General features: G+C 48.0%; 1 protein-coding gene and 2 pseudogenes across 1 annotated transcript; all 3 read left to right on the top strand.

The window, feature by feature from the left end:
• The first annotated feature begins 22434 nt into the window (after positions 1–22434).
• LOC144105773 (U6 spliceosomal RNA) lies at positions 22435–22492 on the top strand (annotated as a pseudogene).
• Positions 22493–65714: 43222 nt separating this feature from the next.
• Positions 65715–109247, top strand: LOC144105185 (iris-like). The gene is made up of 4 exons (XM_077638338.1): positions 65715–65772; positions 70138–70438; positions 92505–92676; positions 108892–109247. Exons 1-4 carry the CDS (start codon positions 65715–65717, stop codon positions 109234–109236), a joined length of 876 nt encoding a protein of 291 aa, XP_077494464.1. The 3' UTR covers positions 109237–109247.
• A 14656-nt stretch (positions 109248–123903) lies between these two features.
• Positions 123904–127319, top strand: LOC144104268 (uncharacterized; annotated as a pseudogene).
• The last annotated feature ends 2174 nt before the right edge of the window (positions 127320–129493 follow it).

Here is a 129493-nt window from a genome sequence, read left to right as displayed (position 1 = left end):
TGATTACCATTGTTAATTGAAAAAGCGATATCGTGAGCAATCTCTATCAGTTGCGTATCGCAATAAAATCCCTTTCTGCAGCCATGTTGCAATGGACAAAAAAAAGTTATCGTGGAGGTGCTTAAATAAATTGATGTAAACGATGTGCTCTAGAGATTTGCATATGACACTTGTAAGGAAGATAGACCTATGTTTTACAGTTTTTGTTTTGTCGCCACTTTTGTATAGAGGAACTACGTCGGCCCATTTCCAATCATCGGGCAAGTCGCCGACATTCATTGATTTTTGAAACAGTGTTACTAAAAAGGGAGCGACAGAAACTGCACAGTTCTGCAAGATGCAGTCCGGAATACGGTCAGGACCGGGTGCCGTGTTTACCTTGACGCAGAAAAAAGCTGCATCACTATAACATCCCTCACAAAGAAAGCGAATATGGGAAATTATCACAACCAACAGGCTTATTGAAATCCATACTTTCAGTGCTGGTCGTCACTGTCGCGATTCCGTAGTGCTGACCGTCAGAAGAGACGGTGCTTAAAGAGTCACTTCCATCCTCATGTGTACGCATATCCTCTCTTTTCCCAGTGCTACGTGATTCATAAAAGTGCGAGAACCGACATGCTATGGAGGCAGGAACAAATTTCCTCATTGTATATCAAAGCTGACTTCCCCCTCTTAGAGCATCGAAGGAAAATAGAAAGGTTGAATTCGTTTTATAATATTATGAATAACAAAACACTCATAGTCAAATGCGTGTACATGAATGAAACTTTCTCACGTACAACGCGAAATAATCATAATAGGACCGTTCAAGCGCAAATTTGGAAACGATTGCTTTAAATATTAATTTTTCTGTTAACATCGCATAATTGGAACAACCTGCCCGAATAAGCAGTAAGAGCTGAGAGTCGTGAAGTGTTTTCATTACTGCTATTGAACGTATTTAGAATGGAAGGCTGATGTACTGGGTATGGGTGTATTTTGTACTGTTTTCCACTTTCTATCCCTTTCAGTTGTCACATCAGGTTGTATTGATATAATTCTAGTGAAGTGTTTTGCACTGTTCTCTTCTACAGTTTTCCAACGTTTTTTCCCCATTCCGTTCAGATACTATGCTGCACGAAACCGCTCCAACTGTTGTATTTTCGCACTGTTTGTTGTTTACACCGTTTTGCACTCTTTTTTTCCTTTCGTTCTTGTATCGTGTAGTATATAACCACTCCTATCGAGGCCCTATTTGGGCTAAAACTGCCAAAAAAAATAAATAACTGCTTTAGGCCTGTCGTAAGTGGCCGCTAAAAACGACAAGGCTTTCACAAACCAACGTGCGGCACGCTGCTTCTTATGGCTTAATTTATTTCAATTTCAGTTCAATTTTATTTCCCATGTACACATGGTGAGGGTCGAGGAAAAAGAGCCAGAAATTGTTGCTTGACATCCCCTCAGCCTGTACATTGCAGGGCAGCAGGCGACATGCAAATCACATACACAAGTAACGACGCAAGACGCAAACAATGGTTGTCAAGAACGGTTGGGGCATCATTAGAAGAAACAATAAGGAATGAATCACACACAAAAAAAGATAACAAAAAAGTAACAAAAAATATATCTCATAGAAAATTGTCTTTTGTTATTCAAATCAGGTCAACACTTTATGGGACGGAAAAGATAAAGAAGCAGTGAAAGCATGGTGAAATCTAAAAGGCAGCACATACATCCTGTATATCTCTGCGGCATGCTTGTCATACATCAATTTTTGCAGCAGGAAACTTGTTTAAAAAAACGGGGCGACATGTTTGCTAGGCTATATGTACCATATATTGTGCGGCTTGTTGCCATATGCCACAGCTTCCTGTGTCTGCTAGGGTAAACATGTATTTAGCGAAAGGTGTGCTGTGTCATGTAAGTAATTCACATTTTCTTTTATGTCCTTCCTACATCTTTCAGCCAGCATAATATTATACATTTCAGATATTTTTACGGCATTGAACTGGCGGAATAGGTCGCATGTGTTTATATCAAAACCGAAAATTTAGAATTGCACGTATAGTCTTCTTCTGTAAAACGTAAACCATATTTTTATTGGTACCTGTAGTTGTCCCACAAACGAAGTGCGCATAGTTTGCTTGGGACACAAGGAGCGAATTATACAGGAGAAACGAGAGCGAGTTGACGGGCTAGTTGGTATTGCATGGTGTAGGAACAGCGCTAAAAACAGGACAGAAGTCAAACATGGAAGCACAGGGACGGGCGCTGACGAGTTTTAAACTTTTATAAACCAATTTTTTCGCCAAACTTTCGCATCCTGTTTAATCCTTCATCTATTTTTTCTTAGTTCGCGTGACAGCCCTCTACACCGTGCAGTTTTTTATCGGTTTTTTCTGTTATATCGCCTCTTCCCTTCCGTCCTTCTCAGCCTCACATGTCAAAATTCATTATTTGACGTGACTATTCACTGTTTCCATGTGACCGCGCATACCTGATTGTACCCCCTTGCTGCCACCTTATATATGTTTGTGCTCCGAAATAAAGATTCAGTTGATAGTCAGCGCCCGTCCCTGTGCTTCCATGTTTGACTTCTGTCCTGTTTTTAGCGCTGTTCCTACACCATACAGGAGAAGTTTAACTTTGCATGGAAGTAAATGGCGATGTCGGTTAATGATACCTGTGAGACGAGAAAGCTTACTGATGACAGCGTTAAAATGATTGTCTCAGCTCAGCTGGCTGTTGAAATGTACCCCTAATATCTTAATATTGTCTACAACCTCTATCAATTCTAAACCTACCTTAAGATCGCATGGTAGAATAATGTTTTTATTTCTGGTTTTAATATAATGGCCTTAGTTTTCGTTACATTAATTTGCAACTGATTATTAGGGGACCATTGATGGAGTGTACATAGTGTCCTATTTGCCTCGTTTATCACATCTTCACATACGCTTGATGAGAAGAAGAGTGGGACGTAATCTGCATACATAACACACTTCCATGCCGGTATTGGTTAATGATACCATTTATATTAATTGCTTTGGTCATAGCAGGTTGTTGCCAAGTTCTACATCACGGTGGCGAAATCCTGTTCTTGTGAGGGAATGCGTTGTCGCTTCTAGTCACCGAGCTCAGGCCGCACCTCAGGCCTGGATGTGCAATTCCATCGACAGGGGGAGATTTTTTTTTAATCCGGTAGAGAACTGCGCGGCACCGGGAATCCAGCCCCGGTCTTCTTGCACGCGAGGCGGATACTCTACTTCTACGCAATCGCGGCGCAACTTGAGGAGGGAACGGAAAAAGCTAGTGAAGACGAAGTCCATTAACGAGTTAGCGATAGGAGGGAAAACCGAGGAATTCAGGATATCGCTGCAGAACAGATATTCCCCCTTAAATGAGGAAGACGATCTTAATGTACATCCAATGAACGATAAACTGACAGCTACCATTACGGAGTCCGCGGTTGAAGTTGGCGGTAAGACGGTTAGACAGGATACCGGCAAGCTATCTCAGGAGACGAAAATCTGAATAACAAACGCCAAAGCATGAGGTCGTCTAACCCTACAGACAGGATAGAACTAGCAGAGTTGTCGAAGTTAATAAATAAGCGCAAGGTAGCCGACATAAGGAGATTCAATATGGGGAGGTTCGAGCATGCTCTAAAGAACGGAGGTAGCCTTCGACCCAGTGGAAAGCATTCGACCCAGTGGAAACCTCAGCTGTCATACAGCCATTGCGGAATCAGGCTGTAGAAGAGCCTTATGTGAAAATACTGGAAGATATCTATAGCAACTGTACAGCTACCATAGTCCTCCTTAAATTCAGCAATAAAATTCCAGTAAAGAAGGGCGTCAGGCAAGGAGATGCGATCTCGCCACTGCTATTCACTGCCTGTTTACAGGAGGTATTCCGAGGCCTGAATTGGGAAACAGTTTGGGATAAGAGTTAATCGAGAATACCTAAATAATCTGCGGTTTGCTGATGGCATTGCCTTGCTGAGTCACTCACGAGATGAATTGCAAAGCATGATAAATGTTTTAGACAGGCACAGAAAAACGGTTGGTCTAAAATCTAACATGCAAAAAACCAAAGTAACGTTCAACAACCTAGCAAGTGAACAGCAGTTAACAATTGGAACCGAGGTGCTGGAAGCTGTAAAGGAATGCGTCTACTTATTGCAGGTGGTGACAGCAGATCCGTATCATGAGAGGGATGTAAGAAGAAGGATAAGAATGGGGTGGAGTGCATATGGCAGGTTCTCTCTAAACATGAATAATAATAATAATAATAATTGGTTTTTGGTGGAAAGGAAATGGCGCAGTATCTGTCTCATATATCGTTGGACACCTGAACCGCGACATGAATAGCAGTTTACCAATATCCCTCGAGAGGAAAGTGTACAACAGCTGCATCTTGCCGGTACTCACCTACAGGGCAGAACCGTGGAGGCTAACGAAAAGGGTTCAGCTTAAGTTAAGGACAACGCAGCGAGCCATGGAAAGAAAAATTATAGACCTGTAACGTTAAGATATTGGAGGCGGGCAGAGGCGGTGAGCGAACAAACGCGTGTTAATGACATTCTAGTCGAAATCAATAGGAAGAAATGGGCTTGGCAGGGCATGTGATGCGAAGGCAAGACAACCGCTGGTCCTTAAGGGTAACGGAGTGGATTCCAAGAGAAAGCAAGCGTAATAGGGGGAACAGAAGGTTAGGTGGGCGGACGAGATTAATAAATTCGCAGGCATAGGGTGGGCGCAGCTGGCAAAGGACCGGGTTAATTTTAGAGTCATGGGAGAGGCCTGTGCCCTGCAGTGGGTGTATTCAGGCTTATGATGATGTTGATCATTTATATTTAAGTTAAAAAGAAGAGGTCCAAGAATACTTCCCTGAGGTACGCCAGCAGTTACTTTCTTTACTGAGGATCGACAGCTATTAATACTTGCAAACGGTGTGCAAGATATGACGAAAGAAGCTCAGAAATACACTCATCGGCGTTATTCGGAAAAGTGGACCAGTAAGTATGCAATAAAACAACACAAGAACTGGCAGCGCAGAGCGCGTTGCAATATAACTATGTTCAGGAGCTCCACTGCTTGCAGTTACACCACCCCAATTTGCAAAGACAAAAGACGCCTACTAAGCGCATACGCTTGACCGTTCTCGTCTGATTTCGTGAATAATGTCCATGTAATTGAGAGCACTTCTCTTAATTATAACGAATGGCAGAATTAGCAGTACATTCGTAGTGTTGTTCCACGCTCAAATCTATTTAGCAGCTGCAGCGTTTTCTCCGAAAAAGTTCCACCTATATAGGTAGAATTGCGCTTCATATATTCTTAAAATTTGGGAACCGAATTTTCAAGCTGCTACCTCGATTGATGCGTCACATATTACTATCTCTAACAGCCTTTTGATACTATTTTTTACGTGGATTCGCTCTCCAGGCATTTTCAAGAGGAACGCCGTTGCTTTGGGATTTCTTGGCGAAGGTATTTTCTAGACTCTGTAGCTCTTGCAGCCCCTGAAACTCTATTCCATATATCTTGTGAACAATATACTGCCGCAAACCTTTGTAGTGTTTGTTCATTCTTCAAAGCTAAACGCAACGCCTCTTTATCGCTTTGTGGATGCAAGGCGCGACCAGATTTATCTTCGATTGATGGCATCCAGGTGGAGCTGATTCTACCTCGCTCCAGAATGTTCTGGCAACTTTGCACGCTTTAATTCGAAAGGCCGCTATCAGCTTTGAATTTAGCAGGGCCGGGAGTGGCGGGCATTCTGTTCGACGACCGCCGAGCACTCTTATTGCTACGCCACCGCCGAGTGATCCAGTCCATTGTGAGCTAAAGTCGGCCCAAATAGTATTGTTTAGACACCATTGTCACCGTCGTTCTGCTCTGCGGACTGCAGCCACCATATTCTGGACAGCTGGCGGAGGTGCGGGGTAGCCTTTCATGTACCGGACCCCCCCCCCCCCCCCCCTTCAAGTCGTGACACCAGCCCTCTGCGCTCGCTTCGCACCGGAGGACAAGCCAGCAGCTCACCGAGCCAGCCGACGTCCCCAGGGAGAGCAGCCTGAGTTGGGGACCCTGCCGGACCACACCCGACAGCGAAAGGACGCCGCTACGAGCACCGCAACCTCGCAAGAGATGTCGACCCCCATCATACTGCAGCAGCCGCGGGTGCCGCCAACCTTCAGTGGATCCCTAGGCGAAGACCCCGAAGAATGATTGGATGAATTTGAGCGCGTGGCATCGTCCAACAATTGGGATGATGCGACGAAAATCGTGCCCATCTTTTTTGCACTGATGCGCTCAGCCCGCACGTGGTATCAAAACCACGAGTCCTTCCTAACGACATGGGGGCTATTAAAGAGAGAACATTTGAAGGCATTCACCAGTGTTGTGAGGAAAGAAAGAGCCGAACGACTCCTCGAATCCAGAATCCAGCTTCTGAACAAGCCCGTACGAGGTGTGGAGGAAGAAATGAAGCGCCTATATCGCCTCGCTGATTCCGTTATGACTGAGGAAAAAAAGATAAGTTTTTAATCCGCGGCGTAAAAGAACAACTTTGCCAGCCTCGTCCGCCATCCGCCAAAAATCGTCGAGGAATTCATGCAGGAAGCCTGCGCCATCGGGAACACCTTTGACGTCCGCACTCGGCGGTACAACCGCACTGCAGTTCGTCCTGACACGGTGACCACCACCAGCGACAGCTTGCTTGAAGTTATCCGCGAAATTTTCCGCGAGTAGCTACGACGACTGCTGCCATCCTCAGCTTAGACCCAAGCAGCGAATCTGATGGATGTGGTGCAGGAAGAAGTGCAACAGGCACTTGGCACCCCAACGGTCGAAGAACGCCAGGCCATGACCTACGCCACTGCAGCACGCACTCCTCAGCCCCATCGACACCCCCCACGTCATCTCCGAGATAAACCAGTTGTTCCAGAACTCGCCTTTTTGCTCCCGCCCGCCCAGCCCACGAGCGCCGCTCAAGCTCCCGGAAATGCGACTGCTGGAAGACTTCCGACAACCGACCATTTCGCTTCCGTTGCGGTAAGGCCGGTCATATTCTTCGTCACTGCCCGTACCGATGTATCGGTCTTCGTGGATTTCCCGTCGACGTGCTACGAATACGCTTCGGCCAACGTCCGCATGAAATCGAGGAGCACCAGCGTCGATAGGAGTACACGCCGAACCACGTTTCGCGCTCACCATCGCCGTCAGCCACGCGCTTTGCATCGCTACGCCGCAGCTACGCAGCCATGATACGAGGAAGGTCTCCCAACCAACGTATGGGAAACTAAAGACAGCAACCTCTGGAGGTGAGGTTGCTCACGATCGAATCACAGCAGATCCTCCACCGACCATGCCGCATGAAGACGCCGTCCGCGACATGCCGAAACCGCATACGATGACCTCGACCACGACGCGAACCGCCTTCAAAACGACGCCGCTACCGATAAAAGCTTCGACAACACATTCTATCGACTATTCCTATACCCGGCGAAGCCATGGCCCGACGCTCAGGACGACGTGTAACGCAAGATCCAGGACATCCGACTTGTAAGTGGTTATCGACGGCCGGAAAGTTACCGCTCTAGTCGACACAGGAGCCGATTAATCGATGATGAATGGAGCATTAGCTGCGCAGCTGCAGAAAGTCACGACCGCTTTAGACGGCCCATAAATTCGCACCGCATGGGGCTACCTCTTTACGTCATCAGGACGATGCACAGCGCGAGTGACTGTCAAAGGAGATATCTATCCTGCGACATTCATTGTGCTACGGCAATGTTTCTGCGAAGTGATCTTGTGTATGGATTTCCCTAATAGCATCGGGCGATCATCGACCTGCGATCCAAGCGGATCACGCTTTCGACGTACGAAGCCATCCCTTTGATGAGAACTCTGAAAAATCACGTTTCCCTGAGTGTCCTGGAGAAAGAAGTGGGCGTCCCACCTCGTTCAAGCGTCATCGTCACCATAGGCGCCGCGAAAGCCAATACCGCTAAAGCCATCATCGAGGGGAACATGCAGTTGCCTGAAGCAAAATTATTACAGTCACTGACCAAGTCGAAGTAAAAACTATTTGACGTTTCGAAACACGTAGGGGTTTATTGTTCACAATGAGGCTAAAATGGCAAGCGGTCGAAACAATAATACGCAGAATATGACGTAATGATTGTATGTACACGGGTGGCATCATTCTTTCCTTACGGTTGACAGTATCAGGCGTCGTTTGGATGAATGATTATTCAAGCAAAAGATGTGTCGTCAGGTTCCGCTCTTTTGATATACTTGAAGCGTGTCCCAGTCGATATATGAGTTTTCTCGTTCCCGTGATCGGCAATCGCATTGGAAGCCACTTTGTGGTTTTCGACATAGCGCTGATGTCTTTCATTCTTTGGGAGAATCTTCCTGTTTCGCCTATATAAACCTGGATTCAATCACCGCACGGGATTCTGTAGACAACACAGGGAAAGTGGTTATCTGGCAGGGGTTCCTTGACTCTCACCAGCATACTTCGAAGTTTGCTGGAAGGCACGTGTTGGATGCCTAGGTTATACTCCGCGAAAATACGGCATAAAGCTTCCCTTATAACAAGTACATACGGAATTCCGGCAGTGGCGGTGAAAGCCTTCTGATTAGAGAAGCTCGGTTGCAAGATCTGTTTTTGGATCCTTTCCACAAAATGGTCGGGGTAGCCCTTAGATGAAAGCTCTCGGCGTATAATTTGAAGTTAGACTTGCAAATCATCGTTTTCTTTCCAGATTCACGTCGCACGCGTAACCAAAGACGCCACAACAGATATTTTGTGGGCAACCGGGTGATTGGAATTAGTCTAAGTACTTTCCTGTGTGCGTTAGTTTCCGGTATACTTTGAAGGAGAGTCCATCGCATTTGCGTTGTACCAATATGTTGAAGAACGGGAGACTGCCATGTTCATATCCCACCGTGAACTGTATAGTCTCTGCTCTAATGCATTCAATTGTTCACTCCAAGAACTGGTACTCTCTTTGGTAGAGTATGTCAGCTAGTGTACTGTCTATAGCAGCACTCTACCCCTCCAAATTGCCTATGGAGTGAAACGCCTCCTTCGTCAAAGCGTACAACTGCCACGTCACTCTCTCTACGGCCAGAAGGAGTTGGGCGACGTTAATTCTTTTTCAGATTTTGTAATGCAGCGGAGCAATACAGTTACCTACGACCCTTATCTCATGAAAACTAGGTCCGCCCTTGATCCCGCTTAACGTAAATGAATAGCTCTCCTTTTGATTTGCAGAAAAGAAAAAATATGCCTGAGCAGAGGTTCTGAATAAGTACCATTCAGCGAATGCATGCTTTTACGTACATGCATGTGATAAGTGACTGTCTTGTAACTGTCGCAATTTATCCGAGACATAGCGCAATCGCTAAGTATTTTACGCGCTCTGGAGCCGCCATTCTTATTTTGTTGTGTCAGAACACCGACCTTCGAGGAAAAGCGCTTCGCAGAAAAGAGCGATGCTTCAGTTCAAGGAAAACTGTTCTGTCAGACCCCGTAAACCTACTCGATTCACCGCGAAACATCACTCTAAATACTTGCTATTGCAGCGCTGATACGGTGGGAATGTTCGACCAGCGCTCAAGTGAAGGTTCACATCGTTTTTAATGCAAAGAATTATGCAACAGCACAGGAGTTATCTTGTTCACGAGCGGTGAGGCTTCAACATACCGTGCACCATGAAATTGCTTCCGAGCAAAGATTATCCGTGGCGCGCAGCTACTGTCGGGACTATTTCATCATTTACTGAGCTGTGACAGCTAACGCAGCAGCGATCTGTGAAGTTAAACGACAGAAGTCGACGAAACAAACGCTGGAAGCGCCACGGAACTCATAATGAAAACATTTACATGTGCTAAAAACCAGAAATTCTCATCCTTGTAATAGTGAAGAGGTAGCGAACCCGGCTAGCTACCCAAAATTCCTCGGTTGGATTCCTCACTCTGGCGCAGTTCCTTTTTCCCCGGTAGCATCATAATAAAGGAGTATATCTACTCCTGCAGAGGGCGTACACTTGGAAGGAGTGCGAAAGAGGTTTTATTAATATGCAAGGTGGCAGGAATATACTGAAATGGGAGGAAATCGAAGAACAGTTAAGGCAAGAGGAATTAATGGTATATGAGTTAGTGGAAACGCTTCTTAGAGACATGGAGCAACCACCCTGTAACCCAGACTACGCATGAGAATACTGCAATAGAACAGAGGGCAGCAGAAAGGGGGGTGGGGGTGGAATTGGGGCATTCATTCATGAAAGTAAGAATTTTCAAAAAGTAAACTGGGATGCAAGAAACATTTATGGCTAAAAGGTAAAGTGAAAGGGGAGCAAACACTTCTTGGCTTTCTATACCGGTGGACAGGAGCTAATGCCAAAGAGGAAAACAGGAAAATGGTAGAATGTATTGCAAGCGACATTGATGAGCTAGGAGTAAAGGGTGAGATAAATATATTAGGTGACATGAATGCACACATAGAAGACCTGGATGGGTACACAGATTCGACAGGAAGCATGTTGCTGGATATGTGTGCAAGGCATGATTTAGTTGTATGCAACAGTACCGATAAGTGTGTGTCACATGTAATAGGGAGTCTAAAATAAAATTATGAAGGAAAGAGGCGTGAAGAAGACGACGAGGTTGGCGATAAGGATGACGTGGATTAACCGAAGACTAAAGAAGATGAAGAAGACGCATTCGGTGATGTGGAGAGAGATGATTGGTGGATAAGAGAATAAGGAGAAGACAACGACAAGGCTTACGTGGACTAACTCCAAGGCTATAAAAGAGCGAGGCACGGGGGGGGGGGGGGGGGAAGAACAGAGAAGCGGAGGCTTCTCTTTTCAGGGACGCTTCGGCTGGAAGAGAAGTGACGCCGGCTACTGCTCCGGTGAGCTCGCGTTCTAAGGCTTCGCATCATGGACTTCCTGCCGTTCCTGAGCCCGTTCCGGGGAGTTAACTGAGGACGCTACCGCCTGCTACAAACAGGGGTGTCTCCAGCGCTCTTGCAACCCATCCGGGCAGTGTCCCCAACGGCAACAACACCGGCAAAACCTCCACGGGCGCTTGGACCGGGAGCTTGTACGACGCAGCCAGCGACGCCACCAGCGACGCCAGCCCAAGCACGTCGAACGCCACCTCGACGCCGACTACTGGACCCATACAACGCCGCGGCCGCACCGAACCGACCGTGAGCACGAACGCCGACCGCTAACAGTAGAACGCTAGTAGTAGACGCTGGTAGCAGTGTTCCCGCGTCGTGTGAATTTATAGTCTTTCTGTTTTGTGTTAGTTTGTCAGTTTTGTGTTCCAGTGTGTCACGTAGGGTGTATTGAATGTGCGCCGGTGTGGGTACACCTGTCTCCTAGCCCATTCTTTCGGTCCGAGTGTTCTCCGTGGAGATCAGTGACAGTGTTAAGGGCTCATAACATAGGAGGCAGGGAGTCTGCACTCGACGATAGATTATGCACTAATGCCACAGAAGAGGTATAATAGATTAGGGGTAATGAGCATAGATGACCATGATTCCAGAAGTCTAGGTAGTGACCACAAGTGTATCAAGTGGAGTTTCAGAAGAGAAACCAATGTAGGGCTGAAGCGAGATGAACGATCAGAGGGGAATTTTTACTCAGAAAAGCAATTGGGAGCAGCAGCCAAAAAAATTGAGAAAGAAATTTTAAAGATTGTGAAACAGAATGGACTTAAACCAAATTAACTCGATTACTGGAGCTATAGCTAGCAAAGGTGCGAGTAAAGCTAAAAGGGAAAAGACGCAAACCAAAGAGTTGGTGGGATGAGGAGTTCAAGAGGGCGATAAACGTCAGGAAGCGTCCAGAGAACACAGATATTCCACGAAGAGGGGGGAACCAGAAGTTAAAGTAGACAGAAAATGGGATACCTTCATAAAGTGCAGAAGGGAACCATCCAATTTGATTTATGAGAAAATTAGAAGAAAGGGTGCCCAGTAGATAACAAAAGTAAATAAAAAGGATAGCAAAGCGGCTCAAAAATTCTAGAAACAACTAATGCAATGAGTAATAACACTAGGCTAGAGCAAAGGTTTATTGTTAAAGATCAGGGTATTCGACTAGAAGAGGATGAACCGATAAAACACATAGGAACAAGGATGAGAGAAAAATTTAAAGAAAGCAATGTTGCACATAATTTGTCGAAGGAGGATAGACCGCTTCACATGAGCAAAGAGAGTGGGAATGGGCAGAGAAGAAGGTTCCTCGTGGCACCATCAACAGGACCAGATGGTATTCTGATTACGTTAATAAAGAAGCTAGGACCAAAATCCAAGCAAACATTAATACAGGTAGTGAATAAAATGATCGTGGATGGGAACGTCCCTGATGAATGGCGATTAAGTAGAATGACATGATATATAAGGGAGAGGGGGACAAAGCTGACGTAAGTAACCACCGTCCCTTAACAGTGACATCTGTGGTTTACATTGTGGTGATGCAGATTATAAAGGACAGATTGCAGGCTTGGGTGGAGAACGAGGGGTGCTAGGGGAGCTACAAAATGGGTTCCGGAAACAAAGGAGGTTGGAGGACAATCTGTTTTCGTTGACGCAGTGTATAGAGATTGCTGTAAAGGAACACAGGCGCCTATGGCTAGCATTTCTGGATATTAAGGGAGCCTACAACAACGTTATTCAAGAGTATCAGTGGGACATACTGAGCACATCAGATGTGGAAGGTGAAGTAATTAATCTTTCAAAAGATATTTATAAAGGTAAAAGAGTGCTTAAAAAATGGGAAAAAATGTATCAGAGCCTGTAGAGATACAGCGGAGACTTAGGCAAGGATGTCCTCTGTCTTTGTTGTTCATGTCGTACCTGCAAGGGTTGGAGACCAAGCCAGAGAGGAGCGGACTAGGCTTCAACCTTTCGTTTTTCATGCAAGTAGAATGGATTAAACAGTCATTGCCGGGACTAATATACGCCGATGATACAGTGCTAATGGCTGGAAAACAAGGAAGATGTACAGAAGTTAAAGACATATGTGGTAAAGAGGGAGATAGATTAGGTTTCAAGTTTAGTAAGGAAAAATCTGCAGTCATGGTATTTAATTATGAGGGCGGCGAGCATAGAATACAGGAAGGAGTTCCCGCTAGAAGTAGTGGATGAGTACAAGCATCTTGGGATGTGGATAAATAACGGTGCTGAGTATCTGACAGAGCATGAAAAATATGTAATGAATAAAGCTAGTAGGAATGCAGCTGTCATGAAAAATAGGGCACTGCGGAATTGCAATAGGTATGAAGTGGTAAGAGGGATCTAGAAAGGGTGATTGTTTCTATCTTTACTCTTGGCCATGCGGTCCTGAGCATGAGACCAGATGTTAAAGCAAGGTTAGAAATGAAACAACGCGGCGTAGGGAGGCTAGCTTTGGGAGCACATGGCAATACACCAAATCAGGTGGTACGGGGTGATATGGGATGGGCGTCGTTCAAGGGCAGAAAAGCTAGCAGTAAGATAGCATTGCAGGAGCGATTGAGAAAAATGGGGGAAAGGCAGTGGGCTAAGAAAGTTTTCAGATACCTTTATATTGTCACGAGGTGGTGACGGGAACTCCGCCGGGGTCACGTAGCACCGACTGGGGTCCGGTCTTGAGGAAGGCACAGAGCAGCTCGTAACAGAATACTTTAATAGGCTGGCTTACGCCCACTAAGAACAGCTCTGAAAACTCAGCGGCGGCGATAGCAGCGAACGTGCTCGGCGGTCGTCGACTAACAAATGCCCGCCGCTCTTAGCCGTGCTCGATTTTAAAGGCGGCAAGGAAAGTTCCAGAACATAGTAGGCACACTTGGGCGAGGCTAGGAAAAATCGAGATAACTCTGGTCGCGTCTCGCGTCCCAGAAAATTGATAATGCGGCGTGCCTGCCGCGATAAGAAGATCCCCCAAGCGAAGCAGCGCCGGGGGGTGACTGAGCCAAAAGTTCGCCCCGCGAGCGAGAGCAGCAGGTTCCAGACAAAAACCAAGCTTCGCGGCAATATAAGGAATGTTGACACGAAATGGAGAAAGCGAACTTGAAAATTGACAAGCCCAATTTGAAGCTCATGACGAACTTTCGAGATAAAGCGTTCAAAGTTGCAAGAAAATTCTGAATGGATGTATGGATGGATGGCAAAGGCTGAACCCTTTAAATCGGGCGGAAAAATCAACAATTATTGGTTTAGAAAAAGGTTAAGAAACAGAGAGAGCTCTGTGGAAAACAGGGATGCTTACGAAATTGGCACTGGGAAGATACAGGATCTTTAAGCAGGAAATTGACAAAGAAAATATCTATGATAAATTCAGGGGAAGGTCTTTGTTGTTTGAGGCCAGGAGGGGAGTTTGCGGACTAACACATATAGAGTCAGGTACCACGAGATAGACACGTTGTGCGTTGCGTGCGAAGAGGAGGAAGAAACGGCTGAACACTTGATACTTCTGTGTAAAGGGCTTCACCCTACAGTGGAAAGCAGCGGGGCTGATTGATTCAAGGCATTGGGGCTTAAGGACAGTGAAGAGAAAGTAAATTTTAAGCGGGTAGAAATAACCAAGCGAAGGTTATCTGATTTGTGGCTAAAATCAAGACAAGAGTAAAATTTCGCAAGTCATAGCTACGTGGCTTGAACCACCGCCCGATTTAAACGGTTCAGCCTTAGCCGTTCATCCATCCATCCATGCATCCACCCAACCATCCACCCATCCATCCATCCACCCACCCACCCATCCTCCATCTATCCATCCATCCACCCACCCACCCACCTTTCCATCCATCCACCCGCCCGCCCACCCGCCCACCCACCATCCATCCATCCATCCATCCATCCGTCCGTCCGTCCGTCCGTCCGTCCATCCATCCATCCATCCATCCATCCATCCACCCATCCATCCATCCATCCATCCATCCATGTAATGCGAGGGCAAGCGAACCGCTTGTCTTTAACGGTAACGGAACGGGTCTTAAACTAAGGCAAGCGTCGCAGGGTGTGCCAGAAATTTGCCTGGGCGGATGAGGTTAGGAGTTTGCGGGGATAAGGTGACCGCAGCTTGCACAGGACAAGGATATTTGGAGAGATATGGGAAAGATTTTTGCCTGCGGTGGGCGTAGTCAGGCTGACAATGATGATTGCATTGAATATTTAACATTTAGATGCAGTGCAAATGCATGTCTCTGTCATAAAGCTCATGCCTGCCCTGTCCAGCTTTGACCTTTGTTTCCCAGAAACATGTCGCGGAGCGGCGTCGACGACTTTTTCCCCCTCCCCCGCGGGGGAACGGCATTCTCACCATAGCGCTGGAGGGGTCACTCAAAACTACTCCCCCCCTCCTAGCATTGTTGCCATACAGGTAGCAAGCGCTTGCACGTGTTGGGAACAGCAGAAGCGTATTGAATACCCCGGCACTGTTCCCGGCCCCGAATGACTCCTCGTGGGATTAAGGCATTGCGCCGAATTCTTTCGACATTCCTTCATGTGTTCTTTTTTTTTCTTTTTGGGAGCTGCATTCCTCTGTGAGTGGCTCCTGAAGAGTCTTTTTTTTTCCCTGTGTTGTTTTTTTTCATTCTTTGCCATGCGAAGGGGGGGGGGGGACGCCGCGCACTGGCAGTTGGTCTGGAGATTTCGGTGCGTGCGGTCGTGAGTGAGGTCAGCCAGGGACGTGGTCGGCAAGGAGCCTAGGCGGAGATCTGACGCGTAGAGCGCGGCGACGGTGGTCCCGAAGACGCGAGGCCCAAGTTCGCCCATCCCCAAGCCCGCATCAGCCCCGCGACGAGCAACCGCAGCCCGACGCTCCCTGCGACCGGACCTTGCCACTCCGCAGCTAAGCCATCGTTTCTCACCACTCACTTCAACTCTTTTATCTTTGTATTTTTGCTTTCTGTGTTTCTCGTTGTTGGTTTATAGGGGTTTAACGTCCCAAAGCCACAAAGGCTATGAGAGACGCCGTAGTGAAGGGCTCCGGAAATTTCGACCACCTGGGGTTCTTTAACGTGCACTGACATCGCACAGCACACGGGCCTCTAGAATTTCGCCTCCATCGAAATTCAACCGCCGCGGCCGGGATCGAACCCGCGTCTTTCGGGCCAGCAGCCGAGCGCCATAACCACTCAGCCACCGCGGCGGCTGTTTCTCGTTGTAATCCTTTGTACTGTATTTCCGTCTCGAAACATTTTTGTACAGCAATCGCCCTGATGTTTCTTTCTTTGTGTTATTTGTTATGTAAACGTGTTCAATTGGTGCTTGTGTTATTTGCGTCACGTCAGTGTACGGCGCTACCTTATCGGGCATATTGTAATACTTGGTTGTTGTTTGCCTAATTAAATTAATTCGCTACGGAACTTGCCTACGCCTCATGCCTCCGGCCAACGACTAATCAGGCGTGGCCCCTATCGCCGGTCAGCAGTCGAATCACAATCTTTCGCACGCGGGGTGGAGAAGTTTGTCGCTCCTCCCCCTCCGAACTTACGGAGAGTGCAGTGGTGGGCAGGTTGGCCCGATTAATTGTAACTTCGGCGACAACCAACACCACTGCCGACCACGATATCCTGACAGTCTCCCATTATTTCTGCACGCTATGTATTGTAAATAAGCAGCTTCATAAGATAGGAAATTCAGTGAACTTGCCCATGCCAGACCAGAACGAAAATTCGCCAGCGATTCCATTATGACACCGCTCTTCCTTCTCTTTTACTACGATATCTAAAAGAGCTGATCTCGGGCAGTATTTTGAAATACACAACCAGAGTCTAACGGCAAAGTAGCTTGGTGATCATGCTGCAGTAGAAACTTGGTGCATCTTTGTGGAAAGGGAACGCTTAAAAGCACTGTAAGAGGTCTATCATAACGTCGTACAGATATAACAATATCAGGCCTAGGTGGATCTCTATGCCATTAAAAAGGGTACTTGGGCCTTTCATTTTTTTTCGACTCACACATTGAGTCACATTACGCTTTCAATATGCACCTTTGGTTTATAATATATCAGTCATAATCAACTTCAATGAACTTCTGAGTTGTGACTCCATTCCGGGCGATGATTCCGGCATCTTAAGCGCTTTCTTTCGGACCTTCCTTCCGTAAGAGCAGAGTTTTGAATTTATTCCGTGGTTTATTTTCTAATACGACCCAGCACGCGGTATAGTTAAAACAATGTTTCTGGCATAACCTGAAATGCAAGGGCTTGACCTGTGTAATCGAGTGTGCCCGTTCATCCGTTTAAGTCCCACAAGAATAAGCAGCTCACAAACTTGTCACACAGCCATTATTATGTTGTAAACATGGAAGAAATCATTTACAGATAGCACATGCTTTGAAAAAAAAATCACGCTATTTCACTTCACGGCTTGAGCAGATATTTAGAGCACTGCACGCCAGCTCCTCTTGGCGCCTCTTTGAACTCTCAGTAACAAAAAACGCAAAGAAAAGAATCTAAGCACGAACAGACAAGTTATCACTCAGCCGAGGACAGCTCAGTATTAGAAAAGGTGAATTTCAGTTCAAAATTGCGAAGTCCCTCCTTTAGAAATGTTATTCTACTTTGAATGTATTTCCTCTCCAGAACCTAATATGATGGAGTTGAGTTGAGGTGTTAAATGCTACAGGTGGGGTTAGCCTTGCTTCATCTGCCGGCAATTGCTCCACCGTAGTGTCTCTTCTATATTAACAATATCCTAAAGCCTGTCGCATCTACCTCGCTGTGCGCACAGTCTCTTGTAATAGCACACATTCTCTCCCACAGTCACCACCTATGCACACAATCAATCCACACAGTCCACATCACAGTCCACTCCAGAAGTCACCATCTATGCACATTTCGGTCACAGTAGAACATAGGCCATTGTAGTGCTACAATCCATACACACAGTCACTCACAGTATAACGTAGTCCACTCCGGAAGACATCATCTACGCACATATTCAATCACAGTAGGCCATAGTCCGTTCCTGCTGTCACCATTTAGAAACAAGATCCGTGTCCAGCAGAAATGTTAAAAGAAGGCGTGCAGCCTCCCTTCTGCATGTCTGGTTTCCACTCGGGTAAGTTTGGGTCTCTCTAATAGCATTTCATTTCCTGTAGCCGCGTTTTATTTCTTGCTGCTAGTATAATCGTAGCATAAACGTCAGACAGACCAATACACGGAAGCGTCACCACAAATACCTTAAGGAGCCGCCGCGGTGGCTGAGTGGTTATGGCGCTTGGCTGCTGGCCCGAAAGACGCGGGTTTGATCCCGGCCACGGCGGTCGAATTTCGATCGAGGAAAAATTCTAGAGGCTCGTGTGCTGTGTGATGTCAGTGCACGTTAAAGAACCCCAGGTGGTCGAAATTTTCGGAGCCCTTCACTGCGGCGTCTCTGATAGCCTGAGTCGCTTTGGGACGTTAAACCCCCATAAACCATATACCAAACAAAGACCTTAACCGCCAACACATTGCATTTGAGAACATGGATGCAATTTTACTTTCTGCTTATTTAACCATATTTTACAAAGAATCGCGATTACGTCTTAAAGGAGGTTTTTAATAAAAATAACAGAGCACTGCCACAAACAAGTTTCGCCCGGTTTCTGCTTTCGGTATTCCTGGCATTCGGCTGCTTCTTTTTATTAGGGCAGCAATTTCTCGCAAAAAGGATTTCTCTACCCCTTCCCCCTACACCCCCTCCTCTGCACTGCAATATCACGGAAGCCATTACAAAATAACCTTCATTGATGGGTGTCTCCAGCCATCATTTATGAATACGCTTGTTCATACGGTTTTTTGCTGACCACAAAAAAGCAGTACCTGCTGTACTCCTTAATGAACATTATAACAGCTTTTTAATGTGAGAGCACTACTCCAGAAGTACCAGCCACGCGCAAGATCCTTGTAATCTTTTCTTGTCTTGTGTTCCGAACTTGTCCGAGCTTACCCGAGTTGCTTGGGTAAGCTCGGGCAAGTTCAGAGAAGCGTTGCGGAAGCTGCAGCCAATGCGAGAAGCTGTGGTAAGTTCGGAGGAGCATCGCGCCAGGTGTAGTCAGTGTTAGGGCGGGGGGGGGGGGGGAATCGGGGTGCTGTGCCATCTATATCACATCACCTGTTGGTGTCATCACAACCTGCCCTCTCAGGTGGCAGTTAAAAATTATTGGTCGCGAAGGATTGCTCGGGAAGAGCAACATGAGTCGCGCAATCCCTACCGATGGGTGTGATAGAAACCGCCACCTGCCAGTGCAGTGGCGCATCGCTTAACCGTGTTATGTGTGCGCACATCATCAGCGCCCCTTCTCTTCTGGTTGCGCCATCTATGCATAGATTCCTCACATAACAAGGCTCCGCGCCTTGCGCCACCTACGTAACAGCAACCAAACCCCAATCCTGAATAAACCTCAGTTTCGTTTCTGTTCACAACTGGACTGGTCCAGGTCGTCAGTTTCTCCCACAACGGCGAAAGATACCATGGTGTCAGACCTATAGAACCCCGCCAATAAGGCTAGTGCATTTCTATAACTACCTGCACACTTCCAGCCAGGAGACAACCCACACCAGGCATGGGAGGACTGGAAAAGCACCTGCAACATCTACGAACCGACGTGCTAGTACGCCATCAAGCCACCCGCTACTTCCAAGCCCCTACTCTTCCATGCTGTCGGGTCCAGCGGCCGCCGCGACACGCAGACATTCCCTGCTCACCCTCCAAGTGCCGGCGGCGAGCAACCGCCCTGTCAAGTTACCTACCTCCTCGAGCAGTTCGAGGCTGTCTACAAACCACACAAGAACGTAACAGAGGTGTCTGCTGTCTTCAACACTATGCAACAAAAAGAATGCCAGCCGTTCGACGAATTCGTGAGGGACCTCCGGAGTCAAGCAGAAAATTCTAACTTTGGGGAAAAAATAAAACCTCATTGGGGTCTCATCGTTGTAGGAATAAGCGACACAGTACCATGGAAGCGCCTTTTCGTGCATGGGACCTCACTCTCCACCAAATAATGACAACATGCAAGGCAGCCGAAATTTGAAGAAACACGTAAAAGACCTGCAAGAGCCCAAGGTTGAAGTGCAAGCGGTACAGAAGTAGAAAAGATGCAACTCTTCAAAACCAACAGCTTCAAGAACCCCGCATTTGATCCCGCCGCCCATGCAGCAACGCGAATGCCCATGCTATGGAACAACGCACAAGCCGCGCGACTGCCGCGCCTACGGTCACACTGTTACACGTGCGGTAGATTCGGGCATTTCCGCGCATGTCAAAACAGAGCCAACGAGGCAAAAGATCCTCAAGACAACGTAAATGGTTTTCCTGAATATCCTCAGCAGGAGGATCAGCTAAGCAAGAATTTTTCATAAAAGCCTTGACCTCCTCAACGCAAATAGCACCTCAGAATGGTTCCAAACAATCTGCGTGAATGGTAACAGCATCGGCTCCAAGCTAGACGCCAGCTCCTACGTGATCGTCATCAGCACATCATAGGCAACCCGAAATTATTCAGGCACGAGTGACGACATATCGCGGGCAGGAAGTTCCAATCCATGCTGAGTGCCAATTGACAGGACATGCGTCTTGAAGTATTTCATCGTCAACCAGCCACTGAAACCAACCTTGGGCTGCGATGGATGTAAGGCATGGAATCTCATCAAAAGAGTACAGCCGCAGGTAGCGACTCTACCCGCATGCACCGCAAGAGAGCCCATACGGAACGTGCTCAACGACTTTTCTGAGGCATTTCAAAGCATTGGCAAATCGCCTGGGATGCACTCCATAGAACTGAAAGAAGTAACCACCGCGGTGTCAGCTCCACGCCGAGTTTCCAGCGCAATAGAGCACAATGTGAAGGCCGAACTGGAACACATGGAAGAAAACGCCATGATAAGGGAGGTCACAGAGCTGTCCGAGTTCATTCAGTTCTCATCATCCACAAAAAAGATGGTAGCGTATGGCTGTGATTGCGTCATCGCTACCTGAACGCAGTTGCCAAGAGGCAACACGACTAGGTTCCAGCCACTGAAGAGTTGTTCGCCACACTGAGCAGTGCAAAGGTTTTCTTTGTTCTAGACGCTAAAATTACATTCCACCAGCTGACCATGGACGAGACAAGCTCGCGCTTAGGCACTTTCACGAAGCCCTGGGGACGCCACCTTTTCTTTCCGGTTCCGTTTGTTCTCGCAACTCCTACTGTAGTCTTCCAGCAAGACGCGTAGACTGGGGTATTGAGTGGCAATTAACTGTCAAGCTCTATTTTGATGATATCCTTGTGGCATCAAAAACCTTGAAGAACGCGCAGGCGACCTCAAGTGTTGATTGTTGCCAGAACCAGCAACCTGAAGCTAAACAACCGAAATCTGCAGTTAGGCCTGACTTCCATAACATACCTTGGGCACCAACTCTAATCACATGGGATTGCTTCATATCCAGCAAAAGTGAGAGCCATCGAATCAATGGCGCTGCCATCTAACAAGCAAGAACTACATAGATATTCAGGAATGGTCAACAACTTGACAAAATTTATTCTCTTGTTTTACGTCTAAATATAGTTGTCCAGTGCCACTGGACCCAACAACACACCTAAACTGTGAAGTTCATCAGGTCGAAGTAGACGGCGGCACCCGTGCTCGATACTTTGACCCCTAAAAGTCATTAACAATTTTAACGAACGCCAGCTGGTACGGGATCGAATCAATCTTACTCCACGAAGGCAGACTAGTGGCCTACGCTTCAGCAGCTCTTACAGCTACCGAGCAGCAGTATGCGCAAATAGAGAAAGACTTGCTAGCCGTCGTGTTCGCGTGGGAAAAATTTCACTACTGCACCCCCGCACAACCACATAATGGCCTGCAGAATAAAGACCTGACCAAAATGTCACCCCTTACCAGAGGTTATTGCTGCGCCGGCAGCGGTACACCGTGACGCTGACCTACAATCCTGGGAAACAGCTAGCAGTAACAACTGCCCTCTCAGGAGCTCCCGACGTGTCAACTAAAATGGAAACAGCTGATCACGACCCCGGAGTTCCCGTTTCAAGGTTAATCCAGGCAGCTACAGACAGACTTCGCGAGATCATAGGGGAGACAGCAAGAGATCAGACTCGTCAAAAATTAGCGGCATAACCCGTGCTATGCCTACATTATTGCACTGCAGGAATGCATGCGTGGTGACCCACGTTCTGTTGCCGTAAACAAATTACAGTTTTGTTTTCGAAGGAATTGCTGCCTTCGCTCCTCTTCTGTCCTCAAAGATTGCACCTGGCGCTTACTTAGGCAATCGCGCTGTCTGTCCTCTTCCGTGGTTAGTGTTCTTGCCTGTCGCTTCAGAAGGCGATCGCGTTCTCGGCGATCGGCAGCAGTACTCATGGAAGGTTCAATGAAGTGAAGTAGCAGTCACTGACCATAGTCGAAAAAAGAAAAAAAATGTGGAACGCTTCACGATTTTGCGTGTCATCCTTAGCATGGCCCCTGCGCAAGGATGACACGCAAAATCGTGAGCGTTCCACATTTTTTTTCTTTTTTCGACTATGGTCAGTGACTGCTACTTCACTTCATTGCATCACCATGCCTGACCAGACGGATTTCCGTCGAACTCTTGACTTCATGGAAGGTTCCGCCGAGGACGACGTCATTAAGTGAGGCCATAGCAACACAGTTGGAAGTTGACGAGTGAGATATCCAAAACGAAATTGGTCGTTCAAGCAGAAGCGCCGGGTTAGTTCAGCAAAGAATTTTGAGCAGCCAGTGCACACGCGCTCATGGTCCCGAGATACCAGATCGCCACCGCGATCCTTATTTGGACGGCTGTGTACCTCGCGACGGCAGCAAGCCTTGGTGGTGGTGCTGAAAGACTTTTATTGTCTCGAGAACAGTACTCACACGTAGGTATGATCTGACCGACTCTTAAGAGACCGTCCCTCACAAACAACTAGGCGGTGTCCCTAGTACCCGACCCAAGTGGCGTCGGCCGCTGGCCGGCCGCGCTCAACCAGGGCCTTTTGGGCCTGAATGTGAGAGCAGCCGAGCAGTGTCGCCTACTAGTCCTCCTTGGTGAGGTTTGGGTGAGGAGAGGAGGGGGGTAGCAGGGTTGGAGCGACAGGCCCACACCATGTGGTAGATGTCCGAAGACATCTCCTCACAGTGCGGACAGCTGCTCTGCTCGAGAAAGAAGGGTCAAATTGTTTTAGAGCCCCCGGGTACAGCAAAGTATTAGTATACAGGCGGAGCAGAAGCTGATCTTCCACTTTTAAGAGGCGGTTTCACGGGCGGGGATAAAGGCCGTGGCCAGACTGACAGAGTAAAACAATGTCTTGTAATTTCCCACGCCAAGTTAATTTTCCCAAGTCGATGGAGTTGATGTAATCCGATAAAAATTGGTATGCCGTGTTGGGGAGGTTGGCTAATAATTTGACTAATTTTGTCCCGACTCGGAGCAATGCCACGTTTCATTTTGGCTATAGGGCCGCCCTCAGTTCGTGGAGCTGGAACGGTTGATCCGGCTCAATGGCTGGGACCGAGCTTCGCCTCTGATCCCCATCCACCTTTTACAGGTGCTAATAAATATGTCTGTTGTTATGACCCCTCCCTATTGTATTTCGTTAATGTGATTTCTTTCGGCGCGGGGTTTTTCTAAACCAAGAGCTCGTTTCGTTGGCGCTTCCCCTGCAGTTGTGTATTCTGCCCTTGCCCTCACCAGTGCTCCCCGATAACGTTTTTCTTCGATTAGCACTGGGTTTTGTTTAGTTTTTCTTATGTCTGCTATCCATTTACCAGGCGCTCGGCATTCCTGTCATAGCATTTTATGAAGCAGAGCCCTTAGCTCCGTTTCATTTTGCTTCGCTTCATGACGTATGCAGGTAGCTCTTTCTATTGGTTTTAATTTTAAAGTATTTTAGTGAGCAGCCACTGCTGCCAAATCGTCATGTTTCTACTTGGTTCCAATTTTGCTATATCTTATGTTACGGTTCGGTTATAAGATTCGTCCTAATGTAGCTGGTCATGTAACTTTCACATTTCCCATGAAAAACCATTCCCCTTCGTAACTATTCCTATGCATCAGTGAACCAAGCAATGGTTTGAAAAAAACACCGGCACTACTTCATAACTATTGCACATAGGTACTGTATAGACATATGCATAAATGCGTACACGACTTTAGCCCTCGAATCGCGTGTACTTCACATGACGTGCTCCTTCGAGACACTCTGCCACATCCTCGAGATTGCAGTTCTCAATCATTCGCAACAACACTTCAGTGCTCTTATCTCGAAAACCTAGGATGCTTGTCTTGTCGCGCGCGCTCGGGACACAGTTGTAATCGCCCATAACAATGCGCTGTCTGTCCGTGCGAAGGCGTTCTTCGACATTTTCAAAAAAACACGGCTGGGTCATCAACCACATTAGTCGCGTAAAAGCAAACAATACGCCACTCAGTGTTGTTCAGCGAAAAATTGAGGGACACATATCGACCCGAAATGCACGAATTATGATCGTGTACCTCTAACCCCGGCCATTTTTTAACGAAAAGAATACAGCCAGCACATGTGCCCACAGTATGGCTAGTGACGGCAAAAAACTACACGTGAAACGCTGCACCATGCTCCCGGTATCTTCCTCGCCGTCTTAGTCTCCTGCACAGACAGTAAACCTGATCTTGTTCCGTTGTAAGTCGGTATCGCTGGCTTTGTTTTCTTTTACCTTCCAGGCCTCTGACGTTTAGGGTGGCGACATTGAAATGAGTTTCAGAAGCCATTTTTTCATAGGAAGAAGAGACCGACAGCAGGTTGCTTACCTCCCGCGTCTAGCATGTCGCTAGACGTTGCAGTCACCGCCGGTGTAATCCGGCGCGAGCACTTGCCCTGGTCAGGAGGCGGCTCATCGCCGGCACGCCTGTCGGTCGGAACATTTGGGTGCGGCTGCAGACTGGGGCCGTCGTGCTTGAGGCGTCTTTCCCGATGGTTCCTCGACGCTGGTCATTGCTGTCTTGTCACCGTCGGCCTTCGTATCGGCGTGCCGGCGATTCGCACGGGTAGTGACGCCGGTAGTCGAGCGGGCGTCGGCCTTCTCATTGCGGTCCTCGCTGCGCGCCTTTGTCGCGACGTTCGCGGGCACTGGTGGGCTGACTGCATCTTTCGTCTTCGCCTGGCTCGTCGAAGATAAGTCGCTAGTCGGTGGCCCGCCCTCCTGTGCTACAGCCGTGTCGGTGTTGCCACTCGAACCCGCTGGCGCAACAACCGCCCCAGCCCGCTTCGTCGGCTCCGCTCGCTGCTTCCTGCCTCGACAACGTCCATTAGTTCTGCGGAGTCATTTGCCGCTACATGCCTGGTAGACGACGCGTAGGTGCGAAGGCAGTCAGCCTCCGCGTGTCCATAGCGCGGGCACTTCGAACACCTGGGCACCTTGCAATCGCGGTGAACGTGACCCGTTCCGCCGCAACGCAGGCACTGCATCGGCCGCCCGGGCACCACCACGACAGCCAACTCGCCAGCAACTCGAACCGGGTGGGGCAGGTCGTTCACCTTCATGCCTGCATGGCTTCAACTTGAGGGGCACGGTCCTCGTTGTGGACCCCTTCTTCATGCCGGCGACGCGCCAACGCTCCCGGCTGACCTCGGTCACGTTGCCGAACGCCGCAAATGCCGTGCGAATGTTCTCGTCGGCGACGCCGAGCAGCATCCAGTGCAGGCGTAGCTTTACCCGGTGGTCTTCTAGGTCAAGGACGATGCAGCGCGAGCGCCTTCAAGGCGGCCAAGTTCTTGGCGGCTTCCATGCTGCTAAGGGTTACCGCTGTTACGTTTCGCCTACGACGCGCGGTACAGCCGGCGCGGATGCAACGGACGCCGGGGCTCCGTTCAAAGTGGCGGTCATTTTGACCCGTTCAGTGCTGCAGCAACGCCTCCCGCCAAGCGCGTCCAGGCAGGTTTCAATGCCACGTGTCTTCGTGTGTGCGTGTGTGTGTGTGTGTGCATGTTGGTGCCCACGCTTGTCAAAGCGCGGCAGCCGGGGAGAGGAGCTCCCCAACTGGGAGGCGAGGAGGTCTGACCGGCGCCGGCCCGGCGGACGCGCGAACCGAAATTGCTGGAGCTTGCAAGGGAGTTGGGTCTAAATGTCTCAGACAAACTCAGAAAACCAGAACTGCTAAGGGCTATTCTTGAGTTGGAGGCTGAGGATGACGAGCTGTCGGAATGCCTTGAGACCACTGTGGAGAGGGAGCAAAAAGAGAAAGACGAGCGCGAACGTAAAGAGCAAAAAAGAGAGACGAGCGCGACCGTCAACACGCTTTGGAAATGAAGCGTCTCGAGGTAGAGATGGAACGCGCTCGTAATGGAAGTCAGGCACACGGTGCAGCAGAACGAGTATCGTTCAAAATGACTGACCTGATGCGGCCGTTTAAGCTTGGAGAGGACATTGGTTTGTTCCTGGTTGACTTTGAGCGAACTTGCGAGAAGCAGGGGTTCTCTCGGGAAACGTGGCCACAGCGCTTGCTCACTTTGTTACCCGGTGAGGCGGCCGAAGTAGTCGCTCGCTTGAAGAGAGAGGAGGCAGAGGATTTCGACCAAGTGAAATCGAGTCTGCTAAAAAAGTACAGGCTGTCAGCGGAGGCGTTCCGTCGGAAGTTTCGGGAAAATGAAAAAGGCAGAAGTGAGTCATATACAGAGTTTGCCTACAGGCTTATGTCAAACATGCAGGAGTGGCTCAAAGAAGAGAAAGCGTTTGGTGACCACGAGAAAATTCTGCAGCGTTTCGGGCTGGAACAGTTTTATAGTCGGTTACCTGAGAACGTGCGGTACTGGGTCTTGGATAGGCCAGACGTTAGTACAGTGGCTAAAGCCGCCGAGCTAGCCGAGGAGTTTGAGACGCGTCGGGCTCGCGGAGCTAAGGACGGTCAAAAGGGTGAATTTGGCTCCAAGTCTGAGAGGCCGAAGTTCACACCCATGAGAGCAAGGGGGGACACACGTAGTGCGGATGCGAGTGAAAGCAGTCCGACCGAACGTAAGGAGACGGCGGCAGCCGAAGCCGAACGCAGAAAGCGGTTCGAGACGAGGCAAGCGCGCGTGTGTTATACGTGCCAGAAGCCGGGTCACTTTTCGGCGCAGTGTCCAGAAACAAAAACAAAAGTCGTGTTTTTGTCATTATGCAGCACTGACGAGAACATGAAGCTTCTCGAGCCTTACATGCGAGACTTCCTCGTGAACGGGAAAGAGTGCCGAGTACTTCGTGATTCCGCAGCTACAATGGATGTAGTTCACCCCTCTTACGTAGAACCCGATATGTTCACGGGCGAGTGTGCATGGATCAAGCAAGCCGTGGAAGCTCATAGCGTGTGTCTGCCCGTAGCAAAAGTGCTTATTGAAGGACCTTTCGGAGCACTTGAGACGGAAGCCGTAGTGTCATCTATGCTGCCCCCCCAGTACCCGTACCTATTTTCGAACAGGTCCGATCACCTCCTGCGCGAGAAGGGGCTTTTGTTTGGTGAGGCTAGCGTTCAGGCCTTAACCAGATCGAGAGTTCGGGAGCTCGCTGCAAAGGCGGTAGTTGCGGGGCCGACGTTGTCGAACAATGAGAAAGGGTCGGAGGCGCAGCAAGCTGATATTCAGAGCACGTCCGAACTGAATAAAATTGAGCCTGTAGCGTTGAAGGCACCAGGTACTGGAGAGGAAATGCCCGACACGGGAAAGTTAGAAGAGCTATCTGCAGATTTGCTCATCGCGCCTACGTCAGATGGACTTAATAGGTTGCTAAAAGTCAGCCGGTCGGCTTTGATAGCCGAGCAAAAAAAGGATGGCAGCCTAGAAAACATGCGCTACAATGTCAAGGAAGGTATCGCCAAGAAAAACGCTCGTTTTGTGGAAAGAGGTGGGGTCCTGTACCGGAAGTATCTAGACCCCAGGGGAGTGGAGTTCGATCAGCTGATCGTGCCTCAGTGCTACCGTCAGGATCTGTTGCGCTTGTCGCATGGCGGTTCGTGGTCCGGACACCTAGGAGTTAAGAAGACTAAGGACCGTCTCTTGCAAGAGTACTATTGGCAGGTTCCACTTACAGAAGAGGCTAGTAGGTATGCGGCGTTCATTTCACCAATGGGAACATTCCGTCCTAAAGTTTTGAGTTTTGGTTTGAAGAACGCGCCATACTGCTTTTCAAGCCTCATGGACAAAGTGTTGCGGGGACAGGAAGAATTCGCTTTACCGTATTTAGACGACGTAGCGATATTCTCCGCATCCTGGTCTGAGCGTATGGCACACTTGCGGGCAGTCCTAACCCGCCTGCGCGAAGCGGGCCTGACAGTCAAGGCTCCCAAGTGCCAATTAGCACAGGCCGAGGTTGTCTACCTCGGTCACGTGATTGGACAGGGTCGTCGCCGCCCATCTGAAATAAAGGTGGCCGCTGTGCGAGACTTCCCGCAACCACGCATGAAGACCGATATTCGGTCGTTCTTAGGTGTCGCCGGCTACTATCAGAGGTACATCCCCAGGTACTCCGATATCGCGGCTCCCCTGACGGATGCTCTAAGAAAAACAGAGCCCCAAACAGTCGTCTGGGGCTAGACAAAGGAAAGAGCTTTCAGCGCCCTAAAGAGCGCCCTAACAAGCCGGATGTGCTACGATCGCCAGACTACACAAAAGGGTTCGTTGTTCAGTGCGATGCTAGTGAGCGAGGCATGGGCGTTGTACTGTGCCAACTGGAAAATGGAGAAGTGGAACACCCCGTCCTGTATGCTAGTCGTAAGCTGACCTGTCGTGAGCAGGCGTACAGCGCCACCGAGAAAGAGTGTGCGTGTCTCGTGTGGGCCGTTCAGAAATTGTCATGCTACCTAGCCGGCTCCAGGTTTATCATTAAGACGGATCACTGCCCTCTCCAATGGCTGCAGACCATCTCTCCCAAAAATGGCCGCCTCCTGCGCTGGAGCCTCGCTTTGCAACAATATTCCTTTGAGGTGCGTTACAAAAAGGGGAGTCTCAACGGTAACGCCGATGGCTTAAGTCGAGGCCCCTAACGTAGGAATCCGCCTCAAAGTTGTTTGTTACTGATGTTTTCTTTCTGAGGCAGCATTTTTAACATATTGCTTTTGTTTAGTGTTTCAAAGCGATGACGTGCTTTCTAGTCAATTTTCCCATTTGTGGACGCGTTCTGAGTGCTGCTTGACTACTCTAAGGAACTAGGCAGTAGTATAAAAGGGGAAAGAGCCTGGCAGAGCTTAGTGAGGGTTGTGTCGTGCTTGCTGACTGAGCGGTTGCGTTTCGGCGTTGTTCTAACGCTTGCTGGGAACGAGAACAAAAATGGCAACTCTCCCGAAGTCACTTTGCAGTGTCCTGTGTGGACCTGAACCTGAGAATGAGGCCTTCTCTGTGCGCTGCGCTCAAGCAACGCCGAGGGACGACCGATTTCAATTAAGAGCATCATCGAGCGACATCCCTCCGGACAGCGGATGCAGTCCCCTGACCATCGGGATCTCCTTCTCCCGGCGGGGCGGTCTGTTACGTTTCGCCTATGACGCGCGGTATAGCCGGCGCGGATGCAACGGACGCCGGGGCTTCGTTCAAAGTGGCGGTCATTTTGGCCCGTTCAGTGCTGCCGCAACGCCTCCCGCCAAGCGCGTCCAGGCAGGTTTCAATGCCACGTGTCTTCGTGTGTGCGTGTGTGTGTGTGCATGTTGGTGCCCACGCTTGTCAAAGCGCGGCAGCCGGGGAGAGGAGCTCCCCAACTGGGAGACGAGGATGTCTGACCGGCGCCGGCTCGGCGGACGCGCCACGTCACGTCTCAACATGTCCGTGCGTCGCCGACTCGTGCGCCTCATCCCGAGCCGTTCCTTCTTGCCCTCGACTCGGAGGGTATAAAGGCAGCTGTCCCGGACGCCAAAGAGAGGCTTCGATTTCTTCCGTCGAGTAACGTGGTCGCCCTGACCGGCTGCTCTTTTGCGATGCTAGAATAAACAAGTTGTTCTGTTGGCAGTCGACTCATCCTTTGCCAGGACCTTCGGATGTTTCAAGCTGTGCCCCAGGCCGCCAGGCCAACGCTACACTTGGGGCTTGCGACCCATTTGCAACACCGCCGACATGTAGTTTATCTGGTACACCCCAACGCCACGACGTCGGCGGCAACGTTGGCGAGGGCGTCCCTGAAGTCTTCGACCCTGTAGGGTCTCACAAGCACGTCGCCGTGCAGAAACACGTTGTTCAAAACAACACGATCTCGTACTCCTTATCTTCGTTGCTACTGTACCTGTTTCCGCGGCAACAGCCGCTCTCGCCGCTCACCGTGGGAGCTCATGATCTTGCGTCCGTACAGGCCAGTGGCCGGAAGTAGAATGCTCGGCCATCCTGGCAGAACGCGGGGGCATCGACATAGATGCGGTGAAAATCTTGCTTTGGGGTCTTCTATGGTTTAAAATAAAAAAATAACGTGATGTCGAAGGTTGGATTGGAACCCACGCCCAGAAGACTGCGACCTGAACGCAGCGTCTTGGACCGCTCAGCCATCCTGACAGAACGCAGGGAGCATCGACATCGATGCGGTGCAAATCTTCAATAATGCTTTTCTATGGTTTAAAATAAAAAGATTATGTCAGAAGTGTGATTCGAACCCACGCACGGAAGACCGGACTGCGACCTGTACGCGGCGCCTTGGACAGCTCCGCCATCCTGACAGAACACGGGGAGCATCGACATCGATGCGATGCAAATCTTCCTTTATGCTCCTCTATGGTTTATAAGGAAAAAAATGTGATCTCAGAAGTGGAATTCGAAACCACGCATGGAGGACCGGACTGCGACCTGAACGCAGCGCTTTGCACCGCTTGTCCATCGTTTTTTTTTTTTATTACCGGCTTTGTAACAAAATACAGAACGGCGATAGGTCAATTGTACTAAAAGCAGAAATCACTTGCTGGCAATTGTCTTGTGATAAAATGGATTAAATGACGTCCGCTGGTCCAGAACAGGTAGCCATTCCAGAGGTTCACTTTTCCCTCCGAAAACATCACGCGTGTACATTACACTTTCAACAAAATACTGCCGGGCAGGGTGTACAACAATATGCTCATGCCGAACATCCATTCGTGTCCTCCATATGCTGTTCATACACAAGAGCATTAATAGATCACTTAGAACTCCTCCTGAGTCGGGGCATGGCAGGTAACGTATTCCAAACGGCGTTATTGGTACGTCGTTCTTAATCGTGCGTTGAAGGACGTCCCACAGAAACGCTGCATCATGAAAGTCTAGAAAAATATATTCTTTCGTTTCCGGTTTTTCGCAAATAAAACAGCGTACAGACCAAGGAAGAAAAAGGCTATTGCTTTGCAACCATGGCTTCACTGGGAGAGTGCGGCATGCAACAGAAAAAAGAAAGATTTAATGGACGATCTCACGGGCCTCCTTTTCAACATTTTAAGCATGTTCCGCTTTGAACCCAAAGCACATACAGCGCGATAAAGAGGCACACGCACAAAAGATACAACCAAATCTTTGTAAAGTTGTTTACGCGTAACAGTGGACAGAAACTCATTTGAAATTATCGCCTTCACAATCTGGAAAGACACAACTTCTCAGAGAAAAGTCCTTACAGCCATTAGCACTGCAGGCATTGACGAGACTACATAATCAGGCAATGAATCACGCAATCCCGCTTGGATCACGGTTCTAAGACCTCCGTTTGTTCCAGAGAAAAAATAATCTTGATACAATCTGCTTCAGGAATGAATAAATAACGATCTCAGTCTTCCGTTACGCACCCTATGGAACAGATTGCATCGGCTGGTACGTTCCAATGTTGACGCCCAAATAAATGTAGTAAATACTCTATGCAATTTTTGAACCGAAATTCTCGGCAAGGATAACACTTGCAAAACATAAAAATTTCGCAACTAGGAACAAATTACAAACCGTAGCTCTTGCAAACTAGAAAAGTTATGTCCTCCCCATATGTTTGTCTGAGTTTTTGCTCGCTCAGCTTGACCGGCCTAGTATTCTTTGCTGTCCGGGTAGTGCTTTAGCGGTGCACCGAGGTAATTACCTGGCGTTACAGTCCATTGCATACTGCAAAACACTTCAGGCGTGTAATGCCAGTTTCCGTGCCAGAAACCTAGACACTTTGGCCCGCTAATCACACTACCACTTGCAGTGCAATATGCGGCAGCTTCCTTCACAACTTTCCGCACCCTATCATGGTCCGTACAGAATACTGCTACACCATCCGCATACGCTAAAACCCGAGCTTCGCTTTCAAAGGTGTACCCTCGTATGTTCGGCCTTGTAAGTATTCTTAAGAAAAAGGGCTCCCAGAGAACAGCCCTGCCTTAGTGAGGACGGTATATGGGGAGCGCAAAAACGACACAAGGGACAAAGAAAGACGGACAGCACAGGCGCTTTCTTTGTCCCTTGTGCCGTTTTTGCGCTCCCCATATACCATGGATCATCGTTACCGACTCGCCCAAGTTTCCACCCTTGTGAATTACTGAGGACAAAACAGGTATAGAATCAGTTAAATGCTTGTTCACCAGGCGTCTCGCTGTACGGCTTTCGTACACAATTTTCACACCATATGTAATAACGGATCCAGCATTCGCATACTCTAAAACGGAGAACTGTATTTCATGTGTAAGTTTGTCAAACGGCTTGTGCAGGTCTAATTGCAACATGGCTACACGATCATGCATTGAGTCACAACATTCAAGAACATTTCTTGCAGTGTGTATATTAGTAAAAATGTTCCTCCGCATTATGCCGCATGTCTGATGCGGGCCTACAAGGGCTTATATCATGGTGTTCTTTTAGTTGTTTTTATGTGTACTTCCTGTATTTATTGCGCTTTCGCATGAAATACACTCAGTTGTAAGTTCGGTGCTTTGTGTGTTGCTTCTCTCTATCTTGTCCCGTATTTCGCGTCGTTTTCAGTCTTGAACTACAAGGGCCGTAATTGCAATTTGGAGCCGGCGCGTTAATACTTTCATGTAAATTTTATAGTCAACATTTTTTAGACTTATGGGGCGATACAATCCTACGGATTGGAGCTTAATTGGGTCGTTTGTTTTCGGAATTAGTACCAGGTAGGATATTCGGAAAGATGGAGGAGATAACTTATTTTCGTAGCATGCTCTTGACACTCGTTCAAGTAAAACAGCTATTTCTGTTTTCATTGCCTTGTATATTGCTGCACCAAGGCCATCCGGCCCCGTTGGCTTTATGGGAGCAATGGATAACTGCGCAAAAAGGACAGGACAAGAGAGAAGAACCACACGAGAAAAGCGCACACTGCGCTTGTCTCATGTGTTCGCTTGTCTCGTGTGGTTCTTCTTTCTTGTCCCGTCCTTTTTGCGCATTTATTCATTGTTCCCATAATGTCGTACCACCTAGCCTCTCACCGCACTCTTCTAGAATCCCGGTGACTTGTTAGAACTTAATTCCTGGATCATGGTATGAATTTCCATTGCAGTTATACTTGCTCTAAGTGTGTCCGCAACTTTTTTTAATTAATTAATTGGTTTTGGGGTGAAAGAAAATGGCGCAGTATCTGTCTCATATATCGTTGGACACCTGAACCGCGCCGTAAGGGAAGGGATAAAGGAGAGAGTGAAAGAAGAAAGGGAGAAAGAGGTGCCATAGTGGAGGGCTCCGGAATAATTTCGACCACCTGGGGATCTCCGCACCTTCATTTTCCACTTTTAGCATCAACGAGAAGAAATCATTTTTGAAGCGATTGATGGCAGGCTTTTCACGCTAAACAATTCACTATAGTATTCCACAAACGCCAGTTCAGTTGCTTTATTTTCGCTCTTTTCCTGTCAACTCACCTCTTTCATTCCATTTCTCCATTCTGCCTGCTATCCTATATTTCCGCTGCCCCAGCTCAGGTGCTTCAGTATCGATGGCAGATGCCGGGGCTAGCTAATATCTTTTCCTTCCTTTTTTATTATTACATTATTAAAAACCACTTACTACTACTACGCTTTATTTTCAGACGAAACTTCGATGTGATAGCAAATTTCCGTTATCTCTTTTGATACTGCATGCCTTTTTTCATCGCTTAGGGCCCGTTTAGTGGGCGTCTCGCCGAGCCACAATCTTACACTACGAGCTCTACCACCGCACCACGGTACTTCTATTCATCTATTAGCTGAAGTTTAGTTTTTATTTCCTTTGCGAACATACCAGGCTTAACGCTCTTCATACTAATAATGCAATCCAGTGCGCTATGAAGCTCTTTTTCCTTTCGTCTTTCTTGGCGTCGAAGAGTGCATGCGCGGCACACGGCACGGTCGACATATGCGTCCAGTGCCACGGCACCGGAGGCAAAGCGGCGCTCTGCCAGGGACGTGGACGACTGCGACGTCCTCGGCGACCCGAAGCTGATGAAGCGGGTCCTCCTTTCTCTAGAAGCTTGTCTCTAGATAATTCTGTAACTTTGTAACGCTGTCAACGACGCTCGCACTTCATCGTCGTGCACGCCGTGAAGCAGCCCGAAAAGTTTCAGCCTGACGCCTTGGTTGCAGAGGTCAATGACCACGCAGCGGTGCTCCTTCACGTCGAAAGCTTCGGCTTGCAGAATTTCCCTCTTCGCTTTTTCACCGCTGAACGTTACCGCCCACAAATTATTCATTTGATATGCCCCAAGGGCAACCACTTCCGGAAGGAGCGAAAGACGCGCAAGGGCGTCACGGAAATGCTCGACGCGATATGGCCTGGCCTTGATATCACCATGCAAGAATACTGGGTTCAAAACACTCGAACGCACAGGCAGATGCGGCAGAACCATTTCGTAGTCCTCGGATAGCTTTTCCGTATTCTTGATACCGCGGCCCGGCTGGGCCGCTGAAACAACTCCTTGGGAGCCCATTATGCGCGCGTCCGCCACGCTCGGTGGCCGGAAGTCGAATCCGACAGAACAAGGGGGCATCGACATCGATGCGGTGCAAACATTCATTTATGCTTTTTTATGGTAGGGAAGTGGCATGGCGTAGAAGTAGAGCGTCCGCCTCGCGTGCAAGAGGACCGGAGCTCGAATCCTGTTGCCGTGCTGTTCTCCACTGGGTTAAAAAAAAAATCCACGTGTCGATGGAATTGCATAACCAGGACAGGGGTGCGGCCTCATCTCGGTGACCAGTACCGAATACGCACTCCCTCACTAGGACAGGATCTGGCCACCCTGGTGTAGTACTTGGCCACAACAATCTATGAATTAGTTTTACCTGAGTTTTACCCAACTCAATTAACCCTGGGCCCAGAGTCCCCAACGGCGGCGGAGTAAATTACCACGGCGGCGGTCAGACCTGTGACGCAGCGGAGGGTTCTAAGAATCTCTGGCTCCGGAGAGGCCGTCATTGTAATCTGAACCTGGCAACGTTTAACGCCAAAACCTTATCCAGTGGGGCTAGACCAGCAATGCTTCTCGAGGACCTCGCGGGCATTACATGGTATGTCATAGGGCTTACTCAAGATAGGAGGACAGGTGAGGCGTATACAGCACCAATGGGCGGACACATACTCTGCTATCAAGGATTAGCGGATAGACGAGAAGTAGGTGTGGGATTTCTTATCACTCAGGATAAAGCTGTCAACCTCAAGCAGCTCTAAAGCATTAACTAGAGGATGGCAGCTATCGTAATTAGGCCTAATATGCGGCAGAACCTGGAGGTGATGCAGGCCTACCCGCCTAGATGCAGTCATGATGACCAGACTGTTGAAAGCTTCTACGAAGGCGAGCAATCGGCAATGAATAAAGTAAAAACTACACTGTAATGATGGGCGACTTCAATGCGAAGGCGGGCAAGAAGCAGGCTGGCGACCACGCGGTAGGCGACTATGGAATAGGTTCTAGATATAGTAGTGGATAGTTATTAGTCGAATTTGCAGATAGAAATCATTTACGGATCCTGAATACCGTCTTTAGCAAACGAGACCACAGGAAGTGGACCTGGAAGAGTCCCAATGGTGAGACTATATAAACATCATACTAAGCGCCGAACCTGACATGGTTCAGGATGTGGCCGTCCTCGGAAAGGTGTGTTGTAGCGACCACAGAATGATAAGGTCTCGAATTAACTTTGACTTGAAGAGGGAACGGAAGAAGCTAGTGAAAAGGTGGTAAGAGGACAGATATTCGGCTTTAACTTTGGATGACGATCTCGATTGTCAGGAAACGGACGATAATCCGACAGCTATCATTACGGACTGTGCAGTAGAAGTAGGCGGTACGACGGTTAGACAGGATACCGTCAAGCTATCTCAGGTGACGAAAAATCTGATGAAGAAACGCCAAAGCGTTGTTGTGTTGTGTTGTGTTGTGTTGGGTTTAATGGCACACAAGCAGCTAAGGCTATCATGCGCCAGGCTCAAGGTATATGAACACTTTTCTGTAGGTGGGAGGAAACATGGTTGTGTAGAGGACTTAAATTGCTATTTCGTTCTGGTAGTAATAAGAGGAAGAAGAAATTTTATAAATGGCTAAAAATAAATGCTTTCAAGAAGGTCAGATAACCTCAGTAGCCATCCTTGGCTGGGCAAGGATCCTGAGGCTCCCAACCATTCAAATAACCAACTCACCCCTCTTCTCATGGAATGAGAAAATGGCTGAAATGCATCATATTTTAAAGCAAAGCAGTGGATCAAAGTTTACAGTCTCTGAAGAACATCTGCCTCTTTTAAAAAGCTAAAAACGGAAGATATGTTAACAATGGAATTTTCGCCTAAAAGCAGCGCTGGGTGTAAAGGAATGTATTCATTATAAAACTTCGTAAAGTGCTTATTTCTTAGTTTTTCGAGTTTTGCACATGAGAATAAAATATGGTTTATTGTTAGTTCGTCTCCACATCTTTCACAACGAGGTTTATCTTGTTTCGTTAGTAAGAAATTATGTGTAATGTGTGTATGTCCAATGCGGAGACGACATAAAATTACTTCAATAAATCGTTCCTGGTGCCTACAGGTCTTCCATTCACCCAGGACAGGTTTTACAAAGTGCAGCTTGTTGTTAATCTCGTTGTCCCAAGAGGCCTGCCATTTTTCTCTCAATTTATTCTGGACTGACTTGATGCAGTCCTTATGCGGTATGTTTACTGGTTTTATTTTTGCGTTAAGGGCAAGTGCGGCGCTTGCATCAGCCCTCTCATTTCCGCTGATGCCCACGTGACTGGGAACCCGGCAAAACTTTATTGTATGTCCTTGTGAATAAGCTCGTATTACATTATGTATTATGTTTCCTATTAAGGGTTCAGTTGCATTTCTGGGGTTTATTGCTGTAATTACGCTGAGAGAGTCACTGTAGATAACACTGTTCTGTATGATTTTCTTCAATATTTGTTCTACAGCTAGAGCAATGGCGTAGCATTCTGCTGTAAAGATTGAAGCGCACTGAGGCAGCCTGACTACTTTTTCCAAACGCCAAAGCATGAAGACGTCTAACCCTACCGAGAGTGTACAACTGACGGACCTATCGAAGTTAATAAATACCCGCAAGGTAGCCGACATAGGGCAGTTAAATATGGAGAGAATCGAGCATGCTCTAAAGAACGGAGGTAGCTCAAAAACGGTGAAGAGGAAAGTAATCATAAGTAAAAACCAGATGTATGCGCTTAGAGCCAAGGAGGGCAATGTAATTAGCAACATTGTCACGTAGTGGTGACGGCAGTCGATGCAGCGATGAAGTCAGACAAAAGGGTCTTCTAAAGGAAAACTGTTTATTGGGCTGACTCGCACCCAAAATGGACTGAATCACTCGGCTTCGGCCAAGCGACAAGAGTGCTCGGCGGTCGCCGAACAGAATGCCCGCCGCTGTCGGCCGTGCTCAATTTCAAGCTGATAGCGAACTTTCGAGATAAAGCGCGCACAGTTACTAGAACATTCCGGAACAACTTAGAATCAGCTCTGCCTGGCTGCGATCAATCGAGATAAATCTAGTCGCGTCTTGCGTCGCAAACAAAGCGATAAAGAGGTGTGGCGGCAGATTTGAGAAACGAACAAACACTGCAAATATTCGCGGCATTACTCCCCTCTTAAAGAAGCATCGACCCGATGCATTAAAACAAATAATGCGACTAGTAATAGAAAAACGCATCTTGCGAAAATAGAGCATAGAAATGCAGCGGCCTTTAGCGCGCATAATACGGCTTCAGACGGACTACATGGACAACTTCTGGTCGTACGCGGCGTCGCTGGGATGAAGTCAGGGATGACTTCATAATCCAGTTCACCTAGCTGACGAAGAACCTTGTACGGGCCGAAATAGCGGCGCAAAAGCTTTTCACTCAATCCACGGCGGCGAATGGGCGTCTACACCCAGACTTGGTCTCCTGGCTTGTATTCCGCGTTGCCTCTTCTTAGGTTGTAGCGCCTGGCGTCGGACCGCTGCTGATCTTTGATCCGTAATCGGGCAAGCCTTCGAGCTTCTTCTGCGCGTTGAAGATAGGCGGCAACATCGACGTTCTCTTCTTCTGTAACGTTGGGCAGCATGGCGTCTAGCGTGGTCGTAGCCTCCCTGCCATGGACGAGCCTAAAAGGCGTCATCTGGATGGTCTCCTGCACTGCAGTGTTGTAGGGGAAGACGACGTAAGGCAGGATGACATCCCAGGCTTTGTGTCCGGCATCGACATACATGGCGAGCATATCAGCGATGGTTTTGTTCAGGCGCTAGGTCAGTCCGTTGGTCTGCGGATGGCATGCAGTTATCCTCCGGTGGCTGGTTTGGCTGTAACGCAGGATGGATTGCGTTAGTTCCGCCGTGAATGCTGTTCCTCTGCACATCGCGGGAGCACATCGGGGGAGCCGTGTCGAAGAAGAATGCATTCCACGAAAAATTTGGCGACCTCTGCTGCTGTTCCGTTCGGTACGGCTTTCGCCTCGGCGTAGCGGGTGACTGATGATCCGCTTATTTCCAGATGATGACTTTGGAAAAGGGCCAAGCAAGTACATGCCGATCTGCTGAAAGGGCCTTGAGGGACGTTCAATAGTGTTCAGAAATCATGCTGGTCGTGTGGGAGGGGTCTTCTGTCGCTGACAATCTCGGCAGGATTTCACATAGTGTGCGACATCGGCAGACAGTCGGGGCCAGTAATATTTGTATTAAATGCGGCGTAGGGTGCGAGTAAAACCGGGATGTGCAGCTGCCGGCTCGTCGTGTGAAGTCTGTAGACCTTCTTCGCGGACACCTCTTACCTCCAAAAAGGAGGTAAGAGGTTTTGCTCGCTGCAAAGTTCTTCACGAAGACCTCATTCTGCACACAGAAGGACGACAGTCCTCGCTTGGATGAAGCGGGGGGGGGGGGGGGGTGAAGAAACCTTGCCTTCCAGGTACTCGATGAGGCGTTTTAGGTCCGAGTCCGAGAGTTGCTGCTGGGCAAAAGAGCTGGGGCTGGTGGGTCCCAGGAAGGCGTACTCATCGTCGTCCGGTGGCGGTGTACCTACAGGGGCTCGTGAGAGGCAATCGGCGTCAGAGTGTATGCGCCCGGACTTGTAAACGACGGTGACGTCAAACTCCTGGAGACGCAGACTCCATCGAGCGAGTCGGTCAGAGGGGTACTTCAAATTGGCAAGCCAACCCAGCGCGTGGTGGTCGCTGACCACCTTGAACGGTCATCCGTAGAGGTAGGGGTGAAATTTCGACGTAGCCCAGATGATGGCAAGGCACGCCTTCTCAGTTGTCGAATAGCTAGCCTCGGCCCTGGAAAGGGAACGGCTAGCGTATGCGATGACTTTCTCCAGCCTGTCTCTTTTTTGAACGAGGACGGCGCCTTGGCCCACGTTGCTTGCTTCGGTATAAACTTCAGTATCGGTGTTTTCATCAAAACGCGCAAGGATCGGTGGGGACTAAACGACGCTGAAGTGCCTTGAAGGCTTCTGCTTGCAGCGCTTCCCATTTAAACGGCAGTCTGCCTTCGTCATTTGGGTCAGGGGCTCGGCGATGCGCGAAAAGTTTTTCACAAATCGTCGGTAATATGCGCACAGTCAGAGAGATCTGCGCACTGCTTTCTTATCGGCCGGTGGTGGAAACTGTTCAATAGCAGTTGTTTTCTGCTGGTCTGGGCGTACTCCCTCCTTGCTAACGATGTGGCCAAGAAACAGCAGCTCTTCGTAGGCAAGGTGACATTTCTCTGCTTTCAAGGTTAGGCCAGACGACTTGATTGCGTCTAGTACAGTTCGAGATATTTTGAGGTGCTCTTCAAAGTTCGAGGCGAAGACAACGACGTCATCTAAATATACCAGACAAATTTGCCACTTCAGGCCTGCCAGCACTGTATCCATTACTCGTCGAAACGTCTCTGGTGCGGAACAGAGACCAAATGGCATCACCTTGAACTCAAACAGCCCCTCGGGAGTGAATAATGCTGTCTTCTCGCGATCTCTTTCGTAGACCTCAATTTGCCAGTAGCCGCTCTTGAGGTCCATCGATGAGAAATATTTGGCGTTGCAGAGGCGGTCCAGCGTGTCGTCGATGCGGGGGAGGTGTTAGGCGTCCTTCTTTGTTATGTTGTTCAAACGGCGGTAATCCACGCAGAATCGAAGTGCGCCGTCTTTATTTTTCAGTAGAACAACCGGTGCCGCCCAAGGGCTGTTTGAAGGCTGGAGGAAATCGTCGCGAAGCATTTCTTCGACTTGGTCCCGGGTGGCTTGTCGTTCTCGCGGTGACACAGGGTAGGGGCTTTGACGGAGAGGTCAGACGTGTGGATCCGTTATAATGCGATGATTGGCAATTGGCGTTTGTCGCACCTTCGGCGATGTCGAAAAACACTCACTGTAGCTTTGAAGCATATTGCGGGTTTGGTCTTGTCTGTTCCCGTGCAGGGCTGGGTTGATGTCGAAAGTGGGCGAGTTCTCTTGGTCAGGCGAATCTTCTGCGGAGGGGTCGGAGAGGGCGAAGGAATCTCGCACGTCAGATATTTCGTCGAGGAAAGCAATCGTCGTTCCTCTGTTAATGTGCCGGTATTCTTCCCTGAAGTTACCAGCACTTCGGCCTGTCCATTGCGGAAATGTGCGATGCCTCTTGCGATGCTGATTCCTCGGTCTAGAAGCAATTGCATGCTCCCCTCGATGATGGCTTGAGCGTTAATGGCGTTCGTGGCGCCTACGGTCACGATAATGCTAGACTGGGGTGGGACGCTCACTTCTTCCTCCAGGGCACTCAGGGCAACGTGATTTTTCCCAGATTTCATCGAAGCGATGGCTTCGTCCGTCGAAAGCGTGATCAGCTTGGATCGCAGGTCGATGATCCCCTGATGCATATTAAGGAAATCCATGCCCAAGATCACTTCGCGGGAGCATTGCGGTAGCACAACAAAGGTCGCTGGATAGGTATGTCCTTTGACAGTCACTTGCGCTGTGCATAGTCTTGATGGCGTAATGAGGTGGCCCCCTGCTGTGCGAATTTTTGGGCCGTCCCAAGCCGTTGTGACTTTTCTCAGCTGCGCAGCGAATGTTCCATTCATCACCGAGTAATGGGCTCCTGTGCCGACTAGAGCGGTAACTTTCCGGCAGTCAATAGTCACTTCTAAGTCGGAGGTCCTGGCTCTTGCATTGCATGTCGCTCTCGGCGTCGGGTCACGGCTTCGTCGCGTAAGCGAGTCGCGGGTGTGGCGTGTGGTCGAAGCTTTTCTGGGTGGCGTCCTCATTCTGAAGGCAGTTTGCGTCGTGGTCGGGGTTGTCATTTTGTGCGGCTTCGGTGCAGCTAGAGTAGGTCCTTCATGCGGCGTCGCGGGTGAAGCGTCTTCATGGGGCGTGGTCGGTGGAGGATCTTCGGCGTTTCTCTCGTGAGCAACCTCACCTCCAGAGGTTGCTGCCTTTAGTTTCCCTTCGGGGGCTGGGAGACCTTCCTCGTACCACGGCTGCATGCATAGCTGCGGCGTGGCGACGCAAAGCGCGAGGTTGACAGCGATGGTGAGCTCGAAAAGCGATTCGGCGTGTACTCCTCTCGACGCAGGTGCTCGTCGATTTCCTGCGGACGTTGTCCGAAGCGTGGTCGTGGGGCGTTAACGGCAAATCCTCGAAGGCCGATACGTCGGTTCGGGCAGTGACGAAGAATATGGCCGGCCTCACCGGAATGGAAGCAAAACGGCCGGTTGTCGGAAGTCGTCCAGGCGTAGCATTTCCGGGGGCTTGAGCGCCAATCATAGGCTGGGCGGGCGGGGTCTGGGAGGCGGCGTTGTGGAACAAGTGGGTCATCTCCGGGAGGACGCAGGGGTTATCGTTGGGGCTGAGCAGTCCTTACTGCAGTGGCGTATGTCATGGCCTGGGGTTCTCTGGCCGTCGGGGTGTCAAGTGTCTGTTGCACTACTTCCCGTACCACGTCCATCAGATTCGCTGCTTGCGGCTGTGGGGAGGATGGCAGTAATCGGCGTAGCCCCTCTCGGAGGGTTTCGCGGATTACTTCCCACAAGCTGTCACCGGTGGTGGCCGTCGTGTCCGATCGGATTGCACAGGCAGAGGAAGGGCGATTGTACTGCCGATCTCGGACGTCGAGGATCTTCTCAAACGTGCAGGCTTCTTTCATGAATTACTCGACTGTTTTTGGCGGCTGGCGGACGAGGTTGGCGAAGAGTTGTTCTTTTACGCCGCGCATTAAAAACTGAAGTTTCTTTTCCTGGATCATCTCGGGGTCGGCGCGGCGAAATAGGTGCTTCATCTCCTCAACGTAACCGCGGACGCGCTCATTCGGAAGCTGGATCCTGGACTCGAGGAGTCGTTTGGCTCTTTTGTTCCTCACGGCACTGGTGAATACCTTCGATAGTTCTCTGTTGAATAGCTCCCATGTCGTAAGGGACGACTCGTAGTTTTCGTACTACGTGCGTGCGGAGCCCTTCAATAAGAAAAACACGTATCCAATTTTTGCCGCATCATCCCACTTGTTGAATGACGCCACGCGCTCAAATCGGGTCAACCATTCTTCGGGGTCTTCGCCTAGCGATCCATTGCAAGTTGGCGGCATCCGCGGCTGCTCCAGTATGATCGGTGTCGACATCTTCGGCGAGGTTGCGGTGCTCGTAGCAGCGTCTTTTCGCTGTCTGGTGCGGTGCGGCAGGGTCCCGAACTGAGGCTCCTCTTTCTGGAGACGTCGGTTGGCTCGCTGAGCTGCTGGCTCGTCCTCGGGGGCGAAGCGCTGAGGGCTGGCTTCACGACTTGAAGGGGGCGTCCGGAACATGGAAGGCTACCCCGCACCTCCACCAGGTGTCACGTAGCGGTGACGGCAGACGAAGCAGCGATGAAGACGGACAAAAGGTCTTCTAAAAGAAAACTGTTTATTAGGCTGACTTGCACCCAAAATGTACTGAACCACTCGGCGGCAGCGAAGCGACAAGCGTGCTGGGCGGTCGTCGAACAATGCCCGCCGCTGTCGGCCGTGCTCAATTTAAAGCTGATAGCGAACTTTCGAGATAAAGAGATCAAAGTTACTAGAACATTCCGGAACAACGTAGAATCAGCTCTGCCTGGCTGCGATCAATCAAGATAAATCTAGTCGCGTCTTGCGTCGCAAACAAAGCGATAAAGTGGCGTGGCAGCAGATTTGAAAAACGAACACTGCAAATAATTCGCGGCAGTATGCAGAGTCACAGCAAAAGGAGAAGGGGAATGAGAGAGGGGGAGGGGGGTAAAGCCAGTCATATCCTGATCAACATGTGCGCAGAAAATTCTCCTTCTTGTACAATTTGACAGAAGTGTCATTTATACATGTATTTATCGCCGTTTTCTTTCAAGTGGTAGGCCTCCAAAAGCTCAAGTGCTGTTTTGTTTTTACTTTTTCCTACAATTTTTATCTTCTTAAGCATAGCCTTGCATCCACTGCATGCAAATCCATGAGTGGGCACATTCGCTCCTTCTTTATTTCGAATTGATCGGGCATGTTACAATGCACGTTCATTCACGCAACGGCCTGTTTGTCCCACGTAGGCGCCTCCACACTTGAGCGGGAATTCATAAACCACGCCCGTGGCACATTTGACAAACGTCTCAGCATGTTTTATGCCGCATCCACTGCTTCTAGCTCCTTGGTTACTGGTTATCGGGCAGAAGCCTGCGAGTTTCTGTGGGGCAGAAAATATGACAGGGACACCATGCCTCTTGGCCACTTTTTTTACATTGTGCGCTACTTTGTGTATATATGGCACCACCACGATCTTTATTTTTGGCAGCGGCTCATTCGCGCTACCTTGATCTCTTCTACCTTGAATCTTCCTTAGAAGATTCTAGTGATGACGTGATGATGTCGCAGGGGAAGCCGACTGAAAGCTGCCTTTCTATTTGGTTATTAAAGCTGATATGCATTATATGTGGGCATGACTTGGTAAGAGCAGATTCCAGGCACGAGCATGCAATTGCTATCTTGACTACCTTCGAGTGCGCGGAATCATACGGCAAAAGCTCTTTCTTTGCTCGTGGCGCGTGGTGCAAGCAGGCATTTTGTAAGCCGACGTTCAGGTTAATATCTAAAAACCGCAACGACCCATTAGAAGGAAGTTCATGCGTAAAGGTCAAGCCTCGCACATACTAAGGACTGTTAAAATTCTACTCACTGAATCAGTGAGGATCAATGTTGTTTGTTTGGATAAAACAATAAAATATCGTCAAGATATCTAAAACATTTATTTACCCCCAGATTTGCAAACCCGTCATATAGGGAGCGGTCAATGACAGCTAAAAATATGTTACTGAGAACAGGAGCGACGAAAGAACAAATACAAATTCCTTGTCGTTTAATGTAAAAGTTGTCTTTAAAACGTATCAAGGTGGCTTTCAAATAAATTCGAGCAAAAACATGAAGCCATCTGCTGACACCCCAGCTCAGTTTTGAAAGCCTATTTATCCCACTTCTTTCAACGCAATCTCGTGCAGCTACAAACAACCCTTGGTGCGGCAATGAATCAAACAAATCATCCACATCTACAGAAAAGGCGTAGCTGGTATAGTCATTAGAATTGAAGAAGGCTACTACGTCAGTCGAGTTCTTAGTATAAAAAGGGTTTTCAAGTTGTAAAGCATTAAGGTGCTTAAGTAAATACTGGCTTATTAGGAACTGCCATGATCTCTTCTCACTAACGATTGTTCTAAACGGCATTGAGTCTTTGTGCGTTCTTGCAGCGAAGAATACGGACAGCGCTTTCGTTTTTCATGCCGTTATGGAGCTAGCGAGCCTGGACAGTCCAAGGTCACTGCACAAAGCAGCTGCTCTGCTCTTGATCCTTGTAGCGCTAGGTTTCACACAGACGAAGTTCTTTGCGATGGCTTGGCCCGCCTTCTCGCTGAAAACTTTGTCATGTAGTACGACAAATCCTCCGCTCTTGTCTGCCTGAAGCAAGCGCAACTCGTTTTGCTTGAAGAACGAGACCACCCTTTTGGTTGGGTGTTTGGCATCCTTGGTAGACGCCGTGTTGACCTTCTTGGTCAAAGCTTCTACACCTTCCAGTAGGCATCGTCCTTGGTCTTCTTGGTCAGCCTGGCTTGTGATCCGCCGGTTGATTGTTAGCAGGTCATGGGCTGTAACTACAGGCTCAATACTGTACTTAGGGGCTTTGCTAAGTACGCTTACAACATCTTCAGGCAATAATACCATGTTATTCGGGACTACAAGGCTGATGGCGCCAAGAGTCTTGCTCGTTATTCTGCTGCGGGCCAGAGTCTGCTAAAGACACCGGGCCCACCAAAACTCAGTCATCTGGGCGGCAACTTTTCTGGCGGAACGCAGCTTAATTTTTACTAGCAAGGTCGGCTCAATAGCATAGCAAAGCGAGCGCAAAAGGTCTTGAAACCTGCGTACTGGGCTCCAAATTTTCGATCTTAAGTATCTGCAAATGCGTTTTAGAATGGTCGGTCGCGGCTTGATGAAACCGAACAGTGAACTTACTTCTTCGGGAATGATTCCCTTCCGGAGGCAGAAGGCTATGTACCTGGTTCGACATGTAGCACTGACGATGAAGTTGACACAGGCGTTGACTTGTAAAGGTGAAGGAGGAACAATCATAAAAGGGCACTCGGTGCACATCAGGTACTTTAAAAGAACTTCTTGTGGGGCTAGTTGAGGCATTGCTTTGAAGAACCACGTTGCGCATTCAAAAGAGACTAACACCTGGGGGTGCTGACAAGCACCTGGGATGAAGCAGCTGTCATGAAAAATAGGGCACTGTGGAATTACAATAGGTATGAGGTGGTAAGAGGGATCTGGAAAGGGGTGATGGTCCCTAGCCTGACCTTCGGGAATGCGGTCCTGTGTATGAGGCCAGATGTTCAAGCAAGGCTGGAAATTAGGCAACGGGGAGTAGGGAGGTTAGCTTTGGGAGCACATGGCAATACACCAAATCAGGGGGTACAGGGTGATATGGGATGGGCGTCTTTCGAGAGCAGAGAGGCTAGCAGTAAGATAGCATTTGAGGAACGATTGAGAAGGATGGAGGAAAAGCGGTGGGCTAGGAAAGTTTTCAGATACCTGTATATAAAGAATGTTGACACGAAATGGAGAAAGCGAACTAGAAAATTGACAAGCAAATATCTGGACAGCAGTAAGGGGGCAAATCAGCAATTATCGGTTAAGAAAAAGGTTAAAGGAACAGAGAGAGCTTTGTGGAAAACAGGGATGCTGACGAAATCGGCACTAGAAACATACCGGACCTTTAAACAGGAAATTGTCAAAGAAAATATCTATGATAATTGTAGGGGAAGTTCTTTGTTGTTTGAGGCCAGGACTGGAGTTTTGCGGACTAAGAAGTATAGAGTCAGGTACCAGGAGATAGACACTTTGTGCATTGCATGCGGAGAGGAGGAGGAAACGGCTGAACACTTGATACTTTTCTGTAAAGGGCTTCACCCTACAGTGGAAGGCAGCGGGGCTGACTTACCCAAGGCATTGGGGTTTAGGGATAGTGAAGGGAAAGTGGATTTTAAGAGGTTAGAAGTAACCAAGCGAAGGTTATCTGATTGGTGGCTAAAAGCAAGACAGGAGTAAAATTTCACAAGACATGGCTAGGTGGCTTGAGCCACCGCCCGATGTAAAGGGTTCAGCCGTATCCATCCATCCATCCATCCATCCATGTGATAATCTGGGGGTACTGAAGTGTTTTAGATATGTTGACGATTTTTTAATTGTTTTACCCAAACAAGTAACATTGACCCACACTGATTCAGTGAGTAGAATTTTAACTGTCTTTAGACAGTATGGGCGAGGCTCGACCTTTAGGCATTAACTTCCTTCTAATGGGTCCTTGCAGTTTTTAGATATTAACCTTAACGTCGGCTTACAACATGCCTACTGGCAATACGCGGCACGAGCAAAGAAAGAGCTACTGCCGTATGATTCCGCGCATTCGAAGGTAGTCAAGAGAGCAATTGCAAGCTCGTGTCTGGAATCTGCTCTTACCAAGTCATGCCCGCATGCAGTGCATGTCAGCTTTAATAACCAAACTGAAAGGCCACTTTCAGCCGGCTTCCCCTGCGACGTCATAACAGCTGTGGTCGAGAATCTTTCTAGGAAGATAAAAAGAAGAGAATAAGATAGTGCGAATGAGCCGCTGCCAAAGAAGAAGATCATGGTGGTGCCCCATGTACACAAAGCGGCGCACAATGTAAAATGGTGGCCAAGAGGCATGGTGTCCCTGTCGTATTATCTTCCCCACAGAAACTCGCAAGCCTGTGCCCGAGAATCAGTAACCAAGGAGCTAGAGGCAGTGGATGCGGCATAAAACATGCTGAGACGTTTGTCAAATGTGCCACGAGCATGGTTTATGAAATCCCGCTCAAGTGTGGAGGCGCCTACGTGGGACAAACAGGCCGTTGCGTGAATGAACGCGCAGGGGAACATGCCCCATCAATTCGAAACAAAGAAGGAGCGAATCTGGCCGCTCATTGCCTTGCCTGCAGTGGATGCGAGCCTCTGCTTAAGAAGATAGAAATTGTAGGAAAAAGTAAAAAAAAAACCGCGCGTGAGCTTTTGGTGGCCTACCATATAAAAGAAAACGGCGATAAATGTATAAGCGACACTTCTGTGAAATTGTACAAGAAGGAGAAGAATTTCCTGCGCACATGTTGTTGATCAGGAGATGACTGGCTTGACCCCCCCTCCTCCCTCTCTCATTCCCCCTTCTCCTTTTCCTGTGATTCAGAGTATATAAGGCACCTTCACACAAATAAACTAATTTGATATTTTGCTCTCTTTCCGTCTTCTTGGCCTTTTCCTGTGTTAGTCTCTTTTCAATGCGCAACGTGGTTCTTCAAAGCAATGCATCAACTAGCCCAACAAGTTCTTCTAAACTACTTGATGCGCACCGAGAGCCGTTTTATGAATGTTCCTCCTTCACCCTTACAAGTCAACGCCTGTGTCAACTTCATCGTCAGCGCTACATGTCGAGCCAGGTACATCGCCTTCTGCCTCCGAAGAAGTAAGTTCACTGTTCGGTTTCATCAAGCACCGAACCACCATTCTAAAACGTGTTTGCAGAGACTTAAGATCGGAAATTTGGAGCCAAGTACGCAGGTTTCCAAGACTTTTTGCGCTCGCTTTGCTATGCGATTGACTCTATCTGGCTAGCAAAAATTACGCGGCGTTACGCTAGAAAAGTTGCCGCCTCAATGACTGAGTTTTGGTGGGCCCGGTGTCATCAGAAGATTCTGGCCTGCACCAGAATAACGAGCAAGACTCTTGGCGCCAGCAGCCTTGTAGTCTCGAATGACATGGTATTGCCTGAAGATGTTGTAAGCGTACTTAGCAAAGCCCTAAGTACAGTCTTGAGCCTGTAGTTCCAGCCCACGACCTGCTAGCAATCAACCGGCGGATCTCAAGCCAGGCTGACCAAGAAGATCAAGGAAGATGCTGTGGAAATACTGAGGGGAGACAAAGCCTTTCGCCCCGCCCGCACTCCCACTCCGCGGATGCAGCGTTCCCGCTCGCTAACCGCGGAGGGGTTCGTGCTCGAGGGACAAAGGGAAGGGACGACAAAGCGTTAACACTCATATGCTATTTATTACACTTGCAATTAATACACAGAGCGGGCCAGCTAGCTACAAAACATCAACGAGGCATTCCTCGGAAATACGTGGCTTGCACCGACGTCATCAACAGGAATGCTGGGATACGCGGCCGCCATATTCATGACCCACCGCCGCTCCGTGCGCACTGGAGTGGTCGCGGTAGTGCCAGCTCGTGTTGTTTTCCGCGTGTGCGTAAGCGTTGCAGTCTCAGCATGGTCAACTGCGCCGTTGTGGGCTGCTTCAATCGCAGCGGACGTTACAGGGAGAAAGAAAAGGCCAACTAGCGCGAGGTTTTTCTCTCTGCCGAAAGTGATCGAAAACCAGTGCGAGCGAACCAAGACTCTGAGTGCGAAGCGCCGCAGCTTGTGGTTAGCACGCATAAAAGGTGCTAATTTCAACCACGAAAGCCCCAATGTGCGCGTCTGCGGTGTGCATTTCATAAAAGGTGAGCCCACTGTATGTATCTCCGTTTTATAGAAAAAAAGCCAACACGACTACGTGGAACGCTTTGAAAACAGCTTTGCGTCCGCAGGAGAACCGTCCAACCTGTTCGACGAGACAAATCCAGACTGGGCCCCGTCTCTCAGTCTCGGCCACGGGACCAGGCATGCTGATTCCGCGCGGCACGATCGCAGAGCAAAAAGACTCGCTCACAAGCGACGGGCCGATGTTGAAGCGACAGCAGTGGCATCGGAGGCGTCGCCGCGTGCCTGTCCCGATTCCCCACAGCCACCGCAAGCCGAGGAAGTCAGCGCCGATGAAAATGAGACAGGTCAGTAGGCATTTTTTTTTTCATAGTAATGCATGGTCATTTGTTTTTGCTTACGATGCATTCCAAGCCTTTGGTGTGTCGGTCCGCTTACCTAGTGCTTGTGATGCCTAGCCAGCATACAGTTTCGCTGGCTGCCACTCTAGTTTACGAGCTTATAAACTTTTTTTTATACAGGAATCGCTCTTCAAACCGACATGACCATGCAAGACATACAGGCACTGGAGCAGCATTCTGTAGTGCTGAATGAACATCTGTACACATTGCAGAAAGAGAAAGAGCAGCTCGAGGTGACTGAAGACTCACTGAAAAGTTGTGAAGCAAAGGTGCGACTGTACACTGGGATGCCAAACTTTGCTGTTTTATTTGCTGTGTTCGAAGCACTAGCAAGCTTCATTTCACACAATGTCAACAATAAGCTCACAAAATTTCAAGAATTCGTTCTGTTCATGATGAAGCTAAAAGTAAATCTGCAAAACGCTGACCTTGCATTTCGGTTCAATATTTCAGAGGCTACAGTATCGCGCATTTTCGACAAGTGGCTGCACGTGGCGTACTGCAGACTTAAAGATGAAATAATCTGCCCACACGAGATGCTTTGCAAAAGACAATGCCACAGGCATTCTACGACTCGTTTGGTGCGAATGTAGCAGTCATCATCGATTGCTTCGAAATCAAGATAGAAAGGCTATCATCGTATCTTCCAAGATGTGAAACATGGTCCCAGTATAAAGGTAGCAATACAGCCAAGTTCCTGATTGGGATTGCTCCACAAGGTGTTGTTACATATATATCCGAAGGTTGGGGAGGCAGGGCAAGTGACAAACATATCACCGAACACTGTGGGTTTTTGGACAACTTGGTGCCTGGAGACGTTGTACTCGCAGACAGGGGTTTTAACATCAGCGAAAGCGTTGGTTTCTACTGTGCAAAGCTTCACGTGCCAGCGTTTACCAGGGAAAGAAACAACTTTCAGCAGAAGATGTGCAGAGCACAAGAAAGCTCGCAAATGTGCGAATACACGTGGAAATAGTAATAGGACTCATTAGGAATAAGTTTATTTTTCTGAAGTCTATCGTGCCAATCGATTACGTTGTGTGCCGGCCAGGAGATGAAGTCGCACCACTCGACAAAATTGTAACTGTGTGTTGTGTGCTATCTAACTTGTGTGCATCAATTGTTACTGCACCAAAGGACGCCACTGGACAGCAGGCTTCAGCCTCAGTGGATGAGTGATTGTGAATCCTGCTTCAGCATGTCTGAATAAAGCACTGGACAGCAGGCTTCGGCCTCAGTGGATACGTGATTGTGAGTCCTGCTCCTGCATGTCATTGTCATTTCTCAACGCCAGATTTCAGCGTGTCCCATATGGGCCACGTGTGTTCCAGCCTCAAGACGCACTTCCAAGGTTGAAACATGAGGCAGCTGTCCAAGTTGTGTACAGGTTGCTTAGCCTTTGGGTCCTTTGCACTCTGGACAAAACCACAGTGTAGTTTTTGGTGCTCGCTTGAGTGCCACGCATGAAAAGTGGAACCATTTGTAGTGGCAGGATGCGTTGTCGCAAGCAACCATCTTTCCAGTTTCTGGTCCACGGCAAAAACAGTAGACATCACTGGGAGAGTTTACCACTGGACCAGCATGCTGCCTGGTGAAGTAGGTGCTGAAAAGCTCGGGCAGGATTGCATGAATGAAGATTTTTCTTCCAGCAGCCAGAATTTCCTCACAAAAGTGCCTGTCTTTCTGTATTCTCTCCACGTGCAACAAATTAGGTGTCCACACCACGAAGTCGCACCACTGAACATCACATACAGCCATTTGTGTGTGCACTTGGTAGAAATATCCGTGTTGTCGCCGTAGCTGGACTACACCATTGACAATTTCCAGGCAGGAACCTGCAGTAGCCATCTCTGTAACGTCCTTCACTTCCCTGAGCGAAAATGGGCACTTAAGTTCAACAACACCCTTCCCACAGCATGCGCAACAAACAAGACCGTCTGGTGTTACTCCAACAAACGGATATCTTGTACTCAGGTGCAGCCCCGACTTGGAGCACTTGAACATGTCGTGCTTCTCGGCTTCACTGGTTTGGTATGCCCTGAAGGCACAGGGCTCATTTTTCACTTCCCATGTGATGGCAGGCGTCTTCAGCGACTGCTTTTCAGGATAGCATATCAGTTTTAGCAGTGATATGCTAGGGTTATCAATGCTTGTGTGGCACACCCTTTTCATTACAGAAGCAGTCACCCTGCCCGCTCGGTACAAAAACCAATTAGACGAGCGGCTCTGTTGCCTTGTCAAAGCTTCAACGGCCTTTACGGTCTCTTCACTTATAATTATTGATGGCATGACATCATTGGCTTTCTTAACCAAAACGTCCAAATCATGCGCCAACATTTCTTCGGAGTAGAGGTTTCTCAAACGGGCATCATGCATCGGTACAGGATTTTGAAAATGTCCATCAAATCCGGGGAGGACTGAAAAAATTAAAGGAACAATGCCGGCATCCTGAATTGAGCCGTAAAGCTTGGTACGCTCCTGCTCTGAAAGTGGCGGGACATGAGCCCGCTCCTTGACTGGACCTGCCTCAAAGAAATTGCTATCAAGCTGCCGCTTTTGTCCTTGAGTCGCTTATATTGTACTTTTTCGACATAAGCGGGCAGCCACATATTATCCTTCTGGGTGCAACTTTTTGACTTCATCACTTTGATGCCGGTCTCAACTGCAAACAAACAGGCTCCAACATGGGAGCATGCTTCCCCTGCTCCAGCCATACATGTGCAGTGCGCAGTGATCACAGCGCCATCCTTCTTGCACAAAATCCACACTTGGAGAGGTTTGTGCCCCAGCCTCTGTGAGTGGTTCACCTGCGAAGACAACGAGAAAAAACGTCGGCTTTACTGACCTATCGTTTCAAAATTGCTGCGGTTCAGTTGCACTTTGCCTAGGGATGTCGTCTTTGAACAAAACATTTGAGCCGTTTTTTTTTTCAGAGTTGCGGTGCACGAACTTGTCTGTCTGAACCTGCTCATTTGCAATGCCATTCAGACTGTGCAAAATGAAAACAAAGGCACATAATGGGAGCTGCAACTCGGTTCTTTTAATCTGTGGGAGACTGCGCTGCCCAGCTCGGACTTGGCTGTTCAACGCCGGTACCTCGAGCGAGCCACCGAGGTCATCACGAAGCAAAGTATTCTGATCACCTAGATTTGACCTCAAGTTCCGTTTTCCTGTTTGTTTTTTGGAACCGATAAGGTTTTTCCGCCTCCTTTCACGCTTTGCGGGCACTTCACGTGCTCGCGTACATACATAACCGAATTCGCGCTTCAGATGCGCCGCACAGAGCGCTTAGCGCAAACGGCGTACGGACCATTCGTCACAGCTTTGCTCATACAGATTAACAAGGTTTGCAATCATCAAATGAATTCGTAATGCTTACCTCGCCGAGCAGGACAACTTTGCCGTCCTGGAATTCCTTGGCAGAAAGGTGCTTCACCCAGCCGCTTGTAAAATAATTGTGGGACTCCAAAGCTTTGTACGCTTTCATGTTTTCCAAAGTCACAAAGTTCGCGGGGAAGCCACTCACATCGGCACTTGTGTCCACTCCGGGCCGCAGCGTGTATGGATCGATATCATCGCACAGTTTCAACTTGTCTTCGTAACGAAGGCGAATACTGCCGATGAGTTCAGAGTTCATGCGGCGCCATAGCAGGCACAAATCGAATGAAGAAGAGCTGTGAACGGTGCCGGTGCCACGAATTTGAAAGCATCCTCGGCAGCACAGCACTGAACGAAGACTGAGCGACTGGGTCACAAGCATGGTCGCCGAATCAACGAGCAGGCGGATGTGACGTCACGTGCAAGCCATGTATAGAAGGCTACGTAAGAAGGACTTCCGGCTTACCGGCTGGGGCGCGACTTCGGAGGTATCGGCGGCGAACGTTTGTATGCGCCGATAATGGCGGCCGGGTTTTCCCGTGCGCGCCGCATTCTTGGGGCAAAGCCGTTCCCTAACATTTGCTGGGGAAGGCGGTCAGAGCGCGCGTTTGCTGCGCTCGCTTCGCTGCTGGAACCAGAAGTCCAGCGGCAAGGCACAACGGGTCCCCGTGCGCTTGTCGCGGATGGTGACGAGAGCGTGCGGCCGCAACCGGTCACGACGCTGGCCGGATCCCGAAGACTGTCCGGTTCCGCAGAATTCCGCGTAACCTACGAGGTGGCGCCCCCGTCGCCGTTCTCTTTCCCCCATGAGGGAGACTTCCCTCCTCGCCCAGCCGGGGGCTGTCCGTCTCGACGGCCGACGATAAAGATGGGCCGCATCGAAATGGAGGGGGGAAACAGGTCCTCCACAATGCCTAAGGTGTAGAAGCTTTGACCAAGGCGGTCAACACTGCTTCTACCAATAATGCCATACACCCAACCAAAAGGGTGGTCTCGTTCTTCAAGAAAAACGAGTTGCGCTTGCTTCAGGCAGACAGGAAAGGAGGACTTGTCATACTACATGACAAAGTTTTCAAGGAGAAGGCGGGCCAAGCCATCGCAAAGAACTTCGTCTGTGTGAAACCTAGCGCTACAAGGATCAAGAGCAGTGCTGTTGCTTTGTGCAGTTACCTTGGACTGTCCAGGCTAGCTAGCTCATTAACTGCATGTAAAACGAAAGCGCTGTCCGTATTCTTCCCTGCAAAAACGCACAAGGACTCAATGCCGTATAGAACAATCGTTAGTGAGAAGGGATCATGGCAGTTCCTAATAAGCCAGTATTTACTGAAGCACCTCAATCCTTTAAACTTGAAGACCCTTTTTACACTAAGAACTCAACTGATGTAGTAGCCTTCTTCAATTCCAATGACCATATCAGCTACACCTTTTCTGTAGATGTCGAGGATTTGTTTTATTCATTACCGCATGAACAGTTGTTTGTAGCTGTCCGAGATTGCGTTGAAAGAAGTAGGATAATAGGCTTTCAAAACTCAGCTGGGGCATCAGCAGATGGCTTCATGTCTTTGCTCGAATTTTATTTGAAAGCCACCTTCATATCTTTTATAGACAACTTTTCATTCAACGACAAGGAATTTTTTTGGTTGTTGTGTCGCCCCTGTTTTTAGTAACATATTTTATCCGCCATTGACCGCTTCCTAAATGACGAGTTTGCAAATCTGGGGGTAGACAAGTCTTTTAGATATGTTGACCATTTTTTTATTGTTTTATCCAAGCAAACAACATTGCTCCTCACTGATTCAGTGAGTAGAATTTTAACTGTCTTAATCTGGTCTCAGAGATGGTCGATGGTTCTCAATCCATCAAAGTGCAGAATTATGTCCATCTCCCGCCAGTCTAACCCTTCTGTAACGTTAGATTACAAGATAACTGGAGTTTCATTAGAGAACGTTTCATCTTATAAGTACCTGGGTGTTCACATCACTAACAACTTAAGCTGGCGCATGGACATAGAATATGTTATTAACAGTGCAAACCATACCCTTGGTAACACACGCAGAAATTTCTATCAGTGTCCATCCCATTTGAAGTTACTTTTACATGAAACACTAATACGGCCAAAGCTAGAATACGCATCATCAGATGGGACCCCGCACAACACACCTTAATCGATGCTATAGAAGCCGTTCAGAATCGGACAGCTAGGTTCAGCCTTTCCAAATATTCTTGCACGGCTAGTGTTTCCTCAATGAAATCTAAACTTGGTCTGAATAATCTCCCAGTTCGCAGAAATTTTTCACGCTTTAGTCTTTTCCACACCATTTTCCTTCATAACGAAACACTTAAACAGGAATTTTTTTCTGCTATTCCATCATACGTAACATCACGTGTTGATCATCCGCATAAAGTTGCCATCCCAGCCTGTAAAACGAATGTGCTTTTTAATTCTTTCTTACCGAAGACTAGCACTCAGTGGAACCACCTTCCACCCCATATCGCATGCATTGAAGACGCATCATCCTTCAAGCCACTTATCACCAAGTATGTCATTGAACAAGCATCTGAATAGTTTTTTGCTTTGTCTGCCTTTTGCCTGTACTTTTGATATGTATTTTCTTTCCTTTTTTCACCCAACCCATCTAAACGCACTGCGGGCCCTGAGGGTATTGTAATAAATAAATAAATAAATAAAAAAGACAGTATGGGTGAGGATTGACCTTTACACATGAACTTCCTTCTAATTGGTCGTTGCAGTTTTTGGATATTAACCTTAACTTCGGATTACAACATGCCGGCTGGCACTACGCGCCACGAGCAAAGAAAGAGCTACTGCTGTATGATTCCGCGCATTCGAAGGTAGTATAGAGAGCAATTGCAAGCTCGTGCCTAGAATCTGCTCTTACCAAGTCATGCCCACATGCAATGCATGTCAGCTTTAATAGCCAAATTGAAAGGCAGCTTTCAGTCGGTTTCCCCTGCGACGTCATCTCGTCATCACCAGAATCTTCTTAGGAAGATTCAAGGTAGAAGAGATCAAGGTAGTGCGAATTAGCCGCTGCCAAAAATGAAGCTCGTGGTGGTGCCATATATAGACAAAGTGGCGCACAATGTAAAAAAAGTGGCCAAGAGGCATGGTGTCCCTGTCATATTGCCTGCCCCACAGAAACTCGCAGGCTTCTGCCCGATAACCAGTAACCAAGGAGCTAGGGGCAGTGGATGCGGCATAAAACATGCTTAAACGTTTGTCAAATGTGCCACGGGCGTGGTTTATGAAATCCCGCTCAAGTGTGGAGGCGCCTACGTGGGACAAACAGGCCGTTGCGTGAATGAACGCGGCGGGAACATGCCCGATCAATTCAAAATAAAGAAGGAGCGAATCTGGCCTGCAATGGATGCGAGCCTCTGCTTAAGAAGATAAAAATTCTAGGAAAAAGTAAAAACAAAACAGCGCGTGAGCTTTTGGAGGCTTACCACATAAAAGAAAACGGCGTTAAATGTATAAGGGACACTTCTGTCAAATTGTACAAGAAGAAGAATTTTCTGCGCACATGTTGATAAGGAGATGACTGGCTTTACCCCCTCCCTCTCTCTCATTCCCCTTGTTCTTTTTGCGGTGATTCTGCATATATAAGGCATCTTCACACAAAGGAACTCAGTTGACAGTTTGCGCTCTTTCCGTCTTCTTGGCCTTTTCCTGTATTTTCCTCTTCTGAATGCGCAACGTGGTTCTTCAAAAGGCCGACTGCTTTACCGCAAAAGCTAATGTCCCGGCGGTCGCTTCCAGAGTAGGGCCCTGCCCTGTAGCCGGAGACCTGCCATCACTAGCTGTACAGTTTCTTTTACCCTACGTATGAAGGGCAGCAGACGCTCGTGGCATCTTTGAGAACTTCGACGCATTCCAGGTTTTTCCGTCGTCGAGGCGGAAAGACGACGGTCCCTTTTTGCTGATCACTTTTCTTGGGCAACTGAATTCCAGGTCAGCTTTAAAGGAAATTGTGGGTTTCTTGACTCGGACGAGGTCGCCCACATCCACCCTGGTTTCTCTAGCGGCCCCCCGAGCGTCGGTGTATCTTTTACTGTAATCTTGTTTTTGCTTCACCCGATGGCGTAGGTGGCCGAGTTCCGAACCAGTGTCAGAAAAAAAATGACTGATGGGTGCCCGACTACATCCAGCCGAGTTCTTGGCAACCGTCTCTGCAGGAGAAGGGCTGGGGCACTTGCAGTTGTGGCGTGTGGCGTGCAACGGTAGACGCCCAGGTATTCTGTTATCTTCTGGCGCATGGGTCGCTGCTCCAGTGTAGCTACTTGAACGAAGCTTTTAAAAATTCTGTTCAAGAGCTCTACTTGGCCATTTGCTTGTGGGTAGTACATGGATGAATGTCTCAAGTAGATACCGCGATCTCTTAGAAAAGCTTCAAATTCCAGAGATGAAACTGTGGCCCGGTATCGCGAACAATTTCTTCCGGGTACCGTTCGCGCGCGAACACCGACAGCAAGAAGTTTGTTACCGTGCGGGTCGTGGTTTCGCTGCAACAGTGTACTTCGGGCCGTTTTGAATAGTAATCGACCAGCGTGATTGCTTATCTGCAATCGCGAGGCGCTCTCTCAAATGGACCGACAATGTCCATTCCCAGCTTCAGCCTCGGTTGGTCTGGTAACGGGATTCGTTCTCATGGTGTAGCCTTGCACTTGGTGCTCTTGTCCGCGGTCTGGCATATGCCGCACATCTGGATCACTAGTTCGACTTGCCTGTCCCTGCCTAGCCACCAAAATTTTTTTCGCAGCCGTGCTTTCTTTCGCGCCACTCCGGGATGAGCTTCGTGAGCAGCGGCAATGACCTGGGACGGAAGTGATGCGGCAACCACAAGCCGTTCCCCACGCAAGATCAAATTGTCCACCCCTGAAAGTTCATCGCGTACTCTGAAGAAGGGTTGCAGCTCATCCGGTAAGGATTTGTGTGCCGGCCAGAATGATTGAATATAGACCTTGCTTTGTTGCAGCACGCTATCATCAGACTGGGCCTGCTCCAACTGTTCTCTCGTGATGCAAGAAGAGGTTTGGAGAACCGATACTGCATAATCTAACAAAGTTCCTTCTTCCTGCGAAGGTGATGCGGGGAGACATGAAAGTGCATCCGCTACTCGGTTTTTCGACCCCTTGCGATACTTGACGGTATAGTTGTACCGTAAGAGGCGCTCTGTCCATCGCGCTACCCGCAAGAAACGCCTTCCTGGCCCTTGCGTTGAAAGCAGTGTGACCAAGGCTTGGTGGTCAGCCAGCAGGGTGATATGGCGTCCCCACAGGTAAACATGTCACCGCTCACAAGCTCAAACACACGCGAGTGCTTCGCTTTCTCCTACTGAATATGTTTTCCTCTCTGCTGGCGAAAGCACTCGAGACGCCAAGGCGACAATGTGCAGTTCATGTCCGTCCACCTGTTGTAGAACCGCTCCAAGCCCGCAGTCGGAAGCGTCGGTGGAAATGACAACTGGAATTGATGCATCGAACATTCGAAGTAGGTTGCTGGACGCAAGTACCCCTTTGACCTTTCTAAAACTGGCATCGACCTCGCTAGACCAAACGAATGACTGCCCCTTTCTGAGAATACGCATTGGTTCGACGATGTGAGCAAAGTTGGGAGTAAACCTTGCGTAGTGCTCGACCAGTCCGAGAAACGATCGACGGCCGGCTGCATCAGTGGGCGCCGCGGTATCCTGGATGGAGGAAACCTTTTCTCTCCATAGAATAATACCGCTTGCGTTTACCCTGTGGCCCAAAAATGAGAGTTATTGCGTAACGAAGACACATTTCCTGTTCAGCTTGAGTTCTGCCTCTTTTATGCGCTTCAGTACTGCGCCAAGGTTCTTCAGCTGATCCTGTCTGCCCTTCCCGAATACAATGACATCATCAATGTAGAAAAGGACGCCGTTACAGCCGTCTCCTTGCCTGACGCCCTTCCTTATTGGAATTTTATTGCTGACTTTATGGAGGACTATAGTAGCTGTGCAGTTGCTATATATATCTTCCAGTATTTTGACATAAGGCTCTTCTACCCCCTGATTACGCAATGCCTGTATGACTGCTGAGGTTTCCACTGAGTCGAATGCTTTCTCGTAATCAAAGAAAGCTATATATAGAGGTTGGTTATATTCTGCGCATTTCTCTATCACCTGATTGATAGTGTGAATATGATCTATTGTGGAATATCCTTTACGAAAGCCTGCCTGATCATTTGGTTGATTAAAGTCTAACGTTGCCTAACGATATCGCCAATGCTGTTCACCGCATGTTTGCAGGAGGTATTTCGAGGCCTGAATTGGGAACAGTTGGGAATAAGAATAAATGGAGAATACCTAAATAATCTGAGATTTGCTGATGACATTGCCTTGCTGAGTCACTCAGGAGGTGAACTGCAAATCATGATCAACGAGTTAGACAGGCAGAGCAGATCGATGGGTCTAAAAATTAACATGCAAAAAACCAAGGTAATGTTCAACAGTCTAGCAAGGGAACAACAGTTCACAATTGGCAGCGGGAGCCTAGAAATTGTGCCGGAATACGTCTACTTAGGGCAGGTAGTGACAGCTGATCCGGATCATGAGAGGGAGATAACTAGAAGGATAAGAATGGGGTGGAGCGCATATGGCAAATTCTCGCAGATCATGAGTGGCAGTTTACCAATTTCCCTCAAGAGGAAAGTGTACAACAGCATAATCTTACCGGTACTCACCTACGGGGCAGAAACGTGGAGGCTAACGAAAAGAGTTCAGCTTAAGTTAAGGACAACGCAGCGAGCCATGGAAAAAAAAAATGATAGGTGTAACGTTAAGAGATCGGAAGCGGGCAGAGTGGGTGAGGGAACAAACACGGGTTAATGACATCCTAGTCGAAATCAAGAGAAAGAAATGGGCTTGGGCAGGGCATGTGATGCGAAGGCAAGATAACCGCTGGTCTTTAAGGGTAACGGAGTGGGTTCCAAGAGAAAGTAAGCGTAGCAGGGGGCGGCAGAAGGTTAGATGGGCGGATGAGATTAAGAAGTTTGCAGGCAAAGGGTGGATGCAGCTGGCAAAGGATAGGGTTAATTGGAGAGACATGGGAGAGGCCTTTGCCCTGCAGTGGGTGTAGTAATGCTGATGATGATGATGATGATGATGATGATGATGATGACAGCCGTCTAGAATTTTTGACATCATACTATGAAACGTGGAGAGCGCGGAAGCCAGTCCGAAACTCACACGCTTAAAACGAAAGAGGCCGTCCTGGGTTATAAATGCAGTAAAGTCGCGGCTCTTATGGTGAAGCAAGACCTGGTGATAAGCAGATGCGAGGTCTAGCTCAGAAAAATGTGTGGCCCCCACTAGGCTATGAAACAGCTCTTCTGTATGAGGAATGGGAAAGCTGTCAGCAACGATGGCTTTGTTTGCCTGTTTGAGGTCTACACACAGACGAATACCTCCCGCTTTCTTTTTAACCAACACAATGGGGGACACCGATTCCGATACCTCCGCGCGGTCTATCACGCCCATCTTTTCCAACCGACGGAGTTCTTCCGAGACCAATGGTCGCAATGGGAGTGGAAGGCGCTTAAGTTTTGATGCAACTGGCTGCACTGTGGATCGCGTTTTGACAAGGTGAACAAAACCTTTCGCGAGGCCAAGCCGTGGTTCGAATATAGTTTGAGACTCTTGAACTAATTCCTTTGGAATGTTAATGGGCTGGTTTGCCTCTGTATGGCCGGAGGTCTCTCTTCGAGCATTAATAGTTAGCGTTCTTTCAAGACACCGCACTGACGAGCCATCTATTTGCATACCTAGCGCTTTGATGGCATCAATACCCAATCGTGAGGTGCCTTGTTCCACGACATAGAGAAGAAGCCATGTTTTGCACTCCTTAAATTTATCTTCTGCGAAAAAACAACCATGGACTGGAATCGGCTTCTTTGAATAGTCTACTAGCCTAACCTTAGGGTGAGAAAGCGCCTGTCCTTCGAAATTCTGCCTAAACAGGTCATACCCCATAACGTAAACCGATGACCCCGAATCCATGAGGAAAGTCATGTCCGTACGACCAATTGCCACGGTAACATGAATTGCAGGGCGAGCTGACGTCGTCACAACCAGAATGATGAAAACTTCCTCGTTGGATTAATTTTCACTTTCCGCCTCATGAACTAGAGCGGCTTCTCGTTTGCTGCAAACAGAGCGAAAGTGACCGATTATACCGCAACGGTGATAACGCTTCTTTTTGGCAGGACAGTGAACTGAGGCGGCATTGTGCTGGACTGAACCGCAGCGGTAGCAAGTTGAATGGTGGCTACGTGAACGCTTCGAGCTGCGTTCGGAACATCGTGCTCGCTCTGGCGCGTTTTCACGAGTTCTTATGCGTGCAACGTCTGCAGAGGCAAATTCTTGCAAATCGTTTATTGCCTGTTTAAACTGTGTTGCCATGAGTACAGCTCTAGCGAACGAGAGAGACGACCCCTCAAGAAGAAACCGCTCACGCAAGCTCCGAGACGCTACACCCGCAACAAATTGGTCACTGTCACAGATCTCCCCAGAGAACACTCGGACCGAAAGAATGGACTAGGCGACAGGTGCACCCTAATCGACGCACATTTAATACACCCTACGTGACACACACACTAGCACAGAAAACTAACAAACTAACACAAAACACAGACTACAAATACACACGACCCGGGAACACTGCTACCAGCGTCTACTACTAGCGTTCTACTGTTAGCGGTTGGCGTTCGTGCTCACGGTTGGTTCGGTGCAGCTGCGGCGTTGTATGGGTCCCGTAGCCGGCGTCGAGATGGCGTTCGACGTGCTGCGGCTAGCGTCGCTGGCGGCGTCGCTGGCTGCGTCGCACAAGCTCCGTGGAGGTGATGCCAAGTGCGCGTGGAGGTGATGTCGGTGTCGTTGGCGTGGGGGCACCACCCGGATGGGTGGCAACAGTACTGGAGACACCCCTGGCCGTAGCAGGCGGTAGCGTCCTCAGTTAACTCCCCGGAACGGGCTGAATAGCGGCAGGAAGTCCACGATGCGAAGCCGTAGAACGCGAGCTCACTGGAGCAGTAGCCGGCGTCGCTCTCTTCCAGCCGAAGCGTCCCTGAAACGCCGGAGCCTCCGCTTCTCTGTTCTCTCTCTCTCTCTCTCCCCCCCCCACCCGTGCCGCGCTCACCCTCGCCCTTTCATAGCCTTGGCGTTAGTCCACGTAAGCCTTGTCGTCGTCCTCTTCTTCTCTCCACCAATCATCTCTTTCCACCTCACCGAATGCTTCTTCATCTTCTTTAGTCTTTGGTTAATCCACGTCATCCTTATCGCCAACCTCGTCGTCTTCTTCAAGCCTCTGTCGTTCATAATTTTATTTTAGATTCCCATTTATATGTGACAGTCACGCAGTGAATCTTCCAGGGAATGGAAAGAGCACGAAGCGGAAAGTTCACGCAATGCGGTAACGTATTCATTGATAGGTTCACCTGCTTGATGAATACGCCTACCGAAACGGTGTCGCTCGGCGACAACATTGGTTGCTGTTGTAAAATGAACGTGCAGAGCTGCGACTTCGATGTCGTACTACGACGCTTCAGGCCATGTGTCGGCGGTGCCCTTGCTATCTCCTGATGCCCTATCACTAGCAGTTTGCTCACCAGATTTATCGTTGTCCGAGGATGGAAGCGGCAGGGTGTAAAATATGCGCTGACCTTCTACGCCGAGAATGTGAAGTAGCAGGGCCTTGCGACGATCCGGCGTGCAGTCGGAGGCACCCGAAGCGAGCAGGAAGTTCTCGAAGATGCGGAGCCATTGCGGCCATGCAATAGTAGGGCGACCAGGCATGGGCATAAACGGGGGGCGGCTGGGTGAGCCCTGAAGGGCTCATGGCGCCGGAAAGCCGATGACGAAAATCACGCCCCCCCCCCCCCCCCCCCCGAAACGATTAAACCTCGTCGTAATGTTATATCGGCGTGAGAGACAGATGAATGAGACACCGATGAATGAGACGCAGCAGCGTCTGCCGAGCATCCCGCACATCAACTTCCCTTTATTCAAGGATACGCATGCTTATATACATAGGGCGACACTGGTTCCCCTAGCAGCGGCGATCGACAAACCAAAACCAAATATACAACGGCTAGCATCAGGTACAATAAGTTTTAAAATTCTCATGTTTACAGAATGTCATACCAACTAGTTCCCCAAAACACTCTGCCAGTTCCCACTAATTTCACTTTTTGCACTACTGCAATACGGGGTCGTTGGTCGTGCTGGCGTCGTTGTTGGTCTAGCTTGACAGACCAGTGCGTCAGCGGTGCCATTTGCATACCGACCAGCCAACCGGCCGCCGATCGCCGTCCCATCGGCCTAGTGTAACCTGACCCTATACCTATACCGAAGAATAGCTGCGTTACTGTTATTAACGGTTTTGCGGCTCCAGTCACTCATATATGGGGGACGACTGCTACTTCAATCGTCCGCGGAAGTACAGGGGACAAGAGACCTCGCTGCGCACATTGCAGCAACGAGAGCAGGCGATGTTGGTCCGTGTATTCCCTGGTGACGTCACGATAGCATTGAATATGGCGGTCGCTGCCGGTGGGAGGAGTTTCCCGTATTTAATTTCGATCTCCTTTTTTTGGAATATAGAGTGCGTCCGGGGCAGCGAAATTTCGGAAACTGAATCATAAGTTCTTGTATTAGTTACTGAAACACAAAACTGCAATATGAATAACGACCATGTCATGGTCCCTTTAAGTCTCCTCACTTGCCCAAATGCGAAAGTTGCGAGCGGTTCACCACCTGCGCCACTACTGGGCCAACGCTGTACATTGCAAGGGGGCGGGGGGGGGGGGGGGGGGGTTCAGCGGTCGCCGTATGATGGCGGTACGACTGCACGCCAAGCAAGGGTTTAAGGACAGTGAAGGAAAAGTATATTTTAAGCGGGTAGAAGTAACCAAGCGAACGATATCTGATTGGTGGCTAAATTCAAGACAAGAGTAAAATTTGACAAGTCATGGCTAGGTTGCTTGAACCACTGCCCGATTTAAGAGTTCAGCCTTATCCATCCATCCATCCAAGCACGAAGGAAATTTACCGGAAACGCAAGAAATTAAGTGCTTGATTGATTGAAGCATATGTAATTAGCATGCTCATAATTACTGATGTAGGCCTCAGTACATATTTCGAAGATAAGTTTTTACAGAAATTCGTATTCACTAGACGCGCTTTTATTCAGCTTCAAACGTCGTATATCCGTGCCGGGGTGGCAGCGTACCCTCTCGCATGACGGCGGCCCAGTTTCGATTCCCACCGAGACCCTAGTTTTCGTTTCTTATTTTCATTCCAATTTCTCATAACTCACATGATTCATGACTTCATATGACCCATGGCGTCACATGCCTAGTTACGTCTCAGGGGCCCTACTTCAGGCGACACATTCTGTAGACGCTCCCGGCGTCAGGACAGCCATCTAATGCTTTCGCATTTATGAGACTGCCTTATTTGCTTCGTGCAAGCAGGAAAACCGCCCCTGCTCTCTCGTTCTCTCTCTCTCTCGGTGAGATTTAATCCCGAAGGAGGCGGTGGGGATGCCGCTTCGCGCGTCTTAGCCGATGAGCAGGCGGAGCAGCCTCATAGAACGGTGGTGCACTCCGCGTTGCTTATAAAAGAACAGCAGCTAGGGGTAAGCAGTGCTAGCGCACCTACGCAAACCGGCTGTAATTTCTTTGCACGAAGTAATCTTTAAAAAGTCGTTTGCAGTTCGTACTGCTTCACCCGACGGTATATGAAATGATACTTAGAGCACAAACACACAAGAATTTCTGAAACGGCTCTGAGCCTCACTAGGGCACCTACGTATATCCTGCAGCCTTGGTAGACGGAAGCGGGACGGACAATGAGAGTTGAAAAATTACAGGATTGCATTTAAGTCTGCTTAAGAGCGCAAATGCAAAAGCCATTCCCTGTCCTCATTCTCCCTTGTTTTTCCTGTTCTGTTATTATCTGTATTTTTAGTTTTATTTGTTATTTATTTTTAGATTTGTTTGTTTATTTTTATTTCTCGTTTATTTCATCGCATATAAGCTGCTTAATGAACTTTAACGTTTTTATTTTATTTACTACTCAACTTATGATTAACCGTGCGGACAACTTCCATCTTCAACTTCTGTCCATGGCACTCATGAGCCAAGAAACGCCTTCGCTTTAAAATGTAGCCATTAAATGCATTCCTGAATTAAAAAGTCACCAAGTGCACCAAAGAAAGAGGACCTCAGACACATTCACAGGTAGACAGAAAAGTGAAACCATTCTGCTATGTGAGAAACAAGCAGTACACAACCGAAGGCTTCATGTGCTGCGGCAGTTTTTTTTTGTTTTTACAGTGAGCGTACGACAGGCAATTTTGCTTCGAAAGCTCCACCAAGCACATTGCGGCATCGTAGCGTGCAAGAGTCTGGCAAGCCAGAGTGTGTATCGGCCAACTCTAAGCCAGGACATCGAGGCCATGGTCAAAAGCTGTAAAATTTGACAATTACATCAACTGGCGATCCTCATCAGCCTCTACTGCATTAAAGCCTTGGTGATCGACATTGGCAGCAACTCGCCATGGGCTTCTTCCACCTGAAGGTAAAGACATTTGTGCTGATTGTCGATTATTTTCCATGTATGTAGATTCCAAGTAGATTCCAAAATTATTTTCCGTGTATGGTTGGCGACAACCACAGCAAGTTCACTCATACAACTATTAAAGAAAACGCCTCCGATGTTTGGCATTCCAACGACAAACACCTGAGACCAGGGACTACCTTTCGACAGCGACGAGCTCAGAATGTTCTCAGTAAGAGCTCAGAAAGCTACCTTCTCCTTTTAAGGCGAAAGCCTTCAATGACTCATACTCCCGGTCGAGATCCTGTCCGTCCGTTCCATCGCAAACCGGAAGTCACGACAACGGGAGTGACATCACACCGTCCGTCCGTCCTTCCGTTACGCTCTTGAACTCGATAGGAAAAAAATCTTTGTGCGCGATTGGATTCGAATCACCATCCTTCCCTTCCGCAGCCGAGCGTGCTAACAACAACGCTACTTCCTGCCAACGCATATGTAGTTCTCCTTGTCTAGGACGCTGAAGAGTGTGTGCGGAAAGGCTTCGAATCAGAAGGATGCCTCCTAAGCACCCTACAGTGTTTCCAGCATTTAAGATTCACAAACAATTGTGTAGTTAATTAGCATCTTAAGTGACGCAAGCAGCAGTACCGCGCTAAAGGCTTCATGGGGGCAACAAAGCGCCCCCCTGAATTTATTGACCGCGCAGCAACGGTCAAGTGGAAAGAACCATACAGACCATCAAGTCGATGAAGACTAAAGCAACCGAGGAACTCAAGTATCCAGGGACAGTGCTTCTCAACTATCGCTCCACACCAACATCATGAGGAAAATCTAAGCCGAACTTCACATTGGCAGAAAGCTTCACCGACTCTACCGACTCTACCAAGCGCCTTGAAATCAAGCTTTTGAAGCGGTATAGGTATAGCTTCACTACTAGAGGTCTCAGGCTGAGATCGCCATGCGTTGCCGGTGCAAGGCTCAGACAAGGTCGAACCTTCGGTTTATGTTTGGAGAACTAGTGGATGGTCAATGGTCAAGCGATTGGACCGGTCAAGGGTGAAGGTCATCTCAAGGTAAACTGAAGGCCAAGGTGGGGCGTCAAGGTCGACCAAAGTTTGTAACTGAGCAAGGTCATTTTGCGGCCAATCCACGGACCAGTCAAGGTCAAGGTCAAGTCAATGTCAACCAAAATTGGGTCACGTGATCGACTCTTTGCTCGTGATCACGTGATCGGACCCGAAACACGGCGTTTATGTGATAAGGTGTGTCGTCACGGCCTCCTAAACCGAGTATCTACATAACGGAAGGAGCGCCGGCGCTCCTAGGCACGAAGTGCACATGTGGTGTTCAGGCTAAACCATCGTGAAGGTACCGCTTCTCCCTCGATTTAACCAAAGCTAAACCACCGTTAATTTTTTAACCGGCCCTCACCAGCATCTCCTGCAAGCAAGGCAGAAGCAACAGCACAGGCACGCTCGTCTGCACATTAAAAACCTTCCGCCGTTTGCTCCTTGTGAACCCGTAATTCTCCGGACTTATCGGCAGCAGATGACAGCAGTGTTTGGCATAAAATACCTCGGCGGAAACCATGCTGACTCGGAAAGAAAAAAGAATTGGCATCAGTGTGTGGTGCAATGGCAGAATAGAGTACATGCTCCAGCAGTTTGCTAGAGATGCACGTCGAGGAAATAGGACGGTAATTTGAAGGATCAGAACGGCTGCCAGATTTGTGTACAGGGATTGCAGCGCTATTTTTGCAGTCGTTAGGAATTCAGGTTGGGGCGATAGACTAAGTCTAAATTATGTGCAAAATTTAGCCGGAAATCAGTGTGGTGCCTTTTAGGATTTTGGACGATATTTTGTCGGGGCCTGGACTGCTACAGACCTTAAGGTTTTCAATTAATTTCTCTGTGCCTTCCGACGTGATTGTTCGGCTCTACGGCCTGAATCTTTTCTAGTTTTTTCGGCGGTGTCAACGCTGGACGAAAGACCGTTGACGACATTTTCTATGCTGTTTACTGCGGCAAGGATTAATGCGATTTCACTCAGTATTGTGCCCTGGGTTGACTCAAGCCGCCATAAAGTATGAGAAATTTGTTCCAAAGAAATAGAAGAGTCTCCGTTGTCCGGTCCGCGGCTTAGTTCCACGTCCCCCGACATGATGAGTAAGAACGAAAAGTGCAAGTGTGTTTGGCAGAAAAGGCAACACATGTGAGACAGCTGTTTTCGTACACAGTACTGCAGCTCGATGGGGCACGATACCGCGAAAAAAGATTGTTTGAGCGGGCACAAGTGCCGTTCGTAATCTAGCTAACCTGGAATAGTAATGACGAGCGTCTGACCATGTTCCTCGCGGTGGCGTGCCCTCAGCGGCCACAGAAAGGCGGCGCCTAAGTAGTCGTGGCCACAGAGTTTCTTACTATTAACTACAGCGAAAGCTGGCGGTGCTGCATCTGTACCTCCGTGGGCGCGCAAAGCATCCTAGCGCGATGAGCTACTTGGAGCAGGACAGCAGGTTTTTTTCAGGAAGACTGAGTGGCGTTACTAAGATATCCCATCCGTATCCACGGCGCGCTTCGTGCCCAGACAACTTCGGCGTAAAAGTAGTGTGCAAAAGCCATAGTAGCGAAAACAACACAAAACACGACGCCAATAAACGGTTTTTGCTTTCCGAAATGCTGTGGAAAAACCATTTAAAATGTTGAAGCGACAACATTGTTTTCAAAAACTTATTTCGTTTTAAAAGTCCCCTTGTTAAGCACGAAATATTGACTTTTGTGGACTGCAATGCTTGGCCAATAGGAGAGCAAGCCATCGCTTATTTTGAGCAAACTTTGCATTTACTTGCTTTTCTGCTCGTTTGTTACGATTTATAGGCAGGATATTGAATGGTAGGACATTCTTGATTATTGAACAACGTTTGGTTTTTCCTTCTTTTTTGGCCAAAAGTTGTAGTTCTGCAGTCGGTAGCTCTCCTCTCCTTGTTGCTTAGAGCGCCCATGGTGGTGCAGGTGGTCTCCAGGAAGCTCCATGCAAACTCCCATAGGCGGGGCGCCAGCTTTCCCTGTAGTTAAGAAACTCTATGGTCGTGGCGAACCACCCGCGCTGGAGGTAGCACCAGGTTTCCTGACGAAGAGATTTGGTCCGGCTAGAACCGGCGGAAGGCCGCCATTTTTCTGTTTGTTTGCACTGGCGGATGGCGGCAGTTGTACCGGCACGAGAGGCTGTAACAGCAGTGGCTCTTCAGGACGGGCATCGCCCGAGGATGCGGTTATGGTACACAGCAGGGCTACTTGGAATATTAATGACTAGCGTCTGGACAAGTTCCTCGTGGTGGCGTGCCCCTAAACTCCGTACTGAAATATATATATAGGTTTGAATTGGTCAGGAACTAGAATTACGGCACATTTGGTTTGGCTTTATAGGATGGACGCCCCAAAGCGGCTCAGGCTAAGAAAGACGCCGTAGTGCAGGGCTCCGGATAATTTCGACCACTTGGGGTTCTGACACCGCACTGACACCGCACAGTACACGGACCTCTAACATACTTCCTTCATCGAAATGCTACCGTAGCGGGCAGGATCGAACCCGCGACTACCATACACTATGTGATGTCAGTGCATGTTAATTAACCACGCGTAATTGAAATTATCCGGAGCCCCGCACTAACGCGTCTCTCAAGGCTGAGTTGTTTTGGGAGCTTAATCATATAATGTTTAACGAAATGTGTCAATCTTATTTGCCGACCTATTCAAACCTATACACATTTTGCAATAGGGGGTCTTGTACCGCACGAGGGGGATTTGGGGTTGCTTGGCGGCGGAACTGATCTCTGATCCGTCAAGGCAATGGTGTGGTCGACGACCCCTTTTCCAAGCATTTCACCCTAGAAGAGCGGAGCCCCAAGCCAGGGGAAGTCCTGTACCCGTTGGAAAGCCGGTGGGTAACCCGCGGCACGGGGGATGGTCGGAACTGGGGATCGCAGCTTGGGGAGCTGGAGTGTAAAATTAAACAGCGTCGTTCTCATTTTCTGCCCAGAAGGTCCACAAATTGGCCGTTTGGATGAGTGGTAGAAAGCATATTTTGTTTAACCTATGAGAAACAAGCTCAACAATTTCCCAACTGTCCTTCTTCTCAGCACCATGATAAGTGCAAGAGACCAAAACCAGGTTTAGGAATCAGGATCGCCACGCATCCTACTCATCGAGAGTAGAATCCCTCCGTGCTGCCGCCTACCGGCAAAGGCGAATTGGTAACATGGGACTTAGTGAGCCACTTCCGTTATGATTAGTGATAATTTTATGAGATATAACCATTCTCAGCAGAAATAATGGCACTTATGGATTTAGTGCCACATTACACCTGACACATATAGACCTTTAACAAGCACGCGCTCCATGACGCACTTATTTTCCCTCTGCAGGTTGCATCGAGACTTCCTCCCTTGTATGCATGCTGAGCGTAGTGGACTTCCGCGGCTCCTGGAAGCACGCGTTCGACGATCGCACCGCCACGCGCGAGGTCTTCTTCCACCCCGACGGCACCAAGTCCGCGGTCGTCATGCTGCACCAGACGGGCGAGTTCCGGCTCGCAGACTGCGCTGACCTGAATGCGAAAGCCCTGGAGCTTCCCTACGAGCCACCTGGGGAGGGAGGCTCGGCATCAGCGCCAAAGAGATCCACATCCAGACCGGGCACACCCTTGGGCTTTTGCGCGACTCAGGCGTGAGTGGTAATAGGCTCCCCTGAAAAAGGCTATTTTGTTTACACATTTAGCGCAATGACAGGACGGGAAATCAAGGCAAGAACACATGAACACACGCCACTCCAACTGTCCTTTCATTTGATATACCTGAACATGGTATATACTCATAATGGGGAGAAATAATACGAACAAAAAATTAATTGAGAAGTGCCGCACACCAAACACGACCTTCGTCACTGTGCAACAAGGCAGTGATAGGCCAATTGATATGCATACTAAGTCTAAAACAGCGCACGTGCACAAGGACGAGGGAAGGTGAGACAGGACACAGCGCAGGAGAGACTCATCATCGATATGGTTCTCAGTCCGTGGGCTGTCTAAGGATCTCTTGCCGTGCATGACAAAGAACTGAATATTTTAAGTGGTGAGACACCGTAACGAACTAATAAGGCTAAAATAAGGCTAAATGAGCCTACACGTTCGTTAACTACCGGTCTTACTAAATAACTCAAAGAGATAATCTTAAAATCGCCAAAAAAGTCACGATTACACTTTTCAGAATTGTAAAATGAAAACTATCGACGGTTGCGATTGCCCTTCTGGCATGTCTCTATTTTCTGATGCCTTTTTCTACATATATAGCGTAGTAATTATTTTGTTATCTCACTGTGCAACTGACGTCTGTTACTGCCTTTTCTGATACGGCTACTGGGCCCAGTCGAGTTGCTGGCTGCAACTTATAGCCCTGGAGACCGTCCGGTTTTCTGGCAGATAAAGAACTGAATTGAATTGTAAGCAGTGCGCCTGCACTAGAAGGAGGGAAGATCGAGCAAGACACAGCACTGTGTCGTGTTACATCTTTCCTCGTCCGTAAATCGTAACAGTGGATTTTAGACGTTGGGTTAAAATATCGAACGCACATGGTCGGGCGTAAAAAGTATGAGATCAAGACATTTCATGGTGCCGTTGTCTGGAAACTGTTTGGTCAAAGATAAAAGTTCCAGGAAACCACTTGAACATTCTAAAATGTTTCCTAGAAGTGGTTGTTGATGCTGTGGGGTTTAACGTCCCAAATCGACTGAGGCTATGACGGACGCCGGAGTAGAGGACTCCGGATAATTTCGACTACCTGAGGTTCGTTAATGTGCGCTGATGTCAGGCAAAACACGGGCATAGCATTCCACCTCCAACGAAATGCGATCGGTGCGGCCGCGGTCGAACCCGCGTCCTTCCTATTAGTGTGTCAGTATTATTCAAAGTTGTCTCTAAGAGAAATAAAAAGTCGCTTACGAAACGAAAGGCTCTTATGTCAAGTAAATGATGCAAGCAAACATACGCCCACGTAGTAGTTCTGGCCGTCCAGCAGCCAGGGAGGCAGTGAATGGCTTCCAAGAGACACTATTTACTGGGCTGACTTACGCCCAGAAGTAACTTAACTCGGCGGCAGCGGTAGAAACAAGCCTGCTTGGCGGTCGACGACAAATATATTTCCCGCCGCTCTCTGCCGCGCTTGATTTGAAGCAAATAACTTCAGATATAAGGCGTCAAAAGCAGCTAGAAAAACCTTGAACAATGTAGAAGCAGTTACGTGAAGCTGTGATTATCCACGATGAACATGGTAGCATCTCAAGTCACGAAGGAATTGATAATATCGGCTGTCGTCGGCTTTGAGCACGACCAAACAATACAGTTCCTCACCGAATTACCCTCTTTCAAACAAGCGTCGGCCCGACTTTTCCGCGAATGGCTTCATGGTCAGCGAAAATAAGCACGGACAGTGCAAAAATAAACACAAAATGTATTAGCATGTGTAACATTGTTACGAGACGGCAAGCCGATGAAGAGAGAGCGGCATGGCCGATGGCTATGAAATGATTTATTAGCGCTGGGACTAGCGCGAGCGCTCCATTCCGCGCCACTGCCCGCAGGGTCGTCTTCTAGTCCGTGACGCTACACGGGGCCACCGAGCGATCATCCCGATCGCACGAACTAGAAGACTGGCAGTGACGATAAAACGTAAAACATGAAGACGGGCGAGGCATAAGAGGTGAACACGGAAGAGAAGATCTAGGGCTGGCTGTCATGATGAAAAAGATGAGGAGGTGATCGGGTGTTCCGATGAGCACTGGTCCACAAAGCTTCCGGCTCGAGCACACCTTGAGACAACTGCCGATGTCATGGGCGCACCAAACGGCATAGGCAGGGGGCTGTGTGCTCCCGTGTCTCCGATCGGTGGGGACACGTTAGGCCCTGATACATTTTATTAGCATTCTGTTACCTATATATATATATATATATATATATATATATATATATATATATATATATATATATATATATATATATATATATATATATATATATATATATATACTTATTTATGAAGGGAGCCAACAGTCACCGAAACCAAGGTGCATAGGGGAAAGCTATTTTTTTTAATGTGTTGTGCTTATCAGTGGGATAATATTACATAAGTTAATAAATCGCTTAAAGAAAATTACTCACAAAGCAGCAGAAAAAACAATCATGCCGCCGGTGGGATCCGAACCCACGACCTCCGAATATGGCGTCCGGTGCTCTTACCAACCGATCTACGGCGACGGCTGTCCAATCTGCTGCTCTCGTGGGTATTATGTTTATTTGGTGTACGCGAACCTTGAGAGTGTTCACCAGCGCCACCCTCGTCCGTAGCGGCGGACGTAGCACGTCCTGTAATACCGCGAGCGTAACGTAGAACGTCATCTAACGGCGAGGGCGGAAACTGTGCGAGAGCCCTCTTAAGCAACCTGTGGCATCAAGACTGCCAGAACCGAGACCCTCGTTAAGCTATTAGCAGACAAGGTAAAGTAAATGAGGGGCCCACTTGACAAACTTATGAAGGGAGCCAACAGTCACCGAAACCAAGGCGAGTAGGGGAACGTTGTTTTTATTTATTTTTTTACTGTGTTGTGCTTATCAGTGGGATAATATTACTTGGATTAATAAATCGCTTAAAGAAAATTACTTATAAAGCAGCAGAAAAAACAACCATGCCGCCGGTGGGATCCGAACCCACGACCTCCGAATATCGCGTCCGGTGCTCTTACCAACTGAGCTACGGCGACGGCTGTCCAATCTACTGCTCTCGTGGGTATTTATGTTTATTTGGTGTACGCGAACCTTGAGAGTGTTCACTAGCGCCACCCTCGTCCATAGCGGCGGACGTAGCACGTCCTGTAATACCGCGAGCGTGACGTGGAACGTCATCTAACGGCGAGGGCGGAAACTGTGCGAGAGCCCTCTTAAGCAACCTGTGGCATCTCATTTACTTTACCTTGTCTGCTATATATATATATATATATATATATATATATATATATATATATATATATATATATATATATATATATATATATATATATATATATATATATATATATATATATATATATATATATATATATATATATATATATATTGTGAGCACTTTATGCGCTTTTGTCGTCGTCGCCTCTCTGGCTACGACTTCATCCTCTTTTCATGCACTGTACATTCCCATCGTCATCGCTTGGTGCTGTTGGCTGGGAGCACGTCTTTGCCAGCGGGCTGGAATATACGTCTCCCTTGAAGTCTTCCCTTACAATATATATATTAAGCGATTAATTACTCCATCTTCCACATCGAATCTGCCCAGTATGTCCCACAAATACTTTTGAATAACGTTGTCGTAGGCTCCCCTAATATCCAGAAACGCTAGCCATAGCGGCCTCTGTTCTTTTACTAGGAACCTTCTTCTCTGCCCTTTCCTACTCTCTTTGCTCAAGTGAAGCAACTGTAGTTACCGGTCTGTCCTCCTTCGATAATTTCTGTGCAACTGTTCTTTCTTTAATTTTTTCTGTCATCCTTGTTAGTATGTGTTTCATTGCTTCATGCCCATCTAGTCAAATACCCTGGTATGTAACAATAAACCTTTGGTCTACCCTTGTCTTATTACTCAGTGCATTTAGATGTTTCCAGAATTGCTGTGCTGCTTTTCTACACTTCTTATTTACTTTTGACACCCTTTGGGCACCCTTTCTTCCGATTTTCTCATTAATCAAATAGGATGGTTCCCTTCTACACCTTATCAATGAATCCCCTTTTCTGTCTACTTCAGCTTCTATTTCCCCCCTCTTCTTGGAATATCTGTGTTCCCTTGACGCCTTCTGACGTTTCTCTATCGCCTTCTTGACCTCCTCATTACAGCAACTCTTGGGTTTGCGTGTTTTCCCTTTTGGCTTGACCCGCAGCTTAGCTAGCTCTAGCTCTAGTTATCGAGTTAATTTTATATAAGTCCAATCTCTTTCATTAAACTCAAAAATTACTTTCTCAATTTGTTTGGCTGCTGCTTCCAATTGGTTTTCTGAGTAAAAATTACCCCCTGATTGTTCATCCCGCATCAGTCCTACATTGGTTTCTCTTTTGAAACTCAACTTGATACACTTGTGGTCACTACCTAGACTTCTGGAACCATGGTCATCTATGCTCATTACCCCTAATCTATTAAACCTCCTCAACCTCCTCTATGGCATTAGTGCATAATCTATCTTCGAGTGCAGACTCCCTGCCTCCCATGTTATGAGCCCTTCACACTGTCACGGATCTCCCCAGAGAACACTCGGACCGAAAGAATGGACTAGGCGACAGGTATACCCAAACCGACGCACATTTAATACACCCTACGTGACACACTGGAACACAAAATTAACTAACAAACTAACACAAACCAAAAAGACTATAAATTCGCACGACCCGGGAACACTGCTACCAGCGTCTACTACTAGCGTTCTACTGTTAGCGGTCGGCGTTCGTGCTCACGGTTGGTTCGGTGCGGCTGCGGCGTTGTATGGGTTCAGTAGTCGGCGTCGAGGTGGCGTTCGACGTGTTTGGGCTGGCGTCGCTGTCGCCGTCGCTGGCTGCGTCGCACAATATCCCGGTCCAAGCGCCCGTGGAGGCGATGCCGGTGTTGTTGCAGTTGGGGGCACCAACCGGATGGGTTGCGACATCGCTGAAGACACCCCTGGCCGTAGCAGGTAGTAGTGTCCTCAATTCACTCCCCGGAACGAGCTCAGGAACGCTAGAAAGTCCACGATGCGAAGCTGTAGAACGCGAGCTCACCGGTGCAGTAGCCAGCGTCACTCTCTCCTAGCCGAAGCGTCCCTGACCCGCCGGAGCCTCCGCTTCTCTGCTGTTCCCCTCCGTGCCTCGCTCTCCCTCGCCCTTTTATAGCCTCGGCGTTAGTCCACGTAAACTTGGTCATCGTCTCCTTCTTATTCACTTGTCCACCAATCATCTCTCTCCACCTCACCAAATGCGTCTTGTTCACCTTCTTTAGTCTTAGGTTAATCCACGTCATCCTTATCGCCAACCCCTTCGTCTTCTTCACAGCACTTTCCTTGAAAATTGTATTTTAGACTCACTATTATATGTGACACACACTTATCGGTACTGTTGCATACAACTAAATCATGCCTTGCACACTATCCAGCAGCATGCTTCCTGTCGCATCTGTGTACCCATCCATGTCACCTAATATAATTATCTCGCCCTGTACTCCTAGCTCATCAATGTCGCTTGCAATACATTCTACCGTTTTCCTGTTTTCCTCTTTGGCATTAGCTGCTGTCCACGGGTATACAGAGCCAAGGAGTGTTTGCTCCCTTGCCGCTTTTCCTTTTAGCCATAAATCTTCCTTGCATCCCGGTTTAACTCTTTGAAAATTCATACTTTTATGAATTAATGCCCCAATTCCGCCCCCTTCCTGCTGCCCTCTGTTCTGTTGCAGTATTCCCATGCATAGTCTGGGTTACAGGGTGGTTGCTCCTGCTCCATGTCTCTAAGATGTGTTTACACTAAACCATATACCGTTAATTCCCCCTGACTTAACTGTTCTTCTATTTCCTCCCATTTCAGCCTATTCCCGCTGCCTTGCATGTTTATTTAACCTATATCTGAATTAACTTGTCCCTGGCGCTTATGTCTATTTTTTCTCCTATGTTTCCATCGTCTCTTTGACCTTGGTTTTCCCTTCTTGTCTGCACTGGTTCTCTCACAGCTCTGGATCTCCCAAAATGTTCACGAAATCTACGCCACGCTGCGACGCCGCCGCGAACTTGTCTCAGAAGGGTCGGCGCACGGAATTGCATCGTTTTCTTTGCGCTCGCTCAGTGGTTCGCCGGCTCATTCAAACGTTGTTTCCGGAGTTTCCCTGTAAAAACATTTATTTGGCGCGCTGTTACACGAATGTTTGCTAGTTAACGGCATAGAAGAGTGGCAAAGTGTCATGCATGATTTTTTTTGGCGCCAGCATAATCACATTGTACGCGAACAGGAGGTTACTAGGATGGAGTGAAATGCTCGCAGGGTCATGACAGCACAGTTCTTATCAGGAACCCAGCTTAATATTCTTAAAAGCATAATTGGTCTCCACTAGAAGAATGTGTGTAGATACGATGCCTTACATGTTAAACAAGAAAACGCCGCCGCCCAAACGCACAAAAACGAACGGGAAAATTTATACCTAGAATAGTTTTGTGGGATTGTCTCTCTAACTGCAGGTCTTAATGTGGTATTCGTACATGCTGACATGGTGTTTTCTCATCCATGGAGGAGGGAGGCGGAGGGGTCATTTAATGATATGTTCCAATTCGATTTCATTTTGATTTTGTTTGCACTCGATTGTCCTTTGGAAGCTATACGCGGCCCCACAGTTCCTGTTGATGGCTTCAGACCCGATGGGCGGTGTCAGCCAGCGGACAACATACCGGCTCGGCCACCCGTGCCTTCAACATTCCCCTCACCTCCTTCTCTTTTTTTTAAAGTGCAAGTCTATGTGGTGTCGCCCAAGAGCACTACACCCAGAAAATATGTCAAAAAAAAAAAGAAACGAAGGAAAGAAACCGCAAAACACAACGACCTCGGACACTAGGAATAAGAATTTATAGACTTATGTACAGGTGGAGTCCGTGTCCAGGCCGTAGTCCGAGGGGCAAGGAGGGTCGCATGAAACAGGCTGTTTGGGAGGGCGCGGCTGGATAAAATGCAGCGCCCAGGAGGCAGGACGACTGGAGAGCAAGCTGAGGACCTGTGAGTCATCGCTAGGCTGCAGCCGAAGTAGCGGTAGCAGCTCTCAGTACGCTGCACGAGCACCAAAGATGTAAGCTGCTTGTGCCGGCTGTGTCGACGGTGGGTATTCGGTTTGACGAGACTGTGTTGCATGGTGCGGATCTCATCGACCGAAGGCTAACTCGAAGGCTATCTGTAGTCAAGGGTCTGACGGAATCCCGTCTGGTCGGGATGGTACATGATACTAGTGAGTCGCACCGACCAAAAATTAAGATGAAATGACGTTTCGGCTCCCACACGGGAGCCTTGTTCACAATCAGGCAAAACGTTGTGGTGGTGCCTATTTTATGCGGCGTATATGCGATCCCAGGCACCTCGCGTACATTGGTGGCAAATTCCCGTCATTTCTATTGATAGTATGCGCTGTTGTTTGGATGATCACCGACACAAGATAGAGCCGTGATTTCCTGTCTTTTTCTTTGGCGACCACACGTGCCTCCGCCCAGTTGATGTTGTGGCTGGCAGATACTGAATGCTCGGCAAGCGCATTTTGTTCTGCGCGCCGGTTCTTCACGTCATTCTTATGTTCACGTAATCTGCGTGGAAAATCTCCTGTTTCACCTATGTATGCTGATGGGCACTCGGCACATGGAACCTGATAAACAACGCCAGGGAATCTTTCTTCCTTAAGCCCGTCCTTGACATTGACAAGTTGGCTTCTCAGTTTTTGAGATGGCACATGAGCAGTGTGTACACCATATGAACGTAAGATACGCGCAAGTGCGTCACTGATGCCTGGGACGTATGGGAGAGCCGTTCGCGTTTCTGTGCTTTCGGCTGGCTGCATCCTAGGGCGGTCAAGTTTTCGCTGCATGGAGTCGATGATGTGCACCGGGTAACCACAGGTCGTCAAATAACGTCGTATGTGTTTCGATTCAGCCGCTTGGTCTTCCCGCCTGGAACATACTTTCATGCGCCGGAGGAGCGATGAAACAACCGAACGTTTTTGGCAATCTGGGTGAATTGACGGGTAACTGAGGTAACGGCCGGTATGTGTAGGTTTCCGGTAAACGCTGAAATGTAATCCAGAAGAATCTCTTGTGACAAGCAGATTCAAAAATGGGAGACGGCCATCGATTTCTTCTTCCACGGTGAACTGTATGGCTGGCTCTATGCTGTTCAGTTGTACAATAAAATCTTTCAATGCTTCCCTCTTCATCACGCAAAAGCAGTCATCCACGTACCTTAGGAAAACTTTGGGGGCAGGCGTGAAGGCAGCGAGCGTGCGGCCTTCGATTTCTTCCATGGTCAGATTTGCGACCGTGACGGAGATGGAAGCTCCCATCGCAGCACCGTGGATCTGCTTGTAAGGGACGTTCTCAAAGGTGAAATAGGTGTTTGTCAGGCAAAAACGGAGAAGTCGAGTCAGGTCTGGAACGTCGATAGGGGTCCTTTCAGGTAGCGTTGGGTCGGATTCAAGGGCAGCGGTGCAGACTTTCACGGCAATGTCCACTGGAACACTTGTGAAAAGGGATTTTACGTCGAAAGATACCATTATTTCACCGGTTTCCACTTCCAGGTGTCGAACTTTTTCGATGAAGTCCTGGGTGTTGCGTATTTGTGTAGGTCTTTTGCCAACGAGAGGGGAGATAACGCGGTTAAAAAATTTTGATAAATTCTGAAGAGGCGAACGTGTGAAGTCTACAATAGGGCGCAACGGGACATCAGGCTTGTGAATCTTCGGGAGTCCGTAGATCGCAGGGGGTGAACCATTGTGGCATAGCAGATAGTAATAGAGGGAACGTTGCTGCGGGGCTATCTCCCTGGTACGTGTTGTAGACACGGTGCAGCTACACTGCACCATGTCTACAACACGTACCAGGGAGATAGCGCAGAATCGCTGAAAAGAGGCAACACAACAATACGCACGCTTCAAAAGAAATCCGGCACAAGAAAACATGAATCAGTTCAAAAAGATTACTAAAGATATGAATGCTTCGGCCAAAGAGGCTAAATTTCCTTTTTTCCATTCATTCGACATGCGTATTCGGGATCGCCCTAAATAATTTTGGCAGTATGTTAAAAGGAACAGAAAGGACGGATTGTCTACCCACCACACGATCATAACGGAATTATCGTTCATGATCATCTGGAGAAAGCCAAGTGCTTTAAAACGTTTTTCAGCTCGTTGTGTTCTGCTGCGGTCGACCATACCCCTGCCGATTTTCGCCGCAGTACAGAAGTTTTGGTGAACATTGATTTTCACCAGCGAGCAATTGTGTAGCTCTTAGAACGCTTAAATGAAAACAGTGCCTCGGACCGGGAGGCTTACCCACGGTCCTGCTCTCTTCTTGCGCTCTTTCTTTGTCAAGGTACCTGAAAATTTTTTTCACTAAGTCATTACAGGACGGCTCTTTGCCTGAAGAATGGAAGCTTGCGAATGTTGTACCTATACATAAATCGGGACCTAGGAATGTTGTTTCAAATTACCGACCAGTGTCTTTGACCAGTGTGACGTGCAAATTTTAGGAACACGTGTTCTTTACTAATATTATGGATCATCTTAGTACACACTCATTATTAAATACCCATCAGCATGGCTTTCGCAGTGGCTACTCATGTATCATCCACCTAACCGAATTTGTACATGAGCAGTCAAGTGCATTAGATAAAGTAGATTCTGTCGACTGCATATTTCTAGATTTTAGGAAAGCCTTGACGTTGTGTCACATTCCTTGTTGATATAAAAATTATCCTGGTACAACATAAATGAGAATGTTATTAGGTGTATAAAAGAATATCCGTGCATTAAGCGTCAGTGTGCTGTTGTCAACGGTAAACAGTCGCATGAGGTTGCTGTAACATCAGGGGTGCCTCACGGATCCGTCTTGGGCCCTTTATTGTTCATAATTTACATGAATTACATCTTTCCAGGTATTTCTTCCTGCATGCGTCTTTTTGCGGATGATTGTGTATTGTATAGAATTAATAATGATCAAAGTGACTGCAATGCATTACAGCAGGACTTGTGTAAAATAGCTCAGTGGTGTGAGAATTGGGGAATGCATCTTGATTTACAAAAACCTGTACATATGGGTTTCACTAACAAGAAGGTTCCCCAAAATGTCACTTATAATATTGTTACGAGCAATTTGAAGGAGAACCTCCTGTGACGAGACGTAAAACTGTGGCGGTCCCTAAGTTGTCCGAGTGCTGTTGTTGTTGTTGTTGTTGACCTCACACAATGGCACAAGTGGTGAGCGGGAGAGAAACATCTTTCTCCACGGATGCAGGCGCTTCTTCTTCTTCCACAGTGGCACGTATCAATACTAATAATAATCGACTGCTTTCAGTGTTGGAATTTAAATATCTTGGTGTATACTTACCCAGTTCAATGTCACGGCGCCATCACGTGGATTTTGTTACTGCCAAAGCCTGCTGCGTTTTCGGCTTGCTGCGACGTAACGCAAAACTTTTTCCTTTAAAGACAAAAGAACTGCTGTATAATACAAATGCTAGAAGCATATTTGAGTACGCTTGCACAATCTGGGACCCGAAATCCTTGCATGACATTCAAAAACTATAGAGCTCTGAATTTGGCTGTTCGTTTTCTTTTGATAACTATGGGCGATATTTCAGTGTAATGGGCGCTAAAAAACCTTTGGGTTGGGACACATTTCAAAAACATAAGAAAGTTTTGTGTTTAAAATTATTTCATATTATATTTCATTCAAGAACTGGAATAGACAGCACCAAATATATACTCAACCGTGATTATGTGTCATTACGGATAGATCATTCGCTTAAAGAATACAGATGCAGGAGTTACCTTTCTAAAATGTCATTTTCCCCAAAACAATTTCTTAATGGAACAATCTGCCCGAGGAAGTAGTGTCCATACTATCAAATGATTCATTTTCTTCTATGCTGTGGCAGTTTTTATCTTTATTTGTTATGTCTAACAATTCCGTGTTCTTTCTATCTTAGTGATATATTTTTTAACCCCTGGCACGCGCTGGTATTTGTGTATTTTTTTCTTCTTAAACCCTCCCACTGTAATGCCAGACTACAGCGCTGTGGGTATGATGATACATAAATAAATAAATAAATAAATAAATAAATAAATAAATAAATAAATAAATAAATAAACGCGTGGGTGTCGCTGGCCCATGTGACATCGATGAAGGGTAGTCGTAGGTAGTCTTAGTGCTGTTAACTTTACGGCAGGAGTGCGAATATCACTGCGGCGAGCACGTGGCGTGGAGGGAACGACGCAGTGAGCGGTGGGCATTGCTGTGCAGGGAGCGGATGGTGCAGGTGCCGTGGTAGGAATTAGTAGCGGTGTAGACAGCGAACCAGGATCTTGACTTACGTATGCGCGAGGGACTGGCGGTGGCACTGTGCAAGCAGAAAGTTTCCGCGTGTCCGGTTCATGGTGGAGGGTAAGACGAACCACCAAGGCAACGTGAGTCGTCACCGGCTCTACAATACGTGCCAGGGAGATTGCGCTGCATGGAGCGTTGGTGTGAGTGATGTGGAGGTGCAGAACTCGACTCACGCAGCCTCGCTGTACAAGGTAACTGCAGCAGGTGGCGAGTACGTTTCCGGCAACGAGTTGAAGGGATTGCTTGAGTCTAGTGCTGCAGACTCACACGACTCGCAGGCCAGGGCGTGAACGATGGTAGGACTTGTGGAGGGAGTCGGGACTACAAGCAAGTGCACACGGGGGAGCAGTGCAGATTGCGCTCCCTTGGTTATAGAAGAGTCGGAAGGCTATAAACGAGTGAGTGAAAAACCGTAGAAGGCAATGACAGCCGCCGTCAAGTCACCGCACAGCGTAGTGCCAGGTGCTGCCAAGATAAGCCGGTCGAAGAGGCCGGCTGGGTGGCGCATCTTGGCCAGAAAGTAGCGGATGGCCTGGCTGGTAACAGCGTGTACGTAGAACTTGGATACTAGAAGAAACCAAACGGACGGATTCTTCTCGTAGAAGGGCGCTACGCCGGGCAGCTGAAGGAAGGCCGCCGTGTGGTTGGCGGCTGATTGCACTCGCCTTGTTCGAAAAACGCCCGCGAAGGAGAGTTCGTGACGCGGCGAGTTGAAAACAGATGGCTGGGCCTAATGCGCCGGGCTGCAGGAGCGTGCATCATAGCAGTTCCGCGACGGGAACCAGCAGATAGCGGGAAAGCCTGGCGGAGGGTGAAACGGCATGACTGCGGTCTGGGTGCGCTCCGGTAGTCCCATGTCACCCCAATACTGGAGTTTGACGCGGCCCCACATTTATTCCAGATATCTTCGCACTCAATAACGCGCGGCTGCCAGCCAACAACACATACGCTCTGTTCCCAGTGCCTTCGATGTTCCTTTCAACGCCTGCCTGGCAGCTCTTCCTTTTCAAAGCGCCAGTAGATGTGCCTGTCGCTATAATCGGTTGGACGGACGGGAGGATATTACCTGAATCGAATTTAAATGAACAAAAATAGTTGTATCATAACGTCCTTCCGTTCATACCATGCCTTCCGCTCAGTGCATACCAACAAATCTTAGGCACAAGGCGCGTTTAATCGCTGCGAATAGATAGCTCACGGAAATGGGTGACGTCCTTTGTATTTAATATATCCCATGGTTAATGAAACTCATGAGCTTGCGAAAACGCAAAAGCGTGCGCCTGTAATATTTAATCTAACGCAATAGTCCTTTATTGCCTATCTTCACCACTTTACCACTCAAGATTTATGGGTCACGTAGTGGTGACGGCAGTCAAAAGATCGATAAAGACGGACAAAAGGTCTTCTAAATGAAAACTGTTTATTGGGCTGACTTGCGCCCACAAGGGACTGAATAACACGGCGGTAGTGAAGCGACAAGCGTGCTCGGCGGTCGTCGAACAGAGTGCCCGCCGCTGACGGCCGTATCTCAATTTAAAGCTGATAGCGAACTTTCGAGATAAAGCATGCAAATTTACTGGAACATTCCGGAACAACGCAGAATCAGCTCTGCCTGGCAGCGATCAATCGAGATAAATCTAGTCGCGTCATGCGTCGCAAACAATGCGATAAAGTGGTGTGGCGGCAGGTTTGAAGATTCAACCGAAGAAACACTGCAAATATTTGCGGCATTACTCCCATCTCAAAGAAGCATCGACCCGATGCATTAAAGCAAATAATGCGACTAGTAAGCGATAAAACGGATCATGCGAAAATATAGTATAGAAATGCAGCGCCCTTCAGCGCGCATAACACGACATCAGACGGACTACATGGACAACTTCTGGTCGTACGCGGCGTCGCTGGGATGCAGTCATAGCGTCAGGGATGACTTCATAATCCAGTTCACCTAGCCGACGAAGAACCTTGTACGGGCCGAAATAGCGGCGCAAAATCTTTTCACTCAATCCACGGCAGCGAATGGGCGTCTACACCCAGACTGTCTCCTGGCTTGTATTCCGCGTTGCCTCTTCTTAGGTTGTAGCGCCTGGCGTCGGACCGCTGCTGATCGTTGATCCGTAATCGGGCAAGCCTTCGAGCTTCTTCTGCGCGTTGAAGGTAGGCGGCAACATCGACGTTCTCTTCTTCTGTAACGTTGGGCAGCATGGCGTCTAGCGTGGTCGTGGCCTCCCTGCCATGGACGAGCCTAAAAGGCGTCATCTGGGTTGTCTCCACTGCGGTGTTGTAGGCGAAGACGACGTATGGCACGATGACATCCCAGGTTTTGTGTTCGGCAACGACATACATGGCGAGCATATCGGCGCTGGTTTTGTTCAGGCGCTCGGTTAGTCCGTTGGTCGGCGGATGGTATGCAGTTGTCCTCCGGTTGCGGGTTTAGCTGTAACGCAGGATGGCTTGCGTTAGCTCCACCGTGAATGCTGTTCCTCTGTTAGTGATGAGAACATTGGGAGCGCCATGTCGAAAAAGGATGCACTCCACAAAAAATTTGGCGACTTCTGCTGCTGTTCCGTTCGGTAGAGCTTTCGCCTTAGCCTAGCGGGTCAGGAAGTCGGTCGTCATGATGATCCACTTATTTTCAGACGTTGACGTTGGAAAAGGACCAAGCAAATCCATGCCGATCTGCTGAAAGGGCCTTGAGGGAGGTTCATTGGGGTTCAGAAACCCTGCTGGTCGTGTGGGAGTGGTCTTTCGTCGCTGACAATCTCTGCAGGTTTTCACATAGTGTGCGACATCGGCAGACAGTCGGGGCCAGTAATACTTGACTTGTATGCGGCGGAGGGTGCGAGTAAACCCGAGATGTCCAGCTGTTGGCTCGTCATGTGAAGTGTGTAGAAGTTCTTCGCGGAGACAAGCAGGTACAACAAGGAGGTAGGCTGTTTTGCTCGCTGCAAATTTCTTCTTCACAAGGACCTCAATCTGCGCAAAAAGGAAGACAGTTCTCGCTTGAATGAAGCGGGTGGTGAAGCAACCTTGCCTTCCATGTACTGGATTATGCGTTTTAGGTCGGGGCCCGTGCATTGCTGCTGAGTTAAAGACCTGGGGCTGATGGGTCCCAGAAGGCGTCCTCATCGTCGTCCGGCGGCGGTGTATCTACAGGGGCTCGTGAGAGGCAAACGGCGTTAGAGTGCTTGCGTCCGGACTTGTAAACGACGGTGACGTAAAACTCCTGGAGACGCGGACTCCATCGAGCGAGTCGGCCGGAGGGGTCCTTCAAATTAGCAAGCCACCACAGCGCATGGTGATCGCTGACCACCTTGAATGGTCGTTCGTACAGGTAGGGGCGGAATTTTGACGTAGCCCAGGTGATGGCAAGGCACTCCTTCTCAGTTGTCGAATAGTTAGCATCGACCTTGGAAAGGGAACGGCTAGCGTATGCGATGACTTTCTCCAGCCTGTCGCTTTTTTGAACGAGGACGGCTCCTAGGTCCACGCTGCTTGCGTAGGTATGAACTTGAGTATCGGCGTTTTCATCAAAATGCGCGAGGATCGGTGGGGACTGTAAACGACGCTGAAGTGCTTTGAAGGCTTCTGCTTGCGGCACTTTCCATTTAAACGGCACGTCTGCCATCATCAGTTGGGTCAGGGGCACGGCGATGCGCGAAACGTTTTTCACAAATTGTCTCTAATATGCGCACAGTCCGAGGAATGTGCGCACTGCTTTCTTATCGGCCGGCGATGGAAACTGATCAATAGCAGCTGTTTTGTGCGGGTCTGGGCGTACTTCCTTCTTGCTAAGATGTGGCCTAGAAACGGCAGCTCTTCGTAGGCGAAGTGGCACTTCTCTGCTTTCAAGGTTATGCCAGACGACGTGATGGCGTCTAGTACTGTTCGAAGTCTTTCGAGGTGCTCGTCAAAGTTCGAGGCGAAGACAACGACGTCATCTAAATATACCAGACAAATTTGATACTTCAGGTCTTCCAGCACTATCCATTACTCGCTGAAACGTCGCTGGTGAAGAACAAAGACAAAATGGCATCACCTTGAACTCGAACAGCCCATCCGGAGTGATGAATGGTGTCGTCTCGCGATCTCTTTCGTCGACCTCAATTTGCCAGTAGCCGCTCTTGAGGTCCATAGATGAGAAATATTTATTTATTTATTTATTTATTTATTTTTTATTTATTTATTTATTTATTATTTGTACATACTGTAGCCCTATTGGGCTATTACAGGGGTGGGTGTAAACAAAACAACGTAGAGAAACAAGGGGCACAACAATGGCGAACAGCAGAGACAATGTGAGTAGAGAAGAAAAACATATGCAAGAAAAGGCAATACTATTCAATAGCCTCTAAAACAGTTTTAAGGCAAGAGAGCGCGTACAACCAGATAAAGAATTCCAGCATTCGATTACACGCGGAAAGAAACTGTACTTAAATGTGTTCGTAGGTGCCACATAAGGAGTGATATTTAGGCTGTGGTGACTTCTAGTTTTAGATGGTATAGCTGGGATTAGATAATCCTTTGAAGAGGTCCGGCAAGAATAGTTAACAATACAATGCAGAAATTTTAAAGACTCAGCCCTTCGTCAAGCTGAGAGCAGTTGCAGGCCCACTGATGAAACTACTGTGGAAGGCGCGAAATCCCTATCAAACATGTGGTATATAAAGCGAATGGCTTTTTTCTGGACTGCCTCAATTTGGTTAATTTCGCGTTGTTTATGCGAGTTCCAGACAGGAGAGGCGTGTTCAAGTAGCGGACAGATTAGCGCCTTGTGCATTAGTAGTTTAGTATCTCTAGGAGCAGCTTTTATTGCGCGACGCAGGTATCCTAACTTTTTAAGTGCCATTGAGGTTATTAAATCTGCACGTTTGGACCATGACAAGTTCGGTTTAAAAAGAAGACCAAGGTATTTTTATTGATTCACGCTCTGGATAGGGGTATTGTTTGTTTTGTAAGTAAATGCGGAAGGTGCTGTTCTGTTAGTGGAAGTCATAACAACGGTTTTGCGAATGTTAATCGTCATTTCCCATGTGTCGCACCAAGAGCTAAATTCTGAGAATGATTTCTGAAGGCGGTAAGTGGTCATCGAGGCATGCAATTTTGTGATACAACACGCAGTCATCAGCATACAGACGTAGGTTAGAGGTGATGTCACAAGGTAAGTCGTTAATAAAAATTAAGAAACCCAAGAGACCCAGTACAGAACCCTATCGAACTCCTGAGTGCACGTCTGCTATTCTAGAATCACTTCCGTTGAAAGACACAAATTGAGAACGATCAGAAAGAAAATTTGAAATCCAGTTGAGAAGGCGGGGGTTGTTCAGGATGGCGTTAAGTTCATACATTAGTTTCGAGTGGATCACTGTATCGAACGCCTTCGAAAAATCAGGGAATATTGCGCCTATTTGATTGCCCACATACAGGTAATTGCAAATATCATGAGTGAATTCATTAAGTTTTGTTAAAGTGCTGAAACCGCGTCTGAAGCCACGCTGAGCATTCGTTAATAAATGACGCGATTCCAAGTATTCCATAATGTGTTTGTAGATGATGTGCTCTAAAATTTTACACGCATGAGAGGTTTGAGAGATTGGTCTATAACTGGATATTGTTTGCTTGTCACCGCACTTGAATAAAGGGACAATTTGAGCCATTTTCCAGGATGAAGGAACTGTACAGGAAGCTAGAGACACGCGAAATATGACAGCAAGGTAACGACAGGTCCATAATGAGTAGCGTATCAAAAACAAGTTCGGGATGCTATCAGGTCCAGCAGACTTCTTGGTGTCAAGTTTCAATATTAGGCTCAAAACACCTTCTTCACTAATATTAATATCGTCGATTGGCATGGCGCTACGAGCAGTCATGACTGGCTGGATGACGTTATTGTCACAAAAAAATACGGAGTGGAGGTACTCATTAAATGCATTGGATAAATGAAAAAGATCGTTTGTAGATTTATTGGTAATCCTCATTGCAGTAGCTGTCATATCACGTGGAAAAACAGGCGACCAAAATTTACTCGTGTTAGTCTTAAGTAGATCCTGCAGCTGCACACGGAAGAAAAAATCCTTAGCGGAGTTAAGTTTCAATCGAAGCTCTTCTTTCGCATTGATGAAACGTGCAGTGCAGGACGTTGCAGAGGCGGTGCAGTGTGTCGTCGATGCGGGGCAGGGGGTAGACGTCCTTCTTTGTTATGTTGTTCAAGCGGCGGTAATCCACGCAGAATCTAAGTGCGCCGTCTTTCTCACTAGAACGACCTGTGCCGCCCATGGGCTGTTTGAAGGCTGGATGACGTCGTCGCGAAGCATTTCTTCGACTTTGTCCCGGATGGCTTGTCGTTCTCGTGGTGACACACGGTAGGGGCTTTGACGGAGAGGTCGGACGTGTTGGTCCGTTATAATGTGATGCTTGGCAATTGGCGTTTGTCGCACATTCGGCGATGTCGAAAAACTCTCACTGTAGCTTCGAAGCAGATTGCGGATGTGTTTTTGTCTGTTCCGGGGCAGGGCTGAATTGAAGTCGAAAATGGGCCAGTTCTCTTGGTCAGGCGAATGTTCTGTGGAGGGGTCGGAGAGGGCGAAGGAGTCTCGTACGTCGGATATTTCGTCGAAGAAAGCAATCGTCGTTCCTCTGTTAATGTGCCGGTATTCTTCGCTGAAGTTAGTCAGCAGTACTTCGACCTGGCCTTCGCGGAAATGTGCGATGCCTCTTACGATCCCAATTCCTCGGTCTAGAAGCAACGATATGTTCCTCTCGATGATTGCTTCAGTGTTAATGGCTTTCGTGGCGCCTACGGTCACGATAGCGCTTGAACAATGTGGACGCTCACTTCCTCCTCCGGGACACTCAGTTCAACGCGATTTTCCCGAGTTTTCATCGAAGCGATGACTTCGTCCGTGGAAAGCGTGATCAGCTTGGATCACAGGTCAATGATCGCCTGATGCATATTAAGGAAATCCATACCCAAGATCACTTCGCGGGAGCATTGCAGTATCACAACAAAGGTCGCAGGATAGGTATGTTCTTAGACAGTCACTCGTGCTGTGCATCGTACTGATGGCGTAATGACGTGGCCTCCTGCGGTGCGAATTTGTGGGCCGTCCCAAGCCGTTGTGACTTTTCTCAGCGGCGCTGCGAATGTTCCCTTCATCACCGAGTTATCGGCTCCTGTGTCAACTAGAGCGGTAACTTTCCGGCCGTCGATAGTCACTTCTAAATCGGAGGTCCTGGCTCTTGCATGGCATGTCGCTCTCGGCGTCGGGTCACAGCTTCGTCGCGTATGCGAGTCGCGTGTGGGGCTTGTCGTCGAAGATTTTCTTGGTGGCGGCGTCGTTTTGAAGGCACTTTCCGTCGTAGTCGGGGTTGTCATTTTGTGCGGCAACGATGCAGCAAGTGCAGGTTCTTCATGCGGCGTCGCGGGTGCAGCGTCTTCATGGGGCGTGGTCGGTGGAGGATCTTCGGCGTTTCTCTCGTGAGCAACCTCACCTCCAGAGTTTGCTGTCTTTAGTTTCCCCTACGGGGGCTGGGAGACCTTCTTCCTACCGCGGCTGCGTAGCTGCGGCGTGGCGACACAAAAGGCGAGGTTTACGGCGGTGGCGAGCGCGATAAGCGGATCGGCGTGTACTCCTCTCGACGCAGGTACTCGTCGATTTCCTGCGGACGTTGGCCGAAGCGTGGTCTTACGGCCTTAACGGAAAATCCTCGAAGACCGATACGTCGGTACGGGCAGGGACGAATAATAGGGCCTGCCTCATCGCAATGGAAGCATATTGGCCGGTTGTCGGAAGTCCTCCAGGCGTCGCACTTTCTGGGGCTTGAGCGTCGATCGTTGGCAGGGAGGTGGCGTTCGGGAACAAGTTGTTCATGTCGGACATGATGCAGGGGTTGTCGTTGGGGCTGAGGAGCCCTTATTGCAGCGGCGGAGGTCATGGCCAGGGGTTCTGTGGCCGTCGCGGTGCCAAGTGCCTGTTTCACTTCTTCCCGTATCACATTCATCAGATTCGCTGCTTGTGGCTGTGGGGACGGTGGCAGTAACCGGCGTAGCTCCTCTCGGACGATTTCGCGGATAACTTCCTGCCAGCTGTCGCTGGGGGTGGTCATCGTGTCCGAACGGATTGCACAGGCAGAGGGAGGGCGATTATACTGCCGAGCTCGGACGTCGAGGGTCTTCTCAATCGTGCAGGCATCTTGCATGAATTCCTAGACTGTTTTTGGCGGCTGGCGGACAAGGCTGCCAAAGAGTTGTTCTTTTACGCCGCGCATTAAAAGTAAACTTTCTTTTCCTCGGTCATATCGGGGTCGGCGCGGCGAAATAGGCGCTTCATTTCCTCGACGTAACCACGGACGGGCTCATTCGGAAGCTGGATCCTGTTCTCGAGGAGTCGTTCGGCTCTTTCTTTCCTCATGACACTGGTGAATACCTTCAATATATCTCTGTCTTGAATAGCTTTCATGTCGTAAGGGACGACTCGTGGTTTTCGTATACCACGTGCGTGCGGATTCATCCAATGAGAAAGATGCGTCTGCAATGTTTGCCGCATTATCCCACATGTTGAATGACGCCATGCGCTCAAATCGGTCCAACCATTCTTCGGGGTCTTTGCCTAGGGATCCATTGAAAGTTGGCGGCACCCACGGCTGCTGCAGTACGATCGGTGTCGACATCTTCGGAAAGGTTCTGGTGCTCGTAGCAGCGTTTTTTCGCTGTCTGGTGCGGTCCGGCAAGGTCCCGAACCTAGGCTCCTCTCCCTGAAGACGTCGGCTGAATCGCTGAGCTGCTGGCTTGTCGTCGGGTGTGAAGCACTGAGGGCTGGCGTCACGACTTGAAGGGGGCGTCCGGGCCATGGAATCTACCCAGAACTTCCACCAGATGTCACGTAGTGGTGACGGCCGTCAAAGGAGCGATGAAGGCGGAAAAAAAGCCTTCGAAAAGAAATTGTTTTTTGGGCTGACTTGAGCCCACAATGAACTGAATCACTCGGCGGCGGAGAAGCGACAAGCGCGCTCGGCGGTCGTCGAACAGAAAGCCCGCCGCTGTCGGCCGTGCTCAATTTAAAGCTGATAGCGAACTTTCGAGATAAAGCGTGCAAAGTTACTAGAACCTCCCGGAACAACGTAGAATCAGCTCTGCCTGGCTGCGATCAATCGAGATAATTCTAGTCGCGTCTTGCGTCGCAAACAAAGCGATAAAGTGGTGTGGTGGCAGATTTGAAGAACGAACAAACACTGCAAATATTCGCTACAGTATCATAAAGTCCTTTCGTTCATTCAATGACTTCCGTTCAGTGCATACGAACAAATCTTGGGCACAAGGCGTGTTTATTTGCTGCGATTAGATACCGTACGTAAACAGGTGACGTCCTTTGTGTTTAATATGTCCCATGGTTAATGAAACTCATGAGGTTGCGAAAACGCAAAAGGGATGCACCTGTATTATTTAATCCAACGCAAGTCTTTTATTGCCTATCTTCCCCAGTTTACCACACAAGGTTTATGAGTGCGCGATAACGCACAAGGCAATACAACTTTCAATTCCGTCAGGTGGCTAGTGGCTGTGTTCACCCTCGTATCACTCAAGTCATCGCGTTTGCTGCAGCTCAAACGTTGCCCCATTTGGTTAAGTAAGCGCGCCTAGGCACTCAGCCTTACTCAAAGATATGAGCCTCGGGCACCCTGTTAAGAACCAAGCAATTGTCCTCGTGTAGTAGGCGGCAGTAGAGAATCACAGAGCTCAGAAATCCAACATTATCAGGAATTCTGGACAAACGCTTCTAGCTTCCTTGGCTGGCACCACGTGGCGCGCATGAGTTTCAGCGTGACTAGACAGCAGTCGGGGGCCAAATCACCTATTATCTGTTAAGAAAAGGGTCAAAGAAACAGAGAGAGCTCTGTGGATAACAGGGAGGCTGACGAAATAGACACTGGGAACATACAGGATCTTTAAGCAGGAAATTGCCAAAGAAAATATCCATGATAATTGTAGGGGAAGCTCTATGTTGTTTGTGGCCAGGACGGGGAGAGGAGGAGGAGGAAATTGTTGAACACTTGATACCTTTCTGTAAAGGGCTTCACCCTAGAGTGGAAAGCAGCAGGGCTGATTCATCCAAAGAATTGGGGTTTAAGGACAGTGAAGGGAAAGTAGATTTTAAGCGGGAAGATTTAGCCAAGCAAAGGTTATCTGATTGTTGGCAAAAATCAAGACAGGTGTACCATTTCACAAGTCACGGCTAGGTGGCGTGAATCGCCGCCCGATTTAAATGGTTCAGAATTATCCATCCATTCATCCATCGATCCACTCAGAAATAGCCCGTTGACATTATCCGTGTTTTAAGAAACAGAATGTCTTAATGGCTGAGGAAAAGAACGGGATAGGCGCTAGGAAGCGGCACTGGCTGGGCGCCGTCCTGAGTTCTTGGTAGTGAGAACTGCCAGATAAATTGGAAACTGCTTTGCCCAGCGACGGTCATGTTTCGGGAATTTCTTAATCGCCGAACGTTGGCAAAATCTTTAAATCACAGGACAGCGAATGGCAACTCCACCGTATTCTCGAGGTACTTCTTTCAGGCGCAGTGAGGTGTACTTCGTTAACGCCTTCTTCTTGCCCTCGCAACAGCTGGAGTTCGGTGAGCACCGAGTTCTCCCTCATTCTTCTCCTCCCCGATGAACTGGACGGACTGGCCACGGTGGAGGAGCGGCTGAGTGCTTGCACGGCGCTGCAGTGCTTCGATCAGCTCAGAACGCAGGGCGAGGTCCAGGTCAGCCTACCACTATTCAAGGTGAAACAGGTACGGCTGTTTGTAACATCAGCTAGTCTGGTGCGACAGTTTAAACGGCATCTGTTTTAGATGTTCTAGAATTGGACTTAGGATTTTAAAAGCAGTCGAAAGTGTAAAATTTCCGAAGAACCGAAAACTCAGTGAGTTGGTGCATGTTATGGTAATAAAACAAAGCGCAGCAACGACGGGAGCGGACGAAGAAGGAAGAAGGAGAAGCGCTAACAACTGTGGTTTATTGGAAGGCACAGAGGTATTAATGCTCTCCGAAAACAACCAGCACGCATGCACCTCTGCAAACACTTCAATTCATAGGAATCAACATACTTAATCTCACAGTTATGAAGAAGCTCGGAAGGTGTGCTTACACATGTGTTACCATTCACGTGGATGTAATATGCCTCACACAGTTCCCTTGTTAATTTGTCCCTATGCCTGCAAATAACTTTCGTCTCATGGAAAAGAGGAGTGCACATTTTCTTATCGGGGGAATCCAGGATGTTATTCAGGGGGCAATCTCAGTTATGTAACGCAGGACTTTTAACGAGGTATAATGCTGACGTAGACAGGCGTGCACACAAATTTTCGTCTGGCCGATAGAATTCTTGCCAAACGGGAAATTGTGTGAACACCCGTCTACGTCAGCATAATACCTCGTTAAAAGGCCCCCATCGTCTAACCTTGCGTTACATAACTGAGATTGCCCCCTGAACAATAATCCGGTTTCCCCGGATAAAAAAAGAATATGCACACCTCTTTTTCATCAGACTAAAGCTATTTGCAGGCATAGGGAAAAATTAACAAGGAAACTGCGTGCGGCATATCACATCCATGTGATCTTCTTCATACCTCTGAGATTAAATATCTTGATTCTCATGAATATAAGTGTTTACAGAGGTGCAAGCGTCCTGGTTGTTTTTGGAGAGCATCAATACCTATGTGTCTTCCAATAAACCTCAGTTGTTAGTCAGCACTTGTCCTTCTTCTTTCTTCGCCCGTGCCTGTCATCGCTGCGCTGTTTTTTATTTGTGTAAAACTTCCACGTCAAGCATGCAAAATATTTTTGTTCTTCTATTTGGAATAGTAGTGTAACCGCCCGATACAAGTGCGATGGCGTTCAGCCCTTTCCATCGCGCTCAACACGGGGTGGAGGGAGGGAAGGGGAGCATGTTGAAGTCATCTGCGAGGCTGAACAATTCTGAAGCAGAAACACTGCTTAAAGGCAGAACAACACTGCCACCGAAGTCCAAGCTTCCGGAGCGTTGTTCAGCACCATTCCACCAAGGTGTCTGCAAGTTCACTGAAATTTTGAACTATTGCCGTTCGTGACTTCATCACCAAGCTTCTCTGGACTTTCCGGACGCAGCAAGGAGAATCCGGGACATCGTCTTGGCTTCGATCTGGGATTATGCCGCTCTTATAAATGCTAGCCCCAAAAAAACTGTGGGAGACACAAGCTCAGCCTTGAGAGTATGACGCGATAGCTTAATGGGTTAATTTACATATTACAAGGGTTCTATATTCCAAAGAATGGGCTAATAATCAAGGCCAACCAAGCCTTGTTGGCACTCATAGCCGACACCGGCCTGCACATGTAAATAGAATTCACTTATTCCCATGGATACATTTGGCAATTAAAAAAATAACGTCATTCTCTACTTTACATTCATAGATCGCTGGCAGTCCTGATACCCCTCCTGGCACAGTGGTGCAGAGGTTAAGTGATGTGCCAATACCTTGCAATGGCAGGTGCTCCCAGCGGTGTGCCTTGTGCGCCCCAGGTTGCTTTTCCCGAGCGACCAATCATAAATATAACTGCCACCTGCTACGATGGGTAGTTTGATCACGAAATGCGTTGGGCAAGTTGCAATGATGCCGCAAATCACGTGACCTAGCTGGTCCACCTGCCTCCTAGGTTGCTCTCTGGGCAGTACCTGCCACAGTCATGATCATGATTTTTCTCTCACAAAGCTGATAGCGCCGACGCCGGCTTTTCTGGGTAACAGCGCCTTTAACACTGTTGCGTTAAAATACAGTTAGCAGAGACACTTAGGACTCTGTCAAGATATTGTGGGCGGCTGTGGTGTTTGTTGGCGCCGAAGTTACAATTAATCAGGCCAACCTGCCCACCACTGCACTCTCCGTAAGTTCGGAGGGGGAGGAGCGACAAACTTCTCCACCCCGCGTGCGAAAGATTGTGATTCGACTGCTGACCGGCGATAGGGGCCACGCCTGATTAGTCGTTGACCGGAGGCATGAGGCGTAGGCAATTTTGGTAGCGAAATAATTTAATTAGGCAAACAACAACCAAGTATTACAATATGCCCGACAAGGTAGCGCAGTACACTGACGTCACGCAAATAACACAAGCACCAATTGAACACGCTAACACAACAATTAACAGAAAGAAAGAAACATCAGGGCGATTGCTGTACAAAAATGTTACGAGACGGAAATACAGTACAAAGGATTACAACGAGAAACACAGAAAGCAAAAATACAAAGATAAAAGAGTCGAAGTGAGTGGTGAGAAACGATGGCTTAGCTGCGGAATGGCAAGGACCGGTCGCAGGGAGCGTCGGGCTGCGGTTGCTCGTCGCGGGGCTGATGGGGGCTTGCGGATGGGCGAACTTGGGCCTCGCGTCTTCGGGACCACCGTCGCCGTGCTCTAAGCGTCAGATCTCCGCCTAGGCTCCTTGCCGACCACTTCCCTGGCTGACCTCACTCACGACCGCACGCACCGAAATCTCCAGACCAACTGCCAGCGCGCGGCGTTCCCGTCGCCCCCTTCGCATGCCAAAGAATGAGAAAAAAAACAAAGGGAAAAAACTGTTCAGAAGCCGCGCACAGAGGAATGCAGCTCCCCCCCAAAAAAAGAACACATGAAGGAATGTCGAAAGAATTCGCACAATGCCTTAATCCCACGAGGAGTCATTGGGGCAGCGAACAGTGCCGGGGCATTCAATCCGCTTCTGCTGTTCCCAACACGTGCAAGCGCTTGCCACCTGTATGGCAACAATGCTAGGAGGGGGGGGGGGGGGGAGTATTTTTGAGTGACCCCTCTAGCGCTATGGTGAGAGTGCCGTTCCCTCGCGGGGGAGGGGGAAAAAGTCGTCGACGCCGCTCCGCGACATGTTTCTGGGAAACAGAGGTCAAAGCTGTACAGGGCAGACATGAACTTTGTGACAGACTGCTTACTTGTCATCATCATCATCATCATAAGCCAATCTACGCCCACTGTAGGGCAAAGGCCTCTCGCATGTCTATCCAAGTGACATTGTCTTTTGTCCGCTGCGCGCACCGTATGCCCCGTCAACTTAATCTCATACGCCCAGCTAACTTTCTGCCGCCCCCTGCTACGTTTGCCTTCGCTTGGAATCCACTCCGTTACTTTTGAAGACCAGCGGTTATCTTGCCCTGCCGAAGCCCATTTCTTCCTCTTGATTTCGACTAGGATGTTATTAAGCCGCGTTTGTTCCCTCAACCACTCTGCCTGCTTCCAGTCTCTTAACGTTACACCTATCATTTTTCTTTCCATGGTTTGCTGTGTTGTCCTTAACTTGAGCTGAGCCCTTTTCGTTAGTCTCCACGTTTCTGCCCCACAGGTGAGTACCGGCAAGATACAGCAGTTGTATACTTTTCTCTTGAGTAAACGCGCAAGTCCGCCCGCTCACTTTGTGAAAGAAGCGTCCTCGCACTGCACAATGATGTAACCCGATGCCACGCAGTTGGCAACTGTACACCTGCATGGCTCTAGCTACCCGCCACTGCGAAGCCACCGCACCCTTGCTGATCGACACGCTAACTTCGTGAATGCAGTTGCCGCACTACTACGGCCCGCGCCCCCCTCCCCCGGCATCTTCCGCATCAGGTTGCAGTCGGATTCGCCGACCGTCTACATAAGGCCATTCTCAACTTTATATTCATAGGTACCTGGGAGACATACCACTCCTTGCACAAAGGGATGCCCCACTGCACTGCAATGGCAGGTGCTGCCACCGGTGGGGCTTTTGCAACCTAACTTCCTCTTCCCGAATTACCCCTCACGATCAATCATTAATATTACATCCACCTGCTGCGGTAATCAATTTCCTGATAATCCACACAATCTGGTGGGCACATGGAGGATTCCATCTTTTATAGGTACCATCGAGTGTTATCACAGACACACACACGGGTTTTCGCGCTCAAGTAAGGGTTGCGCCTTATCGTGCTTTACCTTGAAGCTTCATATATTCGAATCCTTCCGGTATTTTTCCAGTATACTTACACAAGGATCATCTACATTCTGGCTCACCAATGCTTGCATCACCCCTGAGGATTCGAATGAGTGAAATGCTTCCTGCTAATCTATACAGACTATATATACTGATTAATTTTGCTCTGCGAATTTCTATATTACCTTACTGACAGTGCCGCGAATGTTTGCAGTGTTTGTTCATTATTCAAAGCTGCCGGCACGCTGCTTTATAGCTTTGCTTCCGATTCTAGACGCGGCCAGATTTATCCCGACTGGTCGCATCCAGGCAGACCTCATCCTACGATGTTCAAGAACTTTCTAGTAACATTGCACAGTTTATCTCGAAAGTTCGCTATCATATTTAAACTTTAGCACGACCGACAGCGGCGGGCATTCTGTTCGACGACCGCCGAGCACGGTTGTTACTTCGCCGCCGCCGAGTGATTCAGTCCATTGTGGGTGCAAGTCCGCCCAAATAAAGAGTATTGTTTAGACACCATTTTTGCGGCCTTTCTGCTCTCCGAACTGCAGTCACCACTTCGTGACATGTGGTGGAGTTGCGGGGTAGCCTTCCATGTACGCCAGCCCTCTGCGCTTCGCACCCGAGGACGAGCCAGCAGCTCAATGAACCAGCCGACATCTCTATGGAGAGCAGTCTGAGTTCGGGACCCTGCATTGCTGCACCAGACAGCGAAAAGACACTGCTACGAGCACCGCAACCTCGCCAACGATGTCGACACCGATCATTTTTTTGCAACGGCCGCGGGTGCCGTCAACTTTCAATGGATCCCTAGCGAAGACCCCGAAGAATGGTTGGACCGATCTGAGCGTGTGGCATCATTCAACAAGAGGGGTGACACGGCCAAAACTTGACAAGTGTTTTTCTCACTGGAGGGCTCAGCACCTACCTGGTATGAAAACCATGAGTCGTCCCTAACGACATGGGAGCTGTTCAAGAAGAAGCTTTTGAACATATTCATCAGTGTGGTGAGGAAAAAAAGATCCGAACGATTCCTCGAGTCTAGGATTCAGCTCCCGAATGAGCCCGTCCACGGTTAAATCGAAGAGATGAAGCACCTCTTTCGCCGCGCCGACCCCGAGATGACCGAGGAAAAGAAAGTTTACTTTTAATGCGCGGCGTAAAAGAACTACTCTTTGGCGGCCTTGTCCGCCAGGCGCCAAAAACAGTCGACTAATTCCTGCAAGAAGCCTGCGCGATCGAGAAGACCCTCGACATCCGGGCTCGGCAGTACAACCGCCGTTCCTCTGTCTGTGCAGTCTGTCCAGACACGACGACGACCACCAGCGACAACTTGCGGGAAGTCATCCGCGAAATCGTCCGAGAGGAGCTACGACGACTGCTGACATCCTCCGCACAGCCACAAGCAGCGACTCCCATGGATGTGGTGCGGGAAGAATTTCAACAGGCAGTTGGCATCCCGGCGGCCACAGAACCACAGGCCATGACCTAGGCCGCTGCAGCATGCACTCTGCATCCCCAACGAAACCCCCTATGTCCTTTCCGATGTCATCCACTTGTTAAAGAACGCCGCCTCCCTGCCCCCTCCCGCCCGGCCTACGAACGACGCCAAAGCCCAATTAATTACGACGCCTGGAGGACTTCTGACAACCAACCGTTGCGCTTCCATTGGGGTGAGACCGGCCATTTTCTTCGTCACTGCCCATACCGACGTATCGGTCTTCGTGGATTTGCCGTTGGCGCACAACGACCAGGCATCGGCAAACTTCCAAAAGAAATCGATGAGTACGTGCGTCCAGAGGAGTACTCGCCGAGCAGCCTTTCGCGCTCAAGATCGCCTTCAGCCTCCCGCTTTGTGTCGCCACGCCGCAGCTACGCAGCCGCGGTACGAGGAACGTCTCCCAGTCCACGTAGGGGAAACCAAACACAGCAACCCCTGGAGGTGAGGTTGCTCCCGAGCGAAACACCGACCGAAACACCGGCCGCACGAAGGCCCCGCCCCATACACGCCGATGCCCCATACAATGACAACCTCGACCACGACTCGAAACGCCTTCAACACGACGCCGCTGCCGAGAAAAGCTTCGACGACAGATTCTACTGACAATTCCCATACCCGACGAAGCCGCCACCCGACACCCAGAAGCACGTGCAGCGCAAGAGCTAGGACATCCGACTCAAAATTAGTATATCGATGGCCAGAAAGTTACCGCTCTATTCGACACAGGAGCCGATAACTCGGAGATGAATGGAACATTCGCTGCGCAGCTGAGGAAAGTCACGACCGCTTGGGACGGCGTACACATTCGCGCCGCAGGGGCCACCTGATTACGCCATCAGAACGATGCACAGCGAGAGTAACTGACAAAGGACATACTGTTACGTACGGGGTTTATTCAAACCACGACGGGCGACTGACAAACCAGATGGGGTCCAATCTCCAAGCACGAGACGCCACCAACCACCTCGTTCTCATCTTCCTCTCTCTACCCAGCGATGCCGACCAAATAGGCTAGGCATCGCCTCTTCGTGAGCGTCACACATCCCCCTACGCAGCCGAAGCCCGCTGGGCGAGTCAAAAACCACCGCGGGAATGGTAGGGCTTCAGCCGGGCAATGTGAGTCACGTCAGTTTGTGTAGAACGACGGCCGCTTGCCATGAGACACGCTATGCGGTAGTTCAGGTCACTAATTTTCTCAATAATGACATATGGTCCATCGTAGTGGCACAGAAGCTTTTGGTACAGTCCCCGCTTTCGGACAGGCTTCCACAACAAGACCAAATCACCAGGTCTGTAAGTGACGTGACGGCGGTGGGCATCGTAACGCGCTTTGGCCCGATCTTGGGAGGCGAGGATACGAAGGCGGGCGACACGCCGGGCCTCTTCGACGAGACAAAGTGTCTCGGCGATGGAAGGGTCTTCATGAGACTCGGCAGAAAATGGTAGTATGGTGTCAAGGGTGTAGCGTGGAGTGCGAGCATATAGTAGAAAGAAGGGGCTGAATCCAGTAGTCTCATGGCGCGCGGTATTGAACGCGTAGGTAATGAACGGCAGGACGCTGTCCCAGTTTTTGTGTTTCGAATCAACGTACATTGACAGCATGTTGGTAATTGTTCGGTTCGTGCGCTCAGCTAGCCCATTCGTCTGGGGTGGTAAGGCGAGGAATGGCGAAAATGCGATGCGCAAGAACGGAGAAGCTGTTCGACAACGTCAGCGGTGAACTGCCGACCACGGTCACTGATGATAACTTTTGGGGGTCCATGGCGGAGAACTATGGAGCGCAGCATAAACGAGGACACATGAGACGCCGTAGACGAGGGTAGGGCGGCCGTTTCACAATACCGAGTGAGGTAATCAACACAAACCATTATCCATCGGTTCCAATGATAGGATTTGGGAAATGGGCCAAGGAGGTCTATGCCCACTTGCTCGAACGATGCGGAAGGTGGTGTCACAGGGTGAAGCTTACCAGCAGCAATGCTAGTAAGGCGCTTATATCGTTGGCACTGAGGGCAGCTGGCGACGTACCGCTCAGTCGTGGCGCGCATTTTCGGCCAATAGAAGCGGGCCTGGACACAGTAGAGCGTTCGTGCCGACCCAAGATGTCCAGATGTAGGGTCGTCGTGCATGGCATGCAAAACGGAGGTGTACAGGCTCTGCGGAACTACCAGAAGGAAGCGCTGACCCGTACAAGAATATTTTTTCTTCCATAGCAGACCATCTCGCAAGTAGAAGTGGTTTGCACCGGAGGGGTGTTCAGCCTCCGCAAGAAGAGGCCGCAAGGTTGAATCTCGCTGCTGCTCGGCTTGGAATGTGGCGAGGTGGGGAAAACACGGTGAGACTGACGCGACGCAGTGATCAAAATCATCAATGTTAGACTCTGTCTCAGAAAGAGGCAACCGCGAAAGACAGTCCGCGTCAGCGTGCCGGTGACCGCTCTTGTAGGCGACTGTGTAGTCAAACTCTTGTAGCCGGAGAGCCCACCGTGCAAGGCGCCCACATGGGTCATGAAGGTTAACGAGCCAGCAGAGTGCATGATGGTCGGTGACGATGGTGAAAGTGGGTCCGTAGAGATACGAACGGAAACGCTGCGTGGCGAAGACAACGGCGAGGCATTCCAGCTCGGTGACCGTGTAATTGCGCTCCGGCTTACTGAGTGAACGACTTGCATACGCAACAACGTGTTCTTTGGTGTCGCAGCGCTGGATGAGCACAGCCCCGAGACCAACCCCGCTGGCGTCGGTATGAATCTCTGTGGGGGCGGAGGGATCGAAGTGGCGAAGTACAGGGTGGGACGTGAGACGGAATTTCAGTTGACGGAAGGCGGAGTCGCACTCAGGGGTTTACTCGAAAGCCACATCTTTCTGAAGCAGGCCTGTCAGCGGGTATGCGATGTCCGCAAAGCGATGGATGAAACGGCGAAAGTATGAGCACAAGCCCAAGAAACTTCGCAGTTCTTTGACAGACTGTGGTGGCTTGAAGGACTCAACAGCTGCAGTCTTGGCTGGATCAGGTCTGACGCCGTCTTTATCAACGATTTGTCCAAGCACTAACGCTTGGCGCACACCAAAGTGGCACTTTTTAGAATTAAGCACAACACCAGCTTTGCGCATGCAGTCCAGGACGAGAGCTGAACGATCGTTGTGCTCACTGAACGTCTTTCCGAAAATAATAACATCGTCAAGGTAGCACATGCATATCTCCCATTTCAAACCACGCAGTATAGTGTCTATAAATCTCTCGAAAGTGGCGGGCGCATTAAAAAGACCGAGTGGCTTTACATTTAATTCAAAAAGGCCGTCAGGTGTAATAAACGCTGTTTTCTCCTTATCCGCGGGATGCATAGGGATTTGCCAATACCCCGACCGGAGGTAAATAGTAGAAAAGTAGGACGCTGAAAAAAGGCAGTCGATGGCATCGTCGATTCGAGGGAGAGGGTATACGTCTTTTCTGGTGACGGCATTTAGACGTTGGTAATCAACGCAGAAACGCCATGATCGATCTTTTTTTCGAACAAGGATTACTGGGGCAGCCCAAGGACTCGAGGACTCTTGTATAACACATTTGGTTAACATCTCCTGCACCTGTTCATTAATCACCTTGCGTTCAGACGGAGACACTCGGTAGGGCTTTTGTCGGATCGGATGCGAGGCGCCAGTGTCAGCCCTGTGCAGGGTCCGAGACGAGGGGGTGGAAGATGCGCCGCCGGGCTGTGAAAAACCGAACACAGTGAAGTGTCGCCGGAGGATGGCCAACAGAGCACGGCGCTCATGCGTGGAAAGCGAGTTGTCGATCATGCGAAGAAACTGCGACTCGTCGTAAAGCTCTGGTGGTGCAGCGCCCAAGGCGGTGGTAACCAAGGCAACGGATACCGGCGTGTCGTGGCTGCATGACGCAAGCTTGAGGCCTTCAGGCAGAACTACAGATTCTGTCGAACAATTCACTGTCCACAGTTCAGTGTTTCCGTTGGTGACAGAAACCATGGCATGAGGAACCAAGATGTTCTTCTTCATGCAGTTCAAGTGGTTCGGCTCCACAGTCGCATCAAACACGTCGAGAGGGGTATTGGGGCAGGAAACGGGTACGCATACAGCCGAAGAAGGAGGCATGATAGTATCTCGAGTAACACAAAACACACTTTCTTCACAGCACGAGCCTTCCACAAGGCCAGAGGTGGAACATTTACCGACGTTGAGCTCACCGGTGTGACAGTCGACGTTAGCGCCACACAGCTGCAAAATCACAATATCACAATATCTATCCTGCGACCTCCGTTGTGCTACGGCAATGTTATCGAGAAGTGATCTTGGGTATAGATTTCATTATTGAGCATCAGGCGATCATCGACCTGCGATACAAGCTAATCACGCTTTCGACGGATGAGGCAATCACTTCGATGAGAACTCTCGAAAATCACATTGCCCTGAGTGTCCTGGAGGAAGCAGTGATCGTCCCACCCCATTCAAGCGTCATCGTAACCGTAGGCGCCATGAAAGCCATTAACTCTGAAGCCATCATCGAGGGGAACATGCAATTGCTTCTAGACCAAGGAATCAGCATAGCAAGAGGCATCGCACATTTCCGCAATGGGGAGGCCGAAGTACTGCTGGCCAACTTCAGCGAAGAATACCGGCGCATTAACAGAAGAACGACGATTTCTTTCTTCGATGAAATATTCGACGTACGAGAGTCCTTCGCCCTCTCCGTCCCATCTGCAGAAGATTTGCCTGATCAAGAGAATTCGCCCACTTTCGAAACCAAGGCAGCCCTGCCCCTTAACAGACAAAACCAGATCCGCAATCTGCTTCGAAGCTACAACGAGTGTTTTTCGTCATCGCCGAAGGTCCGACAAACGCCAATTTCCAAGTATCGCATTATAACCAATCAGCACGCCGGACTTCTCCGTCAAGGCCCCTACCGTGTTTCACCGCGAGAACGACATGCCATTCAGGACCAAGTGGAAGCAATACTTCGCGACGACGTCATCCAGCCTTCAAACAGCCCATGGGTGGCACCGGATGTTCTAGTGAGAAAGACGGCGTGCTTCGATTCTGCGTTGATTACCGCCGCTTGAACACTATAGCAAAGGAGGACGTCTACCCCTCCCACGTATCGACGACACGCTAGACCGGCTCTGTAGCGCCAAGTATTTCTCACCGATGGACCTCAAGAGCGGTTACTGGCAAATTGAGGTCGATGAAAGAGATCGAGAAAAGACCGAATTCATCACTCCGGATAGCCTCTTCCAGTTCAAGGTGATGCCATTTGTCTGTGTTCCGCATCAGCGACGTTTGAGGAAGTAATGACTACAGTTCTGGCAAGCCTAAAGTGACAAATTTGTCCGGTATATTTAGATGACGTCTTTTTCTTTGCCTCGAACTGCGAAGAGCACCTCAAAAGCCTTCCAACAGTGCTAGACACCATCAAGCCGTCTGGCCTAACCTTCAAGGCAGAGAAGTGCCACTTTGCCTATGAAGAGCTCCTGTTTCTAAGCCACATCGTTAACAAGGAGGGAGTACGCCCAGTCTCGCACAAAACAGCTGCTGTCGCACTGTTTTCAATGCCAGCCGATAAAAAAGCCGTGCGCAGATTCCTCGGACTTTGCGCGTATTACTAACAATTTGTCAAAAACATTTCGCGCATCGCGGAGCCTCTTCCCCAACTGACGAAGGCAGACTTGCCATTTAAATGGGAAGCTCCGCAAGCAAAAGCCTTCAAAGAGCTGCAGCGTCGTTTACCGTCCCCTCCGATCCTCGCGAAATCTGATGAAAACGCCAATACTGAAGTTCATAACGACGCAAGCAGCGTTGGCCTAGGCGCCGTCCTCGTTCAAAAAAGCGACGGGCTTGAGTAAGTATCGGCATAGGCTAGCCGTTCCCTTTCCAAGGCCGAGGCTAACTATTCGACAACTGAGAAAGAGTGCCTTGCCTTAATCTGGACTGCGTCGCAAGTCCGCCCCTACACTGCTGTGCTGGCTTTTTTCCAATTTGAAGACCCTCTGGCCGCCTCGCTCGATGGAGTCTGGGCCTCCAGGAGCTTGACGTCCCCATCGTTTACAAGTCAGGACGCAAGGAATTGCGTGGATTAACATGTCAAAGGACATGGTTAATTGGAGAGACATGGGAGAGGCGTTCGCCCTAGAGTGGGCGTAGTCAGGCTGATGATGATGAAAGACCAACAGACGCTACAACCTACGAAGATGCGACGCGGAATACAAGCCAGGAGACCAAGTCTGGGTTTGGACGCCCATTCACCGTCGTGTATTGAGCGAAAAGCTTTTGCGCTGCTATTTAGGACCGTACAAGGTTGGTCGTCGGCTAGGTGAATTGGATTATGAGGTCATCCCGGACGCCATGACTGAATCCCAGCGACGCCCCGTACGACCAGCATTTGTCCATGTCGTCCGTCTAAAGCCCTATTATGCGCGCTAAAGGACGCTGTGTTTCCGCACTCTGCATTTATTTTCTTACCATCTGTTTTATTTGTCGATTGTGGCCTTATTCTTTTTAATGCATCGGGTCGATGCTTCTTTGAGAGGTGAGGAATGCCCAAATCTTTGCAGTGTTTGTTCATTTTCCAAAGCTGCCGTCACGCCGCTTTACCACTTTTTTTGCGATGTAAGACGTGACCAGGTTTATCTCGATTGATCGTATCTAGGGAGAGCTGATTCTAGGTTGTTTCAAAAGGTTCTAGTACCTTTGCACGGTTTATTTGGAAAGTTCGCTATCAGCTTTAAATTGAGCACGGCCGACAGCGGCGGGCATTCTGTCCGACGACCGCCGAGCACGCTTGTTGCTACGCAGCCGCCGAGTGGTACAGTCCACTGTGGACGCAAGTCAGTCCAAATAAAGAGTTTTGTTTAGGCACCATTTTCGCGGCCTTTCTGTCCTCCGGACTGCAGTCATCACTTCGTGATAATAGTGTCTTATATCGAGTAACTTTTACGAAAGCGTGCCTGGTGATTTGGTTGAGTGAAGTGTAAGGTTGTTATGATTCTATTAGAGATTACCTTGTAAATGTCTGGAAGATATCTATAATGACTGCACAGCTATCATAGTCCTCCATAAAGCCAGCAATATAATGCCAGTAAGGAAGGGTGTCATGCAGGGATACGCGATCTCGCCAATGCTACTCGCCGTGATTTTACAAGACGTATTCTGAGGCATGGAGTGAGAATTGTTCGGGATGAGTCTATGGTGAATACCTTAGTAATCTGCGACTCGCTGATGGCATTACTTTGCTAAGCCACTCAGAAGATGAATTGCAAAGCATGATCAATAAGGTACACTGGCAGAGAAGAGGGGAGGGTCTAAAAATTAGCATGCAGAATAACAAAGTAATTTTTAACAGTCTTGCAAGAGAACAGCGGTTCACATTTGGCAGCGAGGTGCTGGAAGTGGTAACGGAATACGTCTACTTAGGTCAGACAGTGACCGCAGATCCGAATCGTGAGAGGGAAATAACTAGAGAGATAAGAATGGAGTGCAGCGCATATGGTGGCGGAAAATCTTCAAGCGCCGACCAATCGTTAAAAAAGATGACGTTTCGGCCCCGGCTTACGGGGGCCTTGTTCACAATGAAAAAAAGACAGGAGTGAAGGTTTCATGTTATGACGCAAGCAGCGGGAGTATATCGGGGGTAGATTGCCTTCGTTGCGATTAAGCGTGTTTGCCGTCGTCTCAATATAAAAAGATTCTAGGTAAAGCCTTGCCGTCTTGCTCTTTTCTTTTCAGATTATCTTAGCGCCGTCCCAGTCGATGTCATGGCCCTCGGAGATAGCAAGATCAGCCAGTGCGTTTGTTGCCACGCGCTTGTTCTTGGCATCATTGTGGTGCTGCTGCAATCTTTTCCGAAAATCACCTGTTTCACCGATATAGACATGCTCACAATCAGCGCAGGGAACCCTATACACGATGCCCGGGAACTTCTTCTTTATTTTGTCTTTCACTGTAACCAACGCGTGTCACAGCTTCCGCGTGGGTACATGTGCCACGTCGACTTCGTACGACTGGAATATGCGGGATAAACTTTCACTTACTTCGGGGACGTAGGGTATCGGAATCCTTTTCTTCTTCTCTCGCTGGGTTTGCTGTGGCGGCGGGTGAGCTAGGCGATTCTCGGATTTTTTTTTAATAAAAGAACTGGGATAGCCCGAAGCCATCAGGTCGCGGCGAACGGTGTCCAGATCTGTCTTTTTCTCTTCTAGCGTAGAGCAGAGGTTCTCCGATCGGCGCACAAGCGAGGCAACAACGGACTTCTTGTGACAGGTCGGGTGTACGGAACTGAAGTTGAGGTACATGCCAGTGTGCGTGTTCTTCCGGAATACACTGAAATATATTCCAGGGCCGTCGCGTTTCATCAGAACGTCCTTTCTTCACAGAAACTGGATGACGCTGAGCTCTCAGTGTTGAGCCTCCGTCTCAATTTCAATTTGGGATCAGAGCCGGACATAAAAAAGATGGTATGCGCCGTGGAAACTACGGTCAAGAATGTGGAGCCTTTCCGTCGCGACGAGGCACGCACCCGTGTCGTCAGCGTACTGTCCAAGCTGAACCGCCATCAAGGACTTAATCCTCTTTTGCCCGAAGAAAGAAAGGCACTAAAAAGATTGCGTGGCGATGAGAAAATCGTGATCCTGCCCGCGGACAAGGGAAACGCAGCGGTCGTCTTGGACAAACGAGAATACGTGAGCAAGATGACGAGCATGCTGGAAGATGAGAGAACCTACTTGCCACTAAATCGGGACCCCACTTCAAAGGTGCAAAGGGACTTGCAGAAACTTTTGGCTGATTTCGTTTGAAACAGGTCAGCGCTAAAAAAGACAAACACGGCAAGAGAACGACGACACAAGGGATGAGCGCTACTAACAACTGGTTTTATTTTTCGCTTCAGGGAAAGTATTTAAAGCCTTGTCACATCATATCATGCACACAGCCAGGGGCGTCAACATTTTTCCATATCAAAAAAGTTAAGATATATATCTCAACACAACAAGCCACAAAGAGCGAGTAATCGACAGCGTGAATAACAGAAAAGGAAAAAGGAAGAAACAAACAGGACTAATAAAAAAATAATCAGTTATTTTTTAAACGCGTCTCAAGATATGCCCGCTCCGCAGAGAACAACGTTATTGAGGCATCGCTCACACACTGATCTCGTTTTTTGTTTATGTGGAAAGCTTCCAGCAAGACTCTGGATGTTCTGCTTGCGCTTCTGCCTAGAACCTTAGCCTCGTTAAATCGTGGCACACATTTGCACTCCAGAACATGCGAAACTAGGTTCGCCAGCTTGTCTTTTACCCTCAAGTTTTTTGCATGTTCCCTTAAACGATCGTTAAGGCAACGTCCCGTTTGCCCGACATAGCACCTTCCGCAGGAAAGGGGGATCATATACACAACTCCTAGAGCACATCCGATATAGGCTACTTCATGTTTAGTTTTGCATCCACGCTCACGTTCGCCGCAAATGCGCGGGCACAGCTTCGCCAGCTTATTTGGCGCCGAGAACACAAGTGGCACGTTGTGCCTGCTGGCCACTTTTTTGAGGTTATGCGACACCTTATGTACATAAGGTGTCACCTCAGGCATTGTCTTCGCGCGTTCCGCGACAGCCATTTTTTGTCGGGCACCAGACTTCTTTAGGAGGGTTTCAGCAATGGCAACTATGATCGAGCAAGGGAAGCCTGCAGCCAAAAGGCGGTTGACCTGATTATTAAAGCTAGCATGCATTTGGTGTGGACACGACCTGCGAAACGCAGATTTCAGACAAAGCGAAGCAATAGCTCTTTTCACAGTCTTAGAATGATTTCAGTCGTAGGGCAATAGCTCTTTGTTAGCACGCGGGAAATAGGCCCAGCAGGTATGTCCTTTGCACAACCTCAGCCTCAGATCCAAGAAACGTAATTCGTTGTTGTCAGGAACTTCATGGGTAAAACTCGGGCCTTTACCATGCTTCTCAAATGTTCTTAGGACCTGTTGGATGGAGTCTGCGAATGTGGAGTCATTAGTGGCTTTTAACAGAATTAAAAAATCGTCTACATATCTGAAGACCTTTAAAACAGGGCCACCAATAAAATCTTAATCCAAAAGGCGATCAATGCATGCTAAAAAAAATGTGACACAAAATTGGCTCCACACATGAACCTATACAAACACCATTACGCTGAAGAAAAGGTTGCTTGTTAAAAGAGATAAAAGTGACGCTGAGATAAAATTCTAAAAGCTTTAAAAAATTGTCAAGGGACATACCAGCTGAAGACTGAAAGGAAATTTCGCCAGTAACTTCAACAGATTGTGCTAGCCGGTTCCTTTTAAAGAAGCTCTCGGTGATCAAGGTGGATGATCCCTTCGAGACAAAGACGTCCCAAAATGTGTCAGATTACATTGAGGACAATAGCCAGGTCGGTTACGCATTTTCTGTTGATGTCGAGGATTTGTTTTATTCAGTTCCTCAAGCCGAACTTTTAGTTGCTTCGATGTCCGTTTTGAGAACAGGCCTCTTCTCTAGGTCACAGAACTGGTGCCGGTGCTGAGTGCCCTCGGCATACACGACCTGTTCACGGAGCGCGCCCAGCTGTGGGGCGCGGCGGCCGGCGAGAAACGAGTGTCACTGATGCGCCACGCCGTCGCCTTCGAGACGGCGCCGACGGGAGGTAGCTGCAAGCCCAGACCACCCCCGCCGGCGGCCGCGGGACACTTTGGCAACCTCCTGCGCAGTCTGGGCTCGGTGTTCAAAGTGCCACAGCCGCGGGCCCGGCTCTTCACCGTGGACCGTCCCTTTGCTTTTTTCGTCACTTGCGCGCGCCCGGACGCTGTCATGCTGCTGGGCTCGGTGCGCAAGGTCGCCTGGTGACCAGCGCTCGAAGACATGGCCCTGCAGGTGGTAACTCTAGCCAGGGAGTTGCAGACTTTGTCTTCGATTAATTATTATGTGTTTTAGTTTTACGCTGCAGTACTAGTGTTAAGACGCTTAGCGGTTGCAAATAAAGTTTCTATGAATAGAGATTTCCTCCTTCCCTGAACTGGGGCATGAGTTGAATTGATATTTTCTTCTTTTTCTCTGTTGCAGCCGTAAAGATGATTTCCTGCTGTGAGGGCCCTAATTTACATGCAAAAATTTTTATCCAGTGATGGTGTTCCAGTCGCAAGACCGAAGTTTCTACCATGAAGTAGCAAATATTTGGAAGCTTCTCTGCAAATATAGTTTTATCCTTTATTTGCAGCACACGATTTATATCCGATAGCTAGGAGGGCAGGTTGGTTCTACATTTTTAAAAATAACAGAACGGAAAACGGCGCTTTTTCCTGTGCGTTCTACCCTTGAAGTCCCCGTTTTCCGCGCTGTTTTTTTATTATGATTTATACACAAGAACGGATATTTGGGCTAGTTGGTTTGGCTTCGTTTTAATAAACAGCCCAAACTACGGTACCAGAAAGACAATAGGACGGGCGCTGACTATCAGTTGACGTTTTTATTTCAGATGGCGGGAATATATAGCCTTTGAAGGCTTGGGAACAAAATTATTTAGCTATTGCTGTATAAGTAGCAACCTTCTGTAATATTGTGCTCATATTTCTATGTTTTGTTACATTGTATAACCACTCCCCTCTATAATGCCGTATGACCCTGAGGGTATTTTAAATAAAATAAAATAAAAAAAGACAATTGTAACAGGTACAACTCATGAAAGGCGATAGGAAAAGCACGTGCTCCACTCGGCTGCTAACAACAAGATGGGGGATGTGTGGTGAGAAGAAAAAAACACAAAAACAAAGCAAAAAGGGCCAACAAAAAAGGTTTCTAAGAAGCGACTACTCAAAGCTAACGTGCGACTTAGCGCATGTCAAGGAACTGGTGATTAAGCAGTGTGATTTTCTTTGACAACAAAGTGAGGGATGGTGAGCGAACACAGGCTTTATTTTTCGTAGGAATAATAAAGGTTTCCCAGATTTTGCGTGCACGCTAGTCGTGATACTTCTTTAAGATGCGTGTTTGGTTAAGCAATAAAAAAACATGACCTCACTTGGACATAACATGTTAACCACATAATAAATTTTTGCTAACCGTGCTCATGGGTTATATACGCCATAACCTTTCCCTCGCTTCTCCCCCTATTAAACAACTTGCTTTCCAAACGTTTGTGCGACGCAATCTGGAGTAGGCGAATGCTATTCTTGACCCACACCACAGTAACCTTACTAACTCCCTCGAGTCGGTTCAGAACCGTGCAAATCTATTCATTTTGTCCAATTATTGCTATGATTCTAGCATCTCAGCACTAAAAGCCGAAATAAACTTAACCACTGGCCTCACGCTGTAGGATAGAGCGCCTTTTTCATAATTTTTGCATTCTTTGCCTTCTGATAACCACTACACGAAGAGAGCCCACCGCATCGCCCGCTCCAGCCACCGTAATGCAGTTTATCCCCCCCCCCCCCCACCCAAGCCATGCAACAACTTTTCAGCAGTCATTTTTCCTGCGCACAGCACAAGACCAAAATGGCCTGCCCACCGGAGTTACCACCATCATCGACCCAGTAACAATCAAGGGCTCATTGATAACGATTCATTGTGATTTCTATGTTCTTGTCTTGTATTTTTACCTTGTATTTGTATTTTTGCCACCCCCTCATGTTATGTCTCAACACAAGGCCCTTGAGAAATCAAATAAATGAATAAATAAACAATTTTCACAACTGGCGCATTGAATAGCAAGGTTGGAACTTGTTGTGGATCCAAGAGAATTGCGGTGCTCTGCGCAACGTGTCACTGGTGCACCTTCCGGTTTATCCTACATACGATTTTCGGCAGGACAACAAAATTTTATACGCAACATGCGTTTTACACTGCGTAAATCTTTCCCTGTGGCTTGCACCACACGCTACAACTGGGGCCTCATAAGAGTTAACCTGTCTACAAAGCGTCACGATCTTGTCAGGTTCCGAGAGTAACAGATGGACTCCTATCCTTCCTGCTGTTTTCTTGAGTCTGTGCGCGTAACCATGTAAATATGGAATGACAGCACTTCGTGAACGCTCGACGTCTGGGAGCTCTTTACTTGAGTGTTGGTGACATACTTTTAGTAGTTTTGATGCAGATTCCACAGGAAGTCTTTAGGAAATCCGGCGAATGCAAGTCGGCTCTCTTGCGAGAGAAAGCGTACACAATCTGATGCGAGCATGACCAGCAAAATTAATTCTTCGTGACAGGGGTAGTTATGGCTCGCTTTACAAGTTTGGAGTGCGCAGAGGTAAATGGGAGCAACCTTTTCCGTGAGCGGAGCATGTAGTGACAGAAATCATGTGTTTGTGAAAAGACAAGCTGAAAATATAAAGACCGGAGCTGGTTATTCGCAGGGAGTACCTATATTAAGGTGAGAACATCGAGGCAGGAGTAAAAAGCTGCACTTATGCCTTGCATTTCATTAGCCCACCTCCGACATAAGCTCATCGTTGCCAAGGCGTACAAGATGAGTTAAAGTAACTCCTGCGGTGTTACAGAGATTGATTTTTTTTCATAGACAAAGCTCCGGTAGACCTCAGTAATCAAGCAGCGCATCGTAACCGTTCAATACGCATGACCTCTCCTCCAATGTCCCTATTCACTCTAAGCCTGACAACGTGAAGCTAAGACGTATTAAGTCCAAGAAATGCTTCGGGACGGCGTTATTCAGCCGTCAAACAGTACATGGGTGTCTTCTGCTGAAGAAAAATGTTGGCAGGTTTTGGTTCTGTATGGATTACAGTCATTTGAGTGAGATAACTAAAGGGTGTGTACCCCAGCCCACGCACTGATGATACGCTGGACTGAATTTGCAAACCCAAGTATTTCTCCTCAATGGGCCTCGCGAACGGCTACTTTCAGAGTGAGGTCCACGTACGAGATTGAGGAAAGATTTCCTTCATCACCCCAGACGGCCTTTCTGAGTTCACGAAAATGCCACTGAACTCCCACCCCCCGCCTGTAACATCTCAACATGTCATGCACACGGCGTCAGCTGGTCTCTGGAGAAAAACCTCCCTCGTTTACTTAGACAGCGTCGTAGTCTTTGTGGCGAGTTTCGGCGAACACCTAAGGAAGTTAAAACAAGTGCTTCATGCAATAAAATCTTCTGGACTTAGGCTGAAGACCGAAGAATGCTGCCTCGCCTACTAGGAGCTATTTTTGCTTTTGCACGTTCTTAGCAAAGGCAGCGTGCGCCCCGACCGTGGAAAGACTGCTGCCGTTCCACAGTTTCCGCCAACTGCCGTCAAGAAAGCCTTCCGAAGTGATTTCGGACTGCGCGTATTACCGCCAGTTCGTAAAAAACTCCCGCATCTCCGAGCCACCGACGCGCCTTACAAGAGAAGACATTGCGTTCAGGTGGTAAGCGCCGCAAACCTAAGCTTTCATGGTACTTTAATGCTGTTTCCAAGCTATTAGTTAAAAGACTAGCGCATAAAACTGGGACGCATACAGAGATGAAGACAGGACAAGCACTTGTATGACTTCTTCTCTGTCTGCGTCCCAGTTTTATGCGCTAGTCGTTTAATTAATGATGACGTACTAACTAGCCCAACTTTCCGCATTGATAGCATTGTTTCCAAGCGCCACTAGTCCTTGCCCACTTTGATGTAAAAGCTGAAGCCGGAATACAGACTGACGCAAGTAGTCTGGGCCTCGATGCTGGGCTCGTCCAAAGAAAAAAATTGGATTGTGCCCGACACCACCTACTCGAGACGCTCGTTATAAAAGGCAGAGACTAGCTACTCAGCCACAGAAAAAGAGTGCGTTGCGGTCATAACCTTATCGTCGTCATCATATATAACCTGACTACACCCACTGCAGGGCAAACGCCTCTGCAATGTATTTTCAATTAATCCTGCCCTTTGCCACTAGCCCCCACACTATGCGTGAAAAAATCATCTCATCCGCCCGCCTAACCTCCTTCCGCCCCCTGCTACGCTTGTCTTCTCTTGGAATCATCTCCGTTACCCTCAAGGAACCGCAGTTATCTTGCCTTTGCATTGTATGCGCTGCCCAAGCCCATTTATTCTCTTCATTTCGAATAGGACGTCATTAGCCAGCGTTTGTTCCCTCACCCATTCTGCCCGCTTCCGGTCTCTTAATGCTACGCCTATCATTTTTCGTTCCATGGCTCGCTGTGTTGTCTTTAACTTAAGCCGAACGCTTTTCGTTAGCGTCAACATTTCTGCCCCGTAGGTAAGTACAGGTAAGATACAGCTGTTGTATACTTGTCTCTTGAGAGATATTGATAAACTGCCATCCATGATCTGCGAGAACCTGCCATATGCGCTCCACCCCATTCTTATCCTTCTAGTTATTTCCCTTTCATGATCCGGATCAGCTGTCACTACCTGCCCTAAGTACACCTTTACCGCTTCCAGCACCTCGCTGCCAGTTGTGAACTGCTGTTGAAAATTGCTTTTCTGGATGTCAATTTTTAGAGCCACCGTTCTGCTTGCCTGTCTAGCTCAATGATTATGATTTGCAATTCACCCCCTGGGTGACTCAGCAAGGCAGTGTCATCAGCGAATCGCATATTATTTAACTATTCTCCATTAACTCTTATCCCCCCTAAAAACAGGCGGTGATAGCAGTGGCGAGATTGTGCCTTTAGCCTGACGCCCTTCTTAAAAGAAATTTAAAGAAATTTTAAAGAAAGGAGGTTAGTCGCCGTTAATCGAGAACTACCATTCTCGCTCGTCAACATCACATCTCACCTTGAAAGTATGTGGCTCATTTGCCGCACTGCGCCAATAACAACACTTATTGGCGTCTGCTATCGACAGCCACATAATAGACCTGACTTCCGCCGTGAGTTTAACAGTGCTTTGCTACAATTGACAACTAGGTATCCAAGCGCATGAATTATTCATTTCAGTGACTTTAACTACCCATCTATAAACTTGCACCAACCTCACGTTATCGTTTCTCAATACAGCTAATACCTGAGTTAACTGAGCCAGCACGCATCATAGAGACTTCACAAAACATTCTTGATCTCATTCTGACTAGTCATCATGAGACCCTAGCTTCTACTACTTACCTGAGAGAAATCAGTGACTACAAAGTTATTCACGCCTCATTTAACATTACTCCCGTCCAAAGAAAAATGTCCAAAAAAACAATAAAGCTTTAGGATAAGGCTGACTACGTAACAATAAATAACGAATTAAACTCCCTCTTATCCACTTTTGAACTTCACTTCCATCAGCGTACAGTCGACGAAAACTGGTCAATCTTCAAACCCAAATTAGTTATCTAACAAGAAGATATATTCCAAAGTGCACTATCCACACTGATTCCCAGAATCCTTGGTTCAACACAACACTCAAAAGACTAAAAAATAAAAAGCAGCGACTGTACCATGCAGCGAAACTTATACCCAGCTCTTCTGCATGGGAAAAATACTACAGCGCTGAAGATGCGTACTTGGCAGCAGTAAAAAGCGCGAAACGTTTCTTCCTTCACAACGACTTACACAGAGTGATAACAAGTAACCCGAGAAAATTTTGGAACGTGATAAATCCCCAGCAATCGCACGACATCACCCTTCTAATGATAACGGAGACTCTGTTAGTGATGCTCAGTGTGCCGATGTATTTAATACTTCCGTTTCATCAGTATTCACGAAAGAACCTGAAGATCCATTCCTTTCACTACCTTCCGTTACTGAACTGGCAATGCCAGCCATCATTTAGTCTTTGACTCGCTTCTGGCTGGTTCTCTGGCTCGAGATGAAATCATTGCTGAGCTGACCGCTCAAGTGCAGTCCCTAGAAACATGTGTCACCTCTCAGGCCTCAACTATCCTGAAACTACAATCCGATTTAAATGAATCTGAACATTACAGCAGGATGTCCAACCTAGAGATACATCGCCTGCCCACAAGCCCGGATGAGAACCTGATGAAAGTCCTGAAGGATTTGAGTGTTGAGCTTGCAATTGATTCCATCTCAAAGGATCAGGTGGTGGCTGTGCATAGGCTTGCCCCTCGTAGGAACGGTCCCGCTCCCGTTCTAGTAAGATTTTCAGCCGTCAGCATTCGAGATAAGTGGCTGCTTGCTCGGTCAAAACTCCGATCCTTGGATGAAAGCAATGAACATTCCAAGTTGTTCTTCGCCGAGAACCTTTCAAAAAGCAACAGAGAACTTTTTTGGGCTTCACGTACTGCGGCCAAGACAAAGGCCTACGATTTTGTGTGGGCTAAGAATTGTCACATTTACTTAAGGAAGGGGATCCGTCCATTCGTGTTAGGCATTTATCGGACTTATCGGTGTTGACTTAGGCTACCTTAATCGCCTCCTTTCTTCTCATGTCTCCTGGTTTTCTTTCATTTCGTGATTTTTCGGCTCTTCGTGACGCATTCCTTACTACTACTGAAAGTTGTTTTACTGTTCTTCATGTGAACATTTGAAGCCTTCGGAAGCACTGGGACGAATTCTGCTTTATAGTCGGTGTATTAAGTGATTCCATTGATGTTTTATTTGTTTTGACCGAGATTAACATTTCACATAACCATTCGCAGCAATTTTCAATTTTGGTATACTCTAGCTTTTTCTTCGCTCGTGACTCTGGGCTAGGGGGCGGTATAGCGATTTTTGTCAAGGACAGTTGGGTTTCGACAACTACTTCTATTTCTTTAACTACTGCGGAATCATTAGCTGTCTGTATTCCCAAGGGACATTTTGACATAACTGTGATTTCTGTTCATCGTCCACCGAAGCAAAATATTGCCTATTTCATCGAAGAGCTGAGCAGAACTGACCTTCCACAGGGTCGTATTTGTATGATTGGTGACATCAATATTGACCTTCTAAAAACTAAAAAAAACAATTGGTTGTCGATTACTTCAACGCTCTTGCCGATGCCGGTATTGATGCCACAATCAACCTTCCCGCACGTGTTGAAATGTTTGGTAGTAAATTAGTATCGTCATGCCTTGACCACGTGAACGTTCGCCTTGAACACAATGAATCCTGTTCATTTATCATAGAACAAAAAATTTCGGACCATTTCTTTGTTGGCTGTCGTGTTTTTCTACAAGCTGGGTTAAGGGCTATGAAGCAAGATAAATTGGACACAATCGAAGTCATTGACAGACTTCGACTGGACTCCGTTCTGGAAAAATACGACTGGGATCTGTTCCCAATTCGCACTTCTGAAAGCGCGCTTTACGATTCATTTGTTGAAACCTTTACGCTCTTGATGGAGTCGTGAAAAAAACTATAATCATAAAGCAAAGAAAGTCTGGTCTTCCGTGGATTAACAACGACGTTTTATCGGCAATTGCAGAAAGGGAAATGGCTTGCGCCCGTTGTAGGCGTTCGCCTAAGAACAGTCAATTGAGGGCACTGTACAGGGCAGCCCGCAACAGCGCTAATGCATTACTCCGTTCAAAAAGACGTCAGTATTTCCAAGCAAGGTTTGTGGCGTCGAAATGGAAGCCAGCTAACTCCTAGAATGTTGTTAATCGCTTACGAGGCTGTGCACCTAGGAATGTGGCTGATTCCATTTCCCGTAACTTTGGGGCATTATCTCTGACACTTGCTGATGAGTTCAATGCCTTTTTTTCGGCTGCTGGTCTGGCTGGGCATTCAAAAGTTCCCAGTCTACCATCTCGCAGCATGCAATCTGTGCTTGAATCAGCATTTCTGCCACCTTGCACTGAAGACGATCTACAATGCATTCTTTCTGGTTTCAGCAGGCGAAAGTCTCTAGGGTGGGACGGTATCTCAGTCGATACACTTTTCAGAAATTTTGAACGAATAAAGCATGTTCTGCTCGCAATTATCAACGGTATAATCGCCACCCAAACTGTACCTGAGGGCTTGAAGAAGGCGGTGGTTATCCCTATCTATAAGAATGAAGTAAAAAATATAGCTGAAAATTATCGTGGTATTTCGATCCTACCATGCATTGCGGTTGTTTTAGAAAAAACACATTGCGACGGTGATGGGCAGTTTTCTTGAAGCTCATGACGTGTTCTCTGGCAATCAGTTCGGGTTTATTAAGGGTCGTGGTACGCTGAACGCGCTTGATGAACTATGTGATCTTCTAAACAGCTGCATTGAAGAAAATGAATTTGCCTGTGCTTTATTTTTGGATGTGTCCAAGGCGTTTGATACAGTTAATCATGTTGTGTTGGCAGCTAAACTTCATAATTATGGGTTTAGGGGTCCTTTTCTATTTCTTCTTGTGCACTATCTATCCAATCGTTCACAACTCGTTGCAGTAGGTAAATTTAGAAGTGGCCTGCTGCAGATTAAATCCGGCGTTCCTCAAGGATCTATACTTGCAACTATTTTGTTTAATTTATATGTCAATGTCTTGAGCTCTGTCTGTAAACTGTGCCTTGTTTTTCAATATGCTGATGATACACTCTTAGTTGCAAGACATAATGACTTTAAGACAGCATTAACTCTCATCCAACACGACAGCGAGCTGGTTATGGAATGGTTCAGCAATACCTTAATTATGTTAACAATAAAAAAAACTCAATTAGTATTTTTCACAATTATTTAAAGAGAATTCCTAATGATGTATCTATTCGTTTGCACAGACCAAATTGTGCCCCATGCAAATGCCCTTTAATTATACCTGTGTCAACGGTCAAATACGTAGGTGTATTCTTTGATGCCGACATGTGTTGGAATACCCATTTGTCTTTCGTCGGTTCTCAGCTTCGGAAAATTGCTTGTTTGATGCACTCTATTAAGACCCTTTGCCCTATGTTTGTACGCAAGCAAATTGTATATGCCTAAGCCTACAGTGTGTTACGTTATGGTATTTGCTGCTTTTATTTCTGTTCCGCCTTTTGGCGAAAGAAGGTCAACAGCATTCTGAAATCTATCCTTAAATCAGTTTAATATGGTAAGGCGCGAAATGAAGGTAGTAGCGATTTTGAACTATTACACATGCCTGACTTCTGTCACCTTTTTTTCTGAATCAGTAGTTTTTAAGCATATTTGGACAAGCGATTTTTGTACACCATATATTCCGTTCTAAGATCTGCGAACTCGTGATCGTTTTCTCGTGCCTAGACTGCGAACCCGGTACGGCCAGCGTCTGCGAAAACATTATGTTCCTTCTGTTCTCAACCGGTTACCTAAAGAAATGTTTCCGGCTAACTCCAAAAAAATAGTGAAAGCTTGCCTTGACAAATTACGTTCTTAGCTCCAGCATTCTGGTTTGATACTATGATTTTACATTTTTCTTCGTTTTCTTTGTTTATTATCTCTCTGCTTGTGTGTATTTTTTGCGTCCGCACTTTTCGAACTCATTTTAGTTTTCTCAACCCCCCCCCCCCTTTTTTTTGTTTGTGTGCTCGGTGCATGAGTTTTGTGCCGTCTGCTGCCGGGCGCTGCCATTCAAGCCTTCTAAGGCTTTGGTAGACCCGCATTTGTATTGGAATGAGAAAATAAAAAAATTATTATTATTATTATTACTAATAATCCAAAAGGAATTTCGTGCGCAATCGACAAATTAAAAATTTCATCGTCGCCCGGAATCGACGAAATTAACACAAAGTTTCTCAAAAACACTAAGGACATTTCATCCAAGTTTTTGCGTTTCTTGTTTTCTCAGTCGCTCGCCACAGGTATCATCCCAGAAGACTGGAAGGTGGGGAAGGTCGTTCCTGTTCTCAAATCAGGTAACAGAGACTCTCCGCTCAACTATCGCCCCATTTCCCTGACTAACATCCCTTGTAAACTCATGGAGCACGTCATCTACTCCCAGATAATGCAGCATCTAGACTAAATTTTTTCGCTCCATCCCAACATGAATTTAGAAAAGGCTTCTAGTGCGAGACACAGCTTGCCATCTTTCTTCACGATCTTGATTCCATCCTTGATGCTAACTTACAAACTGACGCCATCTTTTTAGACTTTGCCAAAGCATTCGATAAGGTACCTCATCAACGTCTACTCTTAAAACTTTCCAGACTAAACTTGTATCGAGAAATTATTTCATGGTTAAAAGAATTCCTCACACATCGTTCACAGTCCGTTACTATTAGCAACTACTCCTCTAACCGTCTACCGGTAACATGGGGCGTTCCTCAGGGAGCTGTCCTTGGCCCCCTCGTATTCTTAATTTATATTGACGATCTGCCACAAAATTTATCATGTCATGTCTGTCTGTTCGCCGACGATTGTGTTTTTTATGACCCAGTTACTAATACCGCTGATCAAGAATCCCTCCAGGACAATCATAACTGCATTCAATCATTGTGCAATCCCTGGTTGATGATACTTAATCCCAATAAGTGCTAGCTCATGTCTTTCCATCGTCGTCACAACCCGCATTTATTTACTTATAAGATTCCTTATTTTCCTGTCGAACTTGTCCCGTCCTATACTTACCTCGGCATCACTATCAGTAATGACATATCATGGCGCAAGCACGTAACAAAGCTAATATCATCTGTGAATAGAAAACCAGGCTTTCTTAAACGTCATCTTCACGACGGCCCTCAAAATGTAAAGCTACTTGCTTACAAATCATTAATCAGGACAAAACTTGAGTATGCATCTGCCATCTGGAATCCACAGCAAGCTTACCTCATTGATTCATTAGAAGACGTGAAAAAAGAGCCGGCTGTTTCATTCACCGCTCATACCGCTGACGCCGCAGCCGCCGCTGCCAGCGCAGCAGCCGTCAAAGAGATACACCAAGATCTTAAAGAAATGCGGCGTTCTTTTGAAAGGTAATTTCGAAAACAGAATCGAGAGGTGCAAAAAGGTTTTCATTTTTTTATAGCGCACTTAAGGCCTGGCTCCTGTGTTAAAAATCATGAGAGCAGAAATTGTTGCCATAAAAGCTGAATATGCTGTCATTGCTGCTGTATGTACAGAACTGAAGATAACGGCGCTCGAGAACGAAAAGAGAATAACACAAATTAAGAAATTCAAGAAACAGAAATGCAGAAATCAAAGGCATTCAGGCTTCAAAAGATGAAACCTTTTCCGATCCTCCTAGAAAGGACAGTAAATGTCATTACAGAGCCAATCATAGAAAACGACGTTCAATCCTGCCACAACGGAAACTCTTGATCAACAACCATTACCTGAGCTTAAAGTAAGTCAGACCGGCATTCTCAATCTACTTCATAAACTGTACGAAAAAAAATACCCAGGTCCTGATGAAATTCCTAATGCTTTTTAAAGCGATATGCAGAGGGGTGTTTGTTTACCTCGCAGATGTTTTCACGAAATTCCTTGAATGTCGTCAAGTACCTAATGACTGGAAACGGGCTAAGGTTATAAAAATTCATAAACAAGGTCCCCAAGATGATTCCACGGTATACCGACCAATTTCCCGGACCAGTACATGTTGCAAACCGCTGGAGCATATTTTGACCAACCACTTCATGAAATTTGTGGAGGAAAACGGCATTCTGGGGACCAACCATCACGCTTTTTGACGAGGGTATTCAACATCCACAATTCTGACTGAGCTGATACGTGAGATTGGTAAATGTATTGACGGAAAGGGACAAACAGATATAATTTTTATCGATTTCCGGAAAGCTTTTTAATAGAATATCGCATAGAAAGCTGCTTATGAAACTCTCCTGTACCCTCGGCAACAATCAGCTAGTGAACTTGATAGAGGAATACCTATCACAAAGGGATCAGTTTGTTTCATTAAACTCTACTCATATATAGTTCTAAAGAATCAGTTCGATCAGGTGAGCCGCAAGGATCGGTAATAGGGCCTTTACTGTTTTCAATATATATCAGTGATATGAGCACAGGTTTTTCCCCACAAGTTATGATGAAACAATGCGCAGATGACACCATAGTGTATTCAAAAATATATACCTCTTCGGACCAGCAAGAACTTAGCAACCATTTGGAGAAAATTGTGTTCTGGTGTGACGAGTGGTAAGTGGAACTAAATGAATCGAAAACATTTTTGTATGCGCATTACACGCAAAAAAAAAGACCTCTTAATATTCCCTTACAGTAGCAGTGATGCAGCATTAACTCAAGTAACCTGTGTCAAATACTTCGGAATATTTCTTAAACAAGACCTAAACTGGGCAACGCACATCAACAACGCTTGCAATAAGGCCATGCGGAAGCTCTGGTTATTGCGAAGAAAACTTCATGATGCCACTGCAGAGGTGAAACTACTAGCTTGCAAGATGACTGTGCTTCCAGTGCTGGCTTACGCTAGTCATGTTTGGGAGCCGTATACTCATCAAAACATTTCAAAATATTAACGGGTACAAAACAAAGCTCTAAGATTTATCAACTCGTACTCTACAACCCAATCAGTGTCTGAACCTAGAAACAGGGCCGGGCTGACAACTGTGAAGCAGAAAATGCAGTTAAACAGGTTGATATTCTTTTTTCATGTGCTTACAGGTCAATCTGGACCGATACATTAAGCCACTGAATACTTCTGGCGGCAAAACAAAACGTTTCAAACATATCACACCGCTAGATTTTAGAACAGATTCGTTCAAATACTCTTTTCTGGTTCGCACTATTAACGAACGGAAGAAGTTACCTAAAGAGGTTGTTCAATGCTCGGATTTAAATGTTTTTGAAAACGCCCTCACGAAGTATTTGTGACTGGTTTGACTGGGGTCTTTTTGATCCATTTCACATGACAGTTTGTCTTAGTCCCTCCTATAATTTACTTTCCGCTGTTTGCGCCTGCTTGGGACACTGTACTGTTTTAAACTGCTTGAAGTGTTATTCTTGTTCCTGCTGAGGCAGTGATCTGCTGATGTATTGCATCTTGATTTTGATTATTTATTTACGCTACAATTGTGGCTTCCGTTTGTAAAGGTTTGAAGGAAACCAATTTTGAACAGTTGATGCTTTGTTGTGCATTTTACTATAAATGTTATATACTAAATTGTCGCATGTCTGACTGTAAAATGCAGCTCTGTATTGCGTAGTATATTGTTCAACAATCGCAACTTCTGTATTGGCAGCAGCTTACATTAGGAATAAATAAATAAACAAATATATAATTAATTATTATGTGCTTCTAGGACGTAAGAGAAATAAGAGGACAAATATTGATGACATATTGCACTGGATGGCATAGCTATTTCAGGTGCGAATTCAGTGACCTATTTTAACGACTACTGCCCATCTCTTTGTGACAGCAGTACCATAACCCAGAGTGCAGACTTTTTTCAAGCGATGTTTATTGCCTCAGGGCATAAAGGTTATGAAATGAGAGATGAGTAAGAGGCTTAAATAAATTAAAAGGTGGGCTGATCTATTGAAATCAAGTAGTGAACGATGATATGGACCCTATTGTCCAGACAACATAGGAATCCGGACTGTGCGGTGAGAGACCCACCGCCGCCAGGTGCCGAATTCTCGTCAGCACCTTGCATGTTCTTACTCAGCACTCAGACGCGTTAAAGCGCGTCCCTAGCTCCAAGAAGAGGTAGTGAGTGTGTCCGAAGAGAGAGAGATTAGTTGGGTTGGCCCTCATTCCAGGAGTCTATTGACTTTTGATGCCACTCTTGCACGCTTCACCAACAAAATTCAGTCTTTTGAATGTGAGCTGGACAGCGCCGCCTCCCGGTCCTCAGTTGCTCGCTAATTGATTCTTGGTAAGGCTGGGTTTTCTTGTCATGATACCGAAAAATGCTAACTGCCGTTATGTCGATGGGTTGCAAATGAAAACAGTGAAGCAAGTTAAAGACATAACTTTTCCTGCAGCAACATTCGTTTTTAACCTTGCTTTCGCTGACGGAAGTTTCCTGAAACGAATGCAGGAGGTGAAAATGACTGCACTACACAAAAGTAGTGAAAAGAAATATGCTTTCAATTATGCACCAATATCCATGCTGCCGGTATTTTCAAAGAGTACACAAAATATTATGCATAAAAGCATGACTGTCTTTATTAGTAAGCACCACGCAATGAAAATCGCACAGTTTGGTACGCGAAATGGGTTTCACTACAACACCCAATTTTGTTACAAAAAGAAGAAATAGTGGAATGGTTTCAGCGTGAGCAGTGCACTCTGGATGCGTTTGCCGAATATTCGAAAGCATGCTACCGAATTAATCACATTACCTTGTCCAAAAAACTGCATCATTATGATTTTCGTAGAGTATTTCATCAATTATAACAACCTTATTGTTCCCTGGCGGCCAGCCGAAGAATAAGGCGTGGCGACTAATGGCAATGAGACGATTTTAATAGCCGCCGGCCAAGCGCGAGTGCTCCGTCCCGCGCCAGTGCCAGCATCGTATTCTTCGTGACAGTATCTCCCACGCCGCAAAGAGCAAGTGCATATTAAGGTAAATGTCTCACATTTCAGCAGCATAACAGCAGGTATGCCACAAGGAAGCATATTGGGACCCCTGCTCTTCTGTGTTTAAATAAACGATTTAGTTAACATATACAATGCCACTAAATTTATTATTTACGTGAATGACATCGTGGGCTTTGCGGCTGTGCCACTGTACGGACCGCTAATCCGCTTACCTTCGTCATGCACGTCTTTGCTCAAATCATCGCCTTCGCTTTCCTGCCGGTCTTGACGGCCAGACCACCTGGCATCGTACCAGGCATCTGGACGCCACACCATGAAGGCGAAATTTGTGCTCGTCACCCGGTCGCCACCGACACTTGGGAGCCCCTGGCAACGCCACCTCTCGAAAACTGGACCAAACAAGCGGCGTCGGCAGCCCCATCGTCACCGACAGCACCGTTTGCGTCAGCTATAAAACAGCGACACCCACTTTCGGCACACTGTGGGCTTTGCGGCTGTGCCACTGTACGGACCGCTAATCCGCTTACCTTCGTCATGCAGGTCTTTGCTCAAATCATCGCCTTCGCTTTCCTGCCGGTCTTGACGGCCAGACCACCTGGCATCGTACCAGGCATCTGGACGCCACACCATGAAGGCGAAATTTGTGCTCGTCACCCGGTCGCCACCGACACTTGGGAGCCCCTGGCAACGCCACCTCTCGAAAACTGGACCAAACAAGCGGCGTCGGCAGCCCCATCGTCACCGACAGCACCGTTTGCGTCAGCTATAAAACAGCGACACCCACTTTCGGCACACTGTGGGCTTTGCGGCTGTGCCACTGTACGGACCGCTAATCCGCTTACCTTCGTCATGCAGGTCGGTGTTCCATATACTCTTTTTGCTAAGAAATCTAGTAATTATTGTCTGGTGCAGCTGCCGAGCCCCCAGTGCTGCTTCTGCCTTGCTGTTGAATGTGTCAATGTGATTCGTGCTTTACTATTACTATCGGGCGATGTTGAAACAAATCCGGGACCACCTAATACTGATGCTGTTTTGGCCGAACTGCAAAAGTTGAGCGCTGGTCAGAGAAAACTTATTTCTGAAGTCCAAGGCCTGAAAAATCAACTAGTAACAACAGATAAAACAATATCTGCCCTAAGTGAACGAATTGCGAATCTTGAAACCCAATTTGAGGTAATTAGTACCCTGCGAACAGAAATCGAAACACTTCAAACCAGCACTGCTAGAACGACCCACCAGCTTTCCGAGATAGACACACGTCTGGATGATCTTGAGAACCGCTCAAGAAGAAACAATCTAGTATTCTATGGACTTCCCGACCCAAATGAGAAATAATCATATGACCAATCAGAAAAAATAATAATCCAGCACTGCCTTGATAGCTTGAACCTCGTAATCGACCCTAAAGACATAGAGCGCGCACACCGCCTTGGCCGTCACAGCATTGACCGCCAAAGACCTATAATAGTGAAGCTGTCTGCTTTCAAAACCAAAGGGGTCATTCTTTCGAATGGCCCTAAGCTTAAAAATACAGATTTCAGTATCGGCGAAGATTTTTCTCGGTCCGTCCGAAATGCCCGAAAACACCTTGTGGCTTTCGCCAGAACCAAGTCAGGACCCTTTTCCCTTCGATACAAAACGCTGCACATGGGACCAAAACGTTATATGTTTGACCAAGACACACAGACCGTGAAAGAAATCGCATAGGAATCATGTCGCCGTCGGATCGCGCGCAAGCAACCACAGGCTACCCGTCGAGTTAATCTTTCTTTTTCCATAATCTACACCAATATACGCAGTTTCCTTCCAAAGCGCGAAGCCCTGTCTAATCTCCTGTCATCTTCAGGCAGCAACATATTAATCTTAACTGAAACGTGGCTGACAAGCGACGTGACAGATAATGAAATTCTGGGTGAATTGCCAAATTTCAATGTTTACCGCAATGATCGTCAAGGCACACGCGGTGGAGGTGTTCTTATTGCCATTAACAGCCAAATATCTTGTTCTCATGTTAACATTAGTTCAGATCTAGAAATATTGTGGTTAAAATGTTGCGCTCCACCGGAAACAGTTCTACTTGGCGTCTGCTACAGGGCCCCCAACAGCAACCCAGGATTCGCGCTTAACCTGAACGATGCACTAGTCCAAATTACTAAAAAACACCCTGGTGCACAAATTGTTCTCTTAGGCGATTTTAACTACCCTGGCATCGATTGGCAAAACGTAGGACCACTAACCGCCGGTAACCCTGAAGCAAGAGAATTCGTAGATGTATGCCTAAACTTTAACCTGACGCAAATGGTGCTCGAACCGACACGCGTCGCTCACGGATCTTCAAATATTCTGGACTTAATACTGACCAACAACCCTGAAAGCTTATCATCGGTTACTTACCTGCGTGAAATCAGTGATCATAAGGTTATTCATGCCATATTCAAGTTCTCCCCCACATCCCGCCAAACGTTCAAGAAAACCATCCGTATGTACGACAAAGGCAATTACGAAGAAATCAACAACGAGCTAGAAGCATTCCTGCCTTATTTTCAATCCACATTTCATCACCGGTCTGTCAATGATAACTGGTCGATTTTCAAAAAGAAGATCGAAGAACTGACAAACAAATTTATTCCCTCTATCAGCTTTCGAGAAAACCGCCAAAAACCGTGGTTTTCACACAACCTTAAGAGATTAGAAAGAAGAAAAAAACGACTTTATAGTGCAGCGAAACGGAGCCCAGACGCAGATGCATGGGATAGGTACTATCAGGCCGAGGACGCGTATTACAATGCAATTCGCTGCGCCAAACAAGCATTTTTCCAAACTGATCTACCAAAAATCCTAACGAATAACCCCAGGAGGTTTTGGGAAATAATAAATCCGCAAGCAACTCGCATCATCGCTCTAACGAATGCCGCAGGCGAGGATGCCAGTGATACTGAATGTGCCGAAATATTTAATCGCGCGTTTGTATCTGTTTTCACAAACGAAACTGCCTCACCATTGCCCACTCCGCCTACTCTAACACTGCCAGCAATGTCTCCCATCGAAATCACAGCGCAGGGTATCGAAAACCTTATCGACAGAATTAAACTTTCGTCAGCCGCTGGAGTGGACGAAATGAACTCAAAAGTACTGAAAAACACAAAACACATTTCTGCCATTTATCTCTCATTACTGTTTCTGCAATCGCTGTCGACAGGAACTTTACCGGACGACTGGAAGGTGGGGAGGGTCATCCCGGCCCACAAATCAGGTCAAAAGGATTCTCCGCTAAATTATCGTCCCATCTCCTTAACCAGCGTGCCTTGCAAAATCATGGAACATGTCATCTATTCCCATATCATAAACTTTCTAGATTCAAACAGCTTCCTTGATCCGGCTCAACACGGGTTTCGTAGGGGGCTCTCCTGCGAAACCCAACTGGCAATCTTCACTCACGACGTGCATGCTAACCTTGACCGCAACCTGCAGACCGATGCGTTATTTTTAGATTTTGCGAAGGCATTTGACAAGGTACCTCACCAGCGCCTAATACTAAAACTCGCCCTTTTAAATTTACACCCTAATATCCTGCAATGGATTAAAGAATTTCTAGCTAACCGATCTCAGTTCGTTTCTATTAACAACCACCGCTCAAGCGCTCTCCCTGTTAAATCTGGCGTCCCTCAGGGATCTGTGATCGGCCCACTCTTGTTTCTAATATATATTAATGATCTAGCTTCACATGTGTCATGTAAAATTCGTATCTTCGCTGATGACTGCGTAATCTATCGCACTGTCACTAACATTTCTGATCAAATGGCCCTTCAAAACGACCTTAACAGCGTCCATAAATGGTGTGACCTCTGGCTAATGACGCTAAATGCTAACAAATGCAAACTCATTTCCTTTCATCGACAACACAACCCTCTTATTTTTTCCTATGCAGTTGCTAACTCGTTTATAGAAAGCGTCCAATCGTTTAGGTATCTTGGTGTCACCCTCTGCAGCGATCTTTCTTGGCGAACACACATTACCACAATCATATCATCTGCTAACAGATCTCTAGGATTCATGAAACGTCATCTTCGTCATGCGCCGCAACACGTGAAGCTGCTCGCTTATAAAACCCTCATCAGACCCAAACTTGAGTACGCCAGCCCCATCTGGAGCCCACACCATGCATACCTAACAAATGCACTCGAATCAGTTCAGAACCGCGCCATTCGTTTCATTCACTCTGCATATTCATATACCACCAGCGTTTCAGCTCTGAAGAAGAATTCCGCTCTTGAAAGTCTCGCAGACCGCCGCCGCATTGCCAGCCTCTATTTGCTCCACAAGTTTTTCCATAGTTCTCTAAATCAACCACCCTACATTACTCATCCGAACCGCATATCTCACCGCACTGCCCATCCGTTTCAGATCGCCCGCCCTGTGTCGCGTACTGCAACTTTTTCAGGTTCATTTTTTCTCCGAACTGTTGTGGACTGGAATGGCCTCCCCACCGATATCGCTGCCATCACACACCTGTCTGCATTTTCAGATACGCTAAGCAATTATTTCAAAGCAATGACTTGTACTTGTTGATCAACATATTAACCCACCCCTTATGTAATACCCCCTGAAGGGGGTCTTTAAGGTGAATAAAGTGAAGTAAAGTGAAGTGAAGAAGACATCCTACTAAAGTGGTTAACGATTCTAACCTTGTGTTGGCAACAGTTTCCTTATCTTAATCTCTCCACTAGGCGTCTCTCGCAGCCTCAGACATGTTGAAAGTTGAACCCAAGAAACCAAACTAAACTTTCCTTAGAAGCATTTCTGACTCTCTTGCCATTAATTCAACAAAAACAAAAGTCGTGCTGTCCCGGCCGGAAAACCACATAATGCCAGTGATTTAGAACTGAAATGAGCGACATCTAAAATTGCACTAGTCTCTCAAAACTAAATGCTAGCGCTTTATTTTAGGAACATATGACATAAAACAAGCACATGGATTTGGTCGCAGCCCGGATTTCGCGACCGGAAGGTATGCTCAAGAAATCGTATTGTTTACAAAGAAACATCAATCTCACAACTCACGATAGACTGTTCAGGTCTCCCATTAACTATTACCATTTAGTCCGGGCAACCACCACTTTAACGAGTATTTAAAACTTCACATACGATTAGAGTGGGCGCGTGAACAGCATCGTGGCACGGTCGCTTGACAACATGCGTTTGGTCATGCAGGTTAGTAATGGCGTTCATACATGTTTGCTAAGGAATCGCAATGTTCGTCTTGCGCTGCTCCCACGCCCACAAGTGCTATTAGGTTTCATTGTGCAGTAATTTGATGTGTGTGCTCAGCTTATTTTTTTAGTCATATGATGTCGAGCTTAACCCTGACCCTGGTACGCGTTCTAAGGACAGTGAAGCAGGTGTCTCTGTACGGAAAATGCTTAATGACTTGTTAACTTTATTACAGAGCGTTAACTCAGGCAACACTGCATTTTAAACCGGGCAGTCACGTTTATTTGCTTCCATATCTTAAATAAAATAAAATCTTGAATCTATGAAGAATATCCCTGATATACAAAGAAAACGGCGCGAAATACGGGTACAAAAGAGAAACAAACTCGTCAAGACCAGCACCTGTTTGTGTTTGCTTGTTTCTTTGTTGTCCTGTTCGTTTCGCTTTTGTCCCCGTATTTCGCGCCGTTTTCTTTGTGAATCATGAACCAACTAGCCCAAACTAGGGTTCTTCTTGAATATATCTCCGACATCGATGCGAGGCTGTCGGCAGTCTGCTTCTGACGAGGCTCAACAAGAGCTGCTGTCCCTGCGCAAACTCGCTGATGACCTGATTAGCGAAAATTCCCAATTGC

This window comes from Amblyomma americanum, chromosome 9, assembly GCF_052857255.1.
Source record: "Amblyomma americanum isolate KBUSLIRL-KWMA chromosome 9, ASM5285725v1, whole genome shotgun sequence".
Lineage (NCBI taxonomy): Eukaryota > Metazoa > Arthropoda > Arachnida > Ixodida > Ixodidae > Amblyomma > Amblyomma americanum.
The sequence above is the reverse complement of the archived record's forward strand: the minus strand, read 5'-3'. Positions and strand labels throughout refer to the sequence as shown.

What these genes read in the sequence shown, in the direction of transcription:
- LOC144105185 (XM_077638338.1), top strand. Translation starts at nt 65,715, where the DNA reads ATGGGCTTCTTCCACCTGAAGGTAAAGACATTTGTGCTGATTGTCGAT. An exon ending in GATTGTCGATTATTTTCCAT is followed by an intron (nt 65,773 to 70,137) that starts GTATGTAGATTC and finishes TTCCCTCTGCAG; the next exon opens with GTTGCATCGAGACTTCCTCC. An exon ending in GGCTTTTGCGCGACTCAGGC is followed by an intron (nt 70,439 to 92,504) that starts GTGAGTGGTAAT and finishes CCCTCGCAACAG; the next exon opens with CTGGAGTTCGGTGAGCACCG.